At 40.7% G+C, this 141,359-nt stretch overlaps 7 protein-coding genes and 32 non-coding genes across 39 annotated transcripts in view; 27 read left to right on the forward strand and 12 right to left on the reverse strand.

Moving 5' to 3' along the window:
- The window catches only part of trpc1 (transient receptor potential cation channel, subfamily C, member 1), a 12,056-nt gene extending 6,312 nt beyond the window's left edge, over window positions 1–5,744 (reverse strand). The window contains exons 1-7 of the mRNA XM_030769126.1: window positions 5,579–5,744; window positions 4,879–5,033; window positions 4,636–4,737; window positions 4,067–4,269; window positions 2,987–3,118; window positions 1,865–2,060; window positions 965–1,301 (exon numbers count right to left, since the gene is read on the reverse strand). Of these exons, the coding sequence (XP_030624986.1) occupies window positions 965–1,301; window positions 1,865–2,060; window positions 2,987–3,118; window positions 4,067–4,269; window positions 4,636–4,737; window positions 4,879–5,033; window positions 5,579–5,744 (1,291 nt within the window). The remainder of the gene's footprint in view (window positions 1–964; window positions 1,302–1,864; window positions 2,061–2,986; window positions 3,119–4,066; window positions 4,270–4,635; window positions 4,738–4,878; window positions 5,034–5,578) is intronic.
- Window positions 5,745–12,531: 6,787 nt separating this feature from the next.
- Window positions 12,532–17,544, reverse strand: LOC115806743 (NXPE family member 3-like). Its single transcript, XM_030767607.1, has 7 exons — window positions 17,533–17,544; window positions 16,404–16,775; window positions 14,326–14,735; window positions 14,161–14,231; window positions 13,632–13,835; window positions 12,898–13,238; window positions 12,532–12,726 (listed from the first exon to the last, which is right to left on the reverse strand). Exons 1-7 carry the CDS (start codon window positions 17,542–17,544, stop codon window positions 12,532–12,534), a joined length of 1,605 nt encoding a protein of 534 aa, XP_030623467.1.
- An 11,166-nt stretch (window positions 17,545–28,710) lies between these two features.
- Window positions 28,711–34,200, reverse strand: LOC115806744 (NXPE family member 3-like). Its single transcript, XM_030767608.1, has 7 exons — window positions 34,189–34,200; window positions 33,048–33,419; window positions 31,888–32,303; window positions 31,720–31,790; window positions 31,094–31,297; window positions 30,369–30,709; window positions 28,711–28,905 (listed from the first exon to the last, which is right to left on the reverse strand). Exons 1-7 carry the CDS (start codon window positions 34,198–34,200, stop codon window positions 28,711–28,713), a joined length of 1,611 nt encoding a protein of 536 aa, XP_030623468.1.
- A 12,429-nt stretch (window positions 34,201–46,629) lies between these two features.
- On the reverse strand, window positions 46,630–59,027 carry LOC115806745 (NXPE family member 3-like). The gene is made up of 7 exons (XM_030767609.1): window positions 58,728–59,027; window positions 56,621–56,729; window positions 50,613–50,917; window positions 49,453–49,868; window positions 49,285–49,355; window positions 48,286–48,626; window positions 46,630–46,824 (listed from the first exon to the last, which is right to left on the reverse strand). The coding sequence occupies exons 1-7, from the start codon at window positions 59,025–59,027 to the stop codon at window positions 46,630–46,632; spliced, it is 1,737 nt and encodes a 578-aa protein (XP_030623469.1).
- A 9,286-nt stretch (window positions 59,028–68,313) lies between these two features.
- LOC115806747 (NXPE family member 3-like) lies at window positions 68,314–82,269 on the reverse strand. The gene is made up of 9 exons (XM_030767610.1): window positions 82,215–82,269; window positions 74,028–74,377; window positions 72,403–72,812; window positions 72,238–72,308; window positions 71,595–71,798; window positions 70,831–71,171; window positions 70,471–70,659; window positions 69,584–69,783; window positions 68,314–69,202 (listed from the first exon to the last, which is right to left on the reverse strand). The coding sequence occupies exons 1-9, from the start codon at window positions 82,267–82,269 to the stop codon at window positions 68,314–68,316; spliced, it is 2,709 nt and encodes a 902-aa protein (XP_030623470.1).
- A 475-nt stretch (window positions 82,270–82,744) lies between these two features.
- On the forward strand, window positions 82,745–82,816 carry trnae-uuc (transfer RNA glutamic acid (anticodon UUC)). The gene has a single exon. It is a non-coding gene; the product is annotated as a tRNA-Glu (tRNA).
- A 1,086-nt stretch (window positions 82,817–83,902) lies between these two features.
- Window positions 83,903–83,974, forward strand: trnah-gug (transfer RNA histidin (anticodon GUG)). The gene has a single exon. It is a non-coding gene; the product is annotated as a tRNA-His (tRNA).
- A 135-nt stretch (window positions 83,975–84,109) lies between these two features.
- Window positions 84,110–84,182, forward strand: trnar-ccu (transfer RNA arginine (anticodon CCU)). Its single transcript has one exon. It is a non-coding gene; the product is annotated as a tRNA-Arg (tRNA).
- Window positions 84,183–84,188: 6 nt separating this feature from the next.
- Window positions 84,189–84,260, forward strand: trnam-cau (transfer RNA methionine (anticodon CAU)). Its single transcript has one exon. It is a non-coding gene; the product is annotated as a tRNA-Met (tRNA).
- An 877-nt stretch (window positions 84,261–85,137) lies between these two features.
- trnas-gcu (transfer RNA serine (anticodon GCU)) lies at window positions 85,138–85,219 on the reverse strand. Its single transcript has one exon. It is a non-coding gene; the product is annotated as a tRNA-Ser (tRNA).
- A 633-nt stretch (window positions 85,220–85,852) lies between these two features.
- trnae-uuc (transfer RNA glutamic acid (anticodon UUC)) lies at window positions 85,853–85,924 on the forward strand. The gene has a single exon. It is a non-coding gene; the product is annotated as a tRNA-Glu (tRNA).
- Window positions 85,925–87,010: 1,086 nt separating this feature from the next.
- On the forward strand, window positions 87,011–87,082 carry trnah-gug (transfer RNA histidin (anticodon GUG)). The gene has a single exon. It is a non-coding gene; the product is annotated as a tRNA-His (tRNA).
- Window positions 87,083–87,218: 136 nt separating this feature from the next.
- trnar-ccu (transfer RNA arginine (anticodon CCU)) lies at window positions 87,219–87,291 on the forward strand. Its single transcript has one exon. It is a non-coding gene; the product is annotated as a tRNA-Arg (tRNA).
- Window positions 87,292–87,297: 6 nt separating this feature from the next.
- Window positions 87,298–87,369, forward strand: trnam-cau (transfer RNA methionine (anticodon CAU)). Its single transcript has one exon. It is a non-coding gene; the product is annotated as a tRNA-Met (tRNA).
- An 877-nt stretch (window positions 87,370–88,246) lies between these two features.
- trnas-gcu (transfer RNA serine (anticodon GCU)) lies at window positions 88,247–88,328 on the reverse strand. Its single transcript has one exon. It is a non-coding gene; the product is annotated as a tRNA-Ser (tRNA).
- A 633-nt stretch (window positions 88,329–88,961) lies between these two features.
- trnae-uuc (transfer RNA glutamic acid (anticodon UUC)) lies at window positions 88,962–89,033 on the forward strand. The gene has a single exon. It is a non-coding gene; the product is annotated as a tRNA-Glu (tRNA).
- A 1,086-nt stretch (window positions 89,034–90,119) lies between these two features.
- Window positions 90,120–90,191, forward strand: trnah-gug (transfer RNA histidin (anticodon GUG)). The gene has a single exon. It is a non-coding gene; the product is annotated as a tRNA-His (tRNA).
- Window positions 90,192–90,326: 135 nt separating this feature from the next.
- Window positions 90,327–90,399, forward strand: trnar-ccu (transfer RNA arginine (anticodon CCU)). Its single transcript has one exon. It is a non-coding gene; the product is annotated as a tRNA-Arg (tRNA).
- Window positions 90,400–90,405: 6 nt separating this feature from the next.
- trnam-cau (transfer RNA methionine (anticodon CAU)) lies at window positions 90,406–90,477 on the forward strand. Its single transcript has one exon. It is a non-coding gene; the product is annotated as a tRNA-Met (tRNA).
- Window positions 90,478–91,354: 877 nt separating this feature from the next.
- On the reverse strand, window positions 91,355–91,436 carry trnas-gcu (transfer RNA serine (anticodon GCU)). Its single transcript has one exon. It is a non-coding gene; the product is annotated as a tRNA-Ser (tRNA).
- Window positions 91,437–92,069: 633 nt separating this feature from the next.
- On the forward strand, window positions 92,070–92,141 carry trnae-uuc (transfer RNA glutamic acid (anticodon UUC)). The gene has a single exon. It is a non-coding gene; the product is annotated as a tRNA-Glu (tRNA).
- Window positions 92,142–93,227: 1,086 nt separating this feature from the next.
- Window positions 93,228–93,299, forward strand: trnah-gug (transfer RNA histidin (anticodon GUG)). Its single transcript has one exon. It is a non-coding gene; the product is annotated as a tRNA-His (tRNA).
- A 135-nt stretch (window positions 93,300–93,434) lies between these two features.
- trnar-ccu (transfer RNA arginine (anticodon CCU)) lies at window positions 93,435–93,507 on the forward strand. The gene has a single exon. It is a non-coding gene; the product is annotated as a tRNA-Arg (tRNA).
- A 6-nt stretch (window positions 93,508–93,513) lies between these two features.
- trnam-cau (transfer RNA methionine (anticodon CAU)) lies at window positions 93,514–93,585 on the forward strand. The gene has a single exon. It is a non-coding gene; the product is annotated as a tRNA-Met (tRNA).
- Window positions 93,586–94,462: 877 nt separating this feature from the next.
- On the reverse strand, window positions 94,463–94,549 carry trnas-gcu (transfer RNA serine (anticodon GCU)). Its single transcript has one exon. It is a non-coding gene; the product is annotated as a tRNA-Ser (tRNA).
- A 633-nt stretch (window positions 94,550–95,182) lies between these two features.
- On the forward strand, window positions 95,183–95,254 carry trnae-uuc (transfer RNA glutamic acid (anticodon UUC)). Its single transcript has one exon. It is a non-coding gene; the product is annotated as a tRNA-Glu (tRNA).
- Window positions 95,255–96,341: 1,087 nt separating this feature from the next.
- Window positions 96,342–96,413, forward strand: trnah-gug (transfer RNA histidin (anticodon GUG)). Its single transcript has one exon. It is a non-coding gene; the product is annotated as a tRNA-His (tRNA).
- A 135-nt stretch (window positions 96,414–96,548) lies between these two features.
- trnar-ccu (transfer RNA arginine (anticodon CCU)) lies at window positions 96,549–96,621 on the forward strand. The gene has a single exon. It is a non-coding gene; the product is annotated as a tRNA-Arg (tRNA).
- Window positions 96,622–96,627: 6 nt separating this feature from the next.
- On the forward strand, window positions 96,628–96,699 carry trnam-cau (transfer RNA methionine (anticodon CAU)). The gene has a single exon. It is a non-coding gene; the product is annotated as a tRNA-Met (tRNA).
- Window positions 96,700–97,576: 877 nt separating this feature from the next.
- Window positions 97,577–97,662, reverse strand: trnas-gcu (transfer RNA serine (anticodon GCU)). The gene has a single exon. It is a non-coding gene; the product is annotated as a tRNA-Ser (tRNA).
- A 634-nt stretch (window positions 97,663–98,296) lies between these two features.
- trnae-uuc (transfer RNA glutamic acid (anticodon UUC)) lies at window positions 98,297–98,368 on the forward strand. The gene has a single exon. It is a non-coding gene; the product is annotated as a tRNA-Glu (tRNA).
- Window positions 98,369–99,447: 1,079 nt separating this feature from the next.
- trnah-gug (transfer RNA histidin (anticodon GUG)) lies at window positions 99,448–99,519 on the forward strand. The gene has a single exon. It is a non-coding gene; the product is annotated as a tRNA-His (tRNA).
- A 135-nt stretch (window positions 99,520–99,654) lies between these two features.
- On the forward strand, window positions 99,655–99,727 carry trnar-ccu (transfer RNA arginine (anticodon CCU)). Its single transcript has one exon. It is a non-coding gene; the product is annotated as a tRNA-Arg (tRNA).
- Window positions 99,728–99,733: 6 nt separating this feature from the next.
- trnam-cau (transfer RNA methionine (anticodon CAU)) lies at window positions 99,734–99,805 on the forward strand. Its single transcript has one exon. It is a non-coding gene; the product is annotated as a tRNA-Met (tRNA).
- Window positions 99,806–100,682: 877 nt separating this feature from the next.
- trnas-gcu (transfer RNA serine (anticodon GCU)) lies at window positions 100,683–100,764 on the reverse strand. The gene has a single exon. It is a non-coding gene; the product is annotated as a tRNA-Ser (tRNA).
- A 633-nt stretch (window positions 100,765–101,397) lies between these two features.
- trnae-uuc (transfer RNA glutamic acid (anticodon UUC)) lies at window positions 101,398–101,469 on the forward strand. The gene has a single exon. It is a non-coding gene; the product is annotated as a tRNA-Glu (tRNA).
- Window positions 101,470–102,555: 1,086 nt separating this feature from the next.
- trnah-gug (transfer RNA histidin (anticodon GUG)) lies at window positions 102,556–102,627 on the forward strand. Its single transcript has one exon. It is a non-coding gene; the product is annotated as a tRNA-His (tRNA).
- Window positions 102,628–104,735: 2,108 nt separating this feature from the next.
- LOC115806748 (NXPE family member 3-like) lies at window positions 104,736–108,842 on the reverse strand. Its single transcript, XM_030767611.1, has 7 exons — window positions 108,810–108,842; window positions 107,630–108,004; window positions 106,651–107,066; window positions 106,493–106,563; window positions 105,867–106,070; window positions 105,265–105,605; window positions 104,736–104,930 (listed from the first exon to the last, which is right to left on the reverse strand). Exons 1-7 carry the CDS (start codon window positions 108,840–108,842, stop codon window positions 104,736–104,738), a joined length of 1,635 nt encoding a protein of 544 aa, XP_030623471.1.
- Window positions 108,843–116,305: 7,463 nt separating this feature from the next.
- chst2b (carbohydrate (N-acetylglucosamine-6-O) sulfotransferase 2b) lies at window positions 116,306–117,700 on the forward strand. Its single transcript, XM_030770015.1, has one exon. It carries the CDS (start codon window positions 116,306–116,308, stop codon window positions 117,698–117,700), a length of 1,395 nt encoding a protein of 464 aa, XP_030625875.1.
- The last annotated feature ends 23,659 nt before the right edge of the window (window positions 117,701–141,359 follow it).

Raw genomic sequence — 141,359 nt, forward strand, 5'->3', positions numbered from 1 at the left:
CAGCAGTCGTGTAATGGCTCCCAGTGGGCATGCTGTAGATGTACACCTAGTGTTGGAGGCATCTGCTGCATCAAGTTAGACTTAGAGGTTCCCCTTGGACTGTAACACTCACCTAAGGATTCTACAGTTATGAGACTTCTAGCACCAAAGATATATTAACTGTAATAATTTCACTTCACTCAATAAATTATTGCATTATTATTTTTATCAAGGAAAAAAAAAATATGGTAATTAAATGTGTGGTTTGCAGTGGTACACTCTAAGTCTGTGCTTTTTTTATCTAACAGATTTGTAGAGTTACAAAAGTTAGGTGTCTTCTTCCTCCCTCTAGTGGACTTACTCAGTTTAGTGACTGTCAAAATGAGGGCGGAAAAAGCATTTCCCTCTTGCCTGAACTGCTTTTCAGTATTACCCGTTTTACAAGCTCTATTTTTTTTATCAGTGTCACAGTAAAATGTGAAAGGAAAATTTCCCCCGCTCACTCACACTGTCATGTCTATTTCACAATAACGACAAAACCAAGAGAGACAGATAATTGCTCAAAGATGAAAATGATGCATTGAGTGAAACACACACGTACAAAACTGTTTTCTGAGAAAACGCTTGGTTATATGGCTTATACCGTTCGTTATCAAGACTGCCCGTCATTCCTAGATTACAGTAACCATACCATAATGGATGAGACTTGGAGCAATTGGTTACAGATCATCTCACAGTACTGACTCAGTCAATAGTCTTCATTCACTACAACAAAGGTTCAAAAGTGAGGTCTGTGAAATGGGGGAAGAAACAGGGTCTTTGATTATACACATCTTGAGTGTATACCTCAGTGAAAGGTTTCAAAGATTTTTACAAACTGCATTTACTTTCAGGGATGAACAGGATCTAAAGCCTTGAAGTCCAACTCTGGTAAAACCAGAGAAGTCACTTTTGACTGGTAGGACCCCTAACTCTGCAGGCTCACCTATAATCCATAGGATGAGAAGGTAGTCGATCATCTCCAGGGCTGGACCCATGGTGTTTTTCTTGCCCTCATTGTAGACCAAAGAGTAGAGATTAAGCAGCAGCAGGAAGGTGAAATAAGATGCACTGTGGATGATGAACTTGACAAAGGGTGTGTGGATGATCTGACCAACACGTGAGCGTGGTCCCAGCAGGTAACAGACGGACAACAGCGGCCACAGCAGTGCCACGCTCAGCACCGTTAGAATCTTCAGACACGTGTGCTTACGCCGATAGCTGGCCATCTCGCCAAACCATACAGTGTTGAGGAACTGCTGGCAGTTAGACTGAGCTACGAACTGTGATTCCATGACATCACAGAAGGCAGTTAGAAGTGGGGTGGGGGAAAAATGAGAGAGAAAATCATTTGTAACAGAAAAACCATAGAAAATTGAAGGCAGTCCACTTACCATGTGTTCACATCAGTCAAATCATGGCAGGAGATAATTATACTCAGTGATATAACTTATAACTTGTAATAAAATAATTTTGGTCTGACTGTTTGACATTAGACCCCTTTTTTGTCCTCTTCAAACTGTAATTCATCGCTACACACGCATCCATGTAGTTGTCTAACAGGACGAAACACGTTCCTGAAGACTCTTCTCTGGAGAATGCTGACCAAAATGATTCAACTTTATCAACACCTTTTTGGAGCATGCCAGTACAAAAACCAAGTGTATTTTTGTAGGCATAAAAATCCTACTAAAAGTTTGATCTCTGGGAAGGGTGTGTGGCATCCCTGTTTTAGATCTAAATATGCCTTTAGATTCCTTTCACCTTTATGACTGTATCTGAAAGTCTTTGTTGGGTAAAACACCCATAACTCACTGTACCAACATATTATGTTAATATTCTTTACCTCTTTCTGGTTGTATTTGATGGCCAGTTTGAGGCGGCTGAGGTTCATACGCTCCTCCAGGAGCCCTCTCTTGTCCACGTGATCCTCGCTGGATGTGTGGTTCAGGATGACCTCCAGCTCACGAGAGTTGCGTGCCTGGGCCAGAAGATCCTTGGCAAACATCTTGCACTGCTTGGCTAGCTCCTCATAGTCGTTTCTGTTCCACAGACAAAAATGGCCAGCTCATTCCACAAACAAAATTTTGAACCACATATAAAGACAAACTGGAGCAGATCCTTGTCTGAGGCAAAATTGTGGGATAGCATTGCTAAAACAAATTCTGTTCTTCAAAATGTGTAGAGATGTGACTGTGAACTGTGTCTCTAGGGATATTAAAGAGGATACTTTTCAAACAAAGACTATCACTTTGACAACTCTGATGTTGATCCTTTCATAGTAAGTTAACTTGTCACCTGTCTTACAATATAAACAGTTGTTAACATCAATTGTATCCACATGCACATGAATGAGTTGCTTTGAAAGCACAGATCATCAACTGAGTGTTGACACTGATTGAGTATTGACAAGAACCTGTTCCACTCCTAAAAGTCTCTATGACAGTAGCAGTACAATGGGAAGGGAAGAAGCCTCATACCTAGAGGATTGTGGGCCAAGTTCCAAATGTGACAGCTCAGTGCTGATGTGATAATATAACATGAACAAGGGCTGTAGTCACAATGTCAGTTATACATACCAGCCTTTCTGATCTCATTTTGAGTTTGCAAGATCTAACTATGTGCTCATAACATAAGTAATATTGCAAAAGAGCTTCACAAGCATATGAACACTCATAGCCCTGGCTTTTGTAAAATTTCATGCTTGCCTACGGTACACTGGACTGGGTCCAGGAATAGCTTAACAGCAGTCTTTTAGGGACATGCTTAAAATTTCATTCAAATGATTCAACTTTTAATGTTATTCTGGACTTAACAGAAAAGCAACTAGGAAACTGTGTCTGTTTATCCCTGTAGCTGTTTATCCAAGTGAGACTGAGATTACAGTCTAAAAATGATTTTCCTCTCTTGTTTGGCTAGTCAAATGAAAACTCTCTGGACTTTCTCGCCTCCCCCAGTTTTTCTGTACCTGAATTCCACCTCCACCAGACTGAGTTCTTTCAGGTCAGCACTGAGCTCAAATGCACGCAGGATGGGGTCCTCCTCTGTCAGCATGATCAGAGACGGACTGGCCAGACAACGGTAAATGTCCAGACGAAACCTGAGGAAAAACAGTAATGGATGAGAAAGAACAGATAGACAAATATTGTAAACACTGTGCTAAATACTTAACTCTAAGACTCTAGAGTTAAGCATTTTTAAACATATGAACTTATAACCCTTACCTCAGTGTTTCTTGGTATTTCAGACAGTTTTTTGACCAAACACTCAGATTTTAGTTTTTCATATTCTTTTTTACAAAAGTGCATATTTTCTGAAACAACCTAAAGAGCATTCAACAATATGCTGATCTATGGTGTCATCAATAAAAATAGCTGAGAGTCTATTTCCAAACAATATTTTTAAATTGGGTTTTAAAAACCATTTCGTGCATTTTTCCTGCACACTTTTTCCTGAATGACGTGTAGTATTGTTAACGCTTTCTCTCATAAGTTGGACTGAGCACCTGTACACTACTTCAGTCTATTAAAGCTATGCATTCATATACATCTTAATGAGAAAAATGTAAAAATCTGTTAAGTGTTGGTCGACTGAAATAATTTATACTGACAATTCAATTAAAAAGGATTTAATTGTCAAAATGGACCTATACGTAAACAATTTCCTTTTAAAGGACGAGCATGACTAGACACATAAAAGTATTAAATATCTTTCCCATATAACCAAACCAAGGCAAACAGTGCCTCCCCTATCCAAGTGCACTTTGCACACCAAATTCCAAAGCTGTCCTATGCTTTTCAAAACAGAAAAGACAACCGTTCTCAATCAGAGTCTTCAGATTGTCTGTGTAATCTCATTTTGTGAGGGTAGCTAGCCTGAGAGGTAAACATAATGTACACCTCCTGTCAGTTTACAATGTAGCCTCAGCTGGATAGTTTAGGATTCCAAGAATCATAAAGTTAGCTACTTACAAGACTATATCAAGAGTTATTTTAAGCTGCATTGACAACACCAGAGGTTTAAGAGAAAAACCAGCAGGATCACATGCCTTGAGTGCCGCAGACTGTCCTTCTTGTTTTTGGCATTACAGAGGGTGCACTCACAGCCTACAGCATGTGGTCGTGGAAGGGAAATGTCCTGTTTCAGAAGCATAGTGAGAATTTCGTAGTTGTTCCTGTGAGCGGCCAGGATAACTGGAGCCACGTCCATCGTGGTGGAATATTCCGGATTTTGAATGCGCTGCATCAATTTCTAGAGCAAAAGAAAGGCTTTATATCGTATAGTTCTTATATTATCATGGCCTGAAAAAATTCAGTCAGTTGACAAAAGCAAATTATAGATATATCACTTTGGGCATCTGAGTCTTTTCCGAATTCAATTATCTTTGCATTACATTTCCAGAAAGATTAGGACACTTGTACATTTCACCAGTGAAATGAAACAATTATAGACATACATCTATAATCAATATCTAATAATGTATGCCTACATTGTACTTGAGTCTTATTTGACAACTCCATTAACAGAACTGAGGCATAATATAGCACAACAGTTTGGATAATCTAGATGAACTGACATGACATGCAGAAACATGCTGTGATCCTAAGATCAACTTACTGCAATAGAGGGTTTGGAGGATCTTCTGGGCCGATGATTAAGAAGGATGTCAACAGCTCCCACCACTTCTGAATCTATAGCCACTAGCAGTGCGTCTGTTGCCTAAGGAAGTAAAAAGAGACAAGTGAACTGATATTGTTCCAAAAGGCAAAAAAAAACCCTGTCTCTCCATGTGGCTTTTCTGAGAGAGTGACTGTTGAGTGTGTGTGTATGTTTACTTGTCTGTGTGTGCATCTGTATTACCTGACAGCCATGTTCCAGCAGTAGCTGTAGAATGTCTAGATTTTCATTTTCTATGGCAATGGTGACAGCATCTCTGCCCAGCACATCCACACAGTTGATATTCAACTCGCCATGACGTTTCTCCTCAAGAAGTTTTTTCACCATGTAGTAGTCACCTTGAAGTCCAAACCCGACAATACAGTTTAAATACACACTTTTTATGATTATATGTGTAACAATCTCTCTCTCTCTCTCATGCACGCTCTCTCATACACTCACAAGCACACACATATATGAAACATCCAGAGCCAGGCTACACTTTAGGTTCTTTACTGCCGCAGTAACATCTTTCTCAAGACACTGGCCATGAGATCTGAGCTGTGGTTACTTTATATGGTAGTTAGCATCCCTGTGACAAATTTCCAAAACCCCTAGTCGCTTTTAGGTGTTGTTGCTTTAGATTTTCTTTAAACAGGTACCATGCTTTCTACCTTTCAACACGACGGATAATTCTGCCTTTAGCATGCGCATTTAGTGTTAAATTTCGAACTGAAGAAACTTGAAAAAATTGTGAAATCTTTCCTTTTGAAAGCTAACGAAGAAATTTGGTATAATATATAATTAGGTTTCGTTTCCGCCGACCTTCATCACGAAACATTATTTCTCCATTCCAAGTGACCATCGATAAAGCAGTTAAATTGCTGCTGGGATACCAACTCACCTTTTTCGCAGGCTAGCAAGAAAAGCTTCTCGTCCAGTGTCGTCTCCTCCTTCACCTCTCTAACGTCTTTCAACGCTAGATACTTATCCGGAGAGGATGCGTCCGTGCCCTGGTAGAGCGCAGCCATTACAACAGAGAGCGAGTATGGTAAAACACTGATGTGCATCCCACTAAGCAGAGGCGACCCTTTCAAACATGAAACCTCTTTATTTCAGCAATGAGGGAAAAGCACTCGCAATTGTCTTTTTCCTTTTCTTCTTTTAATTATATTGCTGCACCAGCGCAAGATGATAATACGAAATTTGCCCTCCGCACGGTGCTGTCACTGGTGTGTACAAATCGTTTTCAGGCTCGCCAGTGTCGTTTGTTTCGTTCAAGCTTTCAAAATAATCGTGAAAAAGACCTACTTTCCTCCGTCATGACAGAATCTTGAATGAACAAATACTGACGAGTTGTTTTTTCGAGGCATTTCTGTGTGTCGTCGCTCCAGATTCCCAGGCTCTCTGGTCCTGATGGTGTTGTTGAATGTGTTCCGCGCATGTGCGTTAGCGCCACCTGCGTGTTTATCCCGCAGGCTGACCGCTGATATTACATAAACAGTAGCTGTCAGCTGTTCGGACAATTGTTCAGGGCACACTGTTCGACTGTTGTATCTTAATGTTCTCCTGCACTGAATACAAGGGGGAGGCATCATTTTTATTTGTTTCATGACATGTATGTCGTTATATTGATCAGCTAATTTGATAGTTTTATGATCCAAAATTAAGTCTGCACATGCTTTTAATAGCATTGTTCCATAAATAAATTGCGACCAAAAACACGCTTCTTTTACTGATACAGTGCCATGTGCGTGGTGTGGTTGCTTGAGGATGGTTGTAAAATCTTTGCCATTTCACAGTACACAGTGTCTGATCACATAGATATATAGATAAATAGACAGACAAACAGATAGATAGACAGACAGATAGATAGATAGATAGATAGATAGATAGATAGATAGATAGATAGATAGATAGATAGATAGATAGATAGATAGATAGATAGATAATGTGATCTCATGATACTGTTTCAAGAGAGACAGATTAACCTCAAGAACAGCTTTAGCTGAAACCTCTGCTTGGTGGTCCTCTTGAGATCATTACAGCTTTTGTTAATTGCCATTATAGGGCTATGCTTCTCATCTGTATGATGATTTATTCATGCCATAGCTCATAAAAGGAACATCTTTATTCAGTTAGAGCTATGACACTGAATGCTAATCCTACCTCAATGGCTACTTCTTGTTGGTCATATCATCCTTTGACAGAGAATAAACCACAAATTCATGTATAACTGAGTTTCATATTTCACCTACTACGTTCCTCAAACATCCTCAACCTGCCACAGCTTTCTTGCGACAGTCAGGGGATTCCTACTGTGCTTTCAGTGTCACAGGGCAGTTTTGAGGGTTTTTTCTGCCTTGCCACTTGCTCCTGTCCGTGCAAGATTATAATTAGTTTCCCATTGTCAGAAAAAGTCTCAGAATGGACCAGGAAATGTCCAAATCAGAGAATGCTGCCCTCACTGACTATTTGCACTGTGTGCATGGCTGCATTCAGCCTGTCAAAACTCCTCTGCTTGACCTGAGGTTATTTCAGGGTACGGCAGAGTTTGCGTGAGAGTCTCCAAGGACATACCAGCAAACTGGAAAAGTCAAAAAGATGAGAGCTAAAGGGGAACCACCAGCAGCCTCAAGGCTATATCTCCACGGATACCCGGAGTGGCAGAGAGCCTGAAAACTGGCAAAGAGAGACTGGAACCAGAGCCAGATGTGAAAAAAAAAAATCCAAACCGGCTGGATGATGAGCAGATAAAACAATGGGATCAAGTATGGGATGACAGGTGGTGGGCCCAAACCATTTCTTTTGGTTTTTTGGGGGATTTTTAAGGGATTTTGACAATAGGGGAACATGTGTCCTTAACAGAAATGTACTAACATCACAGTTTAGTAGTGAATAGATAGTAGAGTGATATCAAAGCAAAGTTGTGACTGGAGCTGTCAAGATATGCAAAGATGTCAAAGACAATGACTGTGTCTGATCCACCAACGACGTTGTCAATCTCATAAATTATTCAGTGCAATGTAGCCACTGCCAGATTATAAAAGCTCAGGAAGGAGACTGTGTGTGCATTTGTGTGTGTGTGTGTGTGTGCACGCTAAGCCATTTCAGGGCTAAGAAACTGAAAAAGAGACAGTCATCTTCTGTTCAAGCCATCAAGTCAGAGAGCTTTTCCAATTCAAACCATCACTTGGCTATACAAAGTCATACAGGTGCTCAAGAGAGAACCCCCCCCCCCCCTCCTCCTGCTGGAATTGGTGTCTGCCTTCTGGGCTGGCATTTTTTTTATATATATATATTCACATAAACAGTGAGGAAACAAAAAGAAAAAAACACTAACACACAAGATTTGAGGGGCTTTCCTGTTACAAATGGAGATGGCAAAGTGAAATTATAGCACATAACACCATGGGTGCATACAGCATAAAAATTCATCTTGATAGATTTTATTTATATATATATATATATATATATATATATATATATATATATATATATATATAGAGAGAGAGAGAGAGAGAGAGAGAGAGAGAGAGATGTTGAGGCTTTTGGTGTCCTCGTATTTTAAAACAGAGCTTACAAATTACCCAATTGCAGAGCAATGGTAAGAATTATTAAATGACATTGTGTCATATTTGGTTTACTAACCTAGAAGTGTTTTCTTGTTTTCAAGGTTCTGATACCAACCTTGTAGCCGGTCTGTAATGTCTGAAATGACAAGCGTTCCCAAAGTGTGAAAAACTGGCTGATGGACTCAACTGCAAGGCTTTGCAGGGTCAACTCCTGTGCTTCCTGACCCACAAGTCCTTAATTTCACTGAAATTTCAGTTATATTTTACTAGTTATGTGTCTTATGGGTATATGGTCATATATGGAAAGAATTACATATCATATGGATACATAATTCCTTCCATTTTCCATTTGAGAACTTGCCTTAGATTTATCCGTGATCACACACACACACACACACACACACACACACGCACACACACACACGCACACACGCAATGTGAGCTGTGAATTTTACCATTCATACACAGTCATTAAATCAACCCAGGTTTTCTCAATCTAGTTTTGAGCGTGTTCACATAAAAGGGGCGGTGTTGGCACTAGATGACCAATCACAAACATGGAAAGATCTAGAGCCACGTATTTCACTCAAGATACACTCAAGATATTTTTAGATTTATATTCATTATTTATTGGATTTATAGATTTTTTTTATAGTTTAACGCTTGAGGAGAATAAGGATCTATATAAGTGAGGGATAATGTATAGTACATATCGGACCGCCAAACGTCGGGGCGGCCCATTCAATTCAATGGAGTTTTCTACAGCATTCTGAGGAACCGTATAATAAATTTTTTTAATGTAGTGCAAACTGTGCCTGTTTTAAATGCTTTTTGTTTTGGAGAGTGCTTTACTGAATATATGTTTTATTTGAACTCTTTGCTAAATGAAGTAAAGCATGGTTTCTTACCTGTCAAAAAAAAAAAAAAAACCAAGTGGCAGCCGTGGTGTAAAGGTTGGAGAACCGGGTTTGTGACTGGCGGGTTGCCGGTTTGATTCCCAGGCCCAACATCCATGGCTGTGTGCCCTTGAGCAAGGCACTTAACCCCAGTGCTCCCCAAGGAATGCTGCCCACTGCTCCTGTGTCTGGTGTGTGTGTTCACTACTGGTGTGTTTGATGGGTTAAATGCAGAGGACAAATTCACTGTTCACAGGAAAAAAAGAACATTAATGAGTATGCAATTTGGCCATTGTAATGATAAGGTTAATCGTGTAATCTGTGTGCTGAGGTCCACAGGATCTTTCAAGAATGGTGACACCATTTTCAAAGAGAACTGATTGCTCAGAAGGTGGTGCTTTTATAGGTTTTAATCTCTTATCTCGAACATAACCTCCAGAGCAGGTTAGGTGTGTAGCATAAGTTACCATGGTGATGTACCCAGGTAAAAAGTGAACCACCTTCGTGACACTTGAAACCCAGGGTTAAATCTGACATTACCTCGCTAACCCACAAATCCTGCTTTGTAGTACAGGCCCCTGGTATTATTCCTGTTCCCATGTTCTCACCCTAATCTGTTTACTGGTTCTGGTTTCCTGCCTTGACTACAATAGACTTTCACCCATGTACCAAACTCTGACTGTCTTTGTAATTTGATTCTGGTCCAGGTTTTGAATTAAATTCTGCCCTGTATCTGAGTATCAGTGACATGAAAATTGGCCTAATTTATGATGTAGAAAATTATTTCCTTAGGTCAGAGTAGGCGATCTACCAATACACATTGTTTGGTTAACCCACAGATTGTTTAAACAAGACTAAGACTTTCGGCATAATTATTTATATTAGTGAGAAACTCACATATATATCAAATATGTTAGCAGTCCCACCATTGTGCTCTTCGTGATCTGTACAGCTAGGCAAAATGAGAGAGGGCTAACAAAGGAATTTCTGTCTTAAATCCTCCAACCCATGAAACTTACAAACATAAAGAGAGCAACATGATGCTCTTTTTTGCAATAGCAAGGTTTTGCGATGCAAAGAGAGCAACCCTGTGTTCTTTTTTCAAAGGAAGATTTAGGTTCTTATTTTTGGTTTGATTTCTGATTGTGTTCTCTTGAAAGTTTGGATGCCTTGCTTTTTAAAAATATTAGCAAATTTTTGTATTAAAGTTTGACAGGGTTGGGTCAGATTACTTTTGAAATGTAGTCAGTTACTGAATACAAATGAGATGGCAGTTTTTGTAATTAGTAACGTAATCCATTGGATTACAAAAAAAAAAATGTAATCTGATCTGAATACTTTTGGATTAGTTTTGAATTACTTCTAAATCAAACACTGAAAATATTGCACCTTACACTAAAAAAATGGACACAACCACAAAAATTTGATTTCTACAAATATTATTATGTTTTCTCTTTAAAAGTTTCAAAACATTTTCAGTGCAAATAAAATACATTTTGCATATTTAGCATTTACAGTTGGACAAATCAAATTACCTTTACAAAAACAGTACTGGCACAAACTACAGGTGTACTGTGTGTATTCTACAACATCTGGGATACTGTTTCTTTTGTGTGAGTTTTTGCTGCTGCTGTTTTTTAACTAAAGGCCACATGGAGGAGCAAATAAGAGCAGTTGCTCAACATGTTCATCTTCCATTTTCAATGTAAATAAAAAGGAATAAAAATTCTATTATCCATAAATCATCATTTAGAAAAAAAACCCCAAAAACAAATATTAGTTAAATCACCATTAACAAAACTGGCAACCTGGTAACCTGAGAGCAGTAACTTACTTTGATATTCAGTAGAATATTTTCGGCATTTAGAATTGGTCAAATCAAATTGCCCTTACAAAAATATGCTGGCATAAATGTCTACAGGCGTACTGTATTGTTTCTTTTCTTTACGTTTTTACGTTTTTGAAGTCGAAGTGATGGCGATATTCCCAGGAATGGTAAGCTGTTTTAGAGGGGCTGCTGCTGCTTGAACCTTCCATCTTGACTCAACACCGTTCTTTCCCCCACCCCGCCACAAAGTGGAGCCCTTGTCTAAGAAACCCCGTATGGCAGACGCGCTTTTCATGAGTTAATAGCATTCGCTATTATCATGAAAAAAGTTTCATGATTTTAAAACTGCCAAATTTTAAAGACGTAGGCCGAATCAAAAATGTAATCAGGTAATCCTAGACAATGTAACTATAATCTAATTGCACATTATTTCCAAATGTAATCTGGGCTGACTATAGTTACTTATATTTTGTTAGAGTTAAGGTAGGGTTAGGTTATTATCTGATTACGTAACCCCGATTACATGTATTCCGTTACTACCCAACCGTGATCTTTAAGCATTTTTCCTCTTGAAGAGAAGGGTTGGTGCATTCATACCTTCCACACCCCGTCGTACTATTCAACGTCTCACAACATCACAATGTGTGTACTCTGTGATTACAATCTTCCCTCGAAATAAAAACATCTTTTGTCCAGAATTCGACCTTATGACTGTGAGTTTTATTTAATGCCACGGCTTGTAGGGCTTCTTTTTTCCTGAACATACGAGTTTGAACTTGCATTTCCGTCGCTTCGTTAACAGCTGGGCGCGGCAAGACGAGAGCCATCGTGTGCTCGTTTGTGTACTTACAGTGCCGAATTGGCCCACTATCGTGATAATTCTCACAGAGTGCTCGTGGTTTACTTGATTTATCAGTGATAATCTTGTGCATTATTATCCCTAAAATAAAAAAAGTGTTCAAAAATACGCAAGGACGCGGTAGAGTCAAAAACACATAAAGGTCATATATTTAAGAGTAAAACTGAATGTGATACAGCCTAAGGCGAATGGCAGCGTGACAAAGGCGTGATGCAGACACTCCATTTACCTTCATGCACTGTGTGTAGCATATTGCCTCCATGCAGAGAAGAATCAACGAAGGGAAATGGCGCGTTACCTCGTGTAACCGGGTCGAATTAACAATTAGAATAAGCAATTAGGACGAGTTCAAGCCTGTATAAGAAAAATGACACAAACTGCTGAATTCCTCCTCATAAAACATTCACATGAAACACTCTTTCATAAGTAGTACACATATGCCAGAGTTGGTTTAAATATCGTAGAGGTCATTTTATTGTCTGAATATCAACATCACAACATGGTGCATAACAAACAGAACCATCTGACATTGAACTGACAACCCAAATTACCTGTCATAAGTTGACCTCTGACAAGATGCACAGCTTCAAAAAACAAAATGTTTCTTGCTATTAAATTGCTTTAGACATGATCTGTCATATAAAGGTCAGGGAGGGGATTTAGCCGTGGTATTTAAAATCTCTGCTAAAAAAAGGCATCTCAAACAGGGCAGACAAATGAAAGAAAGATATCAATTGCATTAGCAACAATAACAGGTGCTGGATGGACATCTTCCTTGGCATAGTGGCAGGAAGTCATCTGAAAAATATCCATATAGATCACGGGTAGGTCTCTGAATGCTTCTTTCATAATTATGTTCTGTTGCATGTAGTACCAGTCATTTGCAATTACATCCTGTCACAAAACAGAAATGCAGAACTACATTAAAAGATGAAGAGAGATGAATATTGAATAAACATTACATGAAATGAAACCCAACACTCTCAATAACAATACTCCCAAATGTGTAAACACAATGTAGGTTAATCTCAGCACTTGTCTGAATCATGCTGAGCACCACCTTACCTTTGTCTCCCTTGTGTTGCCAGATTTAATAATCACTTTTGTCTCTGGTGCCCGCTTGAGCAGTGCTATAACAGACTGGCGTATTCTTGACACTCGGTGAGCGTAAAAGGTCAGTGGGTGAAACACGACGTGCGCAAAGATATCGAAAACAATGATTGTGTCTCGCCCGCCAGCCATGCCATCAATCTCATTGCTTATGTAGTGCAGATCAGCCACTGCCATTTTAGCGAAACTCAGCGGGAGACCATGAGCTCTCCAGTTCAGAACAATATTGTTTTTCATATGAATTGCCATAAGAGGACCAAGCTTCTTGTCAGTGTGTATGTTCACTCTTTTAAGGGCTGAGGGAGGAAGGCAGATATGTTGCTGCTTGGTCAGAATTATCAAGATTGATTTGGTATCATCTACTAAGTTGCCTGCAGTTGAAGGCACGTTTAAGAAAAGCAGGGACTACAGAATCACTGAGTAAACTTTTTGAAGCATCTGATGGGAAAAAAAAGGTATTACTTGCAAAGACAGAATTAGAGAATCAGACAAGATTTCTCCATAATGTAGAATTACTTATGATCCCTCAAAAGTAGTAATATTTTATATGTAAATGGTATTAGAAGAGATATAAGATTCTGGTACAATGAATAATATAGTTTAATATAACGATGTCTTTAATGAACTTGTCTAGGTGCTAGAGAGAGATTAAATTAAATTTTTACTTCAGCTGGAACTGAATGTCTTACATGGAATTATAGTTTCAAAGAATTCAAACCACTGCCTCGTAGTAGAATCTCCCATCATATAGATTAGTTTGTTTTTCAAACACTTCTCCATGTCCGCAGACTTGAAGTGATGAATGTTACACACACGAGATGTCCAGACGTCTTCCAAATAGAATCCTGCAGGAACTGGTGTTGGCATTCCAGGTTTGCATTTCTCTGTTGCACCTAGTTTTTAAGAGAACAGAAAACAGAGCAAAAATCACATATATCATACAGGTGTGATGATATTAAATTGTCACATATTGTAATTGTAATAGCATAATCATTCAAGTAGCAATTTCTATACAGAAACAAGCAGCCACAATATAAATGAGGTTAAAACCCCCTAATATGTTCATTATTTATCCACTATATTGTTGCGTTGCATATACTATTGTTTAGAACTGCAATATTAAGAAACAATGTTATTTTGGTTCAGTTCTAGTTCCTCTGCATCCTCTGTCAAGGACTAATTCAGTGAAAAAGTCTTGACAGTGAATTATAACCATACCAATTCTCACATTGGAGGGAAGAACATTCAAGATACGATTATCCCCTTTAATGCCTTTGTTTGTCAGAGCCCTGTGCCAGAGAGTAAGAGAGACATTCACTTATAATTTAGTTTCATACTCAAGCTATTGACTTCCTCGAATCTGAACAACCTTCTTATCCTCACCCGTTGAAGAGTTTCTTTTCAAATGTAGTCAGGGGATTCCTGTATCCTCCACCCCTATGGTATACCCACGCATCACAGGACAGCTTTTTGGGTTTCTTACACTGCCACTCATCCCCTGTCCGTGGGTCCCGATAAATGCAGGTTCCTGTACTTGAGTTATCAGCTTGTCCCCACTTCACATTACAGGTCACAGTCTCTTTTATTCTTTTCCCATTAGGGCCAGGAGCTTCAAAATAACCATAATAGAAGCGGCGCATCGAGTTAGAATTCAGACACTTTTTTAGGATCTGGACCACTTCACTGGAGTGGACCAGACGTACAGCCACTTGGGCCTCACCCTCCCATGGGAGAAGAAAACGTGCAGAGTAGGACCCATTCCTATGATCCAAAACTTCCCCAACCACGCTGGCCTTGGACGAAAACAAAGATGTGTTACTTCAATTTACATTTACACTATTTATTCCAATAGACATGGAATTAGAAACGAAATCAACTTCACATATTTTGAACAAATGAGAAAATCAAAATAAAAGCCCTTGAAACTTGACTTGAAAAAATTAAATCTTTAGGTAAACCAGCCTTTGAAAATGTATTTATTTAGTGTCTTCTAAATGAATAAATGTAAACAAGAAAATTCAAAATATTAATGAACTATAGTTATCTAATTCTCAATAAAGTTAGGAATTTGAGATTTTAAGTTATTTAAAAACATATTGTAAGGTATTAATACGAGGGAAGGATAAACGTGGGCCACATAATGTTATTTAAGTATGAATACAGCAAAAGACCTGTTGTGCTTCATTCCCTACATAATGTGAATAAATCTGTTCTCTGGAAGTTTCTGTTGGTTTTGATTGCTGTGAATTTCAAACAGGCATTTTGCACCTTAAAAACAAGTCTGAAATAAAGGAGTGGAGTATCAAGGAATGATCTCTGTGACCTTAATGAGCAACCTTTGAATTCATTCAAGTCAACTGTGTGACACAGCCTGCCCAGGGCAGGTTTGAAAACCAGATTACAGAGATTTTTTGGGGGGTACTGACTGAGGTGATGACAGAGAATAGTCAAGAGCATCCCACTTGGGTATTTGAATTGTCCAGCAAGTACTTTGTATGGTCTGTGTTAAATAAAAAAGTAAAATAGGTGGAAATGAGTTCTCTTGGTATTAAGACTGAATCAGTACAGAAAAAAGGGGCAGCCTTTTGGAAGTGTTTTGGTTTCAAAGATGATGTTGCTTCAAAACAACAGTGCAATAAAATAATTTTGAAATACAGTTCAAAGTGAAATGCATATCCTCTGATAGGACACCTCTGTCACAGCACACCAGTCAGAATAGTCACAAGTATTATTGTGTCCTCCTAACTGTGCAGCTCCTCCTAGAGTCCTATCTTGGAAAAAAGTAAATGGATGAATGACTAAAAAAAATACTTGAGGACAAACAAAACATGCTGTTGAGAAGCAAGGAAAACAAGTTGAACTTTTAGTGCCACAACAGGCTCCAACTGATAAATGTGTGGCATAACCTGATTACTATTAATGCTGCCAGTGAAAACAGTAATGGAAAGTATTCGTTGACAACTTTTTTTAACACAAGAAAAATGATGCAAAAAATTCAGGAATTACATCACCACTTCTGTTGTCTGCAAAAGGGGTATGAATTGAATCAGAATTACTTTCTATGTATGATATGATTCTATGATTTTATACAAAACAGTGCTTCTCACAATAAATTAAGGCTTTCCAATTAAGTATCTAATGTAACTCAGATATAGCTTTGTGCAAAATATATTTTACTGATGTCTGGGAAAATATTCTGGAAAAATCATTCCAAGCTAGTCTGACTGTACCTGTTTAAAACAACTACAGCAGAGATCCATTCCTGGCTAAGACTTTACAAATACTGTGGTGGTAAAGTAGATGGCTCTGTAAAGTGTTAACTCAGTGAGCTGGAGACATATCTTGACACATACATAGTTACAATTTAAAAGAAAAGCTTCAGGGTGTTAAGTGTAACTATGAAAAAGACACTTCAAAAGGAGACTGATTTTTTTATAGACACTGGTAATGTATAAACATACCTTCAGCTCAGATGAATAAAGCTTTGTCAGAAAAAAGTCACCTCCATATCGTTTTGCGGTATTATTATGGTCTTTTGCTACTATATGGACATACAATTCATCTCCCACTCTGTACTTCTCTTTCTGTCCCAGGATGGAGAATGTGGAGCAAGCTGGGCATGTGGTCATGGCTATGTCTGTGATGGGCTGATCTGGAGTTGGCCAGTCCAGAGCCTTCAGCATTCTGGCCCATTCTTCAGGGCTGAATCCAGTGTCAGCAGATTCAGAAGGTGTAGACTCAGTACTGACATATTTCCCATTGTGATGTGAGTTTAATGGACTGGGGAGGGAGAATGTTTTGCACTGTTTGCCTTCACCTATGTACCACACAACCTGGAATAGGACATTAACAACTTTCTCTCAATTCATTTATGTTTCTGAAAACACCCCCCCCCCCAAAAAAAATATATAGGACAGAACATGGAAAATTGGCAAAAAGACATATCACTTCACTTTGCCAACAGCTGAATGAATATATGGGTTATGTGGGTTTAAACTGTTTGATATCAAAATTTCTCAGCAGTTATTACTGTATATTTGTGGGACATGCCCCTCAGTAAAAGAATGATACTCATAAGCACTATTGCTTTGTTTAGTCAGTTATGACCGGATAACCTCGCCCTCTTGAGGTGTGTTTGCTGGATTCTATTACATTCTGTGAGAGTAACTGCCAAGTCTTATTGTTTTCAGCACACATTTCTGTTACTTTTGTAGGATTCTAAAGTGTCAGAATGTTCAGAATGAATGTCTTTCACAAAACTGGTTTGAACAGATGACCAGTTTAAGATTTTGAAGAAGTCAAAGTTGGCATGTACACACACAGCCGATAATTATACAGCTGGAAAAGTCTGACTGCCCAAACAAAATGTGACTTGTTAGACTGTGCATGAAACGGGGTGTTTTTTTAGCCTCTACTAAACATGAAAGGTTACTGAACATCTTGCTCATTCGCACAGTTTTATTACAGTAAATAATTTGTTTAGTGTTGCAGACAATAATTTTAACAAACATTTTAATGAATAACTTTAATGAACAATTATGCTCCAATATCTGATTTGTTTCATCTTTGCTTTGAAGCATATTAACTCACCATAAACAACATGGTCACAATGCATGCAAGTATAAGAACAATCCGGAAAAGCTGTCCTTGCCTGCGAACTGAAACAATGTATGAGAAATACATTATCGTTCAGTTCAATTACTGATAACAGTAACAAGTGTCTTTATGTTTATACAAACATACTTGTCCCACAAATGCTATAAACTGCTATATCACACGGTCAGCACCATGAAACGTTAAATTCCATACAATGTTTACTTAATAATGCACGTACCTGGAGAATACATTTTATTTTTTTTCTTTAACTCATTATTTTGATCGCTGTGCAGGAAGTCCAGGATGTTGCTTGACAGACGACGTGTAGTCTAAGAGCGGTGTAATACAATACTCAAAGGGAAGAAAAAACAGTTTGCAAATTCCGTTCAAATATGATGCATGGAGAGCAAGTGCCCCAACAAAAAATATCAGATAAAAACCTGTGTATCTATTTCCTGACAAAAAAGTCTTTCTTTTCGTTTAACAGCATTTTTTGGCTGTATCCGAAATGTATCCCTACCTGCGCTTTCCTAGCGTCGTATTTCCCACAATGCTTTGTAAAATCATTAACTAAACATTAACTAAATGACACATACATGTCAAGATGCTTTATGCGTCTTTTAATTCTACGCAAAGAAATGAAACTATATAGCATTTTCCTCTCCTTGGCTTCACTAAACCAGACATTCCTGTTCAGGCTACACCCATACGGATAAACTACAGAATAATCAACTCAGGCTCTCTCAACCCAAACTGAGGCGCTCACATGAAAGATGCGGAAAGAAACACGTAAGTAAAACGCAGATATGACATAGGGCGCCGGCATGGGCTGCGAAGAGCAATCAAATAGAAAGCAATGACTCGATATTGCTCCCGAAAAAAACTACCGCAAACCGAAGATGTGTTTAAAGCAATAGCAGACCGTTTCAACGCAGTTGTAACGTTTTATTTTCGACGCAGACTCTGACAAGCACCTCAGTATTTTCCTGAAATGGTGAACTTACTTTTGTAATAATATATCACCTCCTCCACTATGTGCTTATTAAACAACAAAGGGGTGTGCAGACATAAACCTGCTGAAGAGCTATGATGATCTATCTCATGAATTAAATGACATTTTCCGTTTCTAAAGCAACTTCGTTACTGCTGAGCATAATTTTTTTTCAACAGCTGCAGGCGTAACAGAACACAGCTGTCTTTGCAGCAGAGATGCGTAAGAAAGGAATAGGTCCTATCAAGTAGTAAATGACTGAACAGGTGACTTAGCTTGTGGTGTCCGTGGTTCCACATTATATGTTTTTTTTTTTAGGTAGGCCTATGTGACGTAACCGTAGCTCTGAAATACGCGATAAAAACACATGAAATGGAAGAGAGAAGGCTGCGGCTGTGGATGCGGCACACTCTCTACTTTCTGAGAGCACCTCGGCCAGGAGATGAGCTGTTATATGAACTAACAATTGATTTATGAGGCTGTAGCCTAAACTGCGGTATATTTCCCTGTTGCCAAGATGCCAATCAGTGGGATCTGTCTGTAGAGAAAATGAATAGGTCTAAGTCAGAGTAATGAAGTATAAAATAAAATAAAATATATAAAGTGTAGTAAATTATTATCTTTATTTATTCATTTTATTTTTGTTTGCTGCTAGGCTACTGATTAAACATCGCTGATTGATAAGCTATCTGTAGTGTTAATTACCGAGGTTCCAATTTTAGGGGAATATTTAGTGCTTGCCGATATCGTAGCTAGAGTTCAAGAAATAGGCCTAAAACCGTGTGCTGTTTCTTTCAACACGTTTTCGTATAGGCTTCGTTGACCGCATTACTTTTAGCCCTTACAGGGGTTCTCAGTTTTTCATATTCCTGCATAATTATCGATTTATCCTTGTAAACTGAGTACACGGTCGCTGGTGAGGCAATAAATCGTGTTTGCCATGCTTTATTTACGTGCCAGACTCGCGGAATGGAGAAAGCCTAAACTGACTGATCTAGGAGTGACATCGGTTGAAGCCGAATAAGAACGTGTAGTTTATTGAAGCCTGCTAACCCCTAGAAATTCTCACTGAATTAAGCCTACTTTGTCACATACGGTGCCAGGTAAGTATAGCCACATCTTACTGTTTGCATCTGTTAATAAGGGTAAAGACCAGGTAGCCGATACAGCTGGGCCCTATTTTGACTCAAGCGCCCAAATCGGTCGCAACATTATCTATGATGCCTATATTTCTCTAAATTAATTGGACACTGAAATATTTATTGTCCTTAAAGAGTAAATTTCAGCAAACTTTCTAGTACAGACAAGTTGTCTGAATTTTCAACAGTCTTATAGTGGGCTTCCTACTGTAATTAATACGTAGGCCTGGGTGCATTTTTTTTTTTTTTTTTGTATAGAAAAATGGATTGTAAAAGTTTAAAGCAATTTCCCTTTTTCTGAATGATAAATGTTTTCTTTAGTACAGTACTGCGCTGCAATTAGCCTTTTCCCTGCTGTTTAATGGATTTCATCATTTATGGCAAAAGTACAAAATATTCTATTTAAATACAATCGTTCTATTTTCCCATTGGTAAATGTATTTAACATGGAAATCAAAGTACTGCTACACATTGAACTCCGCAATCTTTAATCTGCACATGACCTTGGTCAGAATTAGGCTTTATTTGAATAACCAATCTTAACGTAGGCTACCTTTTAAGGTTAATTGCTACCAGGAACATTTCCATCGTGACAGACTGGAAGCTGTAGTTTCACTTTCCACATATTTCAACACCAAAAAGAATCCAGTACAATAACTTGTAATAATACAGTAGCAGGAGCTCGGGTCGCGCAGCGGAAAAAACGCCACCGCTGTGTGGAGACTTCTTTGGGCTCGTATCCTGGTAGCGGTGCGTCCGGATTCACTGGGCGTCCACAAGAGTACCTACAGTTGTCACTTGGCAATGTTTGGAAAACCTGCCGGACACTGTCTCCCAGTTGATGGCGTAACGACTCCCACAAGTTGGCCAGGAGCGTAACATTAGTCGTTGAGGGATCTGGAGAGAGAATACGGTGAACTTCCTCGCGCGCCAGGGCTTTCCGGAAAAATTTGATAATTTACCAAATAGATGTGACTGAGGATTTCAATACTTTTAAATATATATTTGAAACATATTTGACGTTTGTCATATGTGTTTTAATATGTTTGTTGTACGTCGAAGGCATTTTGTTTTATTTTATTTAGATTGGATTCGATTTGATTAGTTTAGCCCAATCTAATTTAATCTATTTATTTATAATTTTAGGTTGGCAATATTGCTGACATACTTTTGACCATTTTTGGTTGTATTTATTTATTTACGGAGCAGACAACCCTCATCATTCACAATTTTTTATGGAGGTTTCAGCAGCGCTGAAAACGGCTGATACCGTATTGCATTTTCACTGAGAGGAGCCTATTTTCAAACTGAAACAATGTATGACAAATCCATTCTTGTTCAGTTTTGATAATACTGATAACAAAACCTGAGCTTTTATCTTCACACAAATTACACGTACAACAGCTGCTATAAAATACGGCTATGTTACAGTGAGATTATGCTATATAACACCACACAATGTGGATGCAAACAACAGAAAAAACGTGAACGTTTAAACTCCTTTTGGATGGAAGAACACCCAGAATCTGCATATGACTCAAGTTGATGTCCGACGCAATGAAACTTCCAATGCAATATGACGATTAGTGTATAATCCATGTACCTGAAAAATAAATTTCACTAATTTGTTTTCATTGTTCTGAAAACTATCCATGTCTTGTGGTTGGCCTAGACAAGTGCTAGGCTACTCATACCTAGTGCCTTTTTAACTGTTGGTTAGAACGGAAAAGGAGGGTTTCGTTTAAGATGGAAATTTAACGATTTGTAGAGGGAAGAACTGATTTATTCTGAGCTTAGAAGCAGATTTATCTTGCAGGCCTATTTCGGGGTCCCTAGTAGTCCGCCGGGGCTAGTAAACGAAATATTCCTGTTCCTATTCCTATGTATAAATCCATGAAGACAAAATAACACAGCCCATGTTCTTTTGATATGCTATGACTGGTTAATCCGCGAATCCCTTTTGTAGTAGACCTATAGTGCACTGTATCATTTCTTCTGACGTTAGAACTTATTGTATTGCTGTGACAATGTCCTCTCTTCGCGTATAGGTCTACGCCCTAAATGACCTTTACACTAAGACTTGCCCTTAATGAGTGCATGTACCATATACTCATCCGCCGTCAAATAAAAACGACCTTCATCCTCCTCTAGTTTCTAGTTTCATCTTGCAAATAGTCACATGTTGTCATCATTAAAAAAGTGTCGATAGTTAACCACACCTCACATCGCCACGCTGTGAAATCCTACTGTTTCCTTTATATTTCTTTTTTTTTTTTGGCACAAAGTTGAACAATGGTCTATGAACATATTAAGACATGACGACATTTCTCGTCCTTCTCCTCAGAGACTTGTTCCAGCTTCCAGACAATCACATGTTAGCGATAGCTCTTGTAATTTATCTTGCCTATCACCGCTAGATAAGGAAGAGCACAAAGTTCAACTCTGTGAGGCATATCTCACAATTATGGTAATACTACATAGACACAGGAGGAACAGGTAGGCTACGTACACAGAAAAAGCACTGTGAACATTAACTAATAAAGAATAAAGAGCAACAGAGTGTCAAAAAACATTAAAATGATGATAAACATTCACAACAAATCGATAATATCAACAATCCAATCGATGCCGCAAGAAAGGAGACGCAACCCGTTGCAGACAGCAGGGGACTTAACTACGAAGCACGATTTTGTGGGTTAGAGAGGTAACTTCAGGATTAATCCTGAGTTTTCAGTGGCACGACAGTGATTTACTTTTTACCGGGATACATGCCATGTTACCTTATGCTGCAGACCTAAACAGCTCCGGAGCAGGTTGCGTTCGACACAACGGATCAAAACGTTCTTGGAAGATCACGTGGACCTCGGTGTGTGGATTACATGATTAACCTTAGTATTATAACGGCCAAATTTCATATCCATTCATGTAAATTTACAGGTAAGAAACTTTATTGCGTTTAGCAAAGAGTTCAAACAATACATCTATTCAATTCAGCACTCTCCAAAACAAAAAGCAATTAAAACTGTAACAGCTTGTACTCTATTGAAAAATTTTATATAGATTCTTATAACCCCCAGCCTAAACTATACTGTTAAAATGTATATTTTTTTCTTCTTTCTTCTTTTTATACTATGTGTTCCCTTTTGTACTTGTGTTATTCAAAAATAATAAAATACCTTAAAGAAAAACAAAACAAATAAACAACAAAAACAAAAACCCTTGGTGTGCAGATGGTGAGAGGGTTTCAGGATGGCTAGAGTTTTCACAGATAGACAAAACCCTTTGGCTTTCCCAGACAAGCATCTAAATGAAAGATATCGATTCTCTGCAGAGGGAATTGCTTATTTTTGTTGGCTCCTTGAGCCGTATGTTGCCAGAGTGACACGTCGAAGTCGCGAGCTAACAGTTCTGCAGACTGTATGCATTGCCTTGCGTCTTTTTGCAACAGGCACTTTTATGTATGCTGTGGGTGGTGCAGAGAGCACAAGCAAGAACACGGTCATCCGTACAATTCGCAAGGTGGCTGTTGGTCTGACATAGCTACGTGATGCATTTGTTGTGTTCCCAGGCCACTTGCAGTTGCTAGGGTTTGTCAAGCCAGCTAACGAAAAGATATCCTGGTTATATTGAATGTGCTTCGTTGTATAGGCCCCAGGCCAGGTAAAACAAACAATACCATCAGTACAGAAAGTAGTAGCCAAGTTTGTAAATTTTCATAAATTAGATAGACATTAACTGTTTTAAAACACAACTCACACAGCTCGCCGCCTTCCGAAGTCGTAGCCATGGTGTTTCAGTGCTCCCTCTACCATAGTTTTTTGAGTGTTTTTTGTGTGTTCAATTACTTTTTTTTTTTCTACAACATGCGGTACAGCTACAATCAGAATACGCTGCAAAATATAAGGGACTTATTGCCAATTGTTTCTCCTCTGTCCTTTTTGAGTCCATCGGAGGTCATTTGTGTTTGCATACTCCCCACAGACAACTGGACAGGCCAAGCAAAAGGTCCGGCGCTACAGGGGTCGGCGAGCCAGTGCCCTATTCTCTCCGAGAGAATTCTCATCTGTTATTCTCATGGGTCTTTACATCCCCCCGCAAGCCCCCGTTCGAGAAGCACAACACTTGCTGGCTGAGTAACTTTCCTCGGTGGAAAATTCCAGACTAAACTCAGTAGTTCTTGTCATGGGTGATTTCAACTCCTGTAGTCTCTCGCAAGAACTGTCGAGCTACAATCAGCTGGTGACGTGCACCATGTGCGAGGGTAATATACTGGATCACTTTTACTCCACCATAAAACGTGCATACCACTCCATCCGCGCACCGCTTGGTCACTCAGATCACTGCATAATGCAGATGGTTCCTACATACGGACAGCAGTTGAAGAGGGCTAAACCAACCAGGATCACAGTAAGGAGATGGACTCCAGGAGCAATTGACATGCTTCAGGATTGCATGAAATCCACTGACTGGGAGTCTCTGAGAGGCCCTGGGTACAACAACTACTTACTTGCTGACACTGTATGTTCATACATCAACTTCTGTGAGCATGCCTGCCTCCCAACCAAAACCGTCATTAGGTACAGTAATCAAAAGCCCTGGTTCTCCAAACAGCTTAGAGACTTCTAGCATCAAAAAGAACAAGCATACAGGGAAGGTGATATGGACACATTCAGGCTGGCTAGACAGAACCTCAAGAAAGCCATCAAATCTGCCAAGGAGGAATACAAAGCCAGGCTGGAGCATGATTCAAGCACCAGCGATTCTGCAGCAGTCTGGAACACACTCGGGACAATCACAAATTACGATAAGAAAAGCCTTGCAGTCACCCCATCCCCTGGACTTGCTGATGACCTCAACACCTGTTACACTAGGTTTGAGAGGTTGCCTTTCGCACACACTGATGGCCCATAGTCCATACTGCGCCCATCACATCATGAGAACCAGCCTACACCCACCCCACCCCATCTCTTTTTTTTTTTTTACTGTTGATACATACAGACATACATACACACACAAATGGGACACATAACATAGAACAAAACATCACATTGATCCTGTCACAGAGCCATTATGTTCCAGTTGGAGGAGTAGGGGGAAAAGAAGAGGAAGGAGAAGAAGAAGAGGAGGAAGAAGAAGGAGAAGAAGAAGAATCTTCAGTCATCAGTAATAACAATAACAGCAACAACAACAACAACAACAATCATCATCATCATCATCATCATCATCATCATCATCATCGGTATAGGTAACACTGAGTAACCATAAGTGATAGCAGTGAGGAAAAATCAGTAATAATAATAATAGTAGTAGTAATAATAGTAGTAGTAATAATAATAATAATAATAATAATAATCATAATCATAATCATAATCATAATAATAATAATAAGAATACGAATAAGAATAAGAATAATAATCATCATCATCATCATCATCATCATAATAATAATAATAATATAGTGATAGTAATGAAGCAGAAAGATAACATTTAGATAACATTTAAAGGAAAAGGGGAAAAGAGGGAAGAAAGGGGAGAGAGAAAGTAAGAAAAAAAAAGTAGGAATGTGGCTATGTGGCCAGCAAGTGAGAGCAGTAAGTTATTCCAATAGTTTAAATGCTTTTCGGTGGTTTTAAGAATTGGTATGAAGTTCAATTCAAACAAGTCTGAAAGGTTGGAGGAAATATCAATGCCAAGATATCGAATGTTACTTGTAGGGATGTTAAGTGAGAGATTGGGTGTCACAACATTCCACTGGTCCTGATTAACTGGGAGAATATTGGATTTTTACCAGTTGATTGAATATTCTGAGATGGCGGAAAATGTCCCAATCAGATTGAAAATGGCTGGGAGTGATGTAAGAGGATTTTGTACATATAATAATAGGTCATCTGCATATAGACTGACCTTCTGGGTTGTGTTCAGAGTGGTGATACCTGTGATTTGGGTGTTTTGGCGGATTACAGCTGCTAAGGGTTCAATAAACAGGGCAAATAGTAGGGGTGAGCGTGGGCATCCTTGTCTTGTACCTCTGTGAAGTGTGAAACGTTGTGAAATTATACCATTCGTGATTACTGATGCTGTGGGTGAGTTGTACAAAATATTAATCCATTGAGAAATGAATCCCCAAAACCAAATCTTTATTATTTGGCATTGAAAACAGTGCTTTTTTAAAATCGTCAGATGAAAGTGGTCGATCTAGATTTATTACTTGATTTTTATTTAGCCTGGGGAGTTTGATATTGTCAAGAAAAGTCTGAATTGCAGAGGGATCACATGTACAGCTGGATTTGTAACGGTTATTATAAAAGGACTGAAAAGTTGTTGAGATATCATTTGGAGTGGACACCGTTTTCCCTTCAGAGTTTTTAATGACTGGTATGATTGTTTTTTCTTGTTGTCTTTTTAGCTGATTTGCCAGATACTGTCCAGATTTGTCACTTTGTTCAAAATGGTTATGCCTGAGTCTCTGTATAAGGAACTGGGTTTTCTTATTTATGATGGTATCAAGTTTGTGTTTGGTTTCAATGAGTTCTTTACGAAAGTCATCTGATGGATTTTCGGCTATAAGCAGAGTAAACTCACCAATTCTCTGCTCAAGCTTTTTTTTTCCCAAGTCTTGTTCTTTCTTTTTTCTGTGAGTGGAGTATGAAATGATTTTTCCTCTTAATACTGCCTTAGCTGTTTCCCATAATAATGTAGATGAGGTTAATGGGGAGTCATTCAGTTCAATAAAGGATGTATCAGGTATGTGTCGAATCCTGAGTCTTGCAGTAATGATATGTTAAAGCGCCATCTAGTCTGTAGTTTTATGGAGATTTAGTTTATGAGTTTGAAGCTAACTGGGGCATGGTCAGAAATAATAATTGGGTTAATCTTTGCATTTTCTGTGTTAGATATGATAGAATTGCTTATTAAGAAGTAATCGATCGGGGAAAGTGAATTGTGGTGTGGAGAGTAATAAGTATATTCTCTGCTGGTGGGGCTATGTAGTCGCCAGTTGTCACTGAGACCAAAGTCATTTATGTATTGTTGCAGTGTTTCTGAAGATTTCATTGGTCTGGAGAATTTTGTCGTGTTTGAGCGGTGGAGGTTCAAGTCCATAATTGTACTGAAGTCACCTCCAAGAATGATGGTTGTGTCAGAGAAGTTCATAAGCTGAGCAAAAAAGTTGTGAAAAATGTGGGGTTGTCCTCATTGGGTGCATATATGTTTGCTACTGTTAATTTGATATTGCCAATGGAACCACTAATTATTAGGTAATGTCCCCCAGGATCCCCACCCCATCTCAGGAATATTATCTGGAGCCATTAGCTGTGGAATGTCTGCCTCCCCCCTCCCCTCCATTCTCTCTCACCTTCACAGAGATGGACATCTATAAGCTCTTCACACGGCTGAATACTGGGAAAGCCCCAGGACCTGATGGTGCCTGTGAGTGTTCTGGCCCCCACTACCCATCAGCAACACAGCTGTAAAGGTGGTGGAGTCTGTTGTGTTCCTGGGGACCACCATCACCAATGACCTGAAATGGGAGACACACTCATGGAAGGTCATCAAACGAGCCCACCAGGGAATGTTCCTCCTCAGACTGTTACGGAAGATGAACATCTCCTCAAAAATGTGTACCCAGTTCTACAGAGCTACCATCGAGAGTGTCCTCACCTCCCCCATCACTGTGTGGCACCCCACATCCTCTGCCCACACCAAACACAGACTGGAACGCATCGTGCGAACAGCCAGCTGGCTCACAGGTCAGGAACAGGTGCCTGTGAGTGTTCTGCACGATACCAGATCCAGGAAGCGGACTAGTAGGATAGTGGGGGGCCCACCGCACCTGGCTCACTACCTCATCAGGAAACTTCCATCAGGCTGCAGGTTCTGCTCCATCAGGACTAGGACCACCAGACACCTGAACAGTTTCTTCCCCAAGGCCATCACTTTCCTCAACAACCCATCCTTATTTTCATTACTTGAGTATATATTTTCTTTTTTACGGTTATTTTATTTAGGATGCTCTCTTTTTCTTACTCTCTGTTGCTTAATCCTGGTGATCTGTTGTCTTTTTCACTGTGCTGTATCACCAAGTCAAATTCCTGTGTACATCGTACATTTGGCGAATAAAGCGATTCTGATTCTGATTCTGATAAATTCTAAAGCAAACAAGGGGCCTGTACTACGAAGCAAGTTCCACATACCCAGGGTATGTTTTCGTTAGCTGGCTTGACAAAGCCTAATAAGTGCGGTCTCGAATAAGTGATGTCACGAAGCGATGTCATGAAGTCGTTGAATCAACCCAGGTTTTCTCAATCTAGTTTTGAGCGTGTTCACATAAAAGGGGTGGTGTTGGCACCAGATGACCAGTCACAAACACGGAGAGATCTAGAGCCACGTATTTCACTGAAGATACAACACTACATGTCATACGGTCTGCATTATTTTTAGATTTATATTCATTATTTATTAGATTTACAGATTTTTTTTATAGTTTAATGCAAGGGGGAAATAAGGATCTATATAAAAAAATTTTAATGTATTACATGCTGTTACCATTTGCTTTTTGGAGAGTGCTGAATTGAATATATGTATTATTTGAACTCTTTGCTAAATGCAGTAAAGCATGGTTTCATACCTGTAAATTTACATTAATGGATATGAAATTTGTCCATTGTAATGATAATCATGTAATCTGTGCACCGAGGTCCATGTGATCTTCCAAGAATGAGGACGCCATTTTCCAAGAGAATTGATTGGTCAGAAGGCGGTGCTTTTATACGTTTTGATCTGTTGTCTCGAACATAACCTGCTCCAGAGCAGGTTAAGTGTGTAGCATAGGTTACTATGGCGATGTACCCAGGTAAAAAGTGAACCACTGTCGTGACACTGAAAACTCAGGATTAATCCTGAAGTTACCTAACTGACACACAAATCCTAATTCGTAGTCCAGGCCCTTGGTAACCAGATAACTTTTCAGTAGTTTTGCAGAGGGCATCCTATTTTATATGCAGGTTTCAGAAATATTGTTCAGAGTTTGCACCGACAGTATCTTCAAATGGGACAGACAAAGGAAAGAAATATGTCAATTTCATTAGCAATAATAACAGCTGGTGGATGTATATTCTCTCTGGCATAATGGCAGGAGGTCATCTGAAAAACATCCATGTAGATCACAGGTAGGTCTCTGAATGCTTCCCTCATAATTATATTCAGCTGGATGTAGTACCAGTCATTTGCATATATGTCCTGCCACAAAACAGAAACACAATTACTTTGATGTTTCTTAGAAATATTTGTCACAAATAGAAATGCACTATTACATTTCTGTGGGTTTTCCTATAACACACACACACACACACACACACACACATATACAGGGGTTGGACAAAATAACGGTATTTAAAGACCTATAAATTTGCTGACGTTTAGACGATAACACGATTCTCAGTGATATGTAAATCTTATGTATATGCACTGCAGACCTCCTGTGCTTTATGTATTACTCAAGATTTTTCTTTCTGCAGAGGTCCGCGTATTAGTACAAGTCAAAATGTGTGACCTTTCAGACTTCCAAAAAGGGCAAATGGCTGGCGCTTCAGTAACAAAAAGTCATGATGGCATACAAAAAACCAGGGAAAACTAGTTCTGGCAAGCGTAACTCTGGACGGAAGCCAAAACTCTGTGAACGTGACCGCAGAGCACTAAAACACATCATGTCAAAAAATCACAGGACCACAGCTACTAAAGTGACTGCATAGCTAAACCAATATCTTGCTAACCTAGTATCAACCAAAACGGTTCGCTGAGAGTTCAATGCAGCTGAATACCATGGAAGGGCTGAAATTGCCAAACCTTTTCTTTCTCCCATCAATATTCGAAAAGCGCCTAAAATGGTGCAAAGACCATCAGAAGTGGACAATGGACCAGTGGAAGAATGTCATCTTCTCTAACGATTCATCCTTCACGCTTTTTCCTTGTTCAGGACTAATTTATGTATGGAGGAAGTCAAAAGAAGCCCTTGATTCTGAATACCTGACCCCAACCATTTAGCATGGAGGCAGTTCTGTGATGGTTTGGGCTGCAATATCGTGTAATTCTCTTGGTCCTTGGTTAGCACTGCATGGCAGGGTTACCTCTAAAGAGTATTTGTCAATTTTGGGTGACCGAACTCACCCAATGGTCCAAACACTCTTTCCAAAAGGTGGTGCCATCTTTCAAGATGATAATGGACAAATTCACACTGCTGGAATCATTAAAGACTGGAATGAAAGCGCACAACTGTGAAGTTGAACACTTGGATTGGCCACCACAACCACCAGATCTTAACATATTTGAAAATCTCTGGTATATTTTGGTGCCGCAAGTAAGGAGCCACTTCCCTCCACCGTCATCTCTGAAAGAGCTGGAACAGTTTTTGTTTCAGGAATGGATTAAAATTCCCTCAGACACTGTCCAAAAGTTGTATGAATCTATTCCCCGACGTATTGAAGCTGTTATTGCCGCCAAAGGAGGACCAACTCGATATTAAATAATAAACGTTATTTAACAAGGCGTTTCCATTATTTTGTCCAACATCTGTATATATACACATGTACACACGCACACTCACATATAAATATATATACACACACACACACACACACATATGCATACACAATCAATATGTAATATTCTCATTAGTCAGTGGTCTGAATTAAACACCAGCCTACCTTTGATCCACCCGTGTTGCCGGACTTAATAATCACTTTTGTTTGAGGCGCCCTGTTCAGCAGTGCCAAAACAGCCTGGCGTATTTTTAATACTCGGTGGGCGTAGAAGGTCAGTGGATGAAAAACAAGATGTGCAAAGATGTCAAAAACGATGACAGTGTGTGGCCCGCCGGCTAAGTCATCAATCTGATTGCTTATGTAATGTAGATCTACAACTGGCATCTTTAGGAAACTCAGAGGTAGACCATGAGATCTCCACCGGATTATAATGTTATTGTCCATGCTAACAGCCATACGAGGGCCAGTTTTACTGTTTTTGTGCATGTTGATTTGTTTCAAGGCTAGAAGAGATGAAAAGAGAAACATTAATCTTGAATTAGAGCCATCAGGGCTCATCCTGCCTCTATACTGAGTTATTTACACCTGTACTTCATGTCAAGGTTAGCTGCATTAGAGGTGATCTTTATCGCCCTCAGAACTAATAGCACTGCACTGTACAATTTTGGTCACACTTGAACTGCGCTACAAGGTGACTCAGTTCCCAAGATAGAAGTAAAGAATCAGACTGAGCCACCCATAATTGTTCAAGAGTAGTAATATCTTTGTATTTAGTAGTATCTAGAGCATGAGAAACTTTAAGGATACATCAAAATTGTACAAACGATATACCTTTAAAAACTTAAATAGGCACTGCAAAGAGATGAAGTTGAAACTGGATGCCTTACATGGAACTTTTTTTGTGAAGTACTCAAACCACTGCCTTAGGGTGGAATCTCCCATCAGATAAATTAGTTTATTGCTCAGACACTTCTCCATGTCTTTGGGCTTGAAATGACGAATGTTACACACACGAGATGTCCAGACGTCTTTCAAATAGAATCCGGCGGGAACTGGAGTTGGCATTCCAGGCTGGCATTTCTCTGTTGCACCTGGGCAACATTGTTTCATGAAGACAGAAAGAACAAAGCAAATTTTGAGAAGTTGTTAGTAAGGTGTGGTGATGTTCAATTGTGATGATACCCTTTTGCCACTGCTATATATTGACATATACCTAAGATTGATGATCCAAATTTGTGAACAGCTGTTTGGAAATTAGGTTATTATACTGTCTTGATATCAGTGAGAGTAAATTTCAGTTTGGCCCACAGACCCCAAAACACTCTTTCTCAAAATAAATAAGAATTTGAAAAATATAAATATATGCATGATTGTTCTTTTCCAATACATATGTTTGTGGGTGGAGCTGTAACAGCCATTAACATACAAGAGTATGCCACCATCAAAATACATCTCTATCCCCTAATATGGATGACCTCAGTGACAAGACCTAGAAAGGAATTAATAAACATACCAATATTTGCAGTGGAAGGAAGAACATTCAAGATGCGATTATCTCCTTTAATGCCTTGGTTTGTCAGCGTCCTGTGCCAGAGAATAAAACAATTCATGTCAACTTCCACCTAGCACATTGTACTTATTTAGCTTACTTCATTAAGTTTCAAAACCTTCTCATTCTGACCTAGCTAAGAGTTCCTGCTCAAAAGAAGTCAGGGGATTTTTAAATCCACCCCTTTCGTGATACACCCATGCATCACAGGGAAGTGTCGGCGGTGTCTCACACTGCCACTCGTCTCCTGTCCGTGGATCCCGATAATCGCAGCAGCAGTTTCCTGTCTTCCAGCCATCAGCTTGGCCCCATTTCAGATTACAGGACACAGTCTCTTTAATCCTTGTTCCATTGGGTCCAGTGCCCTCAAAATGACCCCAGTAAAAATGTCGCACAACATCAGAATTCAGGTACTTTTTGAAGACTTGTATTGCCTCACTAGAATGGACCAAACGTACGGCAACTTGGGCTTTGCCCACCCATGGAAGAAGAAGACGTGCCAAATAGGACCCGTTCCGATGATCCAAAACTTCCCCAAAAACACTGGCCTTGAACAAAATCCAAAAGATGATACTTCAGAATGACTAATGACTATGGCAATGACTAATTGCAAAATGAAATGAAATGTGGATGAAATCAGCTACACACATATTGAGTCAGCAACATACACTTCCTCACAAGATGCTAGTTCCTACTAATCAGCTTAACTGCACTCATAATGATAGATGCTGCAGTCACAGAAAAGAACATCATTTAATATTTATTTCAAAAGATATAAAACAAATATCTTTTCAAACTGCAAATAATCATGCACTGATATAAATATACAATGCATATGGATAGTGCACATCTCTTATTCATGTGGAGTCTCACTTTTCCATTTCTTTTGCTTCCACATCTGTAAAAGTTGGATTTTGACTGAATACATTCTACTTTTATTTTACATGAAACAGGTAAAGGATGGGATATTCCCACCTGAGCCCCCCAAAAAACATACTGCCACAGTCTAATACTCACACACGTTGTTCTGTAAATAGATCTTGTATTGATGGGGCACAGATCTACCTCACCAGATTAATGCTGTAGCACAAATACAATAACTGCAAAAGTTGTTTCCAAATTACTCATTCAAAAGTCTGGCATTAATTATATCAAATATTTTATGTTTTCTTTTGACTGACTGGTATGACTAGAACCACATTTCAAGGTATATGTAAGTCAGAGAACAAACCTTAAAAAAAAATCAAAGCAATATTTAGTCTCAATAAACATTCTGAATTTTTTAAATGTACCTTAAGCTTAGATGAATAAAGCTTTGTCAGAAAAAAGTCACCTCCATATCGTTTTGCGGTATTATTATGGTCTTTTGCTACTATATGGACATACAATTCATCTCCCACTCTGTACTTCTCTTTCTGTCCCAGGATGGAGAATGTGGAGCAAGCTGGGCATGTGGTCATGGCTATGTCTGTGATGGGCTGATCTGGAGTTGGCCAGTCCAGAGCCTTCAGCATTCTGGCCCATTCTTCAGGGCTGAATCCAGTGTCAGCAGTTTCAGAAGGTGTAGACTCAGTACTGACATATTTCCCATTGTGATGTGAGTTTAATGGACTGGGGAGGGAGAATGTTTTGCACTGTTTGCCTTCACCTATGTACCACACAACCTGGAATAGGACATTAACAACTTTCTCTCAATTCATTTATGTTTCTGAAAACACCCCCCCCCCCCCAAAAAATATATAGGACAGAACATGGAAAATTGGCAAAAAGACATATCACTTCACTTTGCTAACAGCTGAATGAATATATGGGTTATGTGGGTTTAAACTGTGATATCAAAATTTCTCAGCAGTTATTACTGTATATTTGTGGGACATGCCCCTCAGTAAAAGAATGATACTCATAAGCACTATTGCTTTGTTTAGTCAGTTATGACCGGATAACCTCGCCCTCTTGAGGTGTGTTTGCTGGATTCTATTACATTCTATGTGTCAGTCACAGTGAGAGTAACTGCCAAGTCTTATTGTTTTCAGCACACATTTCTGTTACTTTTGTAGGATTCTAAAGTGTCAGAATGTTCAGAATGAATGTCTTTCACAAAACCTGTTTGAACAGATGACCAGTTTAAGATTTTGAAGAAGTCAAAGTTGGCATGTACACACACAGCCGATAATTATACAGCTGGAAAAGTCTGACTGCCCAAACAAAATGTGACTTGTTAGACTGTGCATGAAACGGGGTGTTTTTTTAGCCTCTACTAAACATGAAAGGTTACTGAACATCTTGCTCATTCGCACAGTTTTATTACAGTAAATAATTTGTTTAGTGTTGCAGACAATAATTTTAACAAACATTTTAATGAATAACTTTAATGAACAATTATGCTCCAATATCTGATTTGTTTCATCTTTGCTTTGAAGCATATTAACTCACCATAAACAACATGGTCACAATGCATGCAAGTATAAGAACAATCCGGAAAAGCTGTCCTTGCCTGCGAACTGAAACAATGTATGAGAAATACATTATCGTTCAGTTCAATTACTGATAACAGTAACAAGTGTCTTTATGTTTATACAAACATACTTGTCCCACAAATGCTATAAACTGCTATATCACACGGTCAGCACCATGAAACGTTAAATTCCATACAATGTTTACTTAATAATGCACGTACCTGGAGAATACATTTTATTTTTTTTCTTTAACTCATTATTTTGATCGCTGTGCAGGAAGTCCAGGATGTTGCTTGACAGACGACGTGTAGTCTAAGAGCGGTGTAATACAATACTCAAAGGGAAGAAAAAACAGTTTGCAAATTCCGTTCAAATATGATGCATGGAGAGCAAGTGCCCCAACAAAAAATATCAGATAAAAACCTGTGTATCTATTTCCTGACAAAAAAGTCTTTCTTTTCGTTTAACAGCATTTTTTGGCTGTATCCGAAATGTATCCCTACCTGCGCTTTCCTAGCGTCGTATTTCCCACAATGCTTTGTAAAATCATTAACTAAACATTAACTAAATGACACATACATGTCAAGATGCTTTATGCGTCTTTTAATTCTACGCAAAGAAATGAAACTATATAGCATTTTCCTCTCCTTGGCTTCACTAAACCAGACATTCCTGTTCAGGCTACACCCATACGGATAAACTACAGAATAATCAACTCAGGCTCTCTCAACCCAAACTGAGGCGCTCACATGAAAGATGCGGAAAGAAACACGTAAGTAAAACGCAGATATGACATAGGGCGCCGGCATGGGCTGCGAAGAGCAATCAAATAGAAAGCAATGACTCGATATTGCTCCCGAAAAAAACTACCGCAAACCGAAGATGTGTTTAAAGCAATAGCAGACCGTTTCAACGCAGTTGTAACGTTTTATTTTCGACGCAGACTCTGACAAGCACCTCAGTATTTTCCTGAAATGGTGAACTTACTTTTGTAATAATATATCACCTCCTCCACTATGTGCTTATTAAACAACAAAGGGGTGTGCAGACATAAACCTGCTGAAGAGCTATGATGATCTATCTCATGAATTAAATGACATTTTCCGTTTCTAAAGCAACTTCGTTACTGCTGAGCATAATTTTTTTTCAACAGCTGCAGGCGTAATAGAACACAGCTGTCTTTGCAGCAGAGATGCGTAAGAAGGGAATAGGTCCTATCAAGTAGTAAATGACTGAACAGGTGACTTAGCTTGTGGTGTCCGTGGTTCCACATTACATGTTTTTTTTGAGGTTGGCCTATGTGACGTAATTGTAGCTCTAAAATACGCGATAAAAACATATGAAATGGAAGAGAGAAGGCTGCGGCTGTGGATGTGGCACACTCTCTACTTTCTGAGAGCACCTCGGCCAGGAGATGAACTGTTATATGAACTAACAATTGATTTATGAGGCTGTAGCCTAAACTGCGATATATTTCCCTGTTGCCAAGATGCCAATCAGTGGGATCTGTCTGTAGAGAAAATGAATAGGTCTAAGTCAGAGTAATGAAGTATAAAATAAAATAAAATATATAAAGTGCAGTAAATTATTATCTTTATTTATTCATTTTATTTTTGTTTGCTGCTAGGCTACTGATTAAATATCGCTGATTGATAAGCTATCTGTAGTGTTAATTGCCGAGGTTCCAATTTTAGGGGAATATTTAGTGCTTGCCGATATCGTAGCTAGAGTTCAAGAAATAGGCCTAAAACCGTGTGCTGTTTCTTTCAACACGTTTTCGTATAGGCTTCGTTGACCGCATTACTTTTAGCCCTTACAGGGGTTCTCAGTTTTTCATATTTCTGCATAATTATCGATTTATCCTTGTAAACTGAGTACACGGTCGCTGGTGAGGCAATAAATCGTGTTTGCCATGCTTTATTTACGTGCCAGACTCGCGGAATGGAGAAAGCCTAAACTGACTGATCTAGGAGTGACATCGGTTGAAGCCGAATAAGAACGTGTAGTTTATTGAAGCCTGCTAACCCCTAGAAATTCTCACTGAATTAAGCCTACTTTGTCACATACGGTGCCAGGTAAGTATAGCCACATCTTATTGTTTGCATCTGTTAATAAGGGCAAAGACCAGGTAGCCGATACAGCTGGGCCCTATTTTGACTCAAGCGCCCAAATCGGTCGCAACATTATCTATGATGCCTATATTTCTCTAAATTAATTGGACACTGAAATATTTATTGTCCTTAAAGAGTACATTTCAGCAAACGTTCTAGTACAGACAAGTTGTCTGAATTTTCAACAGTCTTATAGTGGGCTTCCTACTGTAATTAATACGTAGGCCTGGGCGCATTTTTTTTTTGTATAGAAAAATGGATTGTAAAATTTTAAAGCAATTTCCCTTTTTCTGAATGATAAATGTTTTCTTTAGTACAGTACTGCGCTGCAATTAGCCTTTTCCCTGCTGTTTAATGGATTTCATCATTTATGGCAAAAGTACAAAATATTCTATTTAAATACAATCGTTCTATTTTCCCATTGGTAAATGTATTTAACATGGAAATCAAAGTACTGCTACACATTGAACTCCGCAATCTTTAATCTGCACATGACCTTGGTCAGAATTAGGCTTTATTTGAATAACCAATCTTAACGTAGGCTACCTTTTAAGGTTAATTGCTACCAGGAACATTTCCATCGTGACAGACTGGAAGCTGTAGTTTCACTTTCCACATATATCAACACCAAAAAGAATCCAGTACAATAACTTGTAATAATACAGTAGCAGGAGCTCGGGTCGCGCAGCGGAAAAAAACGCCACCGCTGTGTGGAGACTTCTTTGGGCTCGTATCCTGGTAGCGGTGCGTCCGGATTCACTGGGCGTCCACAAGAGTACCTACAGTTGTCACTTGGCAATGTTTGGAAAACCTGCCGGACACTGTCTCCCAGTTGATGGCGTAACGACTCCCACAAGTTGGCCAGGAGCGTAACATTAGTCGTTGAGGGATCTGGAGAGAGAATACGGTGAACTTCCTCGCGCGCCAGGGCTTTCCGGAAAAATTTGATAATTTACCAAATAGCTGTGACTGAGGATTTCAATACTTTTAAATATATATTTGAAACATATTTGACGTTTGTCATATGTGTTTTAATATGTTTGTTGTACGTCGAAGGCATTTTGTTTTATTTTATTTAGATTGGATTCGATTTGATTAGTTTAGCCCAATCTAATTTAATCTATTTATTTATAATTTTAGGTTGGCAATATTGCTGACATACTTTTGACCATTTTTGGTTGTATTTATTTATTTACGGAGCAGACAACCCTCATCATTCACAATGTTTTATGGAGGTTTCAGCAGCGCTGAAAACGGCTGATACCGTATTGCATTTTCACTGAGAGGAGCCTATTTTCAAACTGAAACAATGTATGACAAATCCATTCTTGTTCAGTTTTGATAATACTGATAACAAAACCTGAGCTTTTATCTTCACACAAATTACACGTACAACAGCTGCTATAAAATACGGCTATGTTACAGTGAGATTATGCTATATAACACCACACAATGTGGATGCAAACAACAGAAAAAACGTGAACGTTTAAACTCCTTTTGGATGGAAGAACACCCAGAATCTGCATATGACTCAAGTTGATGTCCGACGCAATGAAACTTCCAATGCAATATGACGATTAGTGTATAATCCATGTACCTGAAAAATAAATTTCACTAATTTGTTTTCATTGTTCTGAAAACTATCCATGTCTTGTGGTTGGCCTAGACAAGTGCTAGGCTACTCATACCTAGTGCCTTTTTAACTGTTGGTTAGAACGGAAAAGGAGGGTTTCGTTTAAGATGGAAATTTAACGATTTGTAGAGGGAAGAACTGATTTATTCTGAGCTTAGAAGCAGATTTATCTTGCAGGCCTATTTCGGGGTCCCTAGTAGTCCGCCGGGGCTAGTAAACGAAATATTCCTGTTCCTATTCCTATGTATAAATCCATGAAGACAAAATAACACAGCCCATGTTCTTTTGATATGCTATGACTGGTTAATCCGCGAATCCCTTTTGTAGTAGACCTATAGTGCACTGTATCATTTCTTCTGACGTTAGAACTTATTGTATTGCTGTGACAATGTCCTCTCTTCGCGTATAGGTCTACGCCCTAAATGACCTTTACACTAAGACTTGCCCTTAATGAGTGCATGTACCATATACTCATCCGCCGTCAAATAAAAACGACCTTCATCCTCCTCTAGTTTCTAGTTTCATCTTGCAAATAGTCACATGTTGTCATCATTAAAAAAGTGTCGATAGTTAACCACACCTCACATCGCCACGCTGTGAAATCCTACTGTTTCCTTTATATTTCTTTTTTTTTTTTGGCACAAAGTTGAACAATGGTTTATGAACATATTAAGACATGACGACATTTCTCGTCCTTCTCCTCAGAGACTTGTTCCAGCTTCCAGACAATCACATGTTAGCGATAGCTCTTGTAATTTATCTTGCCTATCACCGCTAGATAAGGAAGAGCACAAAGTTCAACTCTGTGAGGCATATCTCACAATTATGGTAATACTACATAGACACAGGAGGAACAGGTAGGCTACGTACACAGAAAAAGCACTGTGAACATTAACTAATAAAGAATAAAGAGCAACAGAGTGTCAAAAAACATTAAAATGATGATAAACATTCACAACAAATCGATAATATCAACAATCCAATCGATGCCGCAAGAAAGGAGACGCAACCCGTTGCAGACAGCAGGGGACTTAACTACGAAGCACGATTTTGTGGGTTAGAGAGGTAACTTCAGGATTAATCCTGAGTTTTCAGTGGCACGACAGTGATTTACTTTTTACCGGGATACATGCCATGTTACCTTATGCTGCAGACCTAAACAGCTCCGGAGCAGGTTGCGTTCGACACAACGGATCAAAACGTTCTTGGAAGATCACGTGGACCTCGGTGTGTGGATTACATGATTAACCTTAGTATTATAACGGCCAAATTTCATATCCATTCATGTAAATTTACAGGTAAGAAACTTTATTGCGTTTAGCAAAGAGTTCAAACAATACATCTATTCAATTCAGCACTCTCCAAAACAAAAAGCAATTAAAACTGTAACAGCTTGTACTCTATTGAAAAATTTTATATAGATTCTTATAACCCCCAGCCTAAACTATACTGTTAAAATGTATATTTTTTTCTTCTTTCTTCTTTTTATACTATGTGTTCCCTTTTGTACTTGTGTTATTCAAAAATAATAAAATACCTTAAAGAAAAACAAAACAAATAAACAACAAAAACAAAAACCCTTGGTGTGCAGATGGTGAGAGGGTTTCAGGATGGCTAGAGTTTTCACAGATAGACAAAACCCTTTGGCTTTCCCAGACAAGCATCTAAATGAAAGATATCGATTCTCTGCAGAGGGAATTGCTTATTTTTGTTGGCTCCTTGAGCCGTATGTTGCCAGAGTGACACGTCGAAGTCGCGAGCTAACAGTTCTGCAGACTGTATGCATTGCCTTGCGTCTTTTTGCAACAGGCACTTTTATGTATGCTGTGGGTGGTGCAGAGAGCACAAGCAAGAACACGGTCATCCGTACAATTCGCAAGGTGGCTGTTGGTCTGACATAGCTACGTGATGCATTTGTTGTGTTCCCAGGCCACTTGCAGTTGCTAGGGTTGTCAAGCCAGCTAACGAAAAGATATCCTGGTTATATTGAATGTGCTTCGTTGTATAGGCCCCAGGCCAGGTAAAACAAACAATACCATCAGTACAGAAAGTAGTAGCCAAGTTTGTAAATTTTCATAAATTAGATAGACATTAACTGTTTTAAAACACAACTCACACAGCTCGCCGCCTTCCGAAGTCGTAGCCATGGTGTTTCAGTGCTCCCTCTACCATAGTTTTTTGAGTGTTTTTTGTGTGTTCAATTACTTTTTTTTTTTCTACAACATGCGGTACAGCTACAATCAGAATACGCTGCAAAATATAAGGGACTTATTGCCAATTGTTTCTCCTCTGTCCTTTTTGAGTCCATCGGAGGTCATTTGTGTTTGCATACTCCCCACAGACAACTGGACAGGCCAAGCAAAAGGTCCGGCGCTACAGGGGTCGGCGAGCCAGTGCCCTATTCTCTCCGAGAGAATTCTCATCTGTTATCCTTGTGGGTGTTTACATCCCCCCGCAAGCCCCCGTTCGAGAAGCACAACACTTGCTGGCTGAGTAAATTTCCTCGGTGGAAAATTCCAGACTAAACTCAGTAGTTCTTGTCATGGGTGATTTCAACTCCTGTAGTCTCTCGCAAGAACTGTCGAGCTACAATCAGCTGGTGACGTGCACCATGTGCGAGGGTAATATACTGGATCACTTTTACTCCACCATAAAACGTGCATACCACTCCATCCGCGCACCGCTTGGTCACTCAGATCACTGCATAATGCAGATGGTTCCTACATACGGACAGCAGTTGAAGAGGGCTAAACCAACCAGGATCACAGTAAGGAGATGGACTCCAGAAGCAATTGACATGCTTCAGGATTGCATGAAATCCACTGACTGGGAGTCTCTGAGAGGCCCTGGGTACAACAACTACTTACTTGCTGACACTGTATGTTCATACATCAACTTCTGTGAGCATGCCTGCCTCCCAACCAAAACCATCATTAGGTACAGTAACCAAAAGCCCTGGTTCTCCAAACAGCTTAGAGACTTCTAGCGTCAAAAAGAACAAGCATACAGGGAAGGTGATATGGACACATTCAGGCTGGCTAGACAGAACCTCAAGAAAGCCATCAAATCTGCCAAGGAGGAATACAAAGCCAGGCTGGAGCATGATTCAAGCACCAGCGATTCTGCAGCAGTCTGGAACACACTCGGGACAATCACAAATTACGATAAGAAAAGCCTTGCAGTCACCCCATCCCCTGGACTTGCTGATGACCTCAACACCTGTTACACTAGGTTTGAGAGGTTGCCTTTCACACACACTGATGGCCCATAGTCCATGCTACCCCCATCACATCATGAGAACCAGCCTACACCCACCCCACCCCATCTCTCTCTTTTTTTTTAATTGTTGATACATACAGACATACATACACACACAAATGGGACACATAACATAGAACAAAACATCACATTGATCCTGTCACAGAGCCATTATGTTCCAGTTGGAGAAGTAGGGGGAAAAGAAGAAGAAGGAGAAGAAGAAGAGGAGGAAGAAGAAGGAGAAGAAGAAGAATCTTCAGTCATCAGTAATAACAATAACAGCAACAACAACAACAACAACAATAATCATCATCATCATCATCATCATCATCATCATCATCATCATCGGTATAGGTAACATTGAGTAACCATAAGTGATAGCAGTGACAGTAATACTAGTAGGAAAAATCAGTAATAATAATAATAGTAGTAGTAATAATAGTAGTAGTAATAATAATAATCATAATAATAATAATGATAATATAGTGATAGTAATGAAGCAGAGAGATAACATTTAGATAACATTTAAACGAAAAAGGGAAAAGAAGGAAGAAGGGGGAGAGAGAAAGTAAGAAAAAAAAGTAGGAAGGGAAGGCAGGGGGGTCAATTTGTTGGAAAGTTTAGAGCTACAAGGATGGGTTCTCAGGTATTACTGGATTCTTTGGTCTGTTTATTGTTTTTAGCTGTGATTCGGTCCATTGAGAGGTCGTCTGTTAACAGATTAAGCCATTGTGATATTGAAAGTCTGTGCCTGTATTTCCAGTTTAGGAGTATTGTTTTTTTGTATGATCTTGTGGTATTTGTGAATATGACTGATGGGTGTGAGATCTCCTAGAAGGCAAAAGGACGGGGACAGTGGAATGCTGTGACCCAGAAATTTGGAGAGTTCAACTGTTATGGCTTGCCAGAAATTTTGGGTTGGTGTGCATTGCCAGAAAGAGTGATAATAACAATCTGTTGTGTTGAGGGTGCATTGTGGACAGATATCTGTATTGGTGAAGCCCATGAGGTGCATTCTATGGTTGGTGATGTGTGTTCTGTGCATGACCTTATACTGGATTAGCTGTAGTTGGGAGTTGTTTTTCATGGAGAAGATGTTGCTACATATTTGTTTTCAGAAACTGAGATCAGTCTTGATTTTTAAATCTTTTTCCCAGTTTGTAATTGGGATGGGTAGTGTTTCTTCTTTTAGTGATGATACGAGTTTGTATATTTTAGATAAAGGTTTCTCAGATTTTGAAATGGATGCTATCTTTTCTATTAATGGTGGTGGTTTTAAATCATTGTTGGAGAGTTGTACTTTATTTTTTAGTACATTCTTAAATTTGAGGTACTGTAAAAAGTTTGGTTGGGTCATGCTATATTTCTGTGTTAGTTCATGGATGATTAAGAATTTATCATTTGCAAACAGGTGTTGTAAGCGGGTGATTCCTTTACTTTTTCTGGAATTAAATGTGAAGGAGGTCTTATTGATTAAGAAATCCAGGTTGTTCCAAATTGGTGTGAGGTTACACGGTTTAAGTGGGTGATTTGTGATCTTATTGGTTTTGCACCAAGCTTCCAGAGTTGTTGAAATGGTGATGACCTTATAGCAGTTATGTTTTTTGCTTGATTGGGATAAGAATGGCAAGTCTTTAATAGAGAGTTCTTCACAAACTGACTGTTCAGTTTCAAGCCAAGGATCTTGCTGCATGTCTGAATAGGTCCATTTCATTATGTACTGTAACTGATGAGCTAAGAAGTAATTGAGAAAGTTTGGGGCATTTAAGTCACCAAGCTGCTTGCTTTCCTGGAGTGTTGAGAGTTTAATTCTAGTTTGTTTATTTTTCCTGTAAAATTTTGTGATTATTGAGTTTAGAGTAGAAAACCAGTTGGATGTTGGGAAGACGGGAGTCATTGAAAAAAGATAGTTGATTCTTGGTAGGATTGACATTTTCACTGCAGCTATGTGGCCAGCAAGTGAGAGCAGTAAGTTATTCCAATAGTTTAAACGCTTTTCGGTGGTTTTAAGAATTGGTAGGAAGTTCAATTCAAACAAGTCTGAAAGGTTGGAGGAAATATCAATGCCAAGATATCGAATGTTACTTGTAGGGATGTTAAATGAGAGACTGGGTGTCACAACATTCCACTGGTCCTGATTAACTGGGAGAATATTGGATTTTGACCAGTTGATTGAATATTCTGAGATGGCGGAAAATGTCCCAATCAGATTGAAAATGGCTGGGAGTGATGTAAGAGGATTTTGTACATATAATAATAGGTCATCTGCATATAGACTGACCTTCTGGGTTGTGTTCAGAGTGGTGATACCTGTGATTTGGGTGTTTTGGCGGATGGCATCTGCTAAGGGTTCAATAAACAGGGCAAATAGTAGGGGTGAGAGTGGGCATCCTTGTCTTGTACCTCTGTGAAGTGTGAAACGTTGTGAAATTATACCATTCGTGATTACTGATGCTGTGGGTGAGTTGTGCAAAATATTAATCCATTGAGAAATGAATCCCCAAAACCAAATCTTTATTATTTGGCATTGAAAACAGTGCTTTTTTAAAATCGTCTGATGAAAGTGGTCGATCTAGATTTATTACTTGATTTTTATTTAGCCTCGGGAGTTTGATATTGTCAAGAAAAGTCTGAATTGCAGAGGGATCACATGTACAGTTGGATTTGTAACGGTTATTATAAAAGGACTGAAAAGTTGCTGAGATATCATTTGGAGTGGACACCGTTTTCCCTTCAGAGTTTTTAATGACTGGTATGATTGTTTTTTCTTGTTGTCTTTTTAGCTGATTTGCCAGATACTGTCCAGATTTGTTACTTTGTTCAAAATGGTTATGCCTGAGTCTCTGTATAAGGAACTGGGTTTTCTTATTTATGATGGTATCAACTTTGTGTTTGGTTTCAATGAGTTCTTTACGAAAGTCATCTGATGGATTTTCGGCTATAAGCAGAGTAAACTCACCAATTCTCTGCTCAAGCTTTTTTTTTCCAAGTCTTGTTCTTTCTTTTTTCCATGAGTGGAGTATGAAATGATTTTTCCTCTTAATACTGCTTTAGCTGTTTCCCATAATAATGTAGATGAGGTTAATGGGGAGTCATTCAGTTCAATAAAGGATGTATCAGGTATGTGTTGAATCCTGAGTCTTGCAGTAATGATATGTTAAAGCGCCATCTAGTCTGTAGTTTTATGGAGATTTAGTTTATGAGATTGAAGCTAACTGGGGCATGGTCAGAAATAATAATTGGGTTAATCTTTGCATTTTCTGTGTTAGATATAATAGAATTGCTTATTAAGAAGTAATCGATCGGGGAAAGTGAATTGTGGTGTGGAGAGTAATAAGTATATTCTCTGCTGGTGGGGCTATGTAGTCGCCAGTTGTCACTGAGACCAAAGTCATTTATGTATTGTTGCAGTGTTTCTGAAGATTTCATTGGTCTGGAGAATTTTGTAGTGTTTGAGCGGTGGAGGTTCAAGTCCATAATTCTACTGAAGTCACCTCCAAGAATGATGGTTGTGTCAGAGAAGTTCATAAGCTGAGCAAAAAAGTTGTGAAAAATGTGGGGTTGTCCTCATTGGGTGCATATATGTTTGCTACTGTTAATTTGATATTGCCAATGGAACCACTAATTATTAGGTAATGTCCCCCAGGATCCCCACCCCATCTCAGGAATATTATCTGGAGCCATTAGCTGTGGAATGTCTGCCTCCCCCCTCCCCTCCATTCTCTCTCACCTTCACAGAGATGGACATCTATAAGCTCTTCAACGGCTGAATACTGGGAAGCCCCAGGACCTGATGGTGCCTGTGAGTGTTCTGGCCCCCACTACCCATCAGCAACACAGCTGTAAAGGTGGTGGAGTCTGTTGTATTCCTGGGGACCACCATCACCAATGACCTGAAATGGGAGACACACTCATGGAAGGTCATCAAACGAGCCCACCAGGGAATGTTCCTCCTCAGACTGTTACGGAAGATGAACATCTCCTCAAAAATGTGTACCCAGTTCTACAGAGCTACCATCGAGAGTGTCCTCACCTCCCCCATCACTGTGTGGCACCCCACATCCTCTGCCCACACCAAACACAGACTGGAACGCATCGTGCGAACAGCCAGCTGGCTCACAGGTCAGGAACAGGTGCCTGTGAGTGTTCTGCACGATACCAGATCCAGGAAGCGGACTAGTAGGATAGTGGGGGACCCACCGCACCTGGCTCACTACCTCATCAGGAAACTTCCATCAGGCTGCAGGTTCTGCTCCATCAGGACTAGGACCACCAGACACCTGAACAGTTTCTTCCCCAAGGCCATCACTTTCCTCAACAACCCATCCTTATTTTCATTACTTGAGTATATATTTTCTTTTTTACGGTTATTTTATTTAGGATGCTCTCTTTTTCTTACTCTCTGTTGCTTAATCCTGGTGATCTGTTGTCTTTTTCACTGTGCTGTATCACCAAGTCAAATTCCTGTGTACATCGTACATTTGGCGAATAAAGCGATTCTGATTCTGATTCTGATAAATTCTAAAGCAAACAAGGGGCCTGTACTACGAAGCAAGTTCCACATACCCAGGGTATGTTTTCGTTAGCTGGCTTGACAAAGCCTAATAAGTGCAGTCTCGAATAAGTGATGTCACGAAGCGATGTCATGAAGTCGTTGAATCAACCCAGGTTTTCTCAATCTAGTTTTGAGCGTGTTCACATAAAAGGGGTGGTGTTGGCACCAGATGACCAGTCGCAAACACGGAGAGATCTAGAGCCACGTATTTCACTCAAGATACAACACTACATGTCATACGGTCTGCATTATTTTTAGATTTATATTCATTATTTATTAGATTTACAGATTTTTTTTATAGTTTAATGCAAGGGGGAAATAAGGATCTATATAAAAAAATTTTAATGTATTACATGCTGTTACCATTTGCTTTTTGGAGAGTGCTGAATTGAATATATGTATTATTTGAACTCTTTGCTAAATGCAGTAAAGCATGGTTTCATACCTGTAAATTTACATTAATGGATATGAAATTTGTCCATTGTAATGATAATCATGTAATCTGTGCACCGAGGTCCATGTGATCTTCCAAGAATGAGGACGCCATTTTCCAAGAGAATTGATTGGTCAGAAGGCGGTGCTTTTATACGTTTTGATCTGTTGTCTTGAACATAACCTGCTCCAGAGCAGGTTAAGTGTGTAGCATAGGTTACCATGGCGATGTACCCAGGTAAAAAGTGAACCACTGTCGTGACACTGAAAACTCAGGATTAATCCTGAAGTTACCTAACTGACACACTAATCCTAATTCGTAGTCCAGGCCCTTGGTAACCAGATAACTTTTCAGTAGTTTTGCAGAGGGCATCCTATTTTATATGCAGGTTTCAGAAATATTGTTTAGAGTTTGCACCGACGGTATCTTCAAATGGGACAGACAAAGGAAAGAAATATGTCAATTTCATTAGCAATAATAACAGCTGGTGGATGTATATTCTCTCTGGCATAATGGCAGGAGGTCATCTGAAAAACATCCATGTAGATCACAGGTAGGTCTCTGAATGCTTCCCTCATAATTATATTCAGCTGGATGTAGTACCAGTCATTTGCATATATGTCCTGCCACAAAACAGAAACACAATTACTTTGATGTTTCTTAGAAATATTTGTCAGAAATAGAAATGCACTATTACATTTATGTGGGTTTTCCTATAACACACACACACACACACACACACACATATACAGGGGTTGGACAAAATAACGGTATTTAAAGACCTATAAATTTGCTGACGTTTAGACGATAACACGATTCTCAGTGATATGTAAATCTTATGTATATGCACTGCAGACCTCCTGTGCTTTATGTATTACTCAAGATTTTTCTTTCTGCAGAGGTCCGCGTATTAGTACAAGTCAAAATGTGTGACCTTTCAGACTTCCAAAAAGGGCAAATGGCTGGCGCTTCAGTAACAAAAAGTCATGATGGCATACAAAAAACCAGGGAAAACTAGTTCTGGCAAGCGTAACTCTGGACGGAAGCCAAAACTCTGTGAACGTGACCGCAGAGCACTAAAACACATCATGTCAAAAAATCACAGGACCACAGCTACTAAAGTGACTGCATAGCTAAACCAATATCTTGCTAACCTAGTATCAACCAAAACGGTTCGCTGAGAGTTCAATGCAGCTGAATACCATGGAAGGGCTGAAATTGCCAAACCTTTTCTTTCTCCCATCAATATTCGAAAAGCGCCTAAAATGGTGCAAAGACCATCAGAAGTGGACAATGGACCAGTGGAAGAATGTCATCTTCTCTAACGATTCATCCTTCACGCTTTTTCCTTGTTCAGGACTAATTTATGTATGGAGGAAGTCAAAAGAAGCCCTTGATTCTGAATACCTGACCCCAACCATTTAGCATGGAGGCAGTTCTGTGATGGTTTGGGCTGCAATATCGTGTAATTCTCTTGGTCCTTGGTTAGCACTGCATGGCAGGGTTACCGCTAAAGAGTATTTGTCAATTTTGGGTGACCGAACTCACCCAATGGTCCAAACACTCTTTCCAAAAGGTGGTGCCATCTTTCAAGATGATAATGGACAAATTCACACTGCTGGAATCATTAAAGACTGGAATGAAAGAGCACAACTGTGAAGTTGAACACTTGGATTGGCCACCACAACCACCAGATCTTAACATATTTGAAAATCTCTGGTATATTTTGGTGCCGCAAGTAAGGAGCCACTTCCCTCCACCGTCATCTCTGAAAGAGCTGGAACAGTTTTTGTTTCAGGAATGGATTAAAATTCCCTCAGACACTGTCCAAAAGTTGTATGAATCTATTCCCCGACGTATTGAAGCTGTTATTGCCGCCAAAGGAGGACCAACTCGATATTAAATAATAAACGTTATTTAACAAGGCGTTTCCATTATTTTGTCCAACATCTGTATATATACACATGTACACACGCACACTCACATATAAATATATATACACACACACACACACACACATATGCATACACAATCAATATGTAATATTCTCATTAGTCAGTGGTCTGAATTAAACACCAGCCTACCTTTGATCCACCCGTGTTGCCGGACTTAATAATCACTTTTGTTTGAGGCGCCCTGTTCAGCAGTGCCAAAACAGCCTGGCGTATTTTTAATACTCGGTGGGCGTAGAAGGTCAGTGGATGAAAAACAAGATGTGCAAAGATGTCAAAAACGATGACAGTGTGTGGCCCGCCGGCTAAGTCATCAATCTGATTGCTTATGTAATGTAGATCTACAACTGGCATCTTTAGGAAACTCAGAGGTAGACCATGAGATCTCCACCGGATTATAATGTTATTGTCCATGCTAACAGCCATACGAGGGCCAGTTTTACTGTTTTTGTGCATGTTGATTTGTTTCAAGGCTAGAAGAGATGAAAAGAGAAACATTAATCTTGAATTAGAGCCATCAGGGCTCATCCTGCCTCTATACTGAGTTATTTACACCTGTACTTCATGTCAAGGTTAGCTGCATTAGAGGTGATCTTTATCGCCCTCAGAACTAATCGCACTGCACTGTACAATTTTGGTCACACTTGAACTGCGCTACAAGGTGACTCAGTTCCCAAGATAGAAGTAAAGAATCAGACTGAGCCACCCATAATTGTTCATTGTTTCATGAAGACAGAAAGAACAAAGCAAATTTTGAGAAGTTGTTAGTAAGGTGTGGTGATGTTCAATTGTGATGATACCCTTTTGCCACTGCTACATATTGACATATACCTAAGATTGATGATCCAAATTTGTGAACAGCTGTTTGGAAATTAGGTTATTATACTGTCTTGATATCAGTGAGAGTAAATTTCAGTTTGGCCCACAGACCCCAAAACACTCTTTCTCAAAATAAATAAGAATTTGAAAAATATAAATATATGCATGATTGTTCTTTTCCAATACATATGTTTGTGGGTGGAGCTGTAACAGCCATTAACATACAAGAGTATGCCACCATCAAAATACATCTCTATCCCCTAATATGGATGACCTCAGTGACAAGACCTAGAAAGGAATTAATAAACATACCAATATTTGCAGTGGAAGGAAGAACATTCAAGATGCGATTATCTCCTTTAATGCCTTGGTTTGTCAGAGTCCTGTGCCAGAGAATAAAACAATTCATGTCAACTTCCACCTAGCACATAGTACTTATTTAGCTTACTTCATTAAGTTTCAAAACCTTCTCATTCTGACCTAGCTAAGAGTTCCTGCTCAAAAGAAGTCAGGGGATTTTTAAATCCACCCCTTTCGTGATACACCCATGCATCACAGGGAAGTGTCGGCGGTTTCTCACACTGCCACTCGTCTCCTGTCCGTGGATCCCGATAATCGCAGCAGCAGTTTCCTGTCTTCCAGCCATCAGCTTGGCCCCATTTCAAATTACAGGACACAGTCTCTTTAATCCTTGTTCCATTGGGTCCAGTGCCCTCAAAATGACCCCAGTAAAAATGTCGCACAACATCAGAATTCAGGTACTTTTTGAAGACTTGTATTGCCTCACTAGAATGGACCAAACGTACGGCAACTTGGGCTTTGCCCACCCATGGAAGAAGAAGACGTGCCAAATAGGACCCGTTCCGATGATCCAAAACTTCCCCAAAAACACTGGCCTTGAACAAAATCCAAAAGATGATACTTCAGAATGACTAATGACTATGACAATGACTAATTGCAAAATGAAATGAAATGTGGATGAAATCAGCTACACACATATTGAGTCAGCAACATACACTTCCTCACAAGATGCTAGATCCTACTAATCAGCTTAACTGCACTCATAACGATAGATGCTGCAGTCACAGAAAAGAACATCATTTAATATTTATTTCAAAAGATATAAAACAAATATCTTTTCAAACTGCAAATGATCATGCACTGATATAAATATACAATGCATATGGATAGTGCACATCTCTTATTCATGTGGAATCTCACTTTTCCATTTCTTTTGCTTCCACATCTGTAAAAGTTGGATTTTGACTGAATACATTCTACTTTTATTTTACATGAAACGGGTAAAGGATGGGATATTCCCACCTGAGCCTCCCAAAAAACATACTGCCACAGTCTAATACTCACACACGTTGTTCTGTAAATAGATCTTGTATTGATGGGGCACAGATCTACCTCACCAGATTAATGCTGTAGTACAAATACAATTACTGCAAAAGTTGTTTCCAAATTACTCATTCAAAAGTCTGGCATTAATTATATCAAATATTTTATGTTTTCTTTTGACTGACTGGTATGACTAGAACCACATTTCAAGGTATATGTAAGTCAGAGAACAAACCTTAAAAAAAAATCAAAGCAATATTTAGTCTCAATAAACATTCTGAATTTTTTAAATGTACCTTAAGCTTAGATGAATAAAGCTTTGTCAGAAAAAAGTCACCTCCATATCGTTTTGCGGTATTATTATGGTCTTTTGCTACTATATGGACATACAATTCATCTCCCACTCTGTACTTCTCTTTCTGTCCCACGATGGAGAATGTGGAGCAAGCTGGGCATGTGGTCATGGCTATGTGTGTGATGGGCTGATCTGGAGTTGGCCAGTCCAGAGCCTTCAGCATTCTGGCCCATTCTTCAGGGCTGAATCCAGTGTCAGCAGTTTCAGAAGGTGTAGACTCAGTGCTTACGCATGTCCCATTGTGACCTACAGGTTTAGGGATGGGCAATTTTTTAATTTGGTTGCCTTCACCAGCTGTGAAACACGCAACCTGCAATGGAAGATTACCAACAGCCTATCAAGTCATTTATCATAAAAAGGCATAGACCAGTACATCAAGACATTTCACTTCAAGCTGTCAGCAAATGAATTTGTATGTGGATGACATTGGTATGAATTGTTTTACATTAAAAGTCCTGAGCAGAGAATTATTACTGTGATATCAATGAGATATACTCTTTAATAAAAGAAACTATATTGCTTCAGATGTGTCATTGAGTTGTTGTAGCCATTATTATAACCTTTCAGAAAGTAAATACTATACAAACTGGTCTTTTTTTTTTCTCAGTCAATATACACAAGCAAGCTTCAATGTTGTTAGTTTCAATTATAGTGAGAGCAACTGTTCTCTTCATCAGGAATATTTTTTAAAAATGTATTTTCTTATTTACTTATTTTACTGATGATGTGGGATTCCAAGGTGTCAGTACACAAATAAAAAGGTCTGAATGAGTATTTTTCAGCAGGTGATTAGTCTGATATGTAGCCAGTGCTGGCATAGTTATTTTCACAGTCAACTGATTAAAGTGTACTACTGAAAAATCTAATTGCCCTGTTAAGTCTGTAACATGTAGCATCATGCATGATACCGGATGTTTTTAGCCTTGAACTGAAGATGAAAGTTTACTGAACACTTACAATGTGGCTTAAAATCTGCATTTAAAATACTCAAATGTTATTGGAGCATACCATTCAGACTGTATATTTTGCAGTAAACACATCAAATCATATTATGTCACAAACTACACAGACTGCACCAAATGATAACTATATATTAACGTTAATATAACAATATCGGAACAATTTTGTCTGTATTGTGGAAACATCAACTCACCAAAAACAACATGGTCCCACAGGATGCGAGTATAAAAACAAACCGTAGGAGCCGTCCTTGCTTAGTGACTATGACAATTTATAAAGAAACAAAATTAAAACCAAACAAAAAAACAAAAAAGAAAACCAAAAAAGGTTTTATTTAGTTTTTCGTTTAGTTCTGTGACAAGAAAAGTGAAGCTGTGTTTTGCTTATAGTTAGAACAAAACTAAAATTTGTGTTTCTGTATTTTGTGTTTTCACACGGAATTTCTTGTGCTTGAGGATAATATACAGTGGAATTATAACACGTAAATCCATACAGTGTTAATACAATACAGAAACAATTGTTAAATCTGTATCTTGGTAATGTGAACATCAGTCTCAGACTTAGAAGCATCGTTTTCATACTACGTAAATTGTGAAACATTGCTACGAAATCCCAAACGTTATGCTATGTTGTAAATATGCAGTCTACGTACCTAGAAAATATCCATTTTTGTTTTTATTGTTTTGAAAACCGCACAAGTCCATAGCGTCGCTTGAAAGACGAGGTGTAGCCTTCAAGCGATGAAAAGATTATGTGTTAAAACTGGTCTGGTGCAGCAAACGCATCAAACCAACGTTTAACAGACGAAAAAGAATAATTTCCTTCAACTCCAGCTGCTTTGTCCACACTCACACCTACAACAGCACAGCAGGCTATTAAATGCCTCCCACTTTCCTCTTGAAAGGTGTAAGATTATGAAAGTATTCGGATAAGAAAACGCGTGGATATAGCCTAATATCCTGCGCAACTAACCTTGTTTGCCAGATAAAACGAAAAAACAAGAAAAAAGAAAACTGCATGCACTTTAGTCTGTTTACTCATATCAAGGATTTGTTTGAACTGCACCTGTTTCGATACTCGAAAGGGTATGATTGTTTAAAGATAATGTTTTATACATTTTACAAAATAAAATTGAAATATTTATTCATTTATAATAAATATTATAATATTATAAACTAAAAAGAAATATCATAATACCATATTATATATAGTATGGGTAAACAGGTTACAGACTACAGGATGTGGCATTTTGGTGGAACATTATGGGAGTGTTTTGAAGACAGCATTGCATAAATCAAGTCCAGATGTCATTTAAATTGAATTTTGTTTTTGTTAATCTTGTTTTTCCAGAACCTTGTTTTTGTGTTGTTATGGCATTGTCCTCTCTTCACGTATTTGCCCTAAATAACCTTTACACTACTTGTCCTTTATGAGTGCACCTACCACATAATGTGTGGGCTGTCCGCGCATTCATCACTCATGTCCACGCCTTCACATGTGAGTGACACTCCTTCTACTCAAGGACTATCTCCTACTTGCAAATATTTATAGGATTATTATTTGAATTACTTCAGTAACTAACCACACCTGACAATGCAAAATAGCCATAAGCACAATGTTTAAATATGTAAGGTGAATTTCACAGTTATGGTAATACTACATAGGCACAGATGGAGTAGGTATGTACACAGAGCAGTAGCAACAAAGTGTCAAAACCGTTAAAAATGAACAATAAATTGATAACATCAACAGTCCTCAAGAAAGGTGATGCAACCCCGTCATTGGCCAACCAGGAGGCTAGCCAGCGCTACAGTGGAGAGTTTCATGTCATAGATCTGCTCCGTGTAAGTGATAGATAAAACCACAGCTGACTGATGTTGTGCTTACTTTTGTACTGACATTCATTAAAACCAAAGAAGAATGTTTGGCTTTGCGATGCCAGCTAACTTCCAGAAACTCTCACCAAATTAAGCTTGTATTGTGACAGAGGCCTCAGAGCATGCCGCAACAGATCTGTCAACCCTCCTGTTTTTTCCAGGTTTCTCCTGGGGGTTATTCCAGAAAGCAGGTTTAACAAACTCTGAGTCTAATCCTTAACTCTGAGTTGATGAACCCTGAGTTGGGAAACTCAGAGTTTTCAGTTCCAGAAAAGCTGATCTGAGTTAGTTCAATCAACTCTGAGCATGTTAACTCTGAGTTAAGCGCGTGCATGACAATTATAAAAAGCTATCATCAATGGAGCTCCGATACTATAATTCACCATGGCAACCGGCAAAAACAAAAGTTGTTTTACTTCACCCCGCTGCAGTTAGAAATTCTGATACGTGTTTATGGCGAGTATGAGCACATTTTCAAAAAAAAAAAGGGGGGGGGGGGGGGGAGGGTAACACAACTGCATCGACAAAGGTGAGACAATTGGCGTGGGAGAAAATTGCTGCCCAAGTCGATGCCTAAGTTTGAATGCAGTAGTCTATTCATTTAACATTTAACCACACTTTCTTTTAATATTACAGGTGGAATTGGTGTAACTGAATAATAATACAGGTGTAATTGAATAAAATTCTATTTTATTTTAGGTGTAATCCCATAGGCACAAAGTGAAATATAAAAACATAGTTCAAACAGCTAAGGCACATTTTGCTTAGGCCTATAGGCTCACGATTGTACCTCATTTTGGTTTTTATCATATTTGACATATTAAACAAAGTAAATGTCATTCAGTGGCTATTTTAACTTGGAGTAGTTTAACCCCCAACAGAATGCTGTTTTAAGTCACACAAATGTCCTCTCGCCCAATATCCTGCTGAGCAGATTAACATTTGGGTTGTAAGCACTCAGTACACCAGAGATTTTGCCAAATATAGCAGTTTAAAGTATACTGCAAGAATGCTCTTCTGCATCACAGGATGATGATGAGGACACGTTGTCTGCTGCCACAGAGAGTGATTCAGAAAGGCCTACAGTGGTATACATCTTAATATTATGTATGGTAGCTAATGATATTTCTCTCCCTATTAAAATGTTTTTACATTCTTGTGTGGAATTTTGAGTTTAAAACGCACATTGAAGGGATGACACGTTCTTATCCTTTTTAACAGAGCATGACTGGGCATTACCAGGAGGAGGTTCCATCAACCTCCACAGCACAGATAAACACAGTGATATGTTCAGTAAATGCCAGGTTAATTCTGCATGTAGAACTATAGAATTTAATGTCATCCTTATGTTTTCCCAGTTACCAGTAAAGGAGTTGTATAAAATGCATCTCCTGAGGAAAATGGCTAAAACTGACTTAGAAATGGTGTACTTGGAATGGCAGATTAGAAAGGCCGATCTTGAAATTGAATTTCTGGAACACCGTTTAGAGGTGGGTGCACGGCTGTGGGGTTACCTGTATGAATGTAATGCTATGGTGTTAAGAATAACTTTATTCTAACAATCATTTCAGCTGCAACCCCAGTGGAAGGTGCACCCGGCAACGAGTCAGGATGGAATATAAAGAATATTTTATCAAGTGGTGTAAATTAATAGTTCTTATCATTAATACAGAATACAGATGTGGTGTGTAGCCTACACTTATAATAGCCTATTCATGTGTTCACAGCAAACAGAAAAAAGGCAGAGATACTGAAAACTGGTGGAGGGCCACCTCCTGCTACATTTTCACAGGGAGAGGAGTTGGCAATGACGAACAATAGAGGAAGGCCCATAATGGAGGGGATCAAGGGGACAGTCAGTTCTGACCCCGCTGGCAGCTCAGTGTCCACCCTTTATGCACAGGGTACTATCATATCAATTGTTTTGACTGCCCAGTTTAAAATAACTTTATGTACTTCACATGCCTGTCTTATGTACAGTTTAGGGGGATACTATTGATCTGCTCCAGCCACCAGCACACCCCTCATCTGACTCTCAGGTAGAGGTAAGTGTGGGAATAATTGAGGAGTTCTGTGGATTTATCAATGCTGACATGTTGATACAACTTAAAAGCTTTTCTCTTTATCTTTCTTTTTTGAGGAGGACTTGGACGAGGACACAATGTCAACCATGTCTGACACACACATCCAGGCTGACCCATTTCATCACTTGTACTTTTATGTCTATTAAACAGTAACTAACATAGGCTAATACTAGGCTATGTATGGCAAATTGTCATGAGCTGATATTTCCAGTCATACATGTATTGAATGAGAATGAACCTTCAACCATCAACCACTCTCCCCACCCATGGCTACCTCTTCTCAGAGAACCCAAAGGGTGGCTTTTCCTTTGGTATTAAAAGGACCATTCATACTGACCATATTTGGCACTAATGATGCTGATTCCTGCATGCCATGTTCGTTCTCTCAATGTGTTTTGCTGTGCAGGCTCTATCTGACAATGTGCGGTTGCTCTTTAAGCATATGCTTGAGCTCGACTGCCAGAAAAAAATGCTACAAAAAGAAAAAAACCCTTTGATCAGTATGTCTCTACAATCTGTAACTTTTTTTTCTTTTAATTTTTAGGAAAGGGGGAATGTCAAGAAATAAATACATAAATCAAAAAAGGAATAATTTCATGTGTCTTTTATTGGTTGAAAAATTGACTTGTGATGTCCTCTCTAACAGCTCTTCTTGTTGGGTGATCCAGTGTCACTGGGTCCACTATATCTGGTGGCATCGGCGGTTGGCATGGTGCTGTTTCTTTTCTAATAGTGGCAATGTTATGGAGCACCACACATGCTGCCACCACTTCACATGCCCGCTGCGGACACACCCGCAAGCCTTGCATGCAAGCAAAGTGTGGTTTGATAACCCCAAATGTCATCTCTATCCTGGCCCTTGTGTTACTGTGAGCTATGCTATATTTTATTTGTGCCCTTGTTTGTGGGTCAGGATAGGGGATCATCAGGTAATGCAGACACAGGTAGTCCCTGCCCCCAAAGCAGCAGGCCATCAGAAGATGGCAAGAGATTCCGCAGTCCTGATTGAGTGAGGAAGGTCATTTTACCACAGTGGAACAATGGCCGAGAAGAGGTGTGGTCGAGAGGAACGGCTGCCAGGTTCCTGAAGTGAGGGGACCACCAGCTGGCCGGAGGTGGTTGAGCGGAGAGCTCTGCCTGTGATGTAAGGAGTTATCAGAGACTGAAGGTAGGATGGGGCGGAGCATCTTGTGGCTTGGTAAGCCAGGACCAGTGTCTTGAACTGGATGTTGTGTATTATTATTTTCCCGTGACGTTATTTCCCCTTTCGTAACGTTAGGCCTTGTAGCAATGACGTAATCAGAATTTTTTTTTCAGACGGACCTCGGCAAAAGTGAGCTGGCACGACTTTCATTCAGGGTCCATCAGTAGCCTACACATTCTTTATAACTCACTGCTGCATCGAATGACAGGTCGCATAAGAAATGCATTTGCTGGAAAGAGGTGATTAGCATCTGCTAAAATGATACTGGTTGGTGGAAACAGGTTTAGTCACATCAACAAGGGGTTTGTTGCGAAGCATCGTTCGATTAGAGAAAAAAAAATAATGCCATGTCCGAAAGAGTATTTAGTGGGGAGCTAAAGGAATGGTACAGAAAATAGAATGGCAGGGTAGAACAGTGCTGTTTGTTCTTTACTGTCGTGTAAAATCAACTACACCGGTCAGGCTCCATAGGCAGATTTAGGCATGGGTGACATGGGCAGCAGCGCAGGGCGGCATCTTGTCGGGAGCGGAACGGCCGCACGCAGAAAAGAAAAAAAAATCCGGAATGGTGACATTTGCGAGATCGCTTTTTATTTTATCGCTCATTTTATCATGTCACAGTGTTGGTCAATCAACCTTGTCGGAGTGGGCGCCCTGATTCAGACCTGTCAACCCTCCCGTTCTTCCTGCTTCTCCCGTATTGTGGTCGTCTCTCCTGCAGTCCTCCCGTTTTAATATTTTCCCGTGAATCGCCCGTATTTCATAACGTTAGGACTTGTAGCGATTACGTAGTCAGAAATTTATTTTCGGACGGACCTCGGCAAACGAGAGCTGGCACGACTTTCACTCACGGTCCATCATTAGCCTACACATTCTTTATAACCCACTGCTTCACCGAATGACAGGTCAGACACCCCAAATCAAGCCCGTCCAATCTTCCGTTCTTTGTTTGCCCTGAAACGGAATATGTAGTAACCCACAAAACACTGCCACACTTTTATTCATGTAGCCTACATGTCAGATCAAATATAATATGATGAGATAGGCCTACCTGAACATTGATGCTGTGAAATGACTTCCTATTCACATAATCCCCCCCATGTTATCCCAGGGGTGCTCTAATGGGGATATGCGCACAGTGAATCGCACCAATCACCCTCGGGATTCCGTTTTAATATTCTCCTGTCAATCTCCCCCCTTTTTTTAGGCTTTCATAACGTTAGGCCTTGTAGCAGTGACGTAGTCAGAAATTTATTTTCGGACGGACCTCGGCAAAAGTGAGCTGGCACGACTTTCACTCACGGTCCATCAGTAGCCTACACATTCTTTATAACCCACTGCTTCACCGAATGACAGGTCAGACACCCCAAATCTCAACTGTAGCATACTTAATAAACAAGCCTGTCCAATCTTCCGTTCTTTGCTTGCCCTGAAACGGAATATGTAGTAACCCACAAAACACTGCCACACTTTTATTCATCAAGCACACTTTAACCAGAAGTGGCGTTAAACGCATGGGGTGTCTAGCAGAGTCTATCGATTCGCACTACCTTATCGAAAAACTCTACCTTATGGGTTTCCATTTCCAGCTGTGTCTATCCCAAAAAGGTATGACTCTCAAAGTATTATGAAATCTTTATTTATGTTTTTTTTTCAAACAGGGGTAAGTGTACTGTGAGTATGGGGAGCATATTTTGATATTCTGTTATCTTTATTTAAGATTTTAGGTGTAACACCTTTCGATAGACCAATATCCCTTATCAAATAATGCCTCCAGTACAGAATCACTTTATATTACACCACTTCTCAGTCCATGTACCCTGTAAGAATATGGGGAGCATGTTTTGACATTTTACGATCTTTATAAAGTTCGTTGATGAACATTTTTCGTCACAGTTTTCATCTACGAAATTAACACTGCCACCCAGTGCCTGTTTTAACTCCTCCCTGAACTCTGCGTAGCAGTCTTCCTTCTTCAACTTCCACCATTTGAAACTTGGTTCTGCTTTCATTTTCTTCCTCCTCTTGATCTCCAAAGTCATCCTACAGACCACCATCTGATTCTGCCTTGCTATGTTCTCCCCTGTCACCTCCTTGTAGTCCCCAATCTCTTTCAGATAGAGCCTCCTGCATAGGATGTAGTCCACCTGTGTGCACCGTCCTCCACTCTTATACATCACCCTGTGCTCCTCCCTCTTCTTGAAATACATATTCGTCACAGCCATTTCCATCGTTTTCACCAAATCTGCCCATTGAAATCCGCTCCATTTTAAATTCCTACTCTCACTTCCACACCCCTACCCATCTTCCTCTCCCACTTCCTCCAGATATGCCTTCCCCCTCCCCTTCTCCCCACGGTAACATAGTTTCCACCAGCACCCTGCTGGTCAACAGTACCACTGGCCACCGTTGGTAACTCGGGCCTTGACCGATCCGGTATGGAAATCTGATTTATGATCCGCATTTGATTTGGCCTATGTTTTAAGCTGGATGCCCTTCCTGACGCAACCCTCCCCATTTATCTGGGCTTGGGACCACCACTGAGAATGCACTGGCTCTGTGCATCCCAGTGGCTGGGTTTATTTATTTATTTATATTATTATTTATTTTTTTTATTACTAACAAAAAGATAATATACAAACATCCAGGTAAACAATAGCAGCACTTATAGATCAAATTTAAATGACACAGATGCATATGAGAAACATAAAAGGAAATTATTAAAAGACAACTACATAATAAAAAAACAGAAGTACACATATAAACAAATATAAACATAGTCAGGGAAAAAAAAGTTCCATAATGTTTCAATAGCTTATTACTTTTTTGTTGTTCAATAAACTGAACGATTTTAGTAGAGAGTTCAGTTCTAGGAGAAAAGGTGAGATCTCAGATAGTGCTTTAAAAAACCTCTGTGGACAAAAAATTTTTGCAAATGGGGTAATGAAATTAATCAGGTATTCAAGAGCACATCACCTGGATTATTTTAGTAACAGCTAATATCCCTAAGATTAAAAGAGTGTGCAGAGTTAGTAGTTTAAAAAAAGTGAGACTCTAGATCTTTCCAAAATTTTCAGGATTTTTCACAATCAAAAAATAGGTGAGGAATTGTTTCTATATTATGTTTGCAAAAGGTACATGGAAAATTAATGTCCGTAAATGTAGCAGGTCCTGGAAAGGAGGGCCGCACGCAGATGTCAAAACCTGTTAAAACAGGGGGAAATAGTGAGCAGAGGGAGAGGACGCAACTCGCTTTCTTGGGGATCTCCTTTTCTTTATTGAACATTAAAATATAGAAAACCATCTCATTCTCACACATATACTGGTATATAGAGATTATTATATGCATATATATATATAGTCTTAAAAGCTTAATAAAGAAATTACTAGAATCACACACAGTCACACAGTCTTAACTGATTGCTTTAACATACCATTTTAGAATACAAATAAATAACAAGGACACCTTTCCATATTAACCTACTATTTACAAGACAAAATAAATAAAGATTCTTGACATTTAATTATATACAAATAATACAATAGGACAACCCTGCCTGACCCCTCTATTAATTTGTAATCTATTAGAGGTATTAAAATTCATTATAGCCAAGCTATTAATATCTTTGTAAAACATACAGACAATGTCAACAAAGTTATTACCAAAACCAAATGCCTTGAAGGACAGTAAAAGAAATGTGTGCTCCATTGGGTCAAAGGCCTTATAAAAGTCCAAAAACAAGTGCCTCAGAATTAACTGCATCTGCATAATCCAACAAATCTGAGTCTTATATTACAATTTACATATCTGTTTGAGTTTCAGCTTTCTGTCTTTAATCTGTTTGAATATAATAAGGCCAAGATCTTATAGTCTACTGTTAAAAGAGTGATAAGACACCAATTATCTATCAATGAAGGGTCTTTATTGGGTTTGGAGATAAGAGATATAATGCCTTGTTTCATTGTAGCTGCTATCTCTCTTTGACTGATGCATTCTTTGTACATACAGATTAACGGATCTTGAATAAGTTCCCAAAAGTGTATTTAAAATTCAACAGATAAACCATCAATTCCTGGAGATTTGCCTTTCCTCACTGAAAATAATGCATCTTAAATTTCTTTAGCTGACAGTTCAGAGTCACACACAGATTTAAATTCTTCATCAGCTGAATGGATATTAGTATGATTTTTTTCCAGGAAACTTGCACAACCTTTTGCATTAAATTTGGACTCATATAATTTTCAATTAAATGCAGTGACAAAATTAGCAATTAATTATGGATTTTTAGGAGTTCCGTCAGTATTAAGGGCAGTTAATGATTTCCTTTTAAAGTTTCTTTTCTCAAGAGCAGTATAGTAATTTAAATTCCTTTCCCCTTCCTCTAGCCACTTGGCTTCAGACCTAACAAACGATCCTTTTGCCATGTCTACATAAATTTGATCCAGCTGTAGCTGGATGTCCCTCAGTTCAAGTTCTTCTTCCAAAATAATATTTTCTTTTGTCAGCAGAAGGTCAAGTTTGTACATCAAGTTAGCTTATTGCATACATTTTCCTTTCCTTAGTTCCTTACTTCTTTTAATAGCAACATATTTGGCAATATATTTAAAGAATTCTCATTTTCTCCCATAGTCATTGTCAGTAGGCAGTTTGTAAGGGGATGAGGGGGGATGCCATCTCCCTTATCAGCAAAATGACCAAAATGCATCCCCCTTGTTAACCTGCCACTCCCCTATACACTCTATAGAGTAGTATCAGTGACCACTGGGTCATCCCCCTTGTTAAATAATAACACATTACCTACTGGTCATTGTTTAAGCCATCACTGAGGATTTCCTATGCTAGTTTTTTAATAGTGTCATTGAACGAGTCATCATTTAAAAGACAGTTGTTGAATTTCCAATACCCTCACGTACCAGAGGTCTCCTGGATAGCACCTAACTTCAAAATTATTTGCTTATGGTCTGACAATGTGGCATAAAAATGATTAACTTCTTTCCCAAATTAAAGGGTAGAGGAAGAAATTAAAAACAGATCAATTCTTGATTTTAAAGTTAGTCTTCTATTACATCAACTGAATTCTTTTGTATTAGGGTTGAAGAAACGCCATGCATCAGTTAAAGAAAGGTTGGAGCAGAGCAACGATACAAGGCTACTGCTCTGTGAAGCTTGGTTTAGCCTAGAAGGGTATCTGTGCTTCATATCATCAGGACATTCATTAAAATCACCGCAAAGAATTACATATGAATCTGGGTACTTATTTTTAGTTCCTTCAATTTGAAAGTTATTTCATTAAATAAGACCTTGTAAGAAGTATGGGAATTAAACCTGTAAACCCAAACAATAAATATAGCATTGTCTTGCTTAACTGTCAGCGCAGTCCATCTACCATCACTAGAAAGTACTGTTTCAAGAATATGTAAAAAAAATTCAAATCCTACCTGAATGATTAGTACCATGGCTAAATTGAGCTGAGTTACCCCATTGTGTTTTCCAGAATTAGTATCCAGTATCTGATCCACAAGAATGTGTTTCCCGAAGTAAAATTAAATTAGCCTCAGTTCTCTTGCATAACATAAAGACTGCTTTTTTCGCACAATTTACAATTTGGTGTTTTGCAGACGCTTTTAAATTAGTGCATCAGTCAGGTTTAACTACCTCATGAGCTAAAGCTCGCAGTAGGAATGCAAATTAATTATTTTCAGTACCACTCTCCTGTGCATCCTGCTACGATAAATCAGAGATCTGCAAAGAAAACCTGCAACAGGCCTTCCAACACATTGTACATGGTACCACCGGTCACACAAGTCACACTGGATCTGTAACAACAAAGGTCACAATTATATAGCAACATTTTCAGGGGGAATGTCCGAGATAAAGCACAACATAAAGCCGTGATCTATAAACTGTATACAGACCCACTGTTTAGGTCTGACCCCATTAAGTCCTACAGCTGTACAGTGTACCGATTTTGAGCTCCCCCTCCCCTCCCTTTTTGATCCTTAATGCTAAAGTTATTGTTAAAGTTAATAAGCTGTACAGATTTTTGTTACTTTGTCGTTTTTTTAATGTCAGTTAAATAATTTGTATCACATAGCGTTCGTCACAAAACATTAAGACACTTCATTGTAAATGAATGCATGGTTTTACTTATACCATTACATGTGTATTGCACTATACAATGGTACTAAATGGTACATTTCTTTTACATTTATGGTAAAATTGTTTTGGTTTGTACTATCCCTCTCTCAGTTCTCTCATTTCCCCACATGGTATGACAACACAACTGCATGTTTAAAAAGCATATCAAATTTGATAACTGCCATTCCTGAGAGTGCCACATTACATAAAAAAGAACTAGAGGGGTGTGTCTTTTCAAACCTGTTCCACAGGCACCATGAGGCCCCTTATACTTCAACCTTGGGCCTCTCCTCATCCAGCAAACAATTTCCAAAGTTAAGAGGAGTGCAGATCCAGCTTAGAGAAAAACTTTGACACCAGAGGGACAGTTGTGATTCGTTTGAACACAAGGATACTGAAATGAAGGACTTTTTGAATTGAGCAAATCAGAAAGTGTTAGCCTACAACAGTTTTAAATTAAAAAAAAAAACATGCCCATTATTAGATTATGGTTTAGGTTTATGTTTAGGATAGGATCTACGTTACATGAAAGTAAAATGCTGTGGGCGATATGTAGCGTTGCCCATGATGCAGGCAGTTAGTTCCGATCTGTCAAGGTGACTGATGAGTTGTGTCAATAGCGCCATCCCAGTTTTTTCATCAAGTAGCCTAGTAACTTGAACAATGATAGGCTGTTTATGAGCCAGGAAGGGAATATGTTTTGGGTTTGTTCATGCGACCGAACTTTGTGTATTTGTAATGTGCTTTCCTGGCGGTTTGCTTAATACATTTAAGCGAAACTATCGACCATTCTATCGAACAGTTTTCTTATTGCTATTGATGAAGTGCCTATCGCTGTACATACCGCTATCGTTTTATCGCCCAGGCCTATATACATTTTATTCAAATCTCACTCCTAGCTTAATTCAAACGTTGGCAGCCCTGATTAGTCATTGAATACTGAATATCATATGCATAAAAAACATTTTGCTCAGTTAGGCAACACAAAAATATTCTTACCAGTTGTGTGCTCTCCGAGTTCCAAACTCTTGTAAATCTGTTAACAGAGAAACGAGTCTCACTTGAGTAAAGGGAAAATGTACTGCTATGAAGTTAGTTGACAAATACTTAGTCAGGAAATGGGAAATATTACTTTATATATATATAAATAAATAAAATAAGGGCACCCTTCATTACCCCACAGTTTAGATTTAGGTATGATACATAACGACTAACGTTACAGTGCTTTAGAAATGGAGCAACGCGAACGTGATAAGAACGTGCAGGCAACCTTTGAGCGGCTAGTAACGTTAGTGAGCTCATTAGCTCACCGAAAGCTTGGCTAAATGGGGCGAAAATTGCAATATGCAGGGGAAAGCTCTTAAATCAACCAAACGAGGGGAACTCGAGTAAAACCTGTTTGAAACGTGAATACACCAAATATATATATCAGCTGTCTGTGAGGTTCAGCGAGAGCTAGCTGGCTTAACATTAGCTAATATTACGTTATGTGACTAACAAAAAACAGGCATGTAATGTTACAGCAATAAACATTAATTCTACATGATGTAACAACAATATGAAGCCATATATTATTATTATTACATGCAGTTACTATCTTGTTATTCGATGGAGGGAATTTTTTTTTTTTTTTCACTGATGGTTTACCTACCTGAATTGCGAGTGAAGCCCTGCTTCTCTGAAGCCCGTTGCTCTTCACACCTCCGTTATACGCTGTTTTGCCATTTCCGGATGCTCATTTAGCCTAATCGCATCGAGTAGAATGAACGTAAGTTATTGAATTAAGCTGTTTCTACATGAAGTAATCACATATAGTATAAGTCTAATCTCTTGAAGTTAATAAAGACACTAAACATTCACGTTCAGAGAGACAAATCAATGTGTTTGCGTTGTATTGGCGTAATTTTCTTCAGTAAAATGAACAGCCACTGAAAACCCTTTTTTGTGTGGTCAAATCAAATTACCCATACAAACAGTACTGGCACAAACTACAGGTAAACTGTGTGTACTGTACAACGTTTGGGATGCTGTTTCTTTTGTGTAAGTTTTTGTTGCTGCTGTTTTTTTTGTTTTTGTTTTTTTAACCAAAGGCCATAAAGAGGAGCAAAGAGGAGCAGTTACTCAAAATGTTCGTCTTCCATTTTCAGTGTAAATAAAAAAGGAATAAAAACTCCATTATACACAAATCATCATTAAGAAAAAAAAGAAAAACAAATATTGTTTAAATCACCCTTAACAAAACTGGCAACCTGAGAGGAGTAATTTACTTTGATATCGGAACAGATTCGGCATTAACTGGTCAAGTCAAATCACCCTTACAAAAATATGCTGGCATAAACGTCTACAGGTGTACGATACTGTTTCTTTTGTTTAAGTTTTTGAAGTCGAGGTGTTGGCAATATTTTCAGGAATGAAAGGCTGTTTTGGAGGGACTGCTGCTGCTTGAACCTTCCATCTTGACTCAACACCGTTCTTTTTTCCTCCGCCACAAAGTGGAGCACTTGTCTAAGAAACCCCGTATGCTAGACGCGCTTTTCGTGAGTTAACAGCATTAGTTAATATCATGAAAAAAAGGTTAAATAATTTTAAAATTGCCATACTTTAAAGACGTAGGGCTAATCAAAAATGTAATCAAGTAATCCTTGACAATGTAAGTATAATCTAATTGCACATTTTTTCAAATGTAGTCTGGGCTGATTATAATAATTTATTTTTTGCAATCTGATTATGTAATCCAGATTACATGTAATTCGTTACTACCCAAACCTACAGACTGATATTAATAATAATAATAATAATAATAATAATAATAATAATAATAATAATAATAATAATACAAGTTTAATTTAGAGCCCAGTATCAATATTTGTAATTTCAAAGGGCTTTACATGTCCACAACAAATTATATTATCCATAAGTTAGAGAAGAGAAAATAGTAAGAGAAAATAGATAAGTCTTTAGTTTAGTTTTAAAGGTATGAGGAGAGTTTGCCTCCCTAATTTCTGTAGGAGAGCAGTAGGAAAAGGCTCTGTAGTCAGCGGACTTCTTTTTAGCTCTTGGAACAACTAATAGTCCAGAATCTTGAGAACGCAGGGTGCGAGGCGGGCTAAAAGTCGGACAGGTAGGCCAGCGCAAGCCCATGTAGAATTTTATATGTCAATAAGAGGACCTTAAAATCTGCCCTTACATGAATTGGGAGCCAATGAACAGGTGTAATGCAGTCAGACTTTCTGGTCAGGATTCTGGCAGCAGCATTCTGGACCAGCTGAAGACTTTTGGTACTAGAGGCAGGCAGACCAGAGTACAGAACATTGCAGTAATCAAGGCAAGAAGTGACAAATGCATGAACAGGGGTTTCTGCATCAGTCATACTTAGAAAGAGCCTAATTTTAGCAATTTTACAGATGTGATAAAAGGCAGTTTTAGTTATGTTTTTGATATGAGTGACTTGCGAGAGACTAGAGTCAAAAATCACACCAAGGTCTTTAGCTGTAGAGTTTTAAGAGATGATGCAGTTGTCAAAATTTACAATAAGATCACTAAAAGATGCTTATGCATAGGGGGACCAATGACCTACATGCCTTGCCTGTGCTACGCATCAGGACATTTGAAGATATCCAACCATCAATAGCACAAAGACATGCCTCAAGGTTAGCCAGTTCAGAGCGATCATTGTGCCTGACAGGTAACAAAATCTGAGTATCGTCAGCATAACAATGGAAGTTAATGTTGTAACTACGAATAATGTCACCCAAAGGGAGCATGTAAATAGAGAATAGGAGAGGGCCGAGGACTGACCCATGAGGAATATCATAGTTAATCTCATGGTACTCAGAGGTCACATTATTATAGTGGACACACTGCTTTCTCTCTAAGAGATAAGATTTAAACCAAGAGAGCACCAGGCCACGAATGCCAATTTGATTTTCCAGACGCTTTAACAATATGGTGTGATCGACCATGTCAAATGCTGCACTCAGATCAAATAATTGGTAGGACCAATTTGAACTCGGATCTCTGGCGCTTTGTTAACAGCTGGGCGTGGCAAGACGAGAGCCATCGTGTGCTCGTCTGTGTACTTAAAGTGCGGAATTGGCCCACTATCGGGATAATTCTCACAGAGTGCCCATGGTTTACTTGATTTACCAGTGATAATCTTGTGCATTATTGTCCCTAAAATAAAAAAGGGTTCAAAAATATGCAAGGACGTAGTAGAGTCAAAAACACATAAAAGTCATACCTTTACGAGTAAAACTGGATGTGATACAGCGTATAGGCGAAAGACAGTGTGACAAAGGGGTGATGCAGACGCTCCATTTATCTTCATGTACTGTGTGTAGCATTGCAGAGGAGAATTAACAAAGGGAAATGACGTGTTACTGGGTCCAATTCATGGAATTTAGTATTGTTTTAGCATAAATTTGTGCCTGCACTATCGTCAAAGACGGGGAAGATTCAAGATTCAAGATTTTATTGTCATATGCACAGCAAAACATGCAGTTACACTGTACAATGAAATTCTTACTTTGCTTATCCTCCATTACCAAAAAGAGAAAGATTAATACAAAATAATATTCATAAAAAGTCTGAGAAGTAGAACCTATGGTAAGTAAACTTAGTTATTAGAGCTACATGTGCAGTATTGTGCAAAGGGCAGAGAGCAGTGGTCATAAAGTGCACTGTGCATTACTGAATATGAATGCGAATACTTTATCAGTCCCAAGGGAAATTCGAGTGCCACAACAGCACCGTCCAGCACAAGGCAAAACACGACTACAGAATAAAATAACAGAATACGATATAATAAAATAGAACAGAATCAAATAAAATAGGTTGCATCTGTCATAAATAAAATAAGAGGTTGCATCTGTCTATTCTATATTGTGCAGTAATGATAGCTGACAAAGATTGTTGTCTTGACAGCAGGCCACCTCTCTCTTATACGCCATCTCATCCCCACCAGTGATCAGTCCAATGACTACTGTATCGTTAGCAAACTTGATGATGCTGGTGTTGTTCTGGGATGTCATGCAGTCGTGCGTAAAGAGTGTGTACAGTGTGGGGCTAGGCACCCTTCCCTGAGGGGTCCCTCTGCTTACAGCTCTTATGCTGGATGTGCAGCTGCCAACTCTGACTGACTGGGGTCTGTCTGTTGGAAAGTTCAGCACCCAGTTACAAAGGGTGGGTGTCAGTCCAAGGGTGAGGAGCTTTTCAGAGAGTTTGTGTGGGATGACCGTGTTGAATGCAGACCTGTAGCTGATAGACAGTATTCTAACATACATGTCCTTGCCCTCTAGGTGTGTGAGGGCTGTGTGAATGGCAGTGCTGATTGCGTCGTCAGTGGACCAGTTCTGAAGGTATGCAAACTGCAGAGGGTCTTAAGTGTCCAGAATGGTCTCCTGGATGTGAGTCATGACTATACTTTCAAAACACTTCATTGCAATTGGAGTAAGCGCAACAGGATGATAGTCATTTAGGCAGGTCACGGTACTTGTCTTTGGGAGGGACACAATGGTAGTGGACTTGAAAAAGGAAGCCACGGAAGCTTGCACAAGGAACAGATTGAATATGTCTGCAAACACATCAGCCAGCTCTGATGAGCAAACCCTGAGTGCACACCTGGGGATGTTGTCTGGGCCAACTGCCTTCTGTGGGTTTATTCTCTTCAGAGCCTTACGCACATCTGCCACTGACACAGTGAGCAATGTGCTCCGTGTGCTCTCCGTGGCCATAACCCCTCTCTGTCGGTCGATGTCAAGGGCCTCAAAGCGAGTGTAGAACTCATTCAGCTCGCCTGGCAGTGTAGCATGGCTGTTTGTGGCCCCCTTCTGCTGGTTATCTGTGACGTGTTGCAGGCCTTGCCACATGCACCGGGAGTCCGTGGTGGTATAATATCCCTCCAGCTTCCATCTGTACTGTCTCTTGTTCTCTTTGATAGACATACGCAGGTCATATCTTGCCCTTTTGTAGTCTTCAGTGTTGCCTGAGACAAATGCAGTGGACCGAACTTCACAGTTTATCCAGGGTCTTTGATTGGGATATTTCTTGCAGCATTTTGTGGGAACAGTGATCTCAATGCAGGTGCTAACATAGGCAATTACCCAAGAAGCACAGTCCTGTAGGTCAACGGTACGGTCCTCTCTCAAAGCAGCAGTTCTAAATACATCCCAGTTTGTACTCTCAAAGCAGCCCTGAAGCATCAGATCAGTGTCTTCATTCCACACTTTAACAGTTTTACTTAATGGGGGAGCTTGCTTGAGGAGTTGTCTGTACGATGGGTAGAGAAACACAGAGATGTCGTTGGACTGTCCGAAGTGCGGCTAAGGTGCAGTCTTATAGGTGCCACTCACGTTGCCCTCCCTCGTCGGAAAGCTCACGTGCTGATGTTACTTGGGGAGGACAGTCCTCAGGTTTCAGTGGTTGAAATCGCCGGCGACGATAAACACAGTGTCCAGGTGTGCAGTCCCTTGTTTGCTGATCATGTCGTCCAGCAGTTCCAGCGCTGTCGTGGAGTTTGCTCATGGCAGTATGTAAACAGCCAGTATGAACACTGTGCTGAACTCCCTCAGCAGATTGAAGGGTCTACACTTCACCATCAGCACTTTCGTATCAGTTGAAGTGTTTTTCGTCTGTACATCTGAACACCACCTGCTGTTCACGTAGATGAAGACACCACTGCCTCTGTTCTTTCCTGACGCCGATATGCAGTCCCCGCGGTTGACGGGGTGCATTTGTAACTGAATCGGCGAGTCTGGCCTGCTGTCCAAGAGCCAGGTTTCCATGAGAATGAGAGCACAGCATTCTCCGATCTTGCGCTGGGTTGTAATCCTAGTTCTCAGCTCATACAGCTCGTTTTCAAGAGAGTGAACATTAGCTAGAAGTAGGCTAGGTAGAAGTGGTCGCTTAGCCCTAGCCTTTAGCCTAGCATGTAGCCCACCACTCTTGCCACCCTTCCGCCGTGGCTGCTCTGTCCGTCGGCTGCACCTCTCACCTGAGGCCGGTGTTGCTGGGCCTTGACGGTTAGAGTCAGTGGAGTGTGAGCGTAGAAGAAAGTCGAAGTCAGAAAGAGTAAAGGTAAGTTCAAAGTGAACTTCACTGATATCCAGGGATGCCCCTCTACTGTATCTTACTTTTGCCCAGGTGATCTACACATTTTAGATGAATACTAAAGCTAAAATAAATAATAAATAGTGTTGGTGGCGGGAGGAAGACACAAGACGTCAAACTCGGTGGGCGCCATCTTAAATGCAAGCCTGTATGAGAAAAAACTACTGAATTCTTCCTCATAAAACATTCATATGAAACATTCTTTCATAAGTAGTACACGTGCCAGAGTTGGTTTAAATATCATAGAGGTCATTTTATTGTTTTATTGAATATCAACATCACAGCATGGTGCATAACACACAGAACCATCAGTCATTGAATTGACAACCCAAATTAACTGTCGTAAGTTGACCTCCTGTCATATGAAGATCAGGGAGGGGATTTAGCCGTGGTTTTTGAAAAATCTTCTCAAAAAAGGCATCTCAAACAGGGCAGACAAATGAAAGAAAGATATCAATTGCATTAGCAACAATAACAGGTGCTGGATGGACATCTTCCTTGGCATAGTGGCAGGAAGTCATCTGAAAAATATCCATATAGATCACGGGTAGGTCTCTGAATGCTTCTTTCATAATTATGTTCTGTTGCATGTAGTACCAGTCATTTGCAATTACATCCTGTCACAAAACAGAAATGCAGAACTACATTAAAAGATGAAGAGAGATGAATATTGAATAAACATTACATGAAATGAAACCCAACACTCTCAGTAACAATACTCCCAAATGTGTAAACACAATGTAGGTTAATCTCAGCACTTGTCTGAATCATGCTGAGCACCACCTTACCTTTGTCTCCCTTGTGTTGCCAGATTTAATAATCACTTTTGTCTCTGGTGCCCGCTTGAGCAGTGCTATAACAGCCTGGCGTATTCTTGACACTCGGTGAGCGTAAAAGGTCAGTGGGTGAAACACGACATGTGCAAAGATATCGAAAACAATGATTGTGCCTTTCCCACCAGCCATTCGATCAATCTCATTGCTTATGTAGTGCAGATCAGCCACTGCCATCTTAGGGAAACTCAGCGGGAGACCATGAGCTCTCCAGTTCAGTACAATATTGTTTTTCATATGAATTGCCAAAAGAGGACCAACCTTCTTGTCAGTGTGTATGTTCACTCTTTTAAGGGCTGAGGAAGGAAGGCAGATACATTGCTGCTTGGTCAGAATTATCAAGATTGATTTTGTATCATAACCGAGTTGTCTGCTGTTGTGTCTTAAGACTAAAGTTATTGCCTGCAGTTGAAGGCATGTTTAAGAAAATCAGAGACTACAGAATCACTGAGTAAACTTTTTGAAGCATCTGATGGGAAAAAAAGGTATTAGTTGCACAGACAGAATTAGAAGATCAGACAAGATTTCTCCATAATGTAGAATTACTAACGATCCCTTAAAAGTAGTAATATTTTATATGTAAATGGTATTAGAAGAGATATAAGATTCTGGTACAACGAATAATATAGTTTAATATAACGGTGTCTTTAATGAACTTGTCTAGTTGCTAGAGAGAGATTAAATTAAATTTTTACTTCAGTTGGAACTGGATGTCTTACATGGAATTATATTTTCAAAGAATTCAAACCACTGCCTCGTAGTGGAATCTCCCATCATATAGATTAATTTGTTTTCCAGACACCTCTCCATGTCAGCAGGCTTGAAGTGATGAATGTTACACACACGAGATGTCCAGACGTCTTTCAGATAGAATCCTGCAGGAATTGGTGTTGGCATTCCAGCTCTGCATTTCTCTGTCGCGCCTAGTCAATTTTTAAGAGAACAGAAAAAAAAATCACACAGGAATATATATATATATATATATATATATATATCATACAGGAGGGATAATTTTAAATTGTCATATATTGTAATTGTAATAATGTTATCATTCATGTAGCAGTTTCTATACAGAAACAAGCACCCACAATATACATGTAAAACTTTTTGGGTAGCTATTCATTTAGCTTTGGTCTTTGGACTAAAAACAGAATCCCTCTCAATGAATGAGGCTAAAACCAAAAAAAAAAAAAAACCCTGATATATCCATTATTTATCCACCATATGGTTGCATGGCATATACTATTGTTTAGAACTGCAATATTAAGAAACAATGTTATTTTGGTCCAGTCCTAGTTCTTCTGCATCCCCTGACCATGACTAACTCAGTAAAAAATTCTTGACAGTGAATTATAACCATACCAATTCTCACATTGGAGGGAAGAACATTCAAGATACGATTATCCCCTTTAATGCCTTTGTTTGTCAGAGCCCTGTGCCAGAGAGTAAGAGAGACATTCACTTATAATTTAGTTTCATACTCAAGCTATTGACTTCCTCGAATCTGAACAACCTTCTTATCCTCACCCGTTGAAGAGTTTCTTTTCAAATGTAGTCAGGGGATTCTTGTATCCTCCACCCCTATGGTATACCCACGCATCACAGGACAGCTTTTTGGGTTTCTTACACTGCCACTCGTCCCCTGTCCGTGGGTCCCGATAAATGCAGGTTCCTGTACTTGAGTTTTTAGCTTGTCCCCACTTCACATTACAGGTCACTCTCTCTTCTATTCTTTTCCCATTAGGGCCAGGGGCTTCAAAATAACCATAATAGAAGCGGCGCATCGAGTTAGAATTCAGACACTTTTTTAGGATCTGGACCGCTTCACTGGAGTGGACCAGACGTACAGCCACTTGGGCCTCACCCTCCCATGGGAGAAGAAAACGTGCAGAGTAGGACCCATTACTATGATCCAAAACTTCCCCAACCACGCTGGCCTTGGACGAAAACAAAGATGTGTTACTTCAATTTACATTTACACTATTTATTCCAATAGACATGGAATGAGAAAAATAAAAGCATTGACTCGAGAAAACTAACTCTTTAAGAAAACCAGTATTTGAAAATTTGTTCATTGAGCGTCTGCTTATAAAGAAGTGGAATATCACAGAATGATCTGTGTGACCTTAAGGAATTAATTAAAGTCACACATGTGATACAGCCTGCCCAGAGCGGGTTTGAAAACCAGATTACAGAAATTTTGGGCACTGAGTTGATAACAGAGAATAATAAGCTCTCTGGATATCAAGACTGAATTAACACAGTAAAAAAGGAGCATCATCTGGGATTTGGAAGTGTTTTGGTTTCAAATATGATGCTTCAAAACAACAGTGCAATAAAATAATTTTAAAATACAGTTCAAAGTTAAATGCATATTCTTAGATAATCACAGATTAGCACACCAGTCAGAATAGTCACAAGTATTATTGTGTCCTCCTAACTGTGCAGCTCCTCCTAGAGTCCTATCTTGGAAAAAAGTAAATGGATGAATGACTAAAAAAAATACTTGAGGACAAACAAAACATGCTGTTGAGAAGCAAGGAAAACAAGTTGAGCTTTCAGTGCCACAACAGGCTCCAACTGATAAATGTGTGGCATAACCTGATTACTATTAATGCTGCCAGTGAAAACAGTAATGGAAAGTATTCGTTGACAACTTTTTTTAACACAAGAAAAATGATGCAAAAAATTCAGGAATTACATCACCACTTCTGTTGTCTGCAAAAGGGGTATGAATTGAATCAGAATTACTTTCTATGTATGATATGATTCTATGATTTTATACAAAACAGTGCTTCTCACAATAAATTAAGGCTTTCCAATTAAGTATCTAATGTAACTCAGATATAGCTTTGTGCAAAATATATTTTACTGATGTCTGGGAAAATATTCTGGAAAAATCATTCCAAGCTAGTCTGACTGTACCTGTTTAAAACAACTACAGCAGAGATCCATTCCTGGCTAAGACTTTACAAATACTGTGGTGGTAAAGTTGATGGCTCTGTAAAGTGTTAACTCAGTGGGCTGGAGACATATCTGGCCACATATATAGTTACAATTAAAAAAGCTTCAGGGTGATAAGTGTAGCTATGAAAAAGACACTTCAAAAGGTGACAGATTTTTTTATAGACACTGGTAATGTATAAACATACCTTCAGCTCAGACGAATAAAGCTTTGTCAGAAAAAAGTCACCTCCATATCGTTTTGGGGTATTATTATGGTCTTTTGCGACTATATGGACATACAATTCATCTCCCACTCTGTACTTCTCTGTCTGTCCCACGATGGAGAATGTGGAGCAAGCTGGGCATGTGGTCATGGCTATGTGTGTGATGGGCTGATCTGGAGTTGGCCAGTCCAGAGCCTTCAGCATTCTGGCCCATTCTTCAGGGCTGAATCCAGTGTCAGCAGTTTCAGAAGGTGCAGACTCAGTACTGACATATTTCCCATTGTGATGTGAGTTTAATGGACTGGGGAGGGGGAACTGTTTGGCTTCACCAGCTATATACAACACAGCCTGGAATAAGAAATTAACAACTTTTTTTCAATTCATTTATGTTTCTAAAAATAACCCAAAAAAGAATAGAAAGTGGAAAATTGATAAAAAGACATATCACTTCACTTTGCCAACAGCTTAAAGAATGTATGGGTTATGTGGGTTTAAATTGTTTGATATCACAATTCCTCAGCAGTTATTACTGTATAGCTGTGAGACATGCCCCTCAGTAAAAGAATGATACTGTTCATAAGCACCATTGCTTTGTTTAGTCCAGGGGTGGGCAAATCCAGTCCTGGAGGGCCGGTGTCCTGCCGGTTTTTGTTTTCACCTCTTAGCTACCTGTTGATTTTCACTTTGAAAACAGGTGTGCATGCTCTTCAGCCAATCAGAGACTGTATTTAGTTGGTCGACAAGAAAAACAGCAGGACTGGATTTGCCCACCCCTGGCTTTAGTCAGTTATGACCGGATAACTTCGCCCTCTTGAGGTGTGTTTGCTGAATTCTACTACATTCTATGTGTCAGTCACAGTGAGAGGTAACTGCCAAGTCTTGTTTTCAGAACATATTTCTGCTTCATTTGATGTAGGATCCTAAAGTGTCAGAATGTTCAGAATGAATGTCTTTCACAAAACTGGTTTAAACAGACAATCAGTTTGAGATCTTGAAGGAGCCAAACTGGGTGTGTACACATACAACTGATGAAGCTATACAGCTGGGAAAGTCTGGCATGTCAAGTATGTGACATTAGACTGTGCATGAAACTGAATGTTTGTTAGCCTCTAACTAAAGATGAAAAGTTACTGAACATCTTGCTCATTCGCACGAATTTTATTACAGTAAATAATTTGTTTGGTGTTACAAACAATAACTTTACTGAACAATTTTAATGAATAACTTTAATGAACAATTATGCTCCAATATCTGATTTGTTTCATCTTTGCTTTGAAGCATATTAACTCACCATAAACAACATGGTCACAATGCATGCAAGTATAAGAACAATCCGGAAAAGCTGTCCTTGCCTGCAAACTGAAACAATGTATGAGAAATACATTATCGTTCAGTTTAATTATTGATAACAGCAACAAGTGTTTTGATGTTTATACAAACATACTTGTCCCACAAATGCTATAAACTGCTATATGACACGGTCAGCACCATGAAATGTTAAATTTCATACAATGTCAACTTAACAATGCACGTACCTGGAGAATAATTTTTTTTTTTTTTTTTTAATTCATTATTTTGATCGCTGTGCAGGAAGTCCATGATGTCGCTTGACAGATGACGTGTAGCCTAAGAGCGGTATAATACAATACTCAAAGGGAAGAAAAAACAGTTTGCAAATTCCATTCAAATATGATGCATGGAGAGCAAGTGCGCCAACAACAAATATCAGTTAAAAACCTGTGTATCTATTTCCTGACAAAAAAGTCCTTCTTTTCATTTAACAGCAATTTTTGGCTGTATTCAAAATTCCGTATCGTCTTTCTTTGGTCTCGCTAAACCAGACATTCCTGTTCAGGCTACACCCATACAGATCAGAGCCGTGCACAGATACTTTTGGGGGGGGAGGGTGCAGATGTTCAAAAAAAGGATACCCCTCTCATAATTATTTACATACAGTATCACATCTTTAACTTTCTTACATATTCATTTATTTCAACACCCATACACTCGTGCAGGTGTTTAATACTCAACAGATTTCTACAAAACTATAAGTTCACACAGAGATGATGGTCTTTAGCATTCACTATTTCTACATTTATCAGAAGGACAGGCAACTTTAGTGGTGATAGAGTCAATGCATTACAACAATAAACCTCAGCAGACCTCAACTGTCAGTGGAACGGCTTCAAGTACCCTACATAGTTATTTTTTCTGCAGACAGGTTTTAATGGGCTATTTGTCATTTGGCAATGTTTTGATAATATTTAAGGCAAATACGTGACAGAGATTAATGCAAGTGTTGTAATGCAGACCTAACTTATATAAAGTTAGTTCAACTATAATGCTGACAAAATACTAATATTCAGCTAAAGTAGCTTCATGTCTGATTTAGAATTGCCAAACCACTTTGTATAGTTAAAATAACTGTGGGCCTATGATAAGATTTCAATAAAATTAGATGAACAGTTAAACTTAAAAATCTGAGCTTGTAAAGGCCCTGGACTGTTGTATTGAAATGACAATAAGTTGGCTTGCCTACAAGTTCCAGTAAATTTTGTGTCACAGGAGTAGGAATCGATAATTTACTAAGCTACATTTTAAAGTTTTGCTCTATCATTATGAGCATGTAAACCGTGGACGAGTCATATTTGCACATTTTCTTGTGACGGGTGACAGGTCGGCTGACATGTCTGATATCCAAATATGATTGTATAGACTCTTAACAACATAATTCATATTTATTTGTTTCAGTTGCCTGACAAAGGAACTGGTCGGAGCTAAACATTTTCACTAACAATTTTTCAAAATGTTGCATAATTATCGAGTTATCCTCGTAAACTGAGTACACGGTCGCTGATTTGGCAAATCGCGTTTGCCATGCTTTATTTACGTGGCAGACTCGCGAGATGGAGAAAGCATAAACTAACTGATCTAGGAGTGACATCCATTGAAGCCGAATGAGAATGTGAAGATTATGGAAGACTGCTAACTCCTAGAAATTCTCCCTGAATTAAGCTTTATCACATACGGTGTAATTGTTTGCATCTGTGGGTAAGGGCAAAGACCAGGGGGATATTTCAGAAAGCGGGTTTAGTGAAAACTCTGTTAACTTTGTTAACCCTGAGATGAAGGAAACTCTGGGTTTTCCGTTCCAGAAAGCGAGGTAACTCAAACCCTGGCTCAGTTACCGTGGTAACTGACTCTGTGAACCTAACCTGCTCGCTGGCAGGTTTTCTTCCACAAACCCTGAGTTTCTCCCTAGCTCCTCCCTCCGGCTGAACCTGAAGCAGCTGTCAAATATGGCGTCTCCTTTCGTCGCTAACCCGATCGGTGTTGAAGCCAAATTAATTCGCATAGCTTTGGGAGAGGTTTATCGGACCTCTATTGATGATGGCTTTTTATAATTGTCATGCACGCGCTTAACTCGGAGTTAACATACTCAGAGTTGATCGAACCAACTCAGATCAGCTTTTCTGGAACCGAAAACTCAGAGTTTCCCATCTCAGGGTTCATCAACTCAGAGTTTGTTAAACCCGCTTCCTGAAATAGCCCCCCCCCCCCGCCCCCAGGTAGCCGATACAGCTGGGCCCTATTTTGAATACTGGTGCCTGCGAAAACAGCTGGATAGAGGCATCATTGTTCGATCCCAACGATGCATGTAGCCTACACTGTAAAACCGAATAAGTTCAGAGTACTCAAAACTTTTGTCGTAACTTATTGGCTAAGAAAGTTGAAGTACCTGTTATACTTTTTAAATTAAACTTTAACTTAAAAATATATTTTCAGTTAACTTATTCTTTTGCTTCTCTTCCTAATATAAATTCTTCTTAACTTATGTGTAACTGAAATTAAATAAAATCGCCAATTAATCTATATCAACTGAACTATTTTAATGATTGTGTAATAATTACACTAAAAACCGAAATCAATAAAACGCCGACCTAAAGCATCGCTGGAATTAGGTTATGCTGCCTCTGTCTAACTGTTTTCGCAGACACCAGCATTTCACAACACAAAGACATCCCCTGTAGGTAAGAATACTTATGCCATATTTCCTTCAGAAGCTGATACCTCACCTTAATATTTCGGCGAGATTCTAACTTAGATGCGTCCAGCCATTATCTCGCAGGTGGTAGCTTCGCATCATTGGGTTGTCCACCCAGCACTAGACCACATGCAAAGCAGTTACAATAACGACTGTAGTGACCGTTCTCTATTTTTAAAACTCTTTTCAAGAAGGTTCGCTACCACAAATGTAAGCGAAAGCGCCCCATAATGCACCGCTATGCTGACGTTGGCCGTTAGAACTCCAAAATGGTAAGTTTATAGTGACTTAAAAGTTGTCTGAACGTTCGGGTTTACAGACTATATTTCTCTAAATGAATTGGACACTGACGTATTTATTGTCCTTAAAGAGGATAAGTTCAGCAAATTTCAGCAAACCTTCTAGTGCAGACATGGGTGTCAATTTTCAACATTCGTGGGCATCCTATTGTAGAAAAATGGATTGTAAAATTTCATAGAAAAATGGATTGTAAAATTTTAAAGCAATTTCCCTTTTCTGAATGATGAATGTTTTCTTGTAAAAGTACAGTACTGCTCTGCAGTTAAGCCTTTTCCCTGTTGTTTATTGGATTTCATCATTTATGGCAAAGTACAAAATGTTTTTTTTAAAAGACACTCGTGCTAATTTTACGTATGTGAATGTATTTAACATAGAAATCAAATTAGTGTTACAAATTAAACTCTGCACTCAATAATCTGCACACAACCCTGGTCAGAATTAGGCTTTATTTGGATAACCAACCTTAACGAAGGCATTTGCATGTAGTGTTAGGAAATGTCCACTTACATAGGGCCTTGGTTTTTACAAATCTACAGAAAATGCAGTCTCACTTCCCGCAGCTCTCAACACCAAAAAGAATCCAATACAACAACCTATAATAACACAGTAAGAGGAGCTCGGATCGTCACTGCTGTGGAAACTTGTTTGAGCTCCTATCAGGGTAGCGGTGCCTCCGGATTCACTGAGCGTGTAAGTAGCTACATTTGGCGCTTGGCAATGTCTGAAAAACCTGCCGAACACGGTCTCCCAGTTGATGCCATAACGACTCCCACAAGTTGGCCAGAAGCGTAGCATAGTCTTTGACGGATCTGGAGAAAATATCTTGAACTTCCGGGCGCGCACGGCTTTCCGGAAAAAAAAAAAATATTTACCACGTAGCTATGACTGAGGATTTGAATACTTTTAAATATATTTTTGAAACTTATTTAACGTTTGTGAAATATATAAATATATCTTTGTTGTATGTCGAAGGCATTTTATTTTATTTAGATTAGATTAATTTAATCTAATTTAATCTATTTATTTGTTTTCAGTTTTAGGTTGGCAATATTGCTGAAATACTTTCGATCGTTTTTGGTTGTATTTATTTATTTACAGAGCAGACAAGCCTGAACCTTTGCAATTTTTATGGAGGTTTCATGTGCACTGAAAACAGCTGATAGCCTACTGTATTGCATTTCACTGACAGTAGCCTGTTTTCTAACTGAAACAATGTATGACAAATCCATTCTTGTTCAGTTTTGATAATATTGACAACAAAACCTGAGCTTTTATCTTTACACAAATTACATGTGCCACAACTGCTACAAAACATGGCTATGTCACAGTGAAATCATGGCATATAACACCACACAATGTAGACACAAACGACAGAACAAATGTGACATGTTTAAACTCTTTTCCAATGGATGAGCACTCAGAATCTGCATATGACTCAAATTGTTGGCTGGCGCAGTGAAACTTCAAATGTAATATGACGTTTAGTAGCTATATAATCCACGTATCTGTAAAACAAATTTCACTAATTTGTTTGTTTTCATTGTTCTGAAAACTATCCATGTCTTGAGGTAAGCCTAACCGAACTGATCTTGAGAGTGAAAAAAAAAGACATTACTAGGCTAGGCTACTCATGCCTAGCGCTTTAACTTCACATGTTGTTTATACAGAAGAGGAAGGTTAAAGGAAAGTTAACGATTTGTAATAAGAGAAGGACTGATTTATTCTGAGATTAGAAGCAGATTTATCTCGTAGGCCTACTTCGGGGTCTCTGCAGTCCACCGGTGCTACTAAATGAAACATTCCTATTCCTATTCCTATGTATAAATGTATGAAGACAAAATAACACAAATCATGTTCTTTTGATCTGCCATAACTGGTTAACCCGCTTTGTTGTAGGCCTATAGCACACTGTATCGTTTATTCTGACGTTAAAACACCGGCTGTTATATGAACTTTTTGTGTTGCTATTGCAATGTCCTCTCTTCGTGTATTCGTCCTAAATATGCTAACCTTTGCACTAGGACTTGCTCTATATGAGTGCAAATACCACATTCTGATCCGACGTCAGATAAAAACGACATTGTCCCTCCTCAAGAACTAGTTTCATCTTGCAAATATGTTGATTTTTGTTCAGACAACACAAATAAATGATCAGAGCATTTCAAACTATATAAATATAGAAAATATACAAAAATAAGACTCATAAATCAAACAGAAGTTAGAAAGAGAAATATCTTTCAAAAAGTCTTTTAAGGTAGCCTACAGACCGACAGAGGTTCTGTCGATCAATTTGTCGTAACAGCACAGATACGTCGTTTCCCAAATCCCAAGCACTGTTACTGCCAACAGTTGAGCGCCTGTTTTCCGGACTGTAAAGGACCGATGAAATGCAATTTATTTGTGAAACTGCTCATAACTACTCGCTAAGCAAGCTATACCGACATCAGCTTTCAGTTTCACAGGCTCTTTCTGTAAAACTATATGACTGAGTTAAATAAGTAGGCTATACTGTTGGTTGACCAACTTATATATCTGAACTCCGGGGCTATGAGTATTCCGCGTATGCAGATCATCGCTATCGAACATTAATATGTCAGTTGATATCACGTGCCTCTCCTTTGCTTGAACTTGTCAATGAAACTATTGTTTTGGCCTGTTATAGATGGCAGTGACCAATCTCTCATTCAGCCTACAGCCTTCAGTTCCCTAACGGTAGAAGCACCTATTCACCTATTCATCTCACTCACTTATTTCCAAAGCCACTTACTTTCAATGTAGCATTAACCCAAACCCTAACTGCTAACTCTAACCGTAACTAGGTATAAGCCCAGGCGGCCTTTCACGGCCTGTGCAGAAAGCCAGTAAGACTGATTAACATAAGAGGAAACTCTTTTCAGCCAGGAACCTGTGTTTTGAGTGCTATCGTAGGTATATGGAAACTTCTCAGGCCAGACTGAGGAACCTCTACGGCCCTGTCTACACCTTGCTTTAGATCTGATTTTAGTGATCTGATCTGTTTACATCTGGCTTCAGAATCCGTCTCCATGCGTATTGAGTGACCACTTGCGATAAGATCGCACTTCCCCGCTCTATATGCAAATAAACACGTACATCATTCCCGTTTGCAAAGACCAAATGCGTTTTTGTTTTTGACAGGTGCCGTACGAATTATATAATGGCATGAAATCTGGAACATTTTCAACCAAGGGCTAACCGAGGCCGCTAATATAGATAAGCGATGCCTTGCCTGTATACCTCGGCTCAATAAGCTGATTGTAGACGACACGATGACACGAGATGTGTGTTAAATGTCTATCCGAACAGAACTATTGTCGTAAATTTGTAGCGTGGTCTACTAGCGATTTGGTATCATGTGTCGTTCAGGGGTCAAATATTCATTTCAGAAGTGTTTTGTTTAACCCGTCGACTTGTAACATGATTTATTTACCTCAACGTCAGTTGAGTAGGCGGTCGTTCAATGTGGTCGAGATCGCATCCGCACTGCTAAAAGGACGTGGTCACATGCGGTCCAGACCACTTCCAAATGTGGCCCCTGCTGCTACGCTTTCAGTTCAGCCATGGGGTGGGTGCTGCGTGCACAGGAGGCGCCAACGACGAGGCGTGCAGAGCATGCGTGCAGAGCACAATGGATTAGCAGTCCATCGCCTTAACCACTCGGCCACCTCGTCTTGGAAAGCCCTTGTCCTCTTGTCCACAGCAGCGGCTAGAAAGCTCTTGTCATCGAAAACAAGCACAGTGCCTTCACTTGTGTCCCGCTAGACGTAAGCACTGCAAAGTCTGAGCCTGCAGCTGCGGTCTCTTACCTTGTGGAACTTCCCAGGCGAGTCTCCACGATTTGGGCTGTGTCCGAAATGGCATGCTGTGTACTACATACTGCATACTGGCCTAGTATACATTGTGTACTGCACACACCCTAGTATACAGTCTAGCATGCAAGTATGAGAACTTCCATGTAGTGTACTACGCAATCACATGACTGCTGCTGTCTGCCAGGTTTTTTGAAATTTTTGGAGAGTTGGAAATCACTGCGTTGCATCATGGGATGCAGTACCCGGCGAAGTGAGCTCTGGCTGTATACCGCAAATTTTTTTGCCAGAGTAGTACATCATCCGGGTAACTGTCGTGCACTGTAAAATTTTCCGGTACTGCATACTACTTACTAGTTTTACGTCAAGATCAGTATACGAGTTGTATGTAGTATGCCATTTCGGACACAGCCATGGTCTTGAACCTCTCTGACCTCTGTAGCCTGTCCGGGCACAATCTCAACAGAGAGGACAGCTAATGGATTTGGGTCGGGCGGTGCCGTACGGCTCCTCGTGCCACTCAGGGCTCCCATATGGTCTAGCGGTCAGGATTCCTGGTTTTCACCCAGGCGGCCCGGGTTCGACTCCCGGTATGGGAAAGAGCTTTTGCCAAACGCAGCACACAGAAAGCTCAAGTTCAAATTTGTTTGCATAGCGCTTTCTACAATCAAATGTTGTCTCGAAGCAGCTTTACAGAGATCGGTGCCAGTGAGCAAGCCCGAGGCGACAGCGGCAAGGAAAAACTCCCTAATGAGGTGAATAGGAGGAAGAAACCCTTGGGAGGAACCGAGACTAAACAGGGGGAGCCCATCCTCCTCTGGCCGGCAGATAGACTAGAGGCGTTTACAGTATTAAATGAGTCCAGGGTGGCCAGATTCAATGGCCTACAAACTTATTTGCAGTATATGACTTGTTTGCAGTGTACAAGAGTTCACATTTAGAGGTTGTGGGAGTTCTAGGTGCCATCAGATATAGATTATTTTGATAATCAAGCGGTGCTCACGTCAATGCCTTTGTCTTTAAGACAAACTACATGGTGTCTGAGAATGATTAGCTTTACTATTGTTAAAACTGAGCCTGCCATGTGGCTATGAAGGACAAGTTGATCTTGGTTCCACAATCAGGTTGAGTTAGCATCGGGTGGGCCACTGGCTCAGAATATGGGCTTGCAGGAGCTCTGGGCAGGAGGGACTGGAGTATACAGGCCTCATGCCGGGAGCAGACGCTAGACCTCAGAGTGGATACCCCAACGTGGGGGCATGGAAATGGGGGTAAAAAGAAAAGGGGGAACAAGATTGTGAAGCCAACTGAGCCATGAGGTAGAGTTCTTTGAGACGTTTTAGAATGATTTTGATTCCGATTCGGCCGCAGCACTGGTGCTCCGGCAACCCTAGTTCATGCAGTGTTAAACCAAAAAAAGAAAGAAAGAAAGAAAGAAAGAACCCCCTCCCCCGAAAAACTAAGACAATTGGCTAAGACAATTGGCTGTATGCTAAATAAAGGGCACGTCAGAAGCGGCAGCTTGCACGCGCAGTTGCACAGTCAGAGCGCTTTGCGTCAGCCATCCAAATCAAGCTCTCCCCATGCGTTTGTCCGCTTCTCCCTTGCTTTGCGAGCAGGGCCCTCGACGACGACAAACGCCAACGGAACGGCCAGAGGTCTGACCGCTCCGCAGCTCTCGCGCAGCCGTGATCGTATAGTGGTTAGTACTCTGCGTTGTGGCCGCAGCAACCCCGGTTCGAATCCGGGTCACGGCAGTTTTTAGACCTTAATCGAGGGACCCGGAGAAGCGCCCAAGCTGCCGCGTGTGCCCGGTGCTTCTTTCTTTCTCACCAGCGATCCCTGGTAAGAAAGTAGGTGGAAAATTGCCAGCAAAAGCCAGGGGTACTCCGGCCCCAGTGGCCTAATGGACAAGGCACTTGCCTCCTAAGCCAGGGATTGTGGGTTCGAGTCCCATCTGGGGTGTTGGCAAGCAGAGTGGCGCAGCGGAAGCGTGCTGGGCCCATAACCCAGAGGTCGATGGATCGAAACCATCCTCTGCTAACCCAGCTGAGCCTTTACGCTCTGCAACTCAAGCGAGTTGGCTTTAGCTTCAGCGCGGGACAGTGGATTTGTGCACGGGTTTACCTGGTCCGAGAAACAACGTACTGCTCAGGTCATGCTGCGACTCAAATGAGTAAGAATGGCTTGTATTGAAAGAACCCAACTTAAACCAGTTGGCAATCTGTGCTTTGAGTGTTATCTTCTGTGGAAGAGCCCCTATCTGTACAAAGCTAACCGAAGGCCGTTTTAAAAAGCACTCTGGCCATGAACCAAATGCTAATTTTTAATATGAAGCCTGGCCCTTCTAATTTTAAAACTAGCCTTTATCTCTTGTTCTAAGAATGTAAACTGTCACGTTCGGAGCCACCAAACTGTGAAATGGCTGTCAAAGATACTACATACTTTAAAAAGTAAGCTATGAAAGAATGAAATACCTGTTTTGTGGTGTCTCTAATCCCTTTACAATACGTTTGGCTAACCGAGGCCGCTAATAGAGATAAGCGATGCCTTGCCCGTATACCTCGGCTCAATAAGCTGATTGTAGACGACACGATGACACGAGATGTGTGTTAAATGTCTATCCGAACAGAACTATTGTCGTAAATTTGTAGCGTGGTCTACTAGCGATTCGGTATCATGTGTCGTTCAGGGGTCAGATATTCATTTCAGAAGTGTTTTGTTTAACCCGTCGACTTGTAACATGACTTATTTACCTCAACGTCAGTTGAGTAGGCGGTCGTTCAATGTGGTCGAGATCGCATCCGCACTGCTAAAAGGACACGGTCACATGCGGTCCAGACCACTTCCAAATGTGGCCCCTGCTGCTACGCTTTCAGTTCAGCCATGGGGTGGGTGCTGCATGCACAGGAGGCACCAACGACGAGGATGGGATTCGAACCCACGCGTGCAGAGCACAATGGATTAGCAGTCCATCGCCTTAACCACTCGGCCACCTCGTCTTGGAAAGCCTGCGTTCTCTCGTCCGCAGCAGTGGCTAGAAAGCTCTTGTCATCGGAAACAAGCACAGTGCCTTCACTTGTGCCTGCAGCTGCGGTCTCTTACCTTGTGGAACTTCCCAGGCGAGTCTCCACGATTTGGGCTGTGTCCGAAATGGCATGCTGTGTACTACATACTGCATACTGGCCTAGTATACATTGTGTACTGCACACACCCTAGTATACAGTCTAGCATGCAAGTATGAGAACTTCCATGTAGTGTACTACGCAGTCACATGACTGCTGCTGTCCGCCAGGTTTTTTGAAATTTTTGGAGAGTTGGAAATCACTGCGTTGCATCATGGGATGCAGTACCCGGCGAAGTGAGCTCTGGCTGTATACCGCAAATTTTTTTGCCAGAGTAGTACATCATCCGGGTAACTGTCGTGCACTGTAAAATTTTCCGGTACTGCATACTACTTACTAGTTTTACGTCAAGATCAGTATACGAGTTGTATGTAGTATGCCATTTCGGACACAGCCATGGTCTTGAACCTCTCTGACCTCTGTAGCCTGTCCGGGCACAATCTCAACAGAGAGGACAGCTAATGGATTTGGGTCGGGCGGTGCCGTACGGCTCCTCGTGCCGCTCAGGGCTCCCATATGGTCTAGCGGTCAGGATTCCTGGTTTTCACCCAGGCGGCCCGGGTTCGACTCCCGGTATGGGAAAGAGCTTTTGCCAAACGCAGCATACAGAAAGCTCAAGTTCAAATTTGTTTGCATAGCGCTTTCTACAATCAAATGTTGTCTCGAAGCAGCTTTACAGAGATCGGTGCCAGTGAGCAAGCCCGAGGCGACAGCGGCAAGGAAAAACTCCCTAATGAGGTGAATAGGAGGAAGAAACCCTTGGGAGGAACCGAGACTAAACAGGGGGAGCCCATCCTCCTCTGGCCGGCAGATAGACTAGAGGCGTTTACAGTATTAAATGAGTCCAGGGTGGCCAGATTCAATGGCCTACAAACTTATTTGCAGTATATGACTTGTTTGCAGTGTACAAGAGTTCACATTTAGAGGTTGTGGGAGTTCTAGGTGCCATCAGATATAGATTATTTTGATAATCAAGCGGTGCTCACGTCAATGCCTTTGTCTTTAAGACAAACTACATGGTGTCTGAGAATGATTAGCTTTACTATTGTTAAAACTGAGCCTGCCATGTGGCTATGAAGGACAAGTTGATCTTGGTTCCACAATCAGGTTGAGTTAGCATCGGGTGGGCCACTGGCTCAGAATATGGGCTTGCAGGAGCTCTGGGCAGGAGGGACTGGAGTATACAGGCCTCATGCCGGGAGCAGACGCTAGACCTCAGAGTGGATACCCCAACGTGGGGGCATGGAAATGGGGGTAAAAAGAAAAGGGGGAACAAGATTGTGAAGCCAACTGAGCCATGAGGTAGAGTTCTTTGAGACGTTTTAGAATGATTTTGATTCCGATTCGGCCGCAGCACTGGTGCTCCGGCAACCCTAGTTCATGCAGTGTTAAACCAAAAAAAGAAAGAAAGAAAGAAAGAAAGAACCCCCTCCCCCGAAAAACTAAGACAATTGGCTAAGACAATTGGCTGTATGCTAAATAAAGGGCACGTCAGAAGCGGCAGCTTGCACGCGCAGTTGCACAGTCAGAGCGCTTTGCGTCAGCCATCCAAATCAAGCTCTCCCCATGCGTTTGTCCGCTTCTCCCTTGCTTTGCGAGCAGGGCCCTCGACGACGACAAACGCCAACGGAACGGCCAGAGGTCTGACCGCTCCGCAGCTCTCGCGCAGCCGTGATCGTATAGTGGTTAGTACTCTGCGTTGTGGCCGCAGCAACCCCGGTTCGAATCCGGGTCACGGCAGTTTTTAGACCTTAATCGAGGGACCCGGAGAAGGCGCCCAAGCTGCCGCGTGTGCCCGGTGCTTCTTTCTTTCTCACCAGCGATCCCTGGTAAGAAAGTAGGTGGAAAATTGCCAGCAAAAGCCAGGGGTACTCCGGCCCCAGTGGCCTAATGGACAAGGCACTTGCCTCCTAAGCCAGGGATTGTGGGTTCGAGTCCCATCTGGGGTGTTGGCAAGCAGAGTGGCGCAGCGGAAGCGTGCTGGGCCCATAACCCAGAGGTCGATGGATCGAAACCATCCTCTGCTAACCCAGCTGAGCCTTTACGCTCTGCAACTCAAGCGAGTTGGCTTTAGCTTCAGCGCGGGACAGTGGATTTGTGCACGGGTTTACCTGGTCCGAGAAACAACGTACTGCTCAGGTCATGCTGCGACTCAAATGAGTAAGAATGGCTTGTATTGAAAGAACCCAACTTAAACCAGTTGGCAATCTGTGCTTTGAGTGTTATCTTCTGTGGAAGAGCCCCTATCTGTACAAAGCTAACCGAAGGCCGTTTTAAAAAGCACTCTGGCCATGAACCAAATGCTAATTTTTAATATGAAGCCTGGCCCTTCTAATTTTAAAACTAGCCTTTATCTCTTGTTCTAAGAATGTAAACTGTCACGTTCGGAGCCACCAAACTGTGAAATGGCTGTCAAAGATACTACATACTTTAAAAAGTAAGCTATGAAAGAATGAAATACCTGTTTTGTGGTGTCTCTAATCCCTTTACAATACGTTTGGCTAACCGAGGCCGCTAATAGAGATAAGCGATGCCTTGCCCGTATACCTCGGCTCAATAAGCTGATTGTAGACGACACGATGACACGAGATGTGTGTTAAATGTCTATCCGAACAGAACTATTGTCGTAAATTTGTAGCGTGGTCTACTAGCGATTCGGTATCATGTGTCGTTCAGGGGTCAGATATTCATTTCAGAAGTGTTTTGTTTAACCCGTCGACTTGTAACATGACTTATTTACCTCAACGTCAGTTGAGTAGGCGGTCGTTCAATGTGGTCGAGATCGCATCCGCACTGCTAAAAGGACACGGTCACATGCGGTCCAGACCACTTCCAAATGTGGCCCCTGCTGCTACGCTTTCAGTTCAGCCATGGGGTGGGTGCTGCATGCACAGGAGGCGCCAACGACGAGGATGGGATTCGAACCCACGCGTGCAGAGCACAATGGATTAGCAGTCCATCGCCTTAACCACTCGGCCACCTCGTCTTGGAAAGCCTGCGTTCTCTCGTCCGCAGCAGTGGCTAGAAAGCTCTTGTCATCGGAAACAAGCACAGTGCCTTCACTTGTGCCTGCAGCTGCGGTCTCTTACCTTGTGGAACTTCCCAGGCGAGTCTCCACGATTTGGGCTGTGTCCGAAATGGCATGCTGTGTACTACATACTGCATACTGGCCTAGTATACATTGTGTACTGCACACACCCTAGTATACAGTCTAGCATGCAAGTATGAGAACTTCCATGTAGTGTACTACGCAGTCACATGACTGCTGCTGTCCGCCAGGTTTTTTGAAATTTTTGGAGAGTTGGAAATCACTGCGTTGCATCATGGGATGCAGTACCCGGCGAAGTGAGCTCTGGCTGTATACCGCAAATTTTTTTGCCAGAGTAGTACATCATCCGGGTAACTGTCGTGCACTGTAAAATTTTCCGGTACTGCATACTACTTACTAGTTTTACGTCAAGATCAGTATACGAGTTGTATGTAGTATGCCATTTCGGACACAGCCATGGTCTTGAACCTCTCTGACCTCTGTAGCCTGTCCGGGCACAATCTCAACAGAGAGGACAGCTAATGGATTTGGGTCGGGCGGTGCCGTACGGCTCCTCGTGCCGCTCAGGGCTCCCATATGGTCTAGCGGTCAGGATTCCTGGTTTTCACCCAGGCGGCCCGGGTTCGACTCCCGGTATGGGAAAGAGCTTTTGCCAAACGCAGCATACAGAAAGCTCAAGTTCAAATTTGTTTGCATAGCGCTTTCTACAATCAAATGTTGTCTCGAAGCAGCTTTACAGAGATCGGTGCCAGTGAGCAAGCCCGAGGCGACAGCGGCAAGGAAAAACTCCCTAATGAGGTGAATAGGAGGAAGAAACCCTTGGGAGGAACCGAGACTAAACAGGGGGAGCCCATCCTCCTCTGGCCGGCAGATAGACTAGAGGCGTTTACAGTATTAAATGAGTCCAGGGTGGCCAGATTCAATGGCCTACAAACTTATTTGCAGTATATGACTTGTTTGCAGTGTACAAGAGTTCACATTTAGAGGTTGTGGGAGTTCTAGGTGCCATCAGATATAGATTATTTTGATAATCAAGCGGTGCTCACGTCAATGCCTTTGTCTTTAAGACAAACTACATGGTGTCTGAGAATGATTAGCTTTACTATTGTTAAAACTGAGCCTGCCATGTGGCTATGAAGGACAAGTTGATCTTGGTTCCACAATCAGGTTGAGTTAGCATCGGGTGGGCCACTGGCTCAGAATATGGGCTTGCAGGAGCTCTGGGCAGGAGGGACTGGAGTATACAGGCCTCATGCCGGGAGCAGACGCTAGACCTCAGAGTGGATACCCCAACGTGGGGGCATGGAAATGGGGGTAAAAAGAAAAGGGGGAACAAGATTGTGAAGCCAACTGAGCCATGAGGTAGAGTTCTTTGAGACGTTTTAGAATGATTTTGATTCCGATTCGGCCGCAGCACTGGTGCTCCGGCAACCCTAGTTCATGCAGTGTTAAACCAAAAAAAGAAAGAAAGAAAGAAAGAAAGAACCCCCTCCCCCGAAAAACTAAGACAATTGGCTAAGACAATTGGCTGTATGCTAAATAAAGGGCACGTCAGAAGCGGCAGCTTGCACGCGCAGTTGCACAGTCAGAGCGCTTTGCGTCAGCCATCCAAATCAAGCTCTCCCCATGCGTTTGTCCGCTTCTCCCTTGCTTTGCGAGCAGGGCCCTCGACGACGACAAACGCCAACGGAACGGCCAGAGGTCTGACCGCTCCGCAGCTCTCGCGCAGCCGTGATCGTATAGTGGTTAGTACTCTGCGTTGTGGCCGCAGCAACCCCGGTTGGAATCCGGGTCACGGCAGTTTTTAGACCTTAATCGAGGGACCCGGAGAAGCGCCCAAGCTGCCGCGTGTGCCCGGTGCTTCTTTCTTTCTCACCAGCGATCCCTGGTAAGAAAGTAGGTGGAAAATTGCCAGCAAAAGCCAGGGGTACTCCGGCCCCAGTGGCCTAATGGACAAGGCACTTGCCTCCTAAGCCAGGGATTGTGGGTTCGAGTCCCATCTGGGGTGTTGGCAAGCAGAGTGGCGCAGCGGAAGCGTGCTGGGCCCATAACCCAGAGGTCGATGGATCGAAACCATCCTCTGCTAACCCAGCTGAGCCTTTACGCTCTGCAACTCAAGCGAGTTGGCTTTAGCTTCAGCGCGGGACAGTGGATTTGTGCACGGGTTTACCTGGTCCGAGAAACAACGTACTGCTCAGGTCATGCTGCGACTCAAATGAGTAAGAATGGCTTGTATTGAAAGAACCCAACTTAAACCAGTTGGCAATCTGTGCTTTGAGTGTTATCTTCTGTGGAAGAGCCCCTATCTGTACAAAGCTAACCGAAGGCCGTTTTAAAAAGCACTCTGGCCATGAACCAAATGCTAATTTTTAATATGAAGCCTGGCCCTTCTAATTTTAAAACTAGCCTTTATCTCTTGTTCTAAGAATGTAAACTGTCACGTTCGGAGCCACCAAACTGTGAAATGGCTGTCAAAGATACTACATACTTTAAAAAGTAAGCTATGAAAGAATGAAATACCTGTTTTGTGGTGTCTCTAATCCCTTTACAATACGTTTGGCTAACCGAGGCCGCTAATAGAGATAAGCGATGCCTTGCCCGTATACCTCGGCTCAATAAGCTGATTGTAGACGACACGATGACACGAGATGTGTGTTAAATGTCTATCCGAACAGAACTATTGTCGTAAATTTGTAGCGTGGTCTACTAGCGATTCGGTATCATGTGTCGTTCAGGGGTCAGATATTCATTTCAGAAGTGTTTTGTTTAACCCGTCGACTTGTAACATGACTTATTTACCTCAACGTCAGTTGAGTAGGCGGTCGTTCAATGTGGTCGAGATCGCATCCGCACTGCTAAAAGGACACGGTCACATGCGGTCCAGACCACTTCCAAATGTGGCCCCTGCTGCTACGCTTTCAGTTCAGCCATGGGGTGGGTGCTGCATGCACAGGAGGCACCAACGACGAGGATGGGATTCGAACCCACGCGTGCAGAGCACAATGGATTAGCAGTCCATCGCCTTAACCACTCGGCCACCTCGTCTTGGAAAGCCTGCGTTCTCTCGTCCGCAGCAGTGGCTAGAAAGCTCTTGTCATCGGAAACAAGCACAGTGCCTTCACTTGTGCCTGCAGCTGCGGTCTCTTACCTTGTGGAACTTCCCAGGCGAGTCTCCACGATTTGGGCTGTGTCCGAAATGGCATGCTGTGTACTACATACTGCATACTGGCCTAGTATACATTGTGTACTGCACACACCCTAGTATACAGTCTAGCATGCAAGTATGAGAACTTCCATGTAGTGTACTACGCAGTCACATGACTGCTGCTGTCCGCCAGGTTTTTTGAAATTTTTGGAGAGTTGGAAATCACTGCGTTGCATCATGGGATGCAGTACCCGGCGAAGTGAGCTCTGGCTGTATACCGCAAATTTTTTTGCCAGAGTAGTACATCATCCGGGTAACTGTCGTGCACTGTAAAATTTTCCGGTACTGCATACTACTTACTAGTTTTACGTCAAGATCAGTATACGAGTTGTATGTAGTATGCCATTTCGGACACAGCCATGGTCTTGAACCTCTCTGACCTCTGTAGCCTGTCCGGGCACAATCTCAACAGAGAGGACAGCTAATGGATTTGGGTCGGGCGGTGCCGTACGGCTCCTCGTGCCGCTCAGGGCTCCCATATGGTCTAGCGGTCAGGATTCCTGGTTTTCACCCAGGCGGCCCGGGTTCGACTCCCGGTATGGGAAAGAGCTTTTGCCAAACGCAGCATACAGAAAGCTCAAGTTCAAATTTGTTTGCATAGCGCTTTCTACAATCAAATGTTGTCTCGAAGCAGCTTTACAGAGATCGGTGCCAGTGAGCAAGCCCGAGGCGACAGCGGCAAGGAAAAACTCCCTAATGAGGTGAATAGGAGGAAGAAACCCTTGGGAGGAACCGAGACTAAACAGGGGGAGCCCATCCTCCTCTGGCCGGCAGATAGACTAGAGGCGTTTACAGTATTAAATGAGTCCAGGGTGGCCAGATTCAATGGCCTACAAACTTATTTGCAGTATATGACTTGTTTGCAGTGTACAAGAGTTCACATTTAGAGGTTGTGGGAGTTCTAGGTGCCATCAGATATAGATTATTTTGATAATCAAGCGGTGCTCACGTCAATGCCTTTGTCTTTAAGACAAACTACATGGTGTCTGAGAATGATTAGCTTTACTATTGTTAAAACTGAGCCTGCCATGTGGCTATGAAGGACAAGTTGATCTTGGTTCCACAATCAGGTTGAGTTAGCATCGGGTGGGCCACTGGCTCAGAATATGGGCTTGCAGGAGCTCTGGGCAGGAGGGACTGGAGTATACAGGCCTCATGCCGGGAGCAGACGCTAGACCTCAGAGTGGATACCCCAACGTGGGGGCATGGAAATGGGGGTAAAAAGAAAAGGGGGAACAAGATTGTGAAGCCAACTGAGCCATGAGGTAGAGTTCTTTGAGACGTTTTAGAATGATTTTGATTCCGATTCGGCCGCAGCACTGGTGCTCCGGCAACCCTAGTTCATGCAGTGTTAAACCAAAAAAAGAAAGAAAGAAAGAAAGAAAGAACCCCCTCCCCCGAAAAACTAAGACAATTGGCTAAGACAATTGGCTGTATGCTAAATAAAGGGCACGTCAGAAGCGGCAGCTTGCACGCGCAGTTGCACAGTCAGAGCGCTTTGCGTCAGCCATCCAAATCAAGCTCTCCCCATGCGTTTGTCCGCTTCTCCCTTGCTTTGCGAGCAGGGCCCTCGACGACGACAAACGCCAACGGAACGGCCAGAGGTCTGACCGCTCCGCAGCTCTCGCGCAGCCGTGATCGTATAGTGGTTAGTACTCTGCGTTGTGGCCGCAGCAACCCCGGTTCGAATCCGGGTCACGGCAGTTTTTAGACCTTAATCGAGGGACCCGGAGAAGCGCCCAAGCTGCCGCGTGTGCCCGGTGCTTCTTTCTTTCTCACCAGCGATCCCTGGTAAGAAAGTAGGTGGAAAATTGCCAGCAAAAGCCAGGGGTACTCCGGCCCCAGTGGCCTAATGGACAAGGCACTTGCCTCCTAAGCCAGGGATTGTGGGTTCGAGTCCCATCTGGGGTGTTGGCAAGCAGAGTGGCGCAGCGGAAGCGTGCTGGGCCCATAACCCAGAGGTCGATGGATCGAAACCATCCTCTGCTAACCCAGCTGAGCCTTTACGCTCTGCAACTCAAGCGAGTTGGCTTTAGCTTCAGCGCGGGACAGTGGATTTGTGCACGGGTTTACCTGGTCCGAGAAACAACGTACTGCTCAGGTCATGCTGCGACTCAAATGAGTAAGAATGGCTTGTATTGAAAGAACCCAACTTAAACCAGTTGGCAATCTGTGCTTTGAGTGTCATCTTCTGTGGAAGAGCCCCTATCTGTACAAAGCTAACCGAAGGCCGTTTTAAAAAGCACTCTGGCCATGAACCAAATGCTAATTTTTAATATGAAGCCTGGCCCTTCTAATTTTAAAACTAGCCTTTATCTCTTGTTCTAAGAATGTAAACTGTCACGTTCGGAGCCACCAAACTGTGAAATGGCTGTCAAAGATACTACATACTTTAAAAAGTAAGCTATGAAAGAATGAAATACCTGTTTTGTGGTGTCTCTAATCCCTTTACAATACGTTTGGCTAACCGAGGCCGCTAATAGAGATAAGCGATGCCTTGCCCGTATACCTCGGCTCAATAAGCTGATTGTAGACGACACGATGACACGAGATGTGTGTTAAATGTCTATCCGAACAGAACTATTGTCGTAAATTTGTAGCGTGGTCTACTAGCGATTCGGTATCATGTGTCGTTCAGGGGTCAGATATTCATTTCAGAAGTGTTTTGTTTAACCCGTCGACTTGTAACATGACTTATTTACCTCAACGTCAGTTGAGTAGGCGGTCGTTCAATGTGGTCGAGATCGCATCCGCACTGCTAAAAGGACACGGTCACATGCGGTCCAGACCACTTCCAAATGTGGCCCCTGCTGCTACGCTTTCAGTTCAGCCATGGGGTGGGTGCTGCATGCACAGGAGGCGCCAACGACGAGGATGGGATTCGAACCCACGCGTGCAGAGCACAATGGATTAGCAGTCCATCGCCTTAACCACTCGGCCCGGCCACCTCGTCTTGGAAAGCCCGCGTCCTCTCGTCCGCAGCAGTGGCTAGAAAGCTCTTGTCATCGGAAACAAGCACAGTGCCTTCACTTGTGCCTGCAGCTGCGGTCTCTTACCTTGTGGAACTTCCCAGGCGAGTCTCCACGATTTGGGCTGTGTCCGAAATGGCATGCTGTGTACTACATACTGCATACTGGCCTAGTATACATTGTGTACTGCACACACCCTAGTATACAGTCTAGCATGCAAGTATGAGAACTTCCATGTAGTGTACTACGCAGTCACATGACTGCTGCTGTCCGCCAGGTTTTTTGAAATTTTTGGAGAGTTGGAAATCACTGTGTTGCATCATGGGATGCAGTACCCGGCGAAGTGAGCTCTGGCTGTATACCGCAAATTTTTTTGCCAGAGTAGTACATCATCCGGGTAACTGTCGTGCACTGTAAAATTTTCCGGTACTGCATACTACTTACTAGTTTTACGTCAAGATCAGTATACGAGTTGTATGTAGTATGCCATTTCGGACACAGCCATGGTCTTGAACCTCTCTGACCTCTGTAGCCTGTCCGGGCACAATCTCAACAGAGAGGACAGCTAATGGATTTGGGTCGGGCGCTGCCGTACGGCTCCTCGTGCCGCTCAGGGCTCCCATATGGTCTAGCGGTCAGGATTCCTGGTTTTCACCCAGGCGGCCCGGGTTCGACTCCCGGTATGGGAAAGAGCTTTTGCCAAACGCAGCATACAGAAAGCTCAAGTTCAAATTTGTTTGCATAGCGCTTTCTACAATCAAATGTTGTCTCGAAGCAGCTTTACAGAGATCGGTGCCAGTGAGCAAGCCCGAGGCGACAGCGGCAAGGAAAAACTCCCTAATGAGGTGAATAGGAGGAAGAAACCCTTGGGAGGAACCGAGACTAAACAGGGGGAGCCCATCCTCCTCTGGCCGGCAGATAGACTAGAGGCGTTTACAGTATTAAATGAGTCCAGGGTGGCCAGATTCAATGGCCTACAAACTTATTTGCAGTATATGACTTGTTTGCAGTGTACAAGAGTTCACATTTAGAGGTTGTAGGGAGTTCTAGGTGCCATCAGATATAGATTATTTTGATAATCAAGCGGTGCTCACGTCAATGCCTTTGTCTTTAAGACAAACTACATGGTGTCTGAGAATGATTAGCTTTACTATTGTTAAAACTGAGCCTGCCATGTGGCTATGAAGGACAAGTTGATCTTGGTTCCACAATCAGGTTGAGTTAGCATCGGGTGGGCCACTGGCTCAGAATATGGGCTTGCAGGAGCTCTGGGCAGGAGGGACTGGAGTATACAGGCCTCATGCCGGGAGCAGACGCTAGACCTCAGAGTGGATACCCCAACGTGGGGGCATGGAAATGGGGGTAAAAAGAAAAGGGGGAACAAGATTGTGAAGCCAACTGAGCCATGAGGTAGAGTTCTTTGAGACGTTTTAGAATGATTTTGATTCCGATTCGGCCGCAGCACTGGTGCTCCGGCAACCCTAGTTCATGCAGTGTTAAACCAAAAAAAGAAAGAAAGAAAGAAAGAAAGAACCCCCTCCCCCGAAAAACTAAGACAATTGGCTAAGACAATTGGCTGTATGCTAAATAAAGGGCACGTCAGAAGCGGCAGCTTGCACGCGCAGTTGCACAGTCAGAGCGCTTTGCGTCAGCCATCCAAATCAAGCTCTCCCCATGCGTTTGTCCGCTTCTCCCTTGCTTTGCGAGCAGGGCCCTCGACGACGACAAACGCCAACGGAACGGCCAGAGGTCTGACCGCTCCGCAGCTCTCGCGCAGCCGTGATCGTATAGTGGTTAGTACTCTGCGTTGTGGCCGCAGCAACCCCGGTTGGAATCCGGGTCACGGCAGTTTTTAGACCTTAATCGAGGGACCCGGAGAAGCGCCCAAGCTGCCGCGTGTGCCCGGTGCTTCTTTCTTTCTCACCAGCGATCCCTGGTAAGAAAGTAGGTGGAAAATTGCCAGCAAAAGCCAGGGGTACTCCGGCCCCAGTGGCCTAATGGACAAGGCACTTGCCTCCTAAGCCAGGGATTGTGGGTTCGAGTCCCATCTGGGGTGTTGGCAAGCAGAGTGGCGCAGCGGAAGCGTGCTGGGCCCATAACCCAGAGGTCGATGGATCGAAACCATCCTCTGCTAACCCAGCTGAGCCTTTACGCTCTGCAACTCAAGCGAGTTGGCTTTAGCTTCAGCGCGGGACAGTGGATTTGTGCACGGGTTTACCTGGTCCGAGAAACAACGTACTGCTCAGGTCATGCTGCGACTCAAATGAGTAAGAATGGCTTGTATTGAAAGAACCCAACTTAAACCAGTTGGCAATCTGTGCTTTGAGTGTCATCTTCTGTGGAAGAGCCCCTATCTGTACAAAGCTAACCGAAGGCCGTTTTAAAAAGCACTCTGGCCATGAACCAAATGCTAATTTTTAATATGAAGCCTGGCCCTTCTAATTTTAAAACTAGCCTTTATCTCTTGTTCTAAGAATGTAAACTGTCACGTTCGGAGCCACCAAACTGTGAAATGGCTGTCAAAGATACTACATACTTTAAAAAGTAAGCTATGAAAGAATGAAATACCTGTTTTGTGGTGTCTCTAATCCCTTTACAATACGTTTGGCTAACCGAGGCCGCTAATAGAGATAAGCGATGCCTTGCCCGTATACCTCGGCTCAATAAGCTGATTGTAGACGACACGATGACACGAGATGTGTGTTAAATGTCTATCCGAACAGAACTATTGTCGTAAATTTGTAGCGTGGTCTACTAGCGATTCGGTATCATGTGTCGTTCAGGGGTCAGATATTCATTTCAGAAGTGTTTTGTTTAACCCGTCGACTTGTAACATGACTTATTTACCTCAACGTCAGTTGAGTAGGCGGTCGTTCAATGTGGTCGAGATCGCATCCGCACTGCTAAAAGGACACGGTCACATGCGGTCCAGACCACTTCCAAATGTGGCCCCTGCTGCTACGCTTTCAGTTCAGCCATGGGGTGGGTGCTGCATGCACAGGAGGCGCCAACGACGAGGATGGGATTCGAACCCACGCGTGCAGAGCACAATGGATTAGCAGTCCATCGCCTTAACCACTCGGCCGGCCACCTCGTCTTGGAAAGCCTGCGTTCCTCTCGTCCGCAGCAGTGGCTAGAAAGCTCTTGTCATCGGAAACAAGCACAGTGCCTTCACTTGTGCCTGCAGCTGCGGTCTCTTACCTTGTGGAACTTCCCAGGCGAGTCTCCACGATTTGGGCTGTGTCCGAAATGGCATGCTGTGTACTACATACTGCATACTGGCCTAGTATACATTGTGTACTGCACACACCCTAGTATACAGTCTAGCATGCAAGTATGAGAACTTCCATGTAGTGTACTACGCAGTCACATGACTGCTGCTGTCCGCCAGGTTTTTTGAAATTTTTGGAGAGTTGGAAATCACTGCGTTGCATCATGGGATGCAGTACCCGGCGAAGTGAGCTCTGGCTGTATACCGCAAATTTTTTTGCCAGAGTAGTACATCATCCGGGTAACTGTCGTGCACTGTAAAATTTTCCGGTACTGCATACTACTTACTAGTTTTACGTCAAGATCAGTATACGAGTTGTATGTAGTATGCCATTTCGGACACAGCCATGGTCTTGAACCTCTCTGACCTCTGTAGCCTGTCCGGGCACAATCTCAACAGAGAGGACAGCTAATGGATTTGGGTCGGGCGGTGCCGTACGGCTCCTCGTGCCGCTCAGGGCTCCCATATGGTCTAGCGGTCAGGATTCCTGGTTTTCACCCAGGCGGCCCGGGTTCGACTCCCGGTATGGGAACGAGCTTTTGCCAAACGCAGCATACAGAAAGCTCAAGTTCAAATTTGTTTGCATAGCGCTTTCTACAATCAAATGTTGTCTCGAAGCAGCTTTACAGAGATCGGTGCCAGTGAGCAAGCCCGAGGCGACAGCGGCAAGGAAAAACTCCCTAATGAGGTGAATAGGAGGAAGAAACCCTTGGGAGGAACCGAGACTAAACAGGGGGAGCCCATCCTCCTCTGGCCGGCAGATAGACTAGAGGCGTTTACAGTATTAAATGAGTCCAGGGTGGCCAGATTCAATGGCCTACAAACTTATTTGCAGTATATGACTTGTTTGCAGTGTACAAGAGTTCACATTTAGAGGTTGTAGGGAGTTCTAGGTGCCATCAGATATAGATTATTTTGATAATCAAGCGGTGCTCACGTCAATGCCTTTGTCTTTAAGACAAACTACATGGTGTCTGAGAATGATTAGCTTTACTATTGTTAAAACTGAGCCTGCCATGTGGCTATGAAGGACAAGTTGATCTTGGTTCCACAATCAGGTTGAGTTAGCATCGGGTGGGCCACTGGCTCAGAATATGGGCTTGCAGGAGCTCTGGGCAGGAGGGACTGGAGTATACAGGCCTCATGCCGGGAGCAGACGCTAGACCTCAGAGTGGATACCCCAACGTGGGGGCATGGAAATGGGGGTAAAAAGAAAAGGGGGAACAAGATTGTGAAGCCAACTGAGCCATGAGGTAGAGTTCTTTGAGACGTTTTAGAATGATTTTGATTCCGATTCGGCCGCAGCACTGGTGCTCCGGCAACCCTAGTTCATGCAGTGTTAAACCAAAAAAAGAAAGAAAGAAAGAACCCCCTCCCCCGAAAAACTAAGACAATTGGCTAAGACAATTGGCTGTATGCTAAATAAAGGGCACGTCAGAAGCGGCAGCTTGCACGCGCAGTTGCACAGTCAGAGCGCTTTGCGTCAGCCATCCAAATCAAGCTCTCCCCATGCGTTTGTCCGCTTCTCCCTTGCTTTGCGAGCAGGGCCCTCGACGACGACAAACGCCAACGGAACGGCCAGAGGTCTGACCGCTCCGCAGCTCTCGCGCAGCCGTGATCGTATAGTGGTTAGTACTCTGCGTTGTGGCCGCAGCAACCCCGGTTCGAATCCGGGTCACGGCAGTTTTTAGACCTTAATCGAGGGACCCGGAGAAGCGCCCAAGCTGCCGCGTGTGCCCGGTGCTTCTTTCTTTCTCACCAGCGATCCCTGGTAAGAAAGTAGGTGGAAAATTGCCAGCAAAAGCCAGGGGTACTCCGGCCCCAGTGGCCTAATGGACAAGGCACTTGCCTCCTAAGCCAGGGATTGTGGGTTCGAGTCCCATCTGGGGTGTTGGCAAGCAGAGTGGCGCAGCGGAAGCGTGCTGGGCCCATAACCCAGAGGTCGATGGATCGAAACCATCCTCTGCTAACCCAGCTGAGCCTTTACGCTCTGCAACTCAAGCGAGTTGGCTTTAGCTTCAGCGCGGGACAGTGGATTTGTGCACGGGTTTACCTGGTCCGAGAAACAACGTACTGCTCAGGTCATGCTGCGACTCAAATGAGTAAGAATGGCTTGTATTGAAAGAACCCAACTTAAACCAGTTGGCAATCTGTGCTTTGAGTGTCATCTTCTGTGGAAGAGCCCCTATCTGTACAAAGCTAACCGAAGGCCGTTTTAAAAAGCACTCTGGCCATGAACCAAATGCTAATTTTTAATATGAAGCCTGGCCCTTCTAATTTTAAAACTAGCCTTTATCTCTTGTTCTAAGAATGTAAACTGTCACGTTCGGAGCCACCAAACTGTGAAATGGCTGTCAAAGATACTACATACTTTAAAAAGTAAGCTATGAAAGAATGAAATACCTGTTTTGTGGTGTCTCTAATCCCTTTACAATACGTTTGGCTAACCGAGGCCGCTAATAGAGATAAGCGATGCCTTGCCCGTATACCTCGGCTCAATAAGCTGATTGTAGACGACACGATGACACGAGATGTGTGTTAAATGTCTATCCGAACAGAACTATTGTCGTAAATTTGTAGCGTGGTCTACTAGCGATTCGGTATCATGTGTCGTTCAGGGGTCAGATATTCATTTCAGAAGTGTTTTGTTTAACCCGTCGACTTGTAACATGACTTATTTACCTCAACGTCAGTTGAGTAGGCGGTCGTTCAATGTGGTCGAGATCGCATCCGCACTGCTAAAAGGACACGGTCACATGCGGTCCAGACCACTTCCAAATGTGGCCCCTGCTGCTACGCTTTCAGTTCAGCCATGGGGTGGGTGCTGCATGCACAGGAGGCGCCAACGACGAGGATGGGATTCGAACCCACGCGTGCAGAGCACAATGGATTAGCAGTCCATCGCCTTAACCACTCGGCCACCTCGTCTTGGAAAGCCTGCGTTCTCTCGTCCGCAGCAGTGGCTAGAAAGCTCTTGTCATCGGAAACAAGCACAGTGCCTTCACTTGTGCCTGCAGCTGCGGTCTCTTACCTTGTGGAACTTCCCAGGCGAGTCTCCACGATTTGGGCTGTGTCCGAAATGGCATGCTGTGTACTACATACTGCATACTGGCCTAGTATACATTGTGTACTGCACACACCCTAGTATACAGTCTAGCATGCAAGTATGAGAACTTCCATGTAGTGTACTACGCAGTCACATGACTGCTGCTGTCCGCCAGGTTTTTTGAAATTTTTGGAGAGTTGGAAATCACTGCGTTGCATCATGGGATGCAGTACCCGGCGAAGTGAGCTCTGGCTGTATACCGCAAATTTTTTTGCCAGAGTAGTACATCATCCGGGTAACTGTCGTGCACTGTAAAATTTTCCGGTACTGCATACTACTTACTAGTTTTACGTCAAGATCAGTATACGAGTTGTATGTAGTATGCCATTTCGGACACAGCCATGGTCTTGAACCTCTCTGACCTCTGTAGCCTGTCCGGGCACAATCTCAACAGAGAGGACAGCTAATGGATTTGGGTCGGGCGCTGCCGTACGGCTCCTCGTGCCGCTCAGGGCTCCCATATGGTCTAGCGGTCAGGATTCCTGGTTTTCACCCAGGCGGCCCGGGTTCGACTCCCGGTATGGGAACGAGCTTTTGCCAAACGCAGCATACAGAAAGCTCAAGTTCAAATTTGTTTGCATAGCGCTTTCTACAATCAAATGTTGTCTCGAAGCAGCTTTACAGAGATCGGTGCCAGTGAGCAAGCCCGAGGCGACAGCGGCAAGGAAAAACTCCCTAATGAGGTGAATAGGAGGAAGAAACCCTTGGGAGGAACCGAGACTAAACAGGGGGAGCCCATCCTCCTCTGGCCGGCAGATAGACTAGAGGCGTTTACAGTATTAAATGAGTCCAGGGTGGCCAGATTCAATGGCCTACAAACTTATTTGCAGTATATGACTTGTTTGCAGTGTACAAGAGTTCACATTTAGAGGTTGTAGGAGTTCTAGGTGCCATCAGATATAGATTATTTTGATAATCAAGCGGTGCTCACGTCAATGCCTTTGTCTTTAAGACAAACTACATGGTGTCTGAGAATGATTAGCTTTACTATTGTTAAAACTGAGCCTGCCATGTGGCTATGAAGGACAAGTTGATCTTGGTTCCACAATCAGGTTGAGTTAGCATCGGGTGGGCCACTGGCTCAGAATATGGGCTTGCAGGAGCTCTGGGCAGGAGGGACTGGAGTATACAGGCCTCATGCCGGGAGCAGACGCTAGACCTCAGAGTGGATACCCCAACGTGGGGGCATGGAAATGGGGGTAAAAAGAAAAGGGGGAACAAGATTGTGAAGCCAACTGAGCCATGAGGTAGAGTTCTTTGAGACGTTTTAGAATGATTTTGATTCCGATTCGGCCGCAGCACTGGTGCTCCGGCAACCCTAGTTCATGCAGTGTTAAACCAAAAAAAGAAAGAAAGAAAGAAAGAAAGAACCCCCTCCCCCGAAAAACTAAGACAATTGGCTAAGACAATTGGCTGTATGCTAAATAAAGGGCACGTCAGAAGCGGCAGCTTGCACGCGCAGTTGCACAGTCAGAGCGCTTTGCGTCAGCCATCCAAATCAAGCTCTCCCCATGCGTTTGTCCGCTTCTCCCTTGCTTTGCGAGCAGGGCCCACGACGACGACAAACGCCAACGGAACGGCCAGAGGTCTGACCGCTCCGCAGTTCTCGCGCAGCCGTGATCGTATAGTGGTTAGTACTCTGCGTTGTGGCCGCAGCAACCCCGGTTCGAATCCGGGTCACAGCAATTTTTAGACCTTAATCGAGGGACCCGGAGAAGCGCCCAAGCTGCCGCGTGTGCCCGGTGCTTCTTTCTTTCTGACCAGCGATCCCTGGTAAGAAAGTAGGTGGAAAATTGCCAGCAAAAGCCAGGGGTACTCCAGCCCCAGTGGCCTAATGGACAAGGCACTTGCCTCCTAAGCCAGGGATTGTGGGTTCAAGGCCCATCTAGTTTAATCAGACGGGATAGGGAAATGCCAGAACTGTTTAGGTAATGCTATAATCAATGATAAGTTACCCATAAAAATGATTTTATATCCAGCAGCTGACAGTCTCCTGATAAAAGATCATTCTAACTCTCCAGTTATGATGGGCAATCAACCGAACTGTTGGGAACTGAGCTGTTTACTTTGGTTGGACAGACAAGTTCGATCTCACAATGGTTATACCAGTCATGACTAGATCAGACAGAATATTTTCTGCGCACTACAGATTATGTAATGTTTGGTCACATATGAGTTCACCAGGAGTTAAACTTCAAGCATAAGCAAGGTGTGCACATTTAACATATTAACAGAAACTTAACAACTTTTTAGAAAATTCCGCCTTCCTACCAAACTTACTGCTTCGATTTCTGAAGATACTGTGGCAGAATATATCTGCATTTTTGGCGACCATGCATATAAGCATTATTCAAAAGTGTATTGATCATACAGTTTGAGGACCTGTCAGTGTGTTTTAGTCCACAGAGATAGACTGCTATTACACTGCTCGGCAACTTTCCATTTATACATGGTCAGTATAGGTAAACGGGTTACAGACTACAGGATGTGGCATTTTGGTGGAACATTATGGGAGTGTTTTGAAGACAGCATTACATAAATCAAATCCAGATGCCATTTCAATTGAATCTTCTCGTTCCAGAACCTTGTTTTTGTGGTGCTATGGCATTGTCCTCTCTAAACATATTTGCCCTAAATAACCTTTACACTACTTGGCCTTTATGAGTGCACCTACCACATCATGCATGGGCTGTCTCCGCATTTATCATACAGAGCCGAGCCATAACATATCAATGACATTCCTCCTACTCAAGGACTATCTTCTTCTTGGAAATAATTTTACTACTATTATTACTATTATTATTATTATTACTACTACTACTTCAATAATTAATCACACCTGGCATTGTAGTGTAGTCATAGGCACAATGTTTAAATATGTGAGGTAAATTTCACAGTTGTACACAGAGAAAACACTGTAAACATAAACTAATAATAAAGAACAAGAGCAGTAGCAACAAAGTACCAAAACCATTAAAAACATTAACATTAAATTGATAATATCAACAATCCGCAAGAAAGGTAATGCTACCCGTTATTGGCCAACCAGCAGGCTAGCCAGCACTACAGTGGAGAGTTTCATGTCTTAAATTTGCTCCGTGTAAGTGATTTAACTGGATAGATAAAACCGCAGCTGACTGATGTTGTGCTCACTTTTGTAGTTAAATTCATTAAGACCAAAGAAGAATGTTTGGTTTAGTGATGCCAGCTAACTTCAAGAAACTTTTACTAAATTAAGCTTGTATTGTGACTTAGGCCTCAGGGTATGCCAAGGCTGTGATGTTTGCATCTGTAAGGAGGACAGAGGACCATGTATGCATGGACCACTGAGGTATCTGAGTGATCCCTATGAAGACCTAGGCCTGTGTCTTTTAAGATAAACATTTGGAGGACCCCCTCATACCAGTTTCTACCAGCAACCTGGAGCAGTTGCTGCTTGTTTTGCACCTGGTGTTCTCCTTGTCTTAATCTGATGCATTAAAATTTTTATTTGCTATGGTATCAGCCTCTGGAGAATTTTTCTAAGACTTGTTATCCTTTTGATTGGGTATGTACAGGTTTTATACAACTACTTATCAACCACCAACTTATACAACTACTTAGCAACCACGTTTGTAAATTATTATGAATTAGATAGGCATCAGTTGTTTTAAAATACAATTCGATGAACCTAATTCTAAAGCAGACAAGTTAACATGGAAAACTTTTCTGTAGTCTTGCGGTGGACCCTCTATTTTGAATGCAGGTTTCAGAGATATTATTCATAGTGTATGAATTTTCACTGACAGTATCTTCAAATGGGACAGACAAAGGAAAGAAATATGTCAATTTCATTAGCAATAATAACAGCTGGTGGATGTATATTCTCTTTGGCATAATGGCATGAGGTCATCTGAAAAACATCCATGTAGATCACAGGTAGGTCTTTGAATGCTTCCCTCATAATTATATTCAGCTGGATGAAGTACCAGTCATTTGAATATATGTTCTGCCAAAAAACAGAAACATAATTACATTCATATTTGTGAGCTCAGGATAGCAGTGTGAATTCCCTCCTAATAAACAAGCAAGAAAACTAACAAATAAACTAGCAAACAAGTGGCAAATGATTATTATGCATAAGAACTCAGACACTTCATTAATTCAAAGGAAGCTTTTAATAGCCCAGATTTGCTTATGCTCTAAAATTTTTACAGAGATATGTCAGCAAAAGCATATTGCATGGAAAAGTGCACACACATATTGGAATGAGAAAAACACATGCGCACATTCAAAGTACATGTTAGTCCCACAAGTGTGAATCACTTTGAACAGAATCCTACCTTTCTGTGACCGGTGTTGGCAGATTTAATTATCACTTTTGTTTGAGGCGCCCTGTTCAGCAGTGCCAAAACAGCCTGGCGTATTTTTAATACTCGGTGGGCGTAGAAGGTCAGTGGGTGAAAAACAAGATGTGCAAAGATGTTAAAAATGATGATTGTGTCTGGGCCACCAGTTAAGTCATCAATCTGATTGCTTATGTAATGTAGATCTACAGCTGGCATCTTTATAAAACTCAAAGGTAGACCGTGAGGTCTCCACCGGATTATAATGTTATTTTCCATGTTAACAGCCATAAGAGGCCCAATTTTCCTGTGTTTGTGTGTGTTGATTCGTTTCAAGGCTAGAAGAGATGAAGAGAGAAACATTAATCTTGAGTTAGAGCCATCAAGAGTCATCCTGCCTCTATACTGATTTATTTACACCTGTACTTCATTTCATAAGAGATTAACTGCATTAGAGGTGATTTTTATTTATACAAGGGCCTAAGAAACTGTAAGAATGTGTTAAGAACTACATGTACAATGCATCTTTTAAAAACTTAAATAGATACTGCAAAACAATGAAGTTCAATCTGCTTTTCAATGGGAAATGGATGTCTTACATGGAACTTTAATTTCAAAATACTCAAACCACTGCCTTAAGGTGGAGTCTCCCATCATGTAGATCATTTTGTTGTTCAGACACTTCTTCATTTCTATCGGCTTGAAATGATGAATGTTACACACACGAGATGTCCAGACATCTTTCAGATAGAATCCAGCAGGAACTGGTGTTGGCATTCCAGGCTGGCATTTCTCTGTCGCACCTAGGCAACATCATTTCACGAAGACAGAAAGATCAAAGCACATTTTCACAAGTACAAAGTAAAGGTGCAATAGTATTAACTGTCATGATATTATATTGCAACAGCTTTATAGAGATGTTCACCTAAAACTGATGGATCTGTTGCACATTACTACACCAGTGTAACATTAGTGTGACCACAATTCAGTCTGACCCATTGATGAAAAACACAGATTCTCTCAAAATAAATGGGAAAAATGTGATTAAATAATAGTGTTGTTTCCATTTTTTTTCTATACGATTGCTGTTTTCCATCACATGAGCTAATGTTTGCCACTGTGATGTCAATCAACACACAGCGGTTGGTCAAACCCAGAATGCATTTCCATTCTTTGATAAGGACAAGCGCAGTGACAAGGCCCTGAAAGGGATTAATAAACATACCAATGCTCACATTTGATGGAAGAACATTCAAGATGAAATTATGCCCCTTGATGCCTTGGTTTGTCAGAGTCCTGTGCCAGAGATTAAAAACATGTAAAATTCTGATTCATGTGCCACTTACTTATATCATCAAACATGAGTAACCTTCTCATTCTCACCCAGCTAAGAGTTCCCGCTCAAAAGAAGTCAGGGGATTTTTAAATCCACCCCTTTCGTGATACACCCATGTATCACAGGGAAGTGTCGGCGGTTTCTCACACTGCCACTCGTCTCCTGTCTGTGGATCCCGATAATCGCAGCAGCAGTTTCCTGTCTTCCAGCCATCAGCTTGGCCCCATTTCAAATTACAGGACACAGTCTCTTTAATCCTTGTTCCATTGGGTCCAGTGCCCTCAAAATGACCCCAGTAAAAATGTCGCACAACATCAGAATTCAGGTACTTTTTGAAGACTTGTATTGCCTCACTAGAATGGACCAAACGTACGGCAACTTGGGATTTGCCCACCCATGGAAGAAGAAGACGTGCTGAGTACGACCCATTCCGATGATCCAGAACTTCCCCAAAGACACTGGCCTTGGATAAAAACAAAAAGGTATCACTTTAGATGACGATTTCAGCATTAATTTCAAAGGAAGCAGAATGGAAAGCAAAACCAAATTTACACATATAGGCAATGATATAGACAATGATATATGCCACTTATGGCTGATCTGAGATGACCTGAACATTTACAAGTATTACTATCAAACATAACCAGTGCTATGTTTATATATGCTAATTTACGTATTGCCTATAGAACACTTGATGTGAAAGCCAAACTTCACTACTGAGTAAACCAAAAGTACTGAGAGACTAATTAGAAATTTTGACTTCACACAGTAAATCATGAAAACCATTTCAGCTAATTAAATCTAAACCTTTTTACACCTTATTGATTTAAACCAAATTAAACCTCAGTGATTTAAAATAGTGTGTAAACCTTGTTGTGTCCCCATTTGGGCCCTGAAAATGCAGAGACATGTCTGACAGTCTAATAAGTTCACAACGTTTTTCTTTTTCTCTCAATGACTAGCATGTATTGAACCAACTTTTGATATGCATATTAGTCTGATTACATTTTCAATATGCAAACTAACCTTCAACTTAGATGAATAAAGCTTCGCTTGGAAAAAGTCACCTCCATATAGTTTGGGGATATTATTGTGGTCTTTTGCTACTATATGGACATACAATTCATCTCCCGCTCTGTACTTCTCTTTCTGTCCCAGTATGGAGAATGTGGAGCAAGCTGGGCATGTGGTCATGGCTATGTGTGTGATGGGCTGATCTGGAGTTGGCCAGTCCAGAGCCTTCAGCATTCTGGCCCATTCTTCAGGGCTGAATCCAGTGTCAGCAGTTTCAGAGGGTGTAGACTCAGTGCTTACATATTTCCCATTGTGACGTGAGTTGAAAGGTCTCGGGAGGGGAATTTTTTTAATTTGGTTGCCTTCACCAGCTTGGTACCACACAACCTGGAATGGATCATTAACAGTCAGTCACGTTATTTATCTTTAAAAAAAGGAAAGACCAACAGAACAAAACCAGATCGAGACATTTCACTTTCAACTGTTAACAACAATGTGTGTGTGGTTGTCATGGGTGCAAAATTATTTTTGTTGACAAAACAACTCAGCAGAGAGTTATTACTGTGATATACGAAGTAGTCTGAAGCACTTTGACTCACCAGAAACAACATGGTTCCAAAACATGGGAGTATGAAAACAGACCGGAAAAGCTGCCCTCTCCTGTGAGCTAAGACAATGTGTATAAAAAAATCCGTTCTGATATAGCTTTGAGTATAAGTGACAACAAGAAATCGGCGTTTTAGCGTTTTTTTATGGAATTTGTTTGCCTGTCAAACAAATTACGTAAACTGTCGCTAATATAAGCTGGAATTACGACACATAAAACCATGATGCAAACAAGAGAGAAAGCTGTATCTTGATTATGCGAATTCAGACGCATAATTTTCATACATCGTAAATTGTAAACCAGTGCTACAATACATGCTTAAAATGTTAAGCATATAATATAGGCTACTTACCTGAAAAATACATATTTTTGTTTTTATTGTTTTGGAAACGGCACAGCAAGTCCATAATGTTGTTAGCCCTCATGCGCTGATGTACAAAATTGTCAGGGAAGAGAAAGTAGTTGGCAGTTTGCGTTCAAATATGTTGAGCTGAAAACGAAGTGCCAGACCAAACGCATCAGTACAACGTCTGACTGACGAAAAAGTATAATTTCGTTCTATTCCAGTTTTGTTGAGTGTCACACCTGGAACACAGCAGGTAATGGAATACCCGTCATTTTTGCTCCTGAAAGGTGTAACGAACGGCGTTACGGAAGTAGGCTGATAAAGGTGCAAGTCTTAGTGTAGATATCTAGAGCTTTACACTAGCGTAAATTCCCTTGTCTTACGAAATTTAAAAAACAAGAAAGAAAAAAATCATTCAGCCAGAGTGTTTGCTCATATCTATGGTTTAACGGCACCTGTTTATAGAAGAAAGGGAAGGATTTGTCTCAGTGGAAGCTAGAATGTTTTGTGTTTTATAAGAGACGAATTATTGTAACATCGATTGTGACAACGGTTCATTATGAGATATAGAATCATCTGAGAAGTTTACGTTTTGTCAGTCGCAATCGTGTCAGTTACAGGTGTAAGAGTGAAATGTGTGGGGTAGGAACCTCAAAGCATTAGGTGTATTTTTAGGTGAGGGCGTTTTTCTGGGGTAACACAAGAGGGGAAAAACAAAATGAAAAGTATTTGTTATAAAGAAAAACAAAACAAACAAACAACTCCCCAAACAAACAGACAAAAACCCCCAAAACAAAACAAAAAAACCCCCAGCAAAACAAAAGAAAAGTTCCATAATGTTTCAATAACTTTTTACTTTTTTGTTGTTCAATAAACTGAATGATTTAACTACAGAATTCAGTTCTAGGAGGAAAGGTGAGATCTTAGGTAGTGGTCTAGAAGACTTCTGTTTGTGAATAAAAAAAAATTGCATATGGGATAATGAAATTAATCAGATATTCAAGAGCGCCATCATCTGGATTATCATAGTAACAGATAATATCCCTGGTCCAGTTGATCAAAAAATTTAATTTGGCTCAGAATGATCCAGATTTGGAAATCCCATGTTTTGCTTTCTAGCAAGTAATTCATCTTATTTTTGTGTCAGTTTTTCAAAGCAACATTGGATTGGATCACCCTGATCCATATACAAACTTTTCAAGATTACCAAATCCAGATTGTCAGTGCTCCAAATCTGGATTGCCAGTGTTCAAAATGGGGTTATATATCACAATGTAGGCTCCTAGCTATGTAAAGAACAACAGGTGGAATAGCCAGTGTGGGGTCACTTCATTTGGAGACACAGAAAACGGCACAATAAAACAACACAAACATCCCTTTCCATTTTCAATTTCTTTTAAACAGTCAGACCCCTCATCTGACCCACAACAAATAAATAAAAACAAACAAATATACATTATTCACAAATACATTGTGGATATTTTTTAAAGTCATAAAAAGGCTAAATGTCCAATAGTTAACAAAATAAAGAATGAGGGACAGACTGGACATGTAATAAAGGATGCAGTTGTTAGAAACTACTTTTGACTGGTTCACCTCTGATGATAGTGTCATTGTAATTAATATACAGTGATAAATGACAATTAAAATTAAATATATTATTTTTGCTTGATATTGACAGGATATTGACAGCTGTTTGGAGGATTATTTTATGGGGACAACCCCCCCCCCCTTTTTTTATGATACTGTACTGAAAGGCTTAGGTAGGTAGCCTAATGTCTACTTTATCTACTTTATCAATGCAATGGTTAAACAAATCAAGTACATAAACAAATGTATATATACTACATGATAGAAATGTTGTATTATTTGACCAATTTTAAAGTTTTATTACATTTTGTTCCTGAAATCCACCCTGAATCCACCCTTCTGCTGGGATCAGGATAATCCAGATTTTTTGGATCAAAGATATCCCAATCCTACTAAAAAGTTTTGAAGAACACATACTCAATGTTTGATACAGACCAAAACCAAGATTGGATTACGTGATCTGATCTGATTTCAGAATCCTTTTTTTCTTTTGAACAACCCCTTTTCAAGATGTGATCCAATCCAATAGCTAGAATCTGATCAGATCACTTCTGAGCAACTGGGGCCCCTGAGATTAAAAGAGTAGACCGTTAGTAGCGTCAAAAAAATGAGACTCTAGATCTGTCCAAAATTTTCAGGATATTTCACAATCAAAAAATAGGTGAGAAATTGTTTCTATAGTATGTTTGCAAAAGGTACAAGAAATATTAATGTTTTTAAATTTAGCAACAAGACAATTAGCAGGGTATATCTTATGTAACATTTTGAAATGTACCTCCTTGGCCTTATTTGAAATACAATACTTATAAGGTAAGAGCCAAGCCCTTCTCCAGCTTGAGACCTCCAGAAAAACTTGCCTCTAGGTACAGTTTTGTTCTCTCTTTGAAAAGATTGGTGAATACGCTTATTGGTACACTTCATAGCCCTGTTTATTCTTGGTTTTAAGATGCGTCTTGGGCGATCGGATCACAAGTGGATGGTCAAGACACATTGCTGCTTATACCTGTGTCTATCATGCGTCTCCAAGGTGTCTTTTTTAATTAATAATTTCATTATTACTTTTATAACAACACAATAAGTATGAAGGAGAGCATATAATATGAGAAGAGAGAGAAGAAAGACAGTGAGACAAAAATACACATTTTCACATTATAGTTTAACGCTTGGGGGGGAATAAAGATCTTCATAAAGATTTTTAATACAGTACAAACTGCAACAGTTTTAATTGCTTTTGCTTTGGGGAGTGCTGAACTGAACAAATGTATGGTTTGAACTCTTTACTAAAGGCGACAAAACATGGTTTCCTACCTATATTTACATTTATGGATGTGAAATTTAGCCATTATAATAATAAAATTAATTGTGTACACATAAGTATTTTTCTGTATTATTTTCCGGGAGACCAAACAAAACATTCTTCCAAAGTAAGATAAATCCTTCATCAATATCTTCAGTAATAAAGGCACATAGGTTTTGCCAGAAATTCCTCACAATTGGGCAATGCCAAAATAAATGCACAACAGTTTCTGGACAGCCATAACAGAAACTATAATTCACATCAAAGCCTCTCATTTTTTTAAACATATTGTTTGGCTGGACAGAATTTATGAATGAGTTTAAAAGAAATGAGGTCAGTTTTCATTGTTTAAACCAGTGCTTAGTTTCCTTTGGTTCATTTAGTTAATAATTCAATCATTAGTTGCAAAGGTTTAGTTAAGATTAAGTGCTAACTGTAAAGCTCATAGTTTATCTTTCTGCCTTACTCTGCATCAAGTATCCTTGTCCCCAGTCCAGGACACCCGTCTGTGAATCCTGCTCTGTGTCAACCTGGTTGCCTTGTTTGTATCTTAGTCCACCTCCTGCAAAGCAAGCCCATGGTTAACTGCCCATGCACCCAGTCTCTAGTCTCGTGACACAGTGTAAAATCCAGCTGTAGGAGGTGTGTTACTGATACGACATCAGGAAATATTCAGTGAGGACGGGCAATGTGTCCCTCTAAGACCTTAAGCCATCAATGAGCACTATTACAGCAGTCCTATTGACAATACTATTGAAAGTTTCAAATTTAACAACAGAGTCAATCTCTTGATTTATTTCAGTGAGGTCAGTACTGTTGCTTCTGACATAATGACCAAGCTGTTTTAAGGAATAGATTTCTCAGCTTTATGCTTGCAACCAGGGCCACACACACACACACACACACACACACACACACACAGATAAATCAACTAAATCTGTTAGTGTTGTGATATCTACACTAAATGTCAGTAATAAATATCAGCAAAATAGCAGCACAGTGCTATCTCTTGAGTTTTCTAATGACTCTGGAGTGAGCCTTTTTAAATTAAATATTTTTTAATTTTTAAAACATTTTTGAACTGCTTTTTAATTTATCATGATTTATTATGCTTTGTCATATATTATTTTATAATAACTGTTGTACTTTTAGTATTGTTAATGTTGATAGCTGCACATAGAATGACATCAAATGAGTATGGATCACTGTAGTGAAAGAATGTCTTTGATAGTCTACATTTTAAAACTGTTGTTGCTGTTTTGAATGAGGAAGCATTTATCACCTCTTTTAGTGCTACCTGAAAACATGCATGGTGTTCATTTCAGCTGAGAAGGTGTCAAAATGATCTGATTCAGTGTTAATATTTTACATCTCAGTTATTACTCAACCAACACTGTGATGCACTAATAATGTCAACACTTTGAAAGGTGCTAAACGAATACTTTTGAATACCAGCCTGGTAGGGATGTGCAGAGAGCCAAGTATTTGTATTTGTATCTTTATTTGTTGAGGCAGCAAAATTATCTGTATTTGTATTTGTATTCGGATAAAAGTGAAAATAGGCATAACAATCCTGTTTTTGTTTTTATTACACTTCTAATTTCCAGGTATTAATGTGTTAATATAAGTGCTCTTCAGTAAACTGTTATAATAATTAGGAACACTCAAATGTAATATTGGTGTGTGGTTTTCATAAACCCAGCAATAAACATCTATAACCATAAACATCATTGAAAAGAAAATCATTTTGAAACTAACATTCAGTTCCTAATCCACACTCAAGCCAATAAATGAAACTCTAAACTAATAAATACCTATGTGAACATTGTGAACCCCGCCACCACCCGCCCTAATTGGAGGACGCGACCGTGTGACACACAGGCTGACGATCAGTGAGCACAGCGTGCAGGTGAACTAGCTACTAACTACAATACGCTGCTAACGTAGGCTAATCTACTACGTGGAGCATCTTGTTCTCCACGTTGTTAGTAGTTATACTTTAGTATAGGATTCACAAATAACGGAATACCTTATCTTTTGGCACATCAGCACCACATTACCCTAAGTATCAGGACTTTGAAAAGATTGTGCAAGAAACTGTTTAAGACAGAACCACTTGGAGGACACTGCCACGAGAATAAAGTGGTAATTTTACAAGAAAGAAATCATAATACTACGGGAATAAAGCCGTCATTTTACGAGAAAGAAGTCATAATATTAAGAGAATAAAGTCGTAATTTTAGGCTACTTGTTATTTTAGAGAGGGAATATCAGAAGAGCAGACTGCCACCTGCGTTAAAATGAGGAACGTGGAGTGTCTTGTGAAGTTATACTTTAGTATAGTGTAGGTTTCACGAATAATGAAATACTTAATCTTTTGGCACATCAGCACCACACTGCCGAAAGTTATTTGACATGTTTTTTCTTCTACAACTCTTTAAAATATTTGTACGAAATAAATAACCTTTTTACTTTTTTTTTTTAATCAGTATGACAGCAATCAAGGGCTCACTCCTCCCATTCTAGGCTATACTCTACACTTTATCATAGATAAACATATTACCAGACCTCCTTACCTCTTATGTAGGAGAAGATTGATCTGTTTATTGAGGTATTGGGTTGTTTACAGCTGAAAATCCATTCACTATGAAATGGAACTGGTCTAGATTGTAAGGGTTCAGACCGTTCAGTGTGAAACATGCTGTTGCCACAAACCAAGCAACTATGCTGAGTAAGACCACAATTAGTGACAGTCACTTCTATGTCTTTAATGTCAGCTTTCTTAAATTTTGATATTTATTTAATTGTATTTTGACATTTCCATATGTAAACGTCAGCTTGTGACATTGTTTACTGAGGATGCAAACTATGTCAAAGCTGATCATCTGAGTTGACAAGTCCATACACACCAGTAGATGGCGCCCTTTCCCAGCGTACGAAGACATTTTTATTATACTTTTTTTTTTCTTTTACCCCTACAGAGGCATTTAATTTTTTCAAACAGCTGTTTCAAAGACCAAGATGTCTACAGCAAATAGTCAGTCTAACATCTTGCTGAAGACCTTAATTACTTAGTAATTTTACATTAAAATGCCAAACTCTTACTCACTTATGGTGAGTGACAGTAGTATGAATTTGATTCTGCTTTATTAAAAACAGAGCAATGATTATACTTCTATGATGGTAACATCTAACGGTCAGCTGTTGTGATGAACCCTTCCGTAATATATCGGTCTTGTATGAACGCTTTTTAAAGCTGTATCAAGTGCTGGCGTTTTGACCTCAGCACAATAGCTCTTCCTTTTGAGTTTTGCATATTCAGATTCTGTTGCGGGAAAAGGAGTTTAGACAACAAAGCAAAACAAAACGTGTGACAACAACAGCAACAACATCAGTAGCAACAACCACAGTAATAATAATTAGAAGCAGAAGAAGAAGATTGGACAGATAGAGAGGGTTGTGGGCATGGATAAGCGACGAAAAGGTTCGTGTAGAAAGGTTTGTTGTTGTTTAGAAAATGCAGAAAATGCACAGCATGGTCGTATTACTGAGACTACATCTACTTCCTCACTCCACCTACCTTCTCGTTATTGATTATATATAACGGAACAGTACACGTATAAAATATAGACTGACAATACATGATAACATTATACGGTTAGCTTAGTTCAGCCACACATTTGTGACACGTCATCTGTAATTCTCATTTGGGATAGAAGGTTAGCGCCTGATCGTTCATTTGCAGCAATACTTTTTGCATGATGTTTTCGCTCTGGGAGCAATGAGGTAAGTCTTGGCGACGGCTGCCGTTCATTCTGATCGAACCCTAGTTTGCGCTTTGTAGGAAACTAAATTTGTAACGCATACACGAAGGCCAAATGCAGAGTAAATCTGTGAATTGTATTATTATTATTATTATTATTATTATTATTATTATTATTATTACTATTATTATTATTGCTACTACTACTACTAGACTACTACTATTAAGAACATGAAAAAGTTGAACAAGACAGCTGCTAGAGCACGACTGCTTCTCGAAAGCAGAAATTGCTCAGTAGAAGTCAAATTTAATATACCTATGGGTTTATTACGGGTTTATGGGTTATTGCCCAACTAAAAGACCTTTCTCTCCTCTGAAGAGTGGAAACTGACAGACAAGTCAAAGAACCCATGGCGCTATTGAATGAAATACGACACCGGTTACGTTCCAATAGAAAACGCGAATGGGAGGGTCTACGTCGATTCGGATTGAATCAGTTCAGCCTAATAGTTGCAAGACACAGCACATCAGACTGAATAACAAAAGAGGCTTCGAAATGGACTGCACTCTCCGATTTCGGAATTTTGAAACGATTGGATAATTATTTGCCAGTGTCTTATTTTAAAGCAGCGGTCGTTAGTGGGGCAAGTGATTATTAATATCAGGAGAAGCCGACTGTTACAGAAAGATCTCGCAGAGATACACCAGATTCAAACTACGCAGAAATGTCCACTTCTGATGCAGACGGTGTTTATATAGATAAACGTGTCGTTTTCATGTTTGTCGAAGACTATCATCCGTTATTTTTGCGAGAATGAATGTAATGTATGCACTGTGTATTTTTATGAGAGGTAAGGGGATCCTTGCGCAGTGCAGTGAAGATAGACCAACATTACAGTGTTTTGGATTGCGAATGAGATAAGTATTGCATGAGCTGCTGCCTGATCAGGAAATAGTCTGTTTCGTTCATGTGTTACTGTTATTCAGCATATACAGAAAACCGCTGCTTTTTCTTTCTTCATTGTGTCATACTGAGAAATGTATGTCTGAGTGGCACAAACCACTCACCCGTTTAATAGCTATAGATGAGAGGAAAACAGTACCAGCAACTTAAGATAACTGCTCCCTATGAGAAGGATGCAGTATATGGAAGAAAGCTCAAAACATACAGCAACCATACCAAAATAATAGCTCAGCCAGGAATCATGATGAAGGTGTTACGCAGAAAGAGGATTGTTTTATTCATTGCCTATTTTCTGCTGTTGGTTCTGACTATGTTGAACTTGGCTAATTACAAATGGACTAAGGAACCACAACAGTGCAATCACCAGATGAGGAGCACTCCATTCCAGGGCAGATCTGATATCCGTTTCCTTTACAGACCCTCCCTGGCTAAGAAAAGACAGCTTGTCTACATCCTGACCACTTGGAGGTCTGGATCGTCTTTTTTCGGAGAGCTCTTTAATCAAAACCCAGAAGTGTTCTTCTTGTATGAACCCATGTGGCACATCTGGCAGAAACTGTACCCAGGTGATGCTGTCTCTCTACAAGGGGCAGCAAGAGACATGCTGAGCTCCCTATATCGCTGCGACTTTTCTGTTTTCCAGCTGTACAACAGCCCTGGGGGCAAGAATTTTACCTCACTTGGACTCTTTGGAGCCACCCTCAATAAAGTCATCTGCTCCTACCCTTTGTGTTCAGCCTACAGGAAGGATGTGGTGGGTATGGTTGATGATAAGGTGTGTAAAAAGTGCCCTCCGCAGAGCCTCAGACTTCTAGAGGAAGAGTGTCTGAAATATAACACTATTGTTATCAAAGGGGTGCGAATCTTGGATGTTAACATATTGGCTCCTCTGATGGAGGACCCATCCCTGGATCTCAAGGTGATTCACCTGGTTCGAGACCCGAGAGCAGTGGCTAATTCCAGGATCAAATCCAGACATGGCTTGATTCGTGAGAACTTACAGGTGGTCAGGAGCAGGGACCCAAAACTTCGACGAATACCGTTTGTTGATCCTGGACATAAAGTAAGCAAAAAGGATGGTGCCGACTACCACTCCATTGGAGCTATGGAAGTGATATGTGACAGGACTTTAAGGAGCTTGAGAACTGCCTTAAACCCTCCCAGCTGGCTGAGAGGAAAATACATGGCGGTACGCTACGAGGACCTGGTGGAGAACCCTGTCAAAGTGCTACGAAGCGTTTACCGCTTTGTCAACCTCAGTTCCAGCCACGACATTGAGTCTTTTGCCCTGAACATGACAAATGGCACGAGCTCGTCATCTAAGCCGTTTATCGTCTCCTCCAGGAATGCCACTCAAGCAGCCAGTGCATGGAGAACTGTGCTGAGTATTCAACAGATAAAACAGGTAGAGGAATATTGCCATCATGCAATGGCAGTGCTGGGATATGAGCGGGTGAGGACCGCAGGGGAAGCTAAAGACTTACGAAAATCCTTACTGACCTCCTCAAAACTGTGAAAAAGTTCTTGCCAAAAGACAGTAATATCAGACTTTTTCATTTTTGAATGGAGTGACATTTGATTTTAGTTATGGAATATAAGCTTTATTTGGATGAGTTTGACATATGTCAGAATGTATTGTTTTTGCTCGGACCATTACTATTACATTTGCACACACTGGGGTGTTTGGCAATGCATCACCTGTGAACAAGAAGTTACAAAATGAGATGATTGATAAAACTTTACAAATCATGTGTCTTGTATTGTTAACAGAATAAAAATGTGTATTTCAGGGTTGCTGTGAATGTTCCAAACCTGCTATGTTTTATATCCTCTTTTCTCTCTGTTTAATAGAAGACAATGGATGGCAATTAATTACAATGTTAACAGCAACAGCAAAGATCTCATTTCAAAAGCAGGCAGTGTTTTCCTTGTTAGATATGGATCAGCTTGGAGACAATCATTAAACTTGTCTGTTATAATTGCGTCATCTTAAAGACATTTCAGTGGTAGACTCTCGCTTGGAATGTCCTCTATCTCTTTTTTAGGACCTTCATAATGTTATCATCAAGATGTTGGATTAAACATGGAAGTTTCATGAGTCTCACTTACAGTAGTTCTCTTTAACCTCTTACCAAGGATTATTAGTATCTGTGCTTGTCTCACACAAGGTTTGGCATGGATTGATTACTGTCCCAGTCATTGTATAGACTTGTCAAAATTAAGCCTCTGAATTTCACTGACGGTAAAACAGCAAGACAGTCATGTATATTAAAATGTGTTCTGTTCTGTTCATAGTCAGCTTTAAGCTTGACTTTTCAGGGCAGTGTTTCTCTCGAGGGACATCCCTGCCAAGGGTTTTGTTTTCATCCTTATAGGATCCAATATTCATGATCTTGGGACCTTCATTAACCGAATCAAATGAGTTTGTTAAACAAAAGCCTTTGCATGCCAAGGTCAGCCAGGAGATAGATTACCCTCCCTTGTGAGTCTTGGGAATGGCAGAACTTTTTCTCTACTTTTAACGAAGTTGCATCCCACAGTGCAGCCACGTTTCCAATTTCCCAGCTGAGCCAAATTCATAACATACATGACATGAATATATAAGATTGATTTTAATTCCCTGTTTTACTGTTCTGACAAGACTGACTATTTGTTCTGCTGAGAATATCAGGGTGAAAAAAAATAAAGTGAATAGGTTATGGCATAACGTTGTACATTGAGAACCATCCCAGATCAATGGTCTGGTTTGTTTTAGCGTACAAAAGCATCTGTCATGATCCAGTACTGAACAGCAGTCAAAACAATGGCTCTTTGCAACTCGTTTGGTAATGGAGTCTGACTAGATTATAGAAAGTCAGATGCTTATCTGTACAATCTCACAATACCAGTTCAGAGTTCTTTTTTCTTTTAACCCCTGTGTAAGAAATAATGACGTTTTCCAATTGCAAAATCAGCCTTGTGGCATTTCCTTATGTGAAGGCAAAAGAATATGAGGAAGACTTAGCTTTCATCTTGCAAATGTTTCAAGGCTTTTGTGGATAACATATTGATAATTTCACAAAGCCTCAAAAGAGAATGTATTATTAAAATTCACTGCTAATCATTTCTCAAGGAATCTGACAAGAGTACCAGTGTAAGACAGAACTATAAAGATCATTCAAAACAAAGAATTTTAAAACTTGTTCATTTAGAAAATATTTGCCCATATGAATTGCATATTAAGATTTCATTACTGTTATTCACTGTTTGCTTATAAGTGCCGTGGGAAGTGTTTTTGTGAACTGGGGGCTGTTTTATCAGATTAATGTGAGTGAGTAAGAATGGGAAGTATAAAAGTGGAGTAAACATTTAACAAGTTATACAGGGGTAGAGCAAGCATTCAGTATATTACTAAACTTGTTTTTTCCCTGGTGAAGCAAGAAAAGTACGTAAAAAGAGGGTTGTTGCGAGGAGCAAAAGCAGTTCCATATGTTGTTTACCTTTCAGTATGAAAACATGCCTACGCTTGGACAGAGGGGACAAAGGGAATGACCCCACACTGTGCCCTACAGCTGTCCATCTGGTCACCATGGTGACAGCCCGCACACTTTGTGTGTGCGTGTGTGTGTGTGTGTGTGTGAGAGAGAGAGAGAGAGAGAGAGAGAGAGAGAGAGAGATGGGGTAAGAGGGCCCTTGATATTTGTGATCTGAGAGGGTAAGGTCAAACAGTCCAAGTGAGCACCACCATAGTGTCCTCTTCCCGCTGACTGTCTGTATTAGGGGACTCAGTAATTACCACCATGGATGTCCCTGTTTGTTTCAGTGCGTAGTCATTTATACATGGTCATTGCAGTGAATTACATCCAGCAACATTGGACACAAGCAGCTTCAATCTGTATCCATTTCTCTGAACAGTCCTTGGACTGTTGTCATTTTAGTCTTGTCTGTTTTTAGCTTTCTTTATGAAACACTTTGAGTAAAAAAAGGAGGAAAAAAAAAGTAAAAAGAAAACACACACACACACACACACACACACACACACATACACATAGACACCTCAGTTGGAATTTTCAATCAACTGCATGAACAGTTTCATTCAGACGGATGAAAAAACATGATTTTGTGGTTAAGCCAGTTTTAGACAGTCTACTATGAGACAGTAATACTTGGACTGTGCTGAGCATCAATAAGAATTGCGTTAAGATTCGTTTTGAGAGAGAGAGAGAGAGAGAGAGATGTTTCGTCTTTTGTAGGAACAGGCACAAAGTGAAATACAATCCAACAAATTTGTATGGTTTGCCCAGGAGAGACAGTAAAGTCGCAGAACATTAGAGACATCAGAACAAAGCTGTCAGAGCTAAAGCACATTGTAAGACAGCAGAAAATATATGCCCCCCACCCCCCACCCCCCCACTGTTGCTCTGGTTCCATACAAGGACAATGTGAGCAGTGTGTGTTGACAGTCTTTATGGTTATTTTCTCCCCTGTCTGACTTTAGGTAGAATTCCAGTGACTTTATGATTTTCCAGTGAGTATATGAGTCTTGTCAGAGTGTAAACAGTCTGAAGACATTGGGCTAGTTTAATGACAGAGTATCTGATTCACATATGTAAACACTGCTAAATGCTGTTTTGGACTGCCATGTCAAAACAAGGTGTAAAAATTGATGTTAAACAACTACACACACACACACACACACACACACACAGACACCATACTTTAGACCTTATGAAGAAAATTAATCTATGTTCGCATGCTAACGAAGGTGCATGTTTATTTGTGTGAAGGAGTGTTTAAAGGCTTAGTTAGCAATGGGTAGTACCTTGTACATTATCTTCTCCTTTCTGTGGCAATAAGATAGGACTGTTTGTGGGAACACACAGGTCTATGGATTTACCTTCATGTTCGACCTTTAATGCTCCTAAATTAAAATTAGAACTACAATCTACCTTATGAGTGATTTCGTTTCTTGATAACACACTCTACTGTTTTCATAAAAGTTTCTTGTGTCCAATTTATATTACTTCATCTAGCTTGTCAGGAACTAACAAACAAACTGTAACATGATATTATGCCTCATGCATCACAATATCATTATGCATACAATAAAAAATACTTACCTGATAATTTCCCCAGTGGGGCAGATTATGTTTGATTCTAAATGATAAATTATATTGCTTTATGAGGAGTATATTAATACAGGTTTTCATATATTTTGTTCTTTCAACTCATAACGAAAGTGTAAGAATGTACAACATTGTTTCAGTTCTACAGATTTGACTTTTTTAAAGATCTGGATGATGAATGTAAATCTATCCCATACAATAAATGGGGCATTCTTAAGTGGTCTGTAAGTTGTACTAATGGACCTAGTGGACACTTGATAAGAGTTAAGAGAATTTGAAGTTGGCCATGTTCTAATACCAAATAACCAATCTTTCTCCAGAACAGCAGCAGGTCTGAGTGTTTGTCTTAACTGTTGTTTGTAAGTCAGTGTGATTTCTTCCCAATGGGAAAAACAAGGATATGTATCCTCCAGTAGATTCAGCCACACAACTACACAACTACATGACCCACTGAATGTCAGTAGGACATTTCTCACAGACTACAGTTACAGACAAACTCATGCACAAACAATAGCCCCAACCATGTACATCTTTGTAAGGACATGCGTACACACGTACACAGACATGAGCACACGTGAACACACAAAAACACACTTTTCTGAAATAAATCCCTTAACAACAAAACATGGCAGATGATTAGTTTCCAGGAAAAACATGAAATGGAAACTTCACTGAGCGTTGTTGCAGTTACAAGGACTCCACAAGCGCAAATGAGGGTTCTCGTTCCTTAAACCATTGCTTGTAATCACCTTGAGCCTAAGGGAGTTCTTAAATGCTTTGAAGTCTCTCAAAGCCAATGACCGTGGAAAAGATCCTTTGCCAATGAGCTCTGAGGCTTATGGGAAAACAAATCTCCCACATGGGCTGAAACAAACCTGAGCCACACTGTTGGGAGCTCTGTACCCTCCAGTCACAGTTCAATTACCTGGCAGTGATACAACTTTCTTAGGTTGCCCCCCCCCCACACCCCCTGGATTAGTTTGACTACATATACCACAAAGGCAAGACCCCCCCCCCCACCCCCGCCACCCCCCCCTTGTGTGAGCGCGTGCACACACACACACACACACACACACACACACACACACACACACACACTTCAAGGAGCGTTTCATTAACTCACATTGACATATTGAAGTCATTCCACTGCTTACTCTATGCTGATGTCTTGTGGCGTTTCCATGGTGACGGCTCATGAGGTGCTGTGTGTGTGTGTATGTGTGTGTGTGTGTAGGGGGCAAAAGCTGTTGAAGCAGGTGGAGGTGGTGGTACAGTTTTCCTAGATGCTTAGAGAATTTATTGTTCTCTTTTTGAGAGAAGTAAGGAGGTGGAGAAATGAGAGATAGACCTGTTCTCCCTGTGTCTGTTCATCCCTCCATCAAATCCAAAAAAAAACAAACAACAACAAAAAAAACAGCTTGTGGTTCACGGCCGCCTTAGTAAATGGAAACATGCAGTAAATCTCAGAACTATCCATAAAAATGATTAAAGGGAAGGGTTGGGTCATTTAGCTGACAGGAATGTAGGAAGGTCAAAGACATGAAGGAATGGTCAAATATGTAATGTGTAGAGGTAGATTATAAGACAGCTCCACACAAATACAGTTCAAATACTGCACCCTATGTTCACCCTGACTCTCCCCAGATCAGCAGGAAAGTGTATACGCCTCAGAAGACCCCGATCTGCTTTAGTGACACAGTAGCTAGCAACATTTATCAACTCTCAGGCATATTTCTACCTGGTTGTTTTATGGTCATCATCTGCCTGGGAAACTTTTTCACAGTAGGCTGGGGAGAACTAAACGGCAATGAAATACGCAACAGGCTCCTGATAAGAAGAAATGAGCTGATAGATAGACCTCACATAAAACTCGCCATCAAGTAGTGTACAAGTGTCTCTTGCCAGAGGGAAAATGACTCATGAGAAGTGTAGCAAAACAGCAAACTGCTCTAGCAGGCGTTTTCTGTTTAGTGTTCACGTTTTTGCTGACACGATCAGACCTGCTGCTGGTGCAGGCATACATTACAATATGGGGCATGATTGTCAAGTCATCATTTCAAACATGTTTGGCACTTTAAATCTCTTGGCCCTTTTTCACTTTTTACCCCAAGTCCACACCATTCTCCACATCGTAATTTTATTGCATTGCTACCCCTAACACCGTGATAGGTGGAGTTCGATATTTTGAAGAGAAAGCAAGTTTAGCAGGTTGATCAGGATCAGTTAATAATTCCGAGAATGCTGTATTGCACAAATCGTCTGCACTATCAAGTTCTGACAGGAATGCCATGATCTGTTCAACAACTTTCTTTGATCACACACACACACACACACACACATATATATATGTGTGTGTGTGTGTGTATGTGTGTACTGGGTGTATACACACCCACTTTGTTGTGAAGACCTGTGGTGAGGTCGCTCCGTGTCCTTTATTTCCGGATTGAGTTACAATCCCTGTTCAGAGGCAGTGATCTGAGCAACTTACATGTGTAACCACACATATACACATACACACACACAGGTGTATAAAGGTGTGTTATACTTTACTGTTGCTCATTTTCATTCCTCCCAGGCGAGTTGTAACTAGAGGAGAGGCCGAGAGGAAGTTGAGTCCTGTTTAGTCACAGTCCTCTATGTGGTGTACCAGTGCTTCTCTGCTAGTGCCCAACAGAGCATGAGAGAGTCACAGAAATTACCCCTCGCACAAAGACCTTCTTAGACCTCCGTGGACCTCAACTAATGTAAATGAGGGTGAGTGAGTATCCCGGGAGTGTCAGGCAGGCCGTATCCAGTGACCTCTGATCTCTGAGGCAGCCTTCCTGCTGCCTTGTGAATGAGAACAGCCCCACGTTCTCATAGAGGAACTTTTAAAGAAAGGATTTCAAGTGTGGTTTAAATCTCCTCTGTATTTCCTGCCAAGTCTTACTGAGAGACACAGATACACCAGCCATTTACATTAGAATAACACCACAGGTCCGCCGAGATCCAAAGCACGGCCTGAATCATTCATGTCCCTCCCTATTAAAGAGTTTCATCTGGGTCCCAAAAAGAGTTTTATCCGGCAAAAGAACCAATCAACCAACCAACCTACCAGCCACCCAACCAATCAACCAACCAACCAACCTACCAACCAAGTAACCAACCCACCAACCAACCAACCAACCTACCAGCCACCCAACCAACCAACTAACCAAACAACCAACCTACCAACCAAGCAACCAAGCAACCAACCAAACAACCAATCTACCAGCCACCCAACCAACCAACCAACCAACCTACCAGCCACCCAACCAACCAACCAAACAACCAAACAAACAAAAATGCTGATAACAGTGGGGTTGAACTGTAGCATTAAACAGTGATGAGTTCTCACCACCCGAAGAGGGAGAGAGCGAGAGACAGTGACATGAAAGCAAATCACTGCTGCTAAAGAAGAGAAAAACAGCCTTTCAGTAGTTCTCTGACAGCTTCGATGTAGTGAGCTGTTAAGAGGTGGCAAACACAAAACACAAGAGGTGAGGGGGGATTTTGATGCAGACAAGTGACTAGACACAGTCTTGATCTTAAGACATAGTGTGATGTAAAACCTGCCAAAGATTCAAAGGGACACTGTACAGGAACACTCTGGAGTACATTGCATCTAGAGCTATAGTCAATGCATAACCTCACCAAAATTTAAGGCTTACATTTGTGTACATGTAAGCATATGTGCAGATCATCTCCGCTCTGTGAAGCACTTCTGGGTGTTGCCGACTTAACTCACATGAATTTCCCTGTGTGTTTTTCCCTTTCCTAGCCTCATTGTCTTTTTTCATTTATCACTCTTGAATGTGTATGACTCTCAGAGGACTCATGTCTTACGTGAAAAAGGAAAATTTTACACCATGTTCTATGTGTCTGTCAATCTTACTGAACACGTCCTAGTGCAGAGTATCAGTATGAGCTGTGTGAACTGGGGATGGGATGCACTTTGCTTTAATCTCTTGATGGTAATATAAATAGTAATATGTGAAACACTGAGTCTTTGTGATCATTATGGTAATTTTAACTTAATTTAATGAGAAATTTCACCAGATATTTCCACATTTTGCTGTATATATTAATATGTTTTAATCCCTATATTGTACTCTGTTTTGATGCTACATTCAGTTCGACCCGTTTCTTTCTCTCTCTCTCTCTCTCTCTCTCTCTCTCTCTCTTTCTCTCAGAAATATATATCAGGGCTCACATAATAGCATCAGAGGAAATGTCATGGATTCAACCTTTGACAGAAGCAAAGATCACCAGATCACTTACGGATGGTATTTGAATGCAGGTGATTATTCTAACTCTTGCAGTATGCTGCTTCTGACATGCTAGAGAGACTGGCAGGTCAGGGTGACTTGCCTTTGCTTTCCAAATGACTGCAAGAACCAATCCAATAGCGCTGCGGTGACGACCCAGTGAGTTGGCTGCATTTAAAATGAAATAGTTTCACACTTTTTCTGTTGCTTTGGTCAAGACGTCAGACTTCACCTCAACATTATTATCTAGTTCCAACCACTTCCATCCACTTATTGAAAAATAGATTGCACCACACATTGAAAAGTAGAGCCATACTCTTTTTCATGCATGAATTTTGAGATTTTTCATACTCATAATTAGCATTTTGGACTTTCTGTCCATAATTTCTGAGCAGCCATCTGTCTTGAGAGCTTGCTGTAACTGTTGGTCTTAAACTGTGGGAAGCCAGGAGGAGCTGTCTTTATAAAAACAATTAGTAGGAGCATTCTCATGTAGCCATTCTATAGCAGCATCAACTTTGTGAGACACCGTTAATTAGGTGACTAAGCTGCCCTGGTCAGCACTTACCTTCTGAGGTCTGCAATTTCCTTGATTTGAGAGGCTGACAGTTTTAGCCTTCCAGAAATGTGCTGACGTAGGGTGTCTTTTGTTTTGCGAGCACCTGTGCGTGGAGATACCATCAGAACTGTGACTAGATTCAGTCCTTGCTCTGAAGGAACAGATCCCCATCTGGGTTCAGAGTTTTTTTTTTTTTTTTACTCTTCTCTTTCTTGCAGTTTGAAGGAAGGGTGTAAAGAGAGAGGCTGTTTGAAGTGCACAGAGGGGTACTGAGGAAGAAAGAAGGAAAGAGAGAGAGAGAGAGAGAGAGAGCGAGAGAGAGAGAGATCTGTCATTAACATCAAACACAAGGGAAACAACAAAGGATACAGCAACTGGACCTTCTCAGGACAAGGTTCTGCCCACTGGTCTCTCTCTCTCTTTGTGTGTGTGTATGTGTGTGTGTGTATGTGTGTGTGTGTATTTGAGTAGAAGTCCTTGAGGAAATCTCTCTCTCTGGGACAAGCCATAACAAGCCCTGGAACAACAGCACTCTAAATCAAAGGCTTTCGCTACACTGTTGTTGTAACTGATTGACGATAAGGAGCCCAGTTGAGAATGGACAAACAAAAGCTTTTCCAGTGAAATCTGAGCCTGTGTCTGTACCCCAGTCCAGCAGCTCCAAGCACCTCCATACAGTACCATAACTTGTGAGAGTCTGTGTTTATGTGTGTGTGTGTGTGTGTGTGTGTGTGTGTGTGTGTGTGTAATAGAGAGAGCGCTACTGTGTGTATATCAAGCACCTACAGTACATGTATATACACCATATGTTTAATATAAATATGTATGTAGTCACTTGGACAGAATAAATATGCACTGTGATAAAGATGACTGTCAGTACCTGACTTATTGTCAATGTATATAGTTAGTTTGGATCAAATCTGTGTTGACTGGTTGTACTTCCCTAGATACAGGGAAATGTGGAAGGCTTTCTCTAGATCCCTTTGGCACATTTCACTAAGGTCAGGGACTGGCTATGTTTCAAACACATTCATATGACGCACACTGCAGAGGGAAAGAAGTCACTGTCAGGTTCTCTAGAATGAACTGAAATTGACTGAAAATACATCATAGCAAGACACAGAGAAATTTATAGCACCAATACTTTTCATCCACCTACATCTAAGACCAAGGCTTTCAGGAGTTAGTGACACCTCACCCTTGTTTATGATGTTAGAGGTATGTCTGTGACAAAAATAGATCAGGCTACATCTTCCCTATGCTACAGAACATTGCGCTAGACTTCTCTGTCGGCGCCGCTTGTCGTAAATTTTCTGGCAGCAAGACAATTTTTCTTAATGGCCTTATAATCTTGACATTACATCTTAATAACGTAGACCTGACCCCTGTGAGATTGTGGAGGTTGTGATTCAGCACACACATATCACACACACACACACAGAAGCACAGACACACACACACACACACACACACACACAGATAAGCTTTTTTTCCCTGTGACCCAGTTTTGCAGGTCGCCTGTCTGGGCATGAGTTTGTCCCCAGCGCCCTTGATATGGGTGCTCAGGTTATCAGAGACAAACGGGGAAAAATCAGGGGGAGGTGGAGAAAGTGGAAGAGAGTGCCAATTATGGAACGAAAAAGGAATAGAAAAAAAAACAAACATTCGAAGCGTTTATCAACATGACGGAATAAGATAAAACTAGCCAGATTGAGTCTGTGGTCCGGGCGATGCCAGAAGCTTTTGGAAGGACATCGTGGGTGTAGCTGAAGCGAAAGCTATTTTTTAAACAGAAATACTTCATAAATACATCTTTTTAAAGGGCCAATAAAACAATGAGACATATTGTTTTAGGCCCTGAGATTCACACCAAATCGCATCAGAAAGAATCAGGTTAAAAATTCCGTTTGGTCCCTGTTCAAAACAATTGCAACACATTATTTGCTCAAATCTGGTAAGAGGTCAGATATTTTGTAGAACTAGTAGAACACAGACACTTTTTTATTTGATTTATACATTTACAAAATTGTTCTATTGTGGGAGAAATATCAAAACTTTAGCAGGACAAGAGAAATGGGTAAACTATGGGAATCTGGAAGTGTTGGCAAATGTTGTAAGGTAATCTGGGGACTAGCTAATTTTCCCAGGTTTCGAAATCTTACAATGTATCATGGTGAATAAGTTGGCAGCTATTGAGTTGGTGCCATAGATTTAGTACTTTCTTGCAGTGCTGAAACTATGCCATATTTCAAAGCATCATTCCAAAGTGTTTGTATATAATTAGAAGATATTTCAGACCTTTATCTCATCCATCTCCTCCCTAGATTAGCTACAGGTTGTGGAAAGGGTAATTTATAATTGCAGTTTTTCACAACATTTTCTTTCTCAAGCAAGTAATGGTTAAATGTAATTCATAAAACAATTCTGACTCAAATAAGAAACACACTCAAGTAAATATACGTTACATATGTACATACTTTATGTAAATGAAAATGTTCTGGCATGAAGATGTGAATAAAAAAAAACTACAGCAACTAGTAATTACACTGCTCTGAAAAATACTGTTAAAGGTGTAAAAGTGAAGATCTGGAAGTGTTTCCAGGTAGGGTTGAATGGGTTCCGGTGACTAAGGGAGTAAAAAGCTTAACCTCAACTATTGTTAAAGAAAACTGGCAGAACTACATGCGTCACACCTCAGCAGCAGCTCTGCATTATGAGATGAGCAGCTACTCAATGTTATCTTTTTATTCTCAACTCGGGACAAAATTGCACCAATTTCTGTGTTAGGTGCATTGGAAGTTCCCAGAAATGGCTAATTATATTTATGAAATGCCATGACTGCGAGTAATGTAAGCATTTCCTCTTGCCTCTGAAATGCTAATAAGCAATGAACAGTCCAAATATGAAAATATCATATCCTCAAGAAAAGAAGCAACAACAAATACCAGTGAAAAATATATTCCACTCCTCAGAAAACGACAAATGAGGTCGAAGTTTGGTGTCTCCGTTTGAATGTAGCATCATGGCAGCTCCTATTCTCTTGATCCAAGCAAGGTCTATAAATCCCTTGCATTCAATATATTAGATTGTCATCTGGGTTTGAAATTACCAGTGTTTCACAACAACATCCCCAGCTACAATCAGTAGGTTAGGCAACATGCAGAGAGCAATTGCTTTAGTAAATTAACAGTTGATATGTACCCTTCTACACATTTTCCATGTTACATAAGTTCAATATTAAATTCTGGATTGTTAACGCAATGCGAGCAGATGACAGCAGCAAAATATGACAGATATGTGATATTTTTGTGTATTGATAGTAAAATACAAAAATATCACAGGGAAAAAGTGAATGAGGTGAGTAGGGATGTACTGTGGCTGACACAGTGGTCTTGATAAAATTTCATCAGAAACCACACTACACTGAGCTTGGAACACCAAAAAAAAAAAAAAAGATAAAAAAGAAACCCTCATCAAACACTAGCACTGCTCTTTTAAACAGCGCACAGGATGAAGGCAGGTAACTGTAGGCATATGACTTTTGCCTCAGTGAACTGGTGAACTATTGGGCTGGTAAACTAGCTCCAGATGCCAGTGTTTGAGATAAGACAGCTCACCAAAGATATCCAATCTGGATTTTATTACACCCTAACAAATCTTCATTTCCACACAAGCAGCAGGAGGCAGGGGCATTCAATACAGAGCTGCATTACAGCATTTGATCATACTCTGCCAATGCTCGTGCTCGTGGTGCCGAAACCGACACCCACTCAGCAGATGGCCTGTGGTTGGAACTATTGACATTGTGCAGAAAGTACAGTCCCACTTCGAAACTGGATATACATATTGTGCTCTACATGTTCTTCCGTGAGTTGAAGTACTGCATGAAATCAACAGTTCTGGAAACTTTTCTTTCGCATGTGTTTTAGAAATACTGTTATTAGTTATTAGTTATTATTTAGAAATACTGTTATTAGTTATTAAGTTATTATTTTAATCCTTGCATAAAAGCGCAGTGCGGGGACAACAACAACGAAAACAACTACAACAAAAAACAACTGCAGCAAAAACAACAACAAAAATAAAAGCTGCTTAGATCTGTGAGTGCAGCACTCTCATACTACAACAGAATTTAAATATTTATAAGTAGACATATAGGTCAATATATAAATGTAAATTTACTGTAATTGTAATGTCTTTACAATTATGTATCATCCTTACCAAATACCTTTCAGAAGTGAGAATGCAGCGCAGTACAATTCTTAATCTTTTTCTACCCCTGCACAAAAGCACTCAGACAATACACAGAATGATAGCTAATATATTTGTTTATGGTGTTTTCATCTTTCAGTAATGAAAGATGAATCTACCCAAGCCAATACTGTGTACACCACAACTGTCTATCTACCCAAGCCGATACTGTGTACACCACAACTGTCTATGCTGCTGCACATGCAGTTGCTGTTGCACATGCACTTTAAGACTGTTCCACTCAGGACTGTTCACCCACTGCACACTCCATACACCTACTCTATGTCTCTTATATTTATATTCTCGGTTCTATGCATTCTATTTATGCTCATGTACATATATATTCCCTTGTAAATCTCCCTATAGTACCCCTATATTTACCTTACCTTTATTGTTCTTTATTGTTATTTAACTGTTATACTTTGCAAGTTGAGCTGGCCCCAAGCCCAAGAATTTCATTGCTGATAATGATGTCTACATTGTTATCTAGTAAATGATAATAAAACTTGAAACTGAAACTGAACTGAGCAGACTGAAAAGTTTTTTTTTTTTTTTTTTTAATCTACTGTTACGTAATTTTATGTAATGTAAGAAGTGGATATAGAGACAAACCCTTTTTTGTTTTGGAAGCATTCCTGTATGATTATTCTTTAAAAAGTCAAATATCTATAGTATCTGATATGCTGTTGTATAGTGCATGGTATTTATTTGAGAGCAATACAAAAAAAAAAAACAACAACAACAAACCAATCCTCTTTTTCAGATGGGATTTTTTTTATCTAAAAAGACTGAACAAGCAGACATACATATAAATGAGACATAATAACAACTTCAAATGCTATCTCAAAACGATTGTAAAATGAATTCAAACCACTGTCCTTTGGTCTATTATAATTTGCCATAACACTGATCCCAAAGCACTTAAATGAACTCAAAGCGAGGACTAACATGTTGTCTTGAGAAGTGTGCTGTGTTGAAATCTCAGATTGAAATCTCACCCTTCTCAGCTTTGCTGAGAGGGTAGCACTGCGCAGATGCCTGTCGTTGCCTGAGGTTTTGAAACATTTTGTGTTTGTACAGAAAGCAGGATGTTGTGGAGCAGTCTGTGGCCTTTTACAGAGCTCTATGAGACAGTTTGACTGTGAGAACAGTTCATGGCTGAAGAAAATTGAGGGTAGAAGTTCCAAACACACATTCTTTCCTTTCTGTGCAACCCAAGTCTATAGAACTGTTTCTAAGAACAATGCTATCCGGTTTAAAAAAGGGGGGAAACCCACTTCAAAGCGGTGGTTGATGAAGGCTTTGTTCAGATTAGGCATCTGAAACTCATTTTTCTTCTGTTTTGAAATGGTTATGGCAGTGACATATCAGTACTCTATGGAAATTCTATGGAAATCTGGAAGATGTGCAAATGAACTACACTCTTTCTTGAATACAGCGTAGATGGTCGACAAAATATGGGAAACAAGCCAAATGGTCCGTGGGTGTACTGTTATAAAAACACTTATACCATCCTTTTCAACCAGGCTAGTTTTTAAATCAATGAGAGATAAATGATTGTGTAAGATATTTATCTTTCCGGTCTCATGTTTCAACAAATGATCACTTTATTTCATCACATTGCCCACTCACATAGTTAGCTAAGACAGGTGAATGAAGTGTTGAAAACAAAATCTCATACTTACACCTCACTACATCAGGCATATCAGACACACACACACACACACACACACACACACAAGCACACACGTGCACATGTGCTCAAACACGAACAAACACACTCAGACACACATACACACACACACACACACACACACACACACACACACATAGAAACACACATATGAGCTTACATCATTGATCCACCAGGTCTTCAATCATCATAATTGGGTCTGCTAACTCTACTGTAAGCCTGTCTCCAGTAAGCCCAGAAATGAGACCTGAAGGGAATACAATAATCGAGATAAATAAAGTATGTCAGATTCACACTCTCTTCTCCTGCTCTTTGTAGTTGAGAGAGAGCCAAATTTTAACAGAAAACAGCAACAACAATGCTTTCCTCAAGGCCCTGACCACATTCAGTTTGCAGTTATGAGAGATCTACATTTTAACATTTGGATTTTTTTTTTTTTTAACAGGACCCTCAAAGCACTCACCACATTCTGCTTTGACAACACATTGCTGATCATTTCAGTTTCCACTGATAGCTAATTATCCTAAATTAGTGAAAGATGGACCTAATAAGGAAAATTTAATGATTTAACCCCATACAGGACTTGTAGCCTAATTATTCACAGTTACCCCATTCTCTATCCATGTCCTCATCAGCATGAGTTGGAGGTTGGTAAACTTGGCATTTAAAAATAAGTTTCAAGGAATACATAACTGCGAGATGTCATTTGCAGCACTTTTCTCATGCTAAGGTTCTCATTTGTGATTACACCTGTCTGGCACAGAGAATGTAGTAAATCGAGGATATGAATCTTGTCTTGGATTATGTGGGCCATGGTACTACTCTAATAGGTTCAAGAAACCTGTAAGGAATCTTACACACACAACAGTTTATAAGTGTTAATATGTTTGGGGATGATAAGAAAGGAATAACGGATCTGTGTAAAATAAGTGAGTTGGAAAGTCATTAGTGTTGTTTTTAGAGCACAAAAAGAGATGTAGTGCCATTCAAATCCTCCTATCTGCTGAAAAGCAATGAAGAACATAGGCATAGGCTAATTATCAGATTCTTGTTAAGGTCAGTGAGTACAGACCTATGTAAGGTTCAGAGGACAGAACAAAATAACTCAAAGCCTTCAACTACTTTGTTTAATCATTTATGTAGAACAATCAATATGTAAAACCTTGTTATACGCTTGTTAATTACAGTGTAAGTTCCTAGCCTGCTGTACTAACCCTCCAATAAGGTTGTGGGGACATGGGCAGAGATCTTATAATCTGTTACTGCTACAGCTTTGAACACATATGGGTTGGAAAGGAGCAGCAGTACAGTGACAGCTATGATGAATGTTTGACTCTGGCTGCAGGAGGAACTCCTATAAGGCCACCCTGCTCTTTTAATATCCTTTGTAATCTGTGGGCAGTCAAATGGCCGTCTCACACTGCCGTGCACTGAAATAGTTCAGCGTCGGAGAGACAGAGGGTGTATGTGTGTACGTATTAGTATTTGTGTTGTGTGGTGATCACCTGTTTTTTTTCCTCTTTTTTTTCTTTTGCCTATGGCTCTGTCTTACACTTTTTTCTCCCTTCTCTCACATTTCTCTCTCTCTCTCTCTCTCTCTCTCTCTCTCTCTCTGTTTGCTGCAGGAGGGAATTGACTCCTATATGGTGGTGATGAAATTTTTAAGGCTGGTGCTGAATTATTGAAGAGGGGGTTATGAAAGCAGCTTCTCAAACACTGCTGGGGGAAGGGAATCGATGCTGGCCTCCATAACCCCGTGTCAGCCTTACTTTTCTACTGCCTGACAAGACAGTCAGAAACCACCATTCACAGTCAGGTGTAACTGGGGTTTCCACCAACCAACGCACATACACACATGCACGCACAAACACCCATGCATGCACATCCACGCACACACGCACACTCACACACACACAGTTATCCAGAATGTTTTATTTGAAGGCAGCCAATGAATAATTGTTGAATCCTATCTGTGTGCAAGTCTTTCAGTGGATGCCAGACATCCACTCAGGCATCCTCTCCATACTCTGTTACTTTTAACACACACACACACACACACACACACACACACAGATTCAGGCCCATCTGTGCAGCCTTCAGATTGTTTTTTTGTGATGTACCTTCAGACACATGGTTGAAGGATGTGCCAGACTGGACAAGCAGAGGAGAGCTAATTCAGCCCGATCAGACTCACCAGAACAGATGTCCAACATGAGGGCTGCCAAGTCCACATGGTCACTCTCCCCACCACTACTACTTCCTTTCACTCTTCTGCCTTCACTGGGAGTACAGTCTTATATGTATAACACAGCAAAACCATATGGCAGAGAGAGAGAGAGAGAGAGAGAAAGAGAGCGAGAGAGAGAGAGAGAGAGAAAGATTCTCATGGATACACTGTACAAACACATAAAAAAAAATGCAATGACACTTGAGCTCTCAACATGTAATTCCAAGACATTCCATTTTTGTGATTTCATAGACGAAGGAAAAGAATTAAAGAAAAAAAAAGAAGCTCTGTGAGCATTTTACTAGAACTATACATCCAATGCTTTATTTGTGCAAATAAAACACTGATGCTCTCTGTTTGCTGAACATGCTGTATTGTTTCCTGTGCAGAGAAAAAAGTAAACATTTATAGAAGAGAGAATAAAAGCAAGATCTTTGTTAAAATATGAAGTGTTTCAGCCTAGTGTGTGTATGTGTGTGTGTGTGTGTGTGTGTGTGTGTGTGTGTGTGTGACTTTAATACAGTGATAAATGAGGGGGAGCAAAGAGTACTGTAGGATATTTTCCTTCACACAGGAAATTAAAGTCCTTGGAGAGCTACAGACACACCCTTGCATAATGCAGACACACACTCACATGCACACACCCAGCCACACACACACAGACACTCTCTCTCTCTCACACACACACACACACACACACACACACACACACACACACACACATACACCCACCAACCACATGCAGTCGATGAAGTTATGAGCAAATTCATTTAAAGAAAAACGTTTAGTTTCTCTTATCTCTTACAGCTCTGAACATGCCTGTAGACACTTGTGGAACATAATCCTATAACATGATGTGCCCTCCTTCTCCCTCTCTCTCTCTCTCTCTCTCTCTCTCTCTCTCTCTCACTCTCTCTCTGCACCCCCCCCCCTCTCTCTCTTTCTTAGATTCTGCCTGCAGGAGGAAAGCTGAATTTAGTGTGCACTAAGTATGGGACTACTATAAATAGTTTCTTGCCTATTGAGACTAAATTGGATTCGAGGTGGAGGATGAAGAGGGGAAGTGGGGATGGAGAGGGTTCCTGGTGAGCGCTGCTAGAGATGATGTGTAAATGAGGATTCATTTGTCTTCACTATATACAGAATGTTCTAGAAGGAAACCACACTCTCAGCAAAACAGGACAATCAGTCGAAGGAAAGAGTCAATTACTGAAGCTCAGCAAGCATCCCTAAAATACACTCTCCAAAGCACACACACACACACTCACCCAAACAACCAAACACACACACACACACACAGTGTTTTTCTGGAGGAATTTATCGTGAATCTGAATTCCCCTACAAACAGATCACATTACTTAGGATGTCACTCTGCAGTCAATAAGCACTCAATCACTGTGACTCAGTATATTTCCTGCAGTGCCACTCTGCTGCCTTGCTATTGCCATGCGGCTGATTTCTGCCCTGTACCAGAGGAGACTTTGCCTTCAATCTGTTCTAACATCCATCCTCTGGTCTGGATGCTCTTTAAGTCCATAGGCACTTGTCACAATCAGAAAGCATAGCGCTGCAGTACCATCATCACTGCAGTACGCACAAACTTAAACACATAGACACACACACACACACACACGCACACATACTTGTATTTGTAATCACTGTGTATACACACATGCTCCATCTCTAAACTTATAAGCTCTCTGTCTCTAGAGAGACCTTGTAATGTTATGGCTCTTTAATTGGGCCTCTCTCTCTCTCTCTCTCCCTCTTTTTATTGGCATTGTGTGCAATGTGCTGGTCATGGGTCTTTTCAGGTGAGTAGGGGTTTCAATCTTTTCAGTCAATCTATATATGATAAGCACCCACGGCTGCCTGCTGCGGTTTACACACCCATTTATCAGCTTTTTACACAGCGCTGCACGTATCAGCCCATGGCAGGCAGACCCTATCCACCCCAGAATACTGAGCACCAAGTCAGAGAGAGACATGAGATTTAATAAGTTATTTTCTCAGTCTAAAAAATTATCAGCAAAGCAACGTTGTTTGTGAGAGTATTGTTAAGCCAAATTAAGAAAGACATATGAGTTAGAATTACCTACGAGGCACTCACTCCACCCTTCAACAATGTAATACGTGTCTTACACCCGGCTACACTCAATAACAAGCAAACGCAACAGTGTTTTTGGCTCTGAACAAAGTAGATGCCCCACCGTCTCTCACTGCAGGATCAAGTTATGTCCTGTTTCTGTTTCAAGCTACTGTTCCACGCACAATTCTCATCTTCTTTCCAATGGCTGTTTTGATCTCTAGGGCAAAGACGGGCAGACCTTGGACCTCCACAAAGTTTAACCTGGCTTTTGGGCATTTATTCCCGTCGATAAATTCGAATTCATTAGATTATTCTGAAAAATATGAGATTGTTTGCTATAGGGAAAAAGCAGCCTAGTATCCTAAAATATACCAGAGTAGGTCAGAACTTTGGACTGTAGCCTTCAGTCCGAGTTCCCAATCTGTAGCAATCTGCTACAACTAGCCATGGACCCAAAAATGAACAAGCCATGAAAGAGAGACATTGACAGCGAGGGTTGAATGTTTAATAAGAAATGGAACCTTACAGAATTTTTCCCTTGTGTTGGATCAAAGGCACTATGTTTAATATGCCTTGGGAATGTCATGGTTTTCAAGGAACTGCTTTTCAAGCAATTTTCTCATGCTAACTTGCTACAAATCCAGTTGTACACACAAAAGTATTGGGAGACTGTTAGCTTGGTTTTTCCAGAGAGTAAAACTCATTTTTAAAACACTAGCTTGCAGTTTCCTGTCAAGGAATCAATGGGAAAGTACCTATTCTACAGCATTTCTGCTTGCTGCTGCTTCTGTCAGATTTTAGCAAGTGATACACTGGTGAAGCTCACCACTATTGGCACTCCAGAGCTTCCAAGGCTTTTGGCTCTGAAAACGAACGTCTTACTGCTGATATGGAATTGTTTTTGCCTCTCAAAAAAGCACTGGTGGTGACAGAAATGTTTCACACTGAGAGAGTTTGTTTCAAAAAGCATGGTAATGGTAACTAAATGAATGTACTTTGGAATCTGAATGTGCTGTTGTTCAAAATATGTTATTAGGAATTCTGCATTTGAAAAAAAGAAGAAGAAGAAGAAGAAGAAGAAGAAGAAGAAGAAGAAGAAAACAAGGCTAAAACTTGATTGTAAGAGTTGGTAACTGGAATGATAGACACCAGTCACTTGTAATGAAAAGAATGCGGCTGCAAAAAATTGAACTTGAATGCATTCATGAAAGCACTGTGCGTGAAAAATGAATTTTATGAATTTGGCTCCTTGTATAGTGTTTGCTTTAGTACACCCGATACACAGTCAGAAGTATTTCTTTTAAAAAATTGTGTGGCCTACCATCTGCTCTTTAAAATTGGCTGTGGACCCTAAGCCAAAAAAATTTACCCACCCCTGTTCTTGGGAATGGGCCTGACCCAAGAATGTCTAAAACAGCCTCAAAGAGTAAAAGTACTGCACCTCCATGCACATCAAACACAAGGCTCCCTCGGATGTATGATTGTACAGTTTTAGGTGTGTAATCTTATGACTCGGAAGCACGTCCTCTTCCTCCTCCTTTTCCCCCATAGGAGCTCTTATGCAAGTCTATGGAAAGTGACAGGTGATGCTCTCTTCTGCTGATGGTACAGCCTCTGTTCCAAAACTCATCCCCAGGCTTGGTGGCTGGGGCTTCAAGGATGTCTCCTGTGCAGGTCCTGTCAGAGAAGCCCTCAAAGATGCAGAGTTCAGAACCCTAATGGAAGTGACAAGGCTGTCCCCAAGCCGGTGCCCTCAGAGAATGTCAACACAGTTCCCCCAGTAGAGCACAGGGCTGACAACTTTTGAGGCAGGGGGGGAGGGTTGTTAGTACTGCACTTATTTTGTTATTTTTGTTAGACGGTGTGCTTAGCCATTAGCCATCAAAAAAAAAAGAAGAAAAAGAAAAAAAAAATAAACCTCGCATCACAAGGAGTGTACAGTGTTCCCTTACATTTATTGTCAAATGTCAAAACATTTCAGAACTGAATAGTATTTCCTTAAATGTACTGACAACATGGAAAGTTCAATTCACATTTCTTTTTTTTTTTCTTCAGGTGGATTGCCCTAAAACCCACTAAAACCCACAACCAAAAAGTATAAAAGAAATGACAGGCTGATAACTTTTTAATCAAACAAACTGTATATAAGTCTGGGTGATAAAACGATAGCAATATGTACAGCGATAGACACTTCATCAATATCAATAAGAAAACTGTTCGATAGAATATTCGATAGCTTCACTTAAATTTGTTAAGCATACCGCCAGGAACGCACATAACAAATACACAAAGTTCGGTCGCATGAACAAACCCAAAACATATTCCCTTCCTGGCTCGTAAACAGCCTTGTTCAAGTTGCTACTTGATGAACAAAACTGGAATGGCGTTATTCAATATTCTAGACGTTTTATTGATTAATCACCTCGAAAGATTGGAACTAACTGCCCTATCTACTAACTGCCCTATCTTGGACAACACTACATATAGCATACCCCTTAATCACTGCGCATACAGATACACACACAAAATAGTCCCCAGACAGCGCCCTCGCATGACAGTCATGTCCCTTGATAATGGAGCCAATCATTTAACGGGTGTATTGTTCAGATGCACCATCGAAATGTAACACAACAACGTGGAGGAGGAATATGAGTGCAGACGGTGTGGAAATTGTTGATAAAAGTAAGGTAGTTAAATTCTGAGATTTTGAGAATAAGGTCGTAATTTTACGAGAATAAAGTCATAATTTTACGAGAAAAAAGTATTGGTAATACGAGAATATATAATAATATTACGAGAACAAAGTAAGTAGGTAAAGTAATTTTAGGTTATGTGTTATTTTAGAGGGGCAATGTCAGAGGAGCAACCTGCCGCATGTGTTGAAATGAGGAACGTGGAGCATCTTGTGAAGTTATACTTTAAGTTTCACAAATAACGAAACACTTAATCCTTTGGCACATCAGCATCACATTATCATAAGTATCAGGACTTTGCAAAGATAGTGCAAGAAACTGTCTGTTCCGAAGAAAGAACCACATGGACTTGGAGGAAATTGCTTCTTTTGTCACGATTTTATTATCGTAACATTATGATTTTTTTCTCATAATCTTTCGACTTTTTTGTTGAAATATGACTTTATTCTCATTAAAATACGACTTTATTCTCGTAATATGACTTTTCTTTCTATTCTCAGAATCTCAGAATTTTTTTTCTTAATGTGACCCTAATAGTCCGTACAAAATAAAGTAGTTGCATTCAACCTTTTTCTCCTGGTAATTATTAAAAATAGGTCAGTAAAATGATCAATAATTATCCCTATGGGCTGAAATCGTGATACATTTCAGCTATATCACATTACATACAAATAAGATCATTTTGAGCCGTGCCGTCGTTGACAGCCGTAGTTTGTTCCTTTAGAGAACAATAACAAGCAGCTAACATTAACAACTAGGCATGTCCAAATGTTTGTCCGGTGCCGTATGTTTTATCAAGTTTTTTAAGCATAAAACGATGTAAATCAGTGCTGCAATGCTGCAATAACTTTGCTAACCTTGCAAGTCGTAGGCCAGCTCTATAAATTTAAACCGACGGATTCTGAGTAACACCCGACGAATTCATAAAATTAGACAAATGACCGTTGCACTTATGTATTTGTTCCGCCAGCCTTGCTCCACTCATGCCCAGCGGGTTAGCTGCGTAACCACAAAATCATTGTGATCGGCTGCTCCACCAGAACGCGCATCGCAATGATTGTTGTTGCACTCACTGCGGTTCCTTCGCTTAGAAATCACAAATTTTACATCGGAGGAAGCGAAGGCGAAAGTTAGCGTGAGAAAAGGGATGTGTGTTGTGAGATCGTGAGATCTGTGTCAATTGCCTGAGTCTCACGTTCGGTACGTGAGAGTTGGTAGCCCTGAGAGCATCGCAGAGTCACAAGATATTTATCCAGTTAAGTTCACTTCATTTTAGTCTATTCAAAAAACAAAGGGCTGTATAAATCTAACTACCCTGTTGTCCTTAAAAGAGCACATGGAATAAAATGCTCTGAATGGCTTCTTGGCTAAAGAACATTTACCTGCACCCAGTGCCAACGAGACCATGTCTGTCCCGCTGGAATGGAATCATACGGAATCACCGCCCTCCACCAATATTACCACAACCCAAAAAAATCAGTCAGGAGTCACTGGATCTCTCTCACCGTGTCTCCAGGAAGATGGAGAGCTGCTATTTTGAGCCACAGTGTAGAGGGAACAGGGTTGTTAATTATCGGGACATTCTCCTGTGGGACAGCTGACATTGTGATCATTGCCAATTAGAAAACTTAACACAGTCCTTCGCCGCAATCCTCGTAGATCTATCTTTTATAGAACTCATCAGTGCCTCCCTAAGAAATGTATAACCACCTCACTGTGTTTTATATCCCACACTGAATCACAGCTAGGCATACAGGTACACACACACACTCAGAGAGAGAGAGAGAGAGAGAGAGAGAGAGAGAGAGAGTATGTTTTACCTATAGATGATGAGAAGCACAGGACAAAGCATCCAATGAAGTAAAAGACAAATGTGAACATTCGATCTGAGGTTGTTCAGTGGAAAAAAATAATGCTTCCTTTTGCAATAACTTTTATTTTATTTTGTGCACTTTGTGCTCTTATTCCCTGAGATAAATCTATAATTAGCACACATGAAACAGGTCAGTCATATCATATCTAACATCAAAATACCCAGGTGCTCTTGTTTAGTTAATATCAGCTTATTAGGCTATAGCTAATATTCTAGCACTAATTGCTTATGGCTCACCTTTGCAAGCAGTTCTGGTATTTACTTGCTAGATGCTAACACGTATTGTCAGAGATTGGGCATGAGGATGATGAATCAGGGAGATTCTGGTGAAGGGGAGTGTCAGCTCTGTTATAGTGTTTGCCTCAAATGCAGGGAGTGAGTGTACAATAGAGAGAGAGA

Source organism: Chanos chanos, chromosome 3 (assembly GCF_902362185.1).
Source record: "Chanos chanos chromosome 3, fChaCha1.1, whole genome shotgun sequence".
Lineage (NCBI taxonomy): Eukaryota > Metazoa > Chordata > Actinopteri > Gonorynchiformes > Chanidae > Chanos > Chanos chanos.

What these genes read in the sequence shown, in the direction of transcription:
- LOC115806743 (XM_030767607.1), bottom strand. An exon ending in GAAAAGAAACTCTTCAACGG is followed by an intron (nt 14,232 to 14,325) that starts GTGAGGATAAGA and finishes TCTCTGGCACAG; the next exon opens with GGCTCTGACAAACAAAGGCA. An exon ending in TCCCTCCAATGTGAGAATTG is followed by an intron (nt 13,836 to 14,160) that starts GTATGGTTATAA and finishes CTTAAAAACTAG; the next exon opens with GTGCAACAGAGAAATGCAAA.
- LOC115806744 (XM_030767608.1), bottom strand. An exon ending in TCCTTCCACTGCAAATATTG is followed by an intron (nt 31,298 to 31,719) that starts GTATGTTTATTA and finishes AATGTTGCCCAG; the next exon opens with GTGCAACAGAGAAATGCCAG. An exon ending in CTTCACAAAAAAAGTTCCAT is followed by an intron (nt 30,710 to 31,093) that starts GTAAGGCATCCA and finishes CATCTCTTCTAG; the next exon opens with CCTTGAAACAAATCAACATG.
- LOC115806745 (XM_030767609.1), bottom strand. Translation starts at nt 59,027, where the DNA reads ATGGAAATGGCTGTGACGAATATGTATTTCAAGAAGAGGGAGGAGCAC. An exon ending in TCGGCCATTGTTCCACTGTG is followed by an intron (nt 50,918 to 56,620) that starts GTAAAATGACCT and finishes CTAAACCTGTAG; the next exon opens with GTCACAATGGGACATGCGTA. An exon ending in GAGCAGGAACTCTTAGCTAG is followed by an intron (nt 49,356 to 49,452) that starts GTCAGAATGAGA and finishes TCTCTGGCACAG; the next exon opens with GACTCTGACAAACCAAGGCA.
- LOC115806747 (XM_030767610.1), bottom strand. Translation starts at nt 82,269, where the DNA reads ATGCCATTTCGGACACAGCCCAAATCGTGGAGACTCGCCTGGGAAGTT. An exon ending in CGCCTGGGAAGTTCCACAAG is followed by an intron (nt 74,378 to 82,214) that starts GTAAGAGACCGC and finishes TGTTGTATATAG; the next exon opens with CTGGTGAAGCCAAACAGTTC. An exon ending in GCAACACAAGGGAGACAAAG is followed by an intron (nt 70,660 to 70,830) that starts GTAAGGTGGTGC and finishes GTTTTGTGACAG; the next exon opens with GATGTAATTGCAAATGACTG.
- LOC115806748 (XM_030767611.1), bottom strand. Translation starts at nt 108,842, where the DNA reads ATGACGGGTATTCCATTACCTGCTGTGTTCCAG. An exon ending in CATTACCTGCTGTGTTCCAG is followed by an intron (nt 108,005 to 108,809) that starts GTGTGACACTCA and finishes GATCCATTCCAG; the next exon opens with GTTGTGTGGTACCAAGCTGG. An exon ending in TCCATCAAATGTGAGCATTG is followed by an intron (nt 106,071 to 106,492) that starts GTATGTTTATTA and finishes GATGTTGCCTAG; the next exon opens with GTGCGACAGAGAAATGCCAG.
- chst2b (XM_030770015.1), top strand. Translation starts at nt 116,306, where the DNA reads ATGAGAGGAAAACAGTACCAGCAACTTAAGATAACTGCTCCCTATGAG.